Raw genomic sequence first — 121896 nt, 5'->3', positions numbered from 1 at the left:
TCTAATTTTCTGCCTCTGATAATGCCCCGTGGCTGCTGAGCGATTGTGACATGGTGAGTTTCCACTGAGATGTGCTATGTTTATCAACACCAGATTTCAGACACTTAGGATGATATGTCAGCTATGTTGAAATCATAATATTTGGGTTGTTGTTTGTTGTTGAGTCGCTAAGTCATGTCCAAATCTTTTGTGACCAAGGGACTATAACCCACCAGGCTCCTCTATCCATGGGATTTCCCAGGCAAGGGTAGTGGAGTGGGTTGCCACTTCCTTCTCCAGGGGATCACCCTGACCCAGGAATCGAACCCGCATCCCTTGTATTGGCAGGCGGATTCTTTACCACTGGGCCACCTGTGCTGTGGTTAGTCACAGTCGTGTCCGACTCTTTGTGATCCCATGGACTGTAGCCTGCCAGGCTGCTCTGTCCATGAGATTCTCCAGGCAAGAATACTGGAGTGGGTTGCCATGCCCTCCTCCAGGGGATCTTCTCAACCCAGGGATTGAACCCACTGAGCCACCAGGGAAGCCCAATATTTGGGTGCATGGGGTTAAATGAAATATATTATTAAGATTCATCTCACCTTTTACTTTTTTAACGCGGGAGGAGCATATTTGTGACTGTATTTGTGGCTCCCACTGCATTTCTTTTGGAAGGCGCTGCTCTAACTTGGCACTGGTGAGCCCATGAGCTCTGGGGTGCCACATCCATCCCCATGAAGTCTAGGAAGAGGGTGGCTTTTCCCTCTTCCTTAGGGACATAATTCTGTTCATCCAGCTCTGGATGGCTCTCTTTGCATCCCCTGAAAAGCAGACTAAATCCAACCCACTACTATCTGTCTATCTATCTGGTATCTATCTATATTTAATGGTGTTATCCTCAGGGAGAAAAGTGCTTCTTCCCTTGTCATGGACTCCTCCAGTCCTTGGATTGCTTGAGGTTATCTTCCATGCTGCTGCTGCTGCTAAATCGCTTCAGTCGTGTCCGACTCTGTGCAACACCTTAGACAGCAGCCCACCAGGCTCCTCTGTCCCTGGGACTCTCCAGGCAAGAATACTGGAGTGGGTTGCCATTTCCTTCTCCAATGCATGAAAGTGAAAAGTCAAACTGAAGTCTCTCAGTCGTGTCCGACTCTCAGCGACCCCATGGACTGCAGCCCACCAGGCTCCTCCATCCATGGGATTTTCCAGGCAAGAGGACTGGAGCAGGGTGCCATATCTTCCATAAAAAGGAGTTTTCCCAACTCCTATTGGTCCTAATAATTTGTCGTTATTGTTGGTTATGGGGCCATTCTATAGTCTTCAGGGGCAGACCGCCTCCCCCCACACCAGAGATGTTTGTCCTCCTAGAATCCAAAATAGATTTTCCCAAGCCCCATCCCTGGAAACCCAAGTGGACGAATCCATTGAACCTGGAAGATGGGCTCTTCTGCCCCGTCCCCATCTCCCCCAGGGGATGTTCCCGGACCTGTGACACACCTAAGGCTCAATCCAAGCATACTAGGCTTCTGATATTGGAAAAGCCTGATGGGGGGCTTAGTTCCTCTAGGTGCTAGAATGGACTATTCCAGTTCCCTTTGCCCCAAATTTCTCAATAGCCCGGGGCGTTGGAGTTTCTGAGGTTTTTGCCTTCCCCAAATACAGTCTAATGAGGAAGGTCTCTGGGGCGACAAGCGGTGTTGGTTGGGTCAAACAAAGCGGGCTCACCGACTGCTTTCCTTATGCAACGTTCTTCATTTATTACCAGGTCCCCTTCTTGTTCAGGAAGAACTCAAAGTCTGGTGGAAAGACTCGCAATTTGTATTTGATATCTATTTAATGGTGTTACAGTTGCAACAACAAAAAAAGCCATTGTATATGAGAAAGTAGTTAAATGTTAGTATATAGTTTAATCCTCCCGATCTCTGTGACCTTGGGCATGTCATTCAACCTCTCTGGACGTCAGTTTTAACCTCTGCTTAATGGGAGTAGACTTGAATTACTGTTTCTTCAGCTCTGGGATACTAGGCTTCCGGACAAGTTAGGTCCCAACATCTACGCGGCTAGAGAAGGGAAAGGAAGGAAGAAGGGAGGGGGAGGAGGTAGGGACGGCTCCCTGGAAGAAGATTTAAGGAGTCCGGGGGGTGGAGGATAGGAGGGGGGGAAAAAAGCGGGGGGGGGGGGGGGGGTGGACAGAAAGACGCTTGCGCAGTAAGCACCTCACGCTCTCCCGCCCCTCCCAACTCCTTCTCTGCAGCAGGGAATTGCAGGAGCCGCTCCACCTATCCCAGCCCAGACGAGTAACGACCCTCCTTTCTCCTTCCTTCTTTACGGATCGTAGCCTTCCTCCTTTGCCGGCCCAATCGAGGGCGGGAGTAGGACTGGCCCGGCGAATCCGCGACGCCCACGGGGGCGATCTACCCGCCCATTGGCCTCCGTCAACGTGAGTCCCGCCTCTGCAAGTTCACGCCCCCTCCGTCCTTCGCGTCCGTCCCTCCTTCCTGGGAGAGCCCCCGGATCCAATCGGTCCCTCACCCGGACGAGCGGAGGGGGCGGTCCCACTGTACGTCATTGAACTCCGCCCGTCGCTCGGGCAACGCCCCCACCCCCTCCACTCCCGAGCGGAAATAGCGGGGCGCTGGGCCAATCGGAGCCGCACGCCTTTGTTCAGCGACCAATGAGACAGGCGGAGGGGCCGAGCCTGTGTCTGAGCGCCAGTAATTGCAGCCTATAGGCGGCCCCGAGAGCGCAGGCCGGCGGAGGCGAGGGGAGGGGCCCGGGGCGGAGCCGCGGCCTGCCCGCCCGCCCGCCAGCCCGCCCTCCCCCCGCCCCGGCCGGCTCGGCTTCTCAGCGCTGCCTGGGGTCCTTTCCTCCCGGTCCCCCCACCGCCTGCCAGCCCCCGCTGTGCCGTGCCCTGCCGGGCCAGGCCTGGAGCCGACGCCACCGCCATCATGCCGGCCGTGTCCAAGGGCGATGGGATGCGGGGGCTCGCCGTGTTCATCTCCGACATCCGGAACTGTGAGAGCGCGGCCGGGGGAGATCGGGCAGGGGGGAGAGCGTGAAATGGAAGGGTTCGGGGGAGCGTTACGGAGGGGCCCAAGGATTAGAAATCCATTGCGGCCATAGAGTGAGAGGCGAGAGAGGCCACCGGGGCGGGGGTACTTAAGGGTGGGTTGGGGGGAATGGAGGGGGTTAGGGTGTCATAGTGTGTCTCTCGAGGTGACGACGCGGAGTGTTTAGAGGCATCGCGGAGGGTCTTAATAGAGAGGAGATTAGTAAAGTCCCGGGAACAGGGCATAGAGGTGTCCCCTGGGAATGGAAGGAAGACTGGGGAATCGTATTAGCGGTAGGGTTAGAGAGATCCCTGTTGTTGTAGATGAAAAAGGAAGAAGGTGCATGGGTGGGTGGGTGGGTGGGAGGGTGGGTGGGGGTACCCTGTGGAGAGGTAGAGTAGGAAGAGGCCAAAGAGGACTGGGAGGACGCGAAACACAGGAAACCTAAAAGGAACCGGGCTTGAGGGCCTGGGCGAGGGGGTGTTATAGAGACCAAGGGGCTAGACAGGTCACGGAGGCGCCCAGCTGGTTCATAGAGAGGACTTGAGAATGATAGAAAGTCCCAGGGATTTGGGGAGGAGAGATGGGAACAAGGGAGACTCTCTGGGACCTTGGTGAGGCATAGAGGGGATCCTGGATGAAGGATTGCTTAGGAGACGTGGCGGGCAGTGGAGAAGGGGCTAGAGGGATTATTGAGGGGAGCACGGAGGAGAAGCACTGCAGATGGATAGTCTTGGGAGAACCCGAAACAGGGAGCTGGGGGGCCTGGAAAGGAGAGGTCATTATAATGTGGGGACTTGCGGGAAGTGCCAGAAGGTAGAGAGCTCAGATCTCAAAGAAGGGGCCTGGGGGGGCCTTAGACATCCATGGGGAAGAGATCTGGAAAGCTGGGGGGCATGGGGGGAAGCCTGGTTCCAGAGGGGTCATGAGTCGGGGAGCAGGACAGCCCTGAATCTGGAGCCCTCTCCCCTCTGACCACATCAACATGGGGACAGCCCTCACCAGCAGGAAGAATGGTCGTGACTATGGGAGGCCTGGCGCCAAGTCAGCTCCCAGCTCTTGGGAGCGGGTGTTGGTGTTTGGAGCTGCCAAGAGCTTCAGAGACTGTATCCGCACAGGCTCCGGGGTCAGCCAGGCTTCGGTTTGAGTTTGAGTGCTCCCTTCCCCTTGCCTTGTGACCTTGAATGAGGGACTTCACCTCTCAGTTTCCTCATCTGTCAGGAGGGGCTGCCGATGGCATCTTCCTGATGGGGTTGTGATGATAACTGAATGTGAGTGAAGCGTTTCACACATTCCAGGCACTAGATGTCTTGGCTCTTGTTTTTGTTACTTGGCCGAATCTGAGGAGCGGCCTCTGCAAGTGCCCAGTGATGATTTTAGAATTTAGCAGGTATGGGATGATCTGGCACATAGTAGGTGCTCAGCGAGCAAGAAGGGTGGACAAGTGGCAGAGGGAGGTTATGTTTGTTAGGAAAGGGGTGGAACATTGAGGGGTTGTGGGTTGTGGCGGGGGGCAGCTGTTAGAAGCAGGTGTGCATTGCCTCTGACACCTACCTTGTGACCCTTGGCAAGTCATTCAATCTCTTGAAGGCTCCCTTTTCTTGTCAGCTGACTCCATTGACCAGAACATCTTGCCTCTGAAGGTTCATTCATTCATTCTCATTTGACAAATGCTTTTTGATCACTCCAGTGTGCCAGACACTTCTAGGGACGAGAGCTACCACAGTGAACAGAAATTCCTGCCCCTTGGAGCATTCGTGCCAGGAACTACAGATGATAACTAGTGCTGTGAAGAAAAATAAGGATGGGAAGAGGGGGAAGGGAACAGGATTGAGAAGGGGCAAGTGGTACAGATTTTGGAGGCAAGAGGGGTCCAGGCAGCGGAATGGCGTGTTCAAAGGTCCTGAGGTTGTAGCACACTTGGTGAGGGTTCAGATAAGAGCGAGGGGGCTTGTGTGGTTGGAGCCAAGCGAGGGAGGGTGGGAGAGGTGGGAGGTTTGGGCAGAGAAGGGATAGGGAGTGGGTACGGCTTTGTGGGCCATGGGGAGCACCTTGGCCTTTCTCTGAAGCAAGGGCGGCGGGAAGGTTTTGAGCATGGGAGGGACGAGACCTGATTGATGTTTTAAAATAGTTCCTTTGACTGCTGGATAGAGAATAGACCCAAGGAGGTAGGCATGGAAGCAGGGAAAGAATTAGGGGGCTGTTGCAGGCATCCCTGCACAAGATGGTGATTTACTCGACTGGGGTGGGAAGGAAACCGTGAGAAGTGTTTGGGTTAGAGATAGATCTTGGAGGATCTGCAAAGGGATTGGATGGCAGGGATGAGGAGGGAAAGAGAAAACAAGTGGGTGTCACCGCTGGACCCCAGTGGGAAGCCATAGGATGGGGGAGAGACTCCGACTTGGGGGCAGTGGAGATCGTTTAGCCAAAAGAATCAGGACTGGAGGATCAGGGTGCCCCTTGTCCTTGGTTTTCTCATCGAGTGTATGTTGAATGGCTGGTATGTTTCAAACCTTATCATGGGTGCCGGGAACACAGTGGTAGATAGGACAGACTTGTCTGTACCCCCATGAACCCAGAGGGAGACAGGAACTGCATAAAAATTGCAGCTGTCCATCTCCCAAACACTCGTATATGGATGTTTGTACAGCATCATTGATGATCCATAGCCAGAGAGCACAAACAAACCCAGATGTCCACAGCAGATGGATGGAAAAACACAGTGTGGACGCCCACACAATGGAATATTATTCAGCCATCAAAAAGAATGAAGTACTGTGGAGGCTACAACATGGGTGAACCTGTAAAACACCATTTTAAGGGAAAGAAGCCAGACATAAAAGGCTACATATTGTAGGATTCCAGTACATGACACGTGCAGAAGAAGCAAATCCAGAGAATCGGAAAGTAGTTGAGTGACTGCCTAGGGCGAGGGGGTGGTGGAATGTGGAGTGACTTCTAATGAGAACAGGGTTTCTTTAGGGGGTAATGAGAATGTCCTGGAGTTAGATGGTGGTGACAGATGGACAGCACTGTGGATCTGCTAAAGAAGCCCTGAATGGCACTGCCAAGTGGTGAGCTGTGTGCTCTGTAAGTTGTAGCTCAAGTTTTCTTTAACTGAAGTACAGTTGATGTACAATATTGTGTTAGTTTCAGGCGTACAGCAAAGAGATTCGGTTACACATATATGTATTTTGTTCGCATATTCTCTTCCACTGTGGTTGAATATAGTTCCCTGTGCTATACAGCAAATCCTTTTATTTCACGTATGCCACTGTTTGATGATACATTAAATTTATTTTCTTTATGTAACATAAAGTCAGATCTAAATATATTACAAAGCATTCAGGGAGGTATATCTTGTTGCCCCTCAGAAAGTCACGTGAAATTTACTTTCAGAATTGATATCGACTTGTTTAAAAGCCCTATCCTGGCTCCTTTCTTGTTCTCATCAAAAATTTTATATGCATTATTTGTTTGGCTGCACTGGGTCTTGGTTGCATCATGTGGAATCTAGTTCCCCAAACGGGGATTGAACCCAGGCCCTTTGCATTGGGAGCTTGGAGTTTTAGCCACTAGACCACCACGGAAGTCGCCCAATTTTTTTTTTTTAAGTGGGAAAAAAAAAGAATGTAGCCGCCCTAAGTCCAATGAGGGAGAGGGCCATGGTGTTGGGAGAACAGGAGCTGTCTTATTGCATTGCCCAGACAACGTGGAGGAGTTTAGCCAGGCCAGAGGAAGGGGAGGTGAGCTCTGAAGGCAGAGGGACAGCACGTGCAAAGGTCCTGAGGCCCCGTCGAGACTCTCTAAGGTCTGTGTTACAGCTGGTACAGAGAGGGATGTGATCTGACCTTGGGGAGGTGGGCAGAGGCCAGGATGGTGTTTGTTCTGAGAGCGCTGGAGAGGGTTTCAAGCCCGAGTGAGGGAAAGAGGAGGGTTGGGGTGGGGGGGCAGGTGGAGGACAGGAGGAGAGTGGAGGCCTCCTACTGGATGATTGGCACAGTGGAGCTGGGGGGAGGATCTAGAAGGGGATGAAGGCAGGCTTTGAGGAGAAGAGCCAGGAAGGGCAAATTCTGCAGATAAGAAAGGGAGGGGTGAGGCCAGGCCTGGCCTGAAGGCGTGGTCCTGTCTTGTCTGGAGGGGGAGTCTGGCCTCCAGACACTTATCTGCTGGGAGCTCACTAAGGCAAGGGCGGGGCTCCTTCCTCTCTAGGGCCCCAGCCCTCCCCAAGCCTGAGGAGAGTGCAGGTGATGGATGGGAAGTGGGTGCTGGGAAGTAGGTGCTGGGCTGTCGCAGTGCCCCGAGCTCTCCAGGGGGCACATATTACAACAAACTGTGACCCATCCTGTTTGTGGCAGTCTTCCCCAAACCCTGGAACACAGGCCCCGGTCTGATTGCTCCCTGGGTCCCCAGTTCTACCTTCTTCAGGCCCTGGCCCATGGGAGCCCTTTTGAGGTACTTGCTGATTGAATGAATGAATGAACGAATCTATCTTTGTGAGCACTGACTGAGTGCCAGACACTCTTCTAAGTGATGAGACCACAGTGGTGAGCAAAAGTCCCCTCCCTGTGGTGCTCCCATTCTAGTGGGGAGCTGGACCAACCCACAAGTAAATATATAGTGTTCAGCTGTTCAGAGTGCTGGGAAAAAATAAAGCAAGGAAGGGGTGTAGGGACAAGGTCAGGGATGGCACTCTGGTATTGGCTGGTCAGAATCTCTCTCTGAGGTGACATTGGAGCAAAATTTGGTGGGTGGATTGGCCCATAGAAATCTGGAAAAGACATTCTTGGTTTCACAGACAGCCTGTGCAAAGGCCCTGAGGCAGGACTGTGCTTGAGGAATAGGAATGTGGGGAGAGGGTGGGAACTGTGGTCAGAGAGGGAACTAGTGGATCCAATAAGGACTTTGCTTTTACACTGGGCCAGATGGGAGCCAGGGAGAGATTCAGAGCGGTAAAGGAATAGGATTTGACTCAGCAGAAGGAATGAGTCCCACTTTGGTGATGCTCCAGCATCAGTGTGTTAAAGGAACTGGCTCGATGCCGGCAACAGACAGATCCAGGCCTGAGCCCCCTTTCTCCCTCTCGCTGTGTTTCTTGTGACCTCGGTCCACAATCGCATTCAGCACCTCCCCTGTGTCAGGACAAGGGGCTTCCCAGGTGGTGCTAGTGGTAAAGAACCTGCCTGCCAATGCAAGAGATGCAAGAGATGCAAGAGATGTGGGTTCGATCCCTGGGTCAGGAATATACCCTGGAGGAGGGCATGGGAACCCACTCCAGTATTCTTGCCTGGAGAATCCCGTGGACAGGGGAGCCTGGAGGGCTACAGTCCATGGGGTTGCAAAGAGTTGGACACGACTGAAGCAACTGAGCGCTGTGTCAGGACTGCCCTGGGCCCTGGCCCTGATCTCGGGCTCCTACCCCTGCCCTTGGGGAACCAGTGTTCCCAGGCAGAGGCCTGGGGTTTACAGAGCAGCACATGCCCTCTTCATATATTGGGAAGCAGTTCAGGAGGTCTTTGCAGCTGAGCTCAAGCCAGGGAATGACAGGGTATGACTTGGTTGCTCAAGGAGAAAACTCTGTCTAGGGGATGTTGAGCACTTTGATAACATCTAACCCGGGGCTTTCATATGTCAATCCACATAGGTACATTTTTTAAAAGTTGTTCAGTCCATGGGGTCGCAAAGAGTTGGACACAACTGAGCAACTGAACTGACTGAACTGAACTGAGTCAGTGATGCTAACCATCTCATCCTCTGCCCCCTCCTTCTCCTTTTGCCTTCAATCTTTCCTAGCATCAGTCTTTTCCAATGAGTTGGAAATTAACTATACCTCAGTTTTTTAATTGAGTTCATATATATATATATATACACACACACACACACACACGCATATATCCTTTTTCAGGTTCTTTTTCATTTTAGGATATTATAAGATATTGAGAATATAGTTCCTTGTGGTATACAGTAGGTTCTTATTTATCTCTTTTATGTATAGTAGTGTATGTATGTTAATCCATAACTCCTAATTTATCCCTCCCAACTTCCCAGCTATCCCCTTTGGTAACCTTAAATTTGTTTTTTATGTCTGTGAGTCTGTTTCTGTTCCATAAAGAAGTTCATTTGTATCATTTTTGTAGATGCCCCAGATAAGTGATATCATATGATACTTGTCTCTCTCATATATTTGTTACTTCATTTAATATGACAATCTCGAGGTCCCTCCACATATAGACATTTTAATTTTCCAGGAGTCACATTACAAAAGTAAAACTGGGGAAATTAACTTTAACATGTTTTATTTCCTTTACCCCAGGATGGCCCAAATATTATCTGAATGTGTAATCGATATTTTTCAATGATTAATGAGACAGTTTATGTTCCTTTCTCCACTCGGAAGCTCCGTTTTCATTGGAAATAATTTGCTCTGTCTGAATAGTTTACAAAACTTGTGGTTAAAAAGAAGCTTCACAAAAGGGTCCAAGTCGTTCCAAACATACTTTCCCGGTAACTGAGTGGAGGATCATTTTTTAATTTTTAACTTATTACAAGTAAATTAGGAATCCAGTCCCTCAGAGGCACCAGCCGTATTTGGAGTGCCCAGTGGCCGCGTGTGGCCAGTGGCTCCCCTAGTGGACGGAGCGGGGATAGCACGTTGTGAACTTCACAGGGATCCAGAGTCAACAGTCTGATCTCCCAGAAGCCTCTTTGAGGACTCCGGGCTGTCAGGACTTGTGTGGGAGACAGCAGGGCACATCCTCGTAGAGAGAAACATTTGCTCCTTTGTACTGTAAACAGCAGTTGTCTGGAAGGCACGGAAGGGCCTGGCAGTGAGGCGCCGGATAGTGCCTGGGTTACCTGACTGCTGTAAAAGCGTCACAGTCCCTTCTTGGCAGTCAGGGTTGGTGAAGATCCCTTTGATGGCAGTGACAGCCCCACCCCGATGCCCCAGGTTACATGTTCAGGGAAGCTGCAGCTCCCCCAGCCAGGAGTCCCCTGGTATATGTGGAGCGTTCAGCAGTCACCTGCCCTGGCCTGTAGCCAGACGGTGGCCTCGTTCCCTCCTGCACGGCCCTCACAGCAACTGCTGCAGGCAGAAGAGGTCCCCTGCCTTCCCGTGGCTCCCCAGCACCTGCAGGGAACCCTGCAGTCTACCGCCACCTGCTGTGCTAGCCCCTGGGCTTTCACACAAGCTGACCTTCGTACCCCAAGCACACCTCCCCTTATTGCTGCTTGATGCATTTCAGCCTTGTCCTTTGAGCCTCAAATCCTAGGAGTGGGGTTCCCTGGCAGTTCAGTGGTTAGGGCTCCATGCTTCCTCTGCAGGGGGCATGGGTTTGAGCCCTTGTCTGGGAGCTAAGATCCTGCATGCTCTGCTGTGCGGCCACCAAAAAAAAAAAGTATACCAGGAGCTGGGTACCAGGAAGCTTTCTTCCTCCCATCTGATTCTAGCCTCCCAGCCTTCACCGTGTTTGCCTCTGTCAAAGGTTTCCACGTTAGCCCTATCAGCCTCCCCTCCAATCAGGGAGCATCCCCAGGGCAGAGCAGGGTCTGAGCCTGGCCCAGGGAATGTTTGAAGATAAAGAAATCTCTTTATAATAAACACCCTGAAGTGCTTACATGCCTCCTGTGACAGGAAGCTCACTTTCTGTTGCAAGCTGCCCCTGAGTGATGAAAAATTTCTTCCAAAAGCCCAGTTCTGTCACAGCTGCCTATAGCCTCTTTGTCCCATGCGTTACCCTCAGCAGCACCCAGGTGCTGTCTCTGGGCACCTGGGCACTAGATATTTGCAGAGGTTATGTGCTCTGCCAGAATGCCCTTCCTCAGGGCCACAGAGCATTCTCTTTGGGAGACCTGATGCTTTGTTCTTTCTGTGAATTCTTTTTTTATAGGGAAGTATATTGGTGATCCAGAAGACAATGTCAAATAGATGTGGACAATTTAAAGACTTTTTAAAGTTTATTTTTAATTTTTACACATAGAAGCCACTAATATTTTTTATTAAAGGACTGAAATGTCCAACTATAGCATAATAAATGAATAATTCACTCAGCTGACTATCATAAATTCTTTTTTAAAAATTTTTATTTATTTGGCTGCATTGGGTCTTAGTTGTGGCGTGCAGGTTTTGGGGTGGGCTTAGTTGCTCTGCCGCACGTCGGCTCTTAGTTCCCTGACCAGGGATTGAACCCATGTCCTCTTAATTGAAGGTGGATTCTTAACCACTGGACCGTGGGTAAGTCCCTTAATGTTTGTTTATTTATTTGGCTGTGCTGGGTCTTACTTGCAGCTCACGGGATCTTTAGTTGTGGCCAGCAGGATCTAGTTCCCTGACCAGGTATCTAACCTGGTCCCTCTGTGTTGGGAGCATGGAGTCTAAGCTACTGGACCACCAGGGAAGTCCCAAGGAATTTCTGAATATTCTTTAAATTTTCCTTATCTGTTTGATATTCTTTTCTATGTCCTTGATGTACTTAACTATAAAGACATGTTAATATATATTCCTATACAAATATATATATTCACTTATAGGTGTATATATATATAGTGTATCTATAAAAAAGCTCACAGATCATAAATGATGAATTTTGATGAAGCCATCATCAAAATCTGATGAATTTTCCCCAGCTGAACTCAGCTGCATAACTGGCCCCCAGATGCAGGAACAAATAATAAATGAATAATTTATTCATTTTAAATTTTTACCCAGCTCCCCAGCACCCTCTGCTCACTGCTCAGTCATCCAACACTCTCGGTTAGTTTTGCCTGCTTCTTGAAGCTTTTAATAGAGGTGTAAGCAAAGGCCGGAGAGGGGTTTAGTGTCGGAAAGGTAATTACCATTCAGGTTTCCATCTGCCTGTGGTAAAGGTTAGGCAGCCACTGTGTGGTATGTGGTCCATTTAGAAAAACTGTTTTTGTTTTTATTTCTTTTCTGGTTCCTACAGAATAGCTTTAAGTCAACTTAAGAGTGTTGCACAGGCTGGGAGAATGAACGGAGCATGCACACGTGGAGCATGCGCACCACCTGCGTGGGTGCAGGTCCCCGCCCCTGCCCCGCTCCCAGGGGAGGTGCTGTCCTGACGCCCGGGCCACCCTCCCCTGGGCACTCAGAAGAGTGGCTTAGTTCTCCCTGGTGAACTGCGCCTGAACTCTCCTCATCTTTCACGGCCCTCCTCAAATGTCCCCTCCTCTCGGCAGCCACCAGCAAGGCCCCACGGGTGCCCCCGTGACTTCCATCCACGCATACCTTGCTCAGGTGTGGGCGGGGGATATGCAGCCTGCGCCCCACCGGGCCCGGAGGCCGTGGGGGAGGCTCAGAACTGCTGTAGTCCTGGGTACCCGGCGTGGCCCTCCTCAGCCTGCCCCGCAGGGCTCAGGAACCGTGTAATTAATAAAGGAAGCGTCAGATGGGCTCTGGGGCCACACAGGCTGGTTCAGCCTCATCACGGCCCTTCATCGCCTAGGTCCCGGAGACCTCCTCCCTCCCTGAGGACTGGGAGCGGGTCACTGTACCTCTTCAGGCTCTTTGTATTTTTTCACATCTTGTCTTTCCTGAGCGCAGCCACTCAGTAAGCCTGTGAAACATGGAGTCATTACTAGAAAAGTGGCCCATGCTCAGCCCTCAGGTGGTTCCCACTGTGGTCTGGGGACGGCGCAGACCCAGACACCACAGCAGCGCTGACCCGGGCAGTGTGGGGAGCCCCGGGAAAGCCTGAGAGCAGTCCTACCCAGAGTGTGAGCAGCATGTGTGGTTTTTAACTTCCTCGGGAGCCACATTTTTGTTAAAAAGCAGAAAGGAATGGGCCAAATTAATTTTAATGTATTTATGTAATTTGATACACTCTTGTTCAGTCACTCAGTCGTGTCCGACTCTGCAACCCCATGGGCTGTAGCATGCTAGGCTTCTTTGTCCTCTACTGTCTCTTGGAATTTGCTGAAATTCATGTCGAGTCTGTGATGCCATCCAACCCTCTCATCCTCTGTCACCCCCTTTTCCTCCTGCCTTCAGTCTTTCCCAGCAACAGAGTTTTTTCCAGTGACTCAGCCCGTCACATCAAGTGCCCAGAGTATTGAAACTTCACTTTCAGCATCAGTCCCTCCAATGTATATTCAGGATTGATTTCCTTTAGGATTGACTGGTTTGATGTCCTTTCTGTGTACAGGACTCTCAAGAGTCTTCTCCAGCACCACAATTTGAAAGCATCAGTTCAACATGTTATCAGTATTTAGATTTTTTTTTTTCTCATTTAAAACCACCCTAATGGCAGAAAGTGAAGAGGAACTAAAGACCCTCTTAATGAAGGTGAAAGAGGAGAGTGAAAAAGCTGGCTTAAAAGTAAACATTGAAAAAACTAAGATCATGGCATCCAGTCGCATCACTTCATGGCAAATAGATGGGGAAAAAATGGAAATGGTGGCAGATTTTTTCTTGGGCTCCAAAATCACTGCAGATGGTGACCATAGCCATGAAATTAAAAGACACTTGCTCCTTGAAAGAAAAGCTATGGCAAAACTACATATCTATATTAAAAAGCAGAGACATCACATGGCTGACAAAAGCTGGTCTCGTCGAAGCTGTGGTTTTTCCAGTAGTCATTTATGGATGTGAGAGTTGGATCATAAAGAAGGTTGAGTTCCAAAGAACTGATGATTTCGAACTGTGGTGTTGGAGAAGACTCTTGAGAAGCGTCCCTTGGACTGCAAGGAGATCAAACCAGTCAATCCTAAAGGAAATCAATCCTGAATATTCCTTGGAAGGACTGATGCTGACGCTGAAGCACCAGTACTTTGGCCACCTGATGCGAAGAGCCGACTCATTAGAAAAGACCCTGATGTCGGGAAAGATTGAGGGCAGGAGAAGGAGGTGATAGAGGATGAGATGGTTGGATGACATCAACTGACTCAGTGGACATGGGTGTGAGCAAATTCCTGGAGATAGTTGAAGGACAGGGAAGCCTGATGTGCTGCAGTCCATAGGGTTGTAAAGAGTCAGATACAACTTAGCAGCTGAACAACAACAAATAATTAATATTTTAAACTTTGCAATGAGATAGTTTACATTCCTTTTCTTCCCCCGCACTGAGTCTTCTAAATGTGTCTTTGCCACTCACTTCAGTAGAGAACAGCCACCTTTCAGGTGCTCGAGAGCTGCCTGGCTGACAGCCGCCACATTGCACAAGGCAGCTGTAGCATCTGCTCGGAAATGACCAGGAGGTGCTGATCAGAGGGGGCTTCCTGGAGGCATCTGCTTGGAAATGACCAGGAGGTGCTCATCAGAGGGGGCTTCCTGGAGGCATCTGCTTGGAAATGACCAGGAGGTGCTGATCAGAGGGGGCTTCCTGGAGACATCTGCTTGGAAATGACCAGGAGGTGCTCATCAGAGGGGGCTTCCTGGAGGCATCTGCTTGGAAATGACCAGGAGGTGCTAATCAAAGGGGGCTTCCTGGAGGAGCTGGCCACTGAAGTGGGGCTTGTGGGAGCTTCCCTGGAAGTTGGGAGTGGTTGGTGAGGCAGGGTTTCTAAAGAGAAGGAGAGGACATACTCTCAATTGCTCCTTCATTTATTCATTCATCTGAACCTCCTTGTTGCCTTGGCACAAGCCATGGGTCAGAGCAGTCTCCACCCTTCATATCACTAGCCGTTTATTTTTATTGTTTATAATATTTATTTTTATTTATTTGACTGTACCAGGTCTTTGTTGCAGCATATTCTAGTTCCCTGACCAGGGACCAAACCCAGCCCCCTGCATTGGGAGCTTGGAGCCTTGGCCACTAGACCACCAGGGAAGTCCCCACCAGACATCTGTTAAGCACCTGCTGTATGCTGGGCACTGTTCTAGAAACTCCCTCATGATGGCTTGTAATGAAGAGGGAGCCGAGGTTTGACGGTAGAGATAAATGGTTATGCAATGTGACATGTGCCAGGGAGGACATTTTTTAAAATGAGGAAACCGAAGAATAAAGCATTGCCTTTAAAGAACTGGCCAGGAAAGGCCACATGGAGGAGGTGACAAGAGCTGAGACCCAAATGATGAGATGAGAACTGGACAGATGGGCATAGCAGGTGCAAAGGCCCTGGAGGTGGGAGGGCGTTGGAATGGCCCTGGAACTGGCGGAGGCCCACCAGGCAGGACACACAGTGAGATGTGAGGGGTGACCAGGGCAGGGCCAGAGGGTTTGCTGGCCCCGGGGTGGAGTCCCCGCCCTGGGAGGCAGGGAGGCTGCTGCAGTGATCCAGGTGGGCGGGCATGGGGTCTGGACAAGGTGGTCATGGTGGAGGTTGTCTGGGCTCATGTTCTGAAGGTCGAACAGAGAGGACGTGGCGACAACTTGAGTGAGGGGTGAGGACACCCAGGTTTCTCTTCTCGGAGGAGCTGAGTGAGTGCTAAAGCCTGTCAGGGGTGTGATGGTGAAGTCTGGCTCGAATGGGACTGGGAGGCTGGGGGAGGGACACAGCTGGCGGTGAGGGCGGCCGAGACCAGGTCACTGTCCAGTCGGATCGTGGTCCGATGGGGTCTCCTGGGCATCAAGGAGCACAGAGGCTCATGGGGCCCAGGGAGGCCCTCTCGAGTCCGCCTCTGGGTGGGTCTCGTGAGAAGAGTAGGGATGTGGCAGATGGACGTGTAGCGGGGAAGGAGGAAGTGGGTTTGTGGGCCAGGCTTCGGGGGTGGGATGGGGTATGGAGAGAACTGGCAGGTTGTGAGGAGGGACCAGGTGGCGGCAGGGGAGGGCAGCGGGGAGCTTAGGATGCAAGGCCTGGTGAACGAGTCAAATTAGGAAGCTGAGGGCAGAGCAGGTTTTCAGGAGATGCTGAGCTCAGTGAGGATGTGGGGTTGAGGGTCCCAGGGGTTGGCTTGAGGGCAGCCAATCTCTTCACTCATTCATTCATCACACATTCTCTGCCAGGGGCTTATTTCAGCTGGGGGCTGGTGCAGAGCCATGGATGTGATGGGAACAGGAGGAGGAAGAAGGGAGGGGGTCAGGGATTGCTTCAGAGTATGTGTCAGGCTTTTCCTCTGGGTGGTAGGGACCCCTGAGTGAACGTTCTCACCTCCCTGAAGCTCCCATATAGAGATGGAGTCCGAGGCCTGACTTCAGCCCCCAGACCGGGACCCCAGCATAGAGAGAATCGCCCTTCTTCCTGGGAGGGTCCTGGCCCCGGAAAGTGAGGTCAGGCAGCTCAACTCTCTGGGACCCTCCTCACCTGCCCTGCCTTCTCCTCCCCAGGTAAGAGCAAGGAGGCAGAGATTAAGAGAATCAACAAGGAACTGGCCAACATCCGCTCCAAGTTCAAGGGTAGGCTGGGGGCCCATCTCCTGGGTCTGCGGGAGGAGTGGGCTGGGGGCTGGAGTACCCGGGACTTGTAAGTATAGTCCTTTCTCACTTTTGCCACCCCGTCCTCCTTCCTCTGACCCCAGGGGACAAAGCCTTGGACGGCTACAGCAAGAAAAAGTATGTGTGTAAACTGCTCTTCATCTTCCTGCTTGGCCACGACATTGACTTTGGGCACATGGAGGCTGTGAACCTGCTGAGCTCCAACAAGTACACAGAGAAGCAGATTGTGAGTCTGGGGAGGAGGACCCCTGGGTCTGAGGGTGGGGCTGGGGGCCTGGACCCCTGGGTCTGAGGGAGGAGGGGCCGGGAGCCAGACCCTTGGGTCTGAGTCAGAAGGCCTGGGGGCCTGGATGCCTGGGTTGAGTCGGGAGGGGCTGGGGGCCTAGACCCCTGGGTCTGAGTCGGGAGGGTCTGGGGGCCTGGACCCCGGGTCTGCAGGAGGAGGGCCTGGGGGCTGGACCCCTGGGTCTGAGTCGGGAGGAGCCAGAAATGTAGACTGCAGGGCTGAGGGTCAGTTAGCCACAAGCCCCCCACCTCCTTCTCGCCACCCAGGGTTACCTGTTCATCTCGGTGCTGGTGAACTCCAACTCCGAGTTGATCCGGCTCATCAACAACGCCATCAAGAATGACCTGGCCAGCCGCAACCCCACCTTCATGTGCCTGGCCCTGCACTGCATCGCCAACGTGGGCAGCCGCGAGATGGGAGAGGCCTTCGCCGCTGACATCCCTCGCATCTTGGTGGCCGGGTGAGGCGCTGGGGACCCAGCTGCTGGGGCGGGCTAGACAAGCCCCAGCCCAGTTTGAGGGGCCGAGAGGTTGCGTCGCCTGCCCAGGTCTCCAAGCCGGGACGTGGGGGTTATGCTGGGCTTGGTGACAGCCCCATGCTTGTCCCCTATCATCTCACCAGTCTGACTTGGCCTTGTAAGGCAGCTCCCCAGCAAAGCCAGTGGGATGTCTGTCTAACTGACCTTTTTTTTTCATATTTATAAATTATTGTTTATGTACCATAAGAAAAAATAAGGTCAAAAGTACAGTTAAAAAAAGTAGAAATTTGTTACTGTTTATTAATAACTTACTATTCTTGGTAAGAACTAGAAAAATGTATTGTCCCAAATAAGAGACAGTCGAAAGGCTTGGAGAGTTTCCTAGGCATTTTCCTTTGACTCTCATACAACGTTGGTTACCATGTGGTATAAGATAAACCAATACAAAGAGAGTGAAATAACCTTTTTATAAAAATAACAGGAAGCACAGGCCTAGTAATGAGAAACACTGGAAATAAATATAATGATAGTGTTAGTCGCTCAGTCACGTCTGACTCTTTGCGACACTGTGGACGGTAGCCCACCAGGCTCCTCTGTCCGTGGAATTCTCCAGCAAGGATACTGGAGTGGGTGGCCGTCCTGCAAAATGAATTAAATGACTTTTTGCTCGCAGGAATGAAGGGGCTATCACTGAATGTGATAAAACTTGCAAAATTCCTGATTGACCTTTAACATCTGGTAAAGAAGAGGCAATGACCTTAAATTATGTCGGTGACAGCCTTCCAGAACTTTTGCCTCTTCTCCATTCATTCATTCAACAATCATCTATTGGGCATCTATGTGTGAGGCGCCGTGCTCGTTGCTGGGGACGTAGCCATGACCAGAGGCAGACATGCTTATCATCCTCCCGGTGTTCACGGTCCAGAGGTGGGAGATAAACATTGATTGAATAATTGCAGGATGAAACGTATTACTTCCTCTCGGAACCCTGCTGTGGGGTACAGGAGCCTAAGGGCATTTAGTGGGAGCATTTGAACTAGGCTGGGGGTCGGAGGGCTTCTCAGAGGAAGTGGCATTAGGTTGAGAACTGGGTGAGGAGGAGGAGTTGGCTGTGGAAAAAGGAAAGGCATGAAGGTCCGTGATCAGCCTGTGATCTTTCTAAAGCAGGAGGGCATTGAGCAATTATTTCTTGAGCACCTGCAAAGTCCCGGGCTCTGTTCTGGGCGTTGGGAGGCAGGAGGGAGCTGGGGGAACAGTTGTCCCCAACCTCAGGGAGCTGGCATCTGAGAGGCGCTCCAAAGAGCGAACGCATAGGCAGAGAAGTGAGTTGAGTTCAGACAGTGACAGCTACACTGAAGGAAAGAAAACAGGTGGCAGGATGCGGATTGGCTACTTAAATCAGACTCATCAGGGAGGGTGTCTTCACGGAGGTGCCATGTACCTGGAGGCTGGAATGAGGAGGAGAAGACAATTAGAAGTATCGGAGAAAGTGTTCCAAGCAAAAGGAGCAGTAAGTGCAAAGGCCCTGGGTGGGTATGAGCTTTGTATTGGGTTGGCCAAAAAGTTCACTTGGGTTTTTCCATAGTGGTGTTTGGATTTTATTCTGATCGAAATGGGAAGCAATTGGTGTGTTTTGAGCAGGTAAAACCATTGCTGTTTTGAACTGGATTTTGCTAAGAGCATTAGCTGAACTGGATGAACCTGGGTATTGGTTTTGGGGCCCTTCAGCCTCTGGGAACAGAAGACAAAGCTTGTTCAAGCAGAGGCTCCAGAGGCCACACTTCAAAGTGAGGGTGACCTAGAAATAAATCCCCTTAGGGAGTATAGGCAGAGTTACCCCTTTCAAGTCTTGGCATGGAACAGGCCACAACACTGGTTTTCAGCCTGATTTTCCCTTTCCTGGATCATCCATAGATCTGTAAGCCAAGCTGTAGTTTAAAGTGATACACACGGCTAGTACCCTAGTGCCTGACAGACGCAAACAAGTCTTTTTCTGGAGAAAGCCACTTTCACCACAAGCCTCTATAATTTCCCTAGATGAAACTCCAGGTTACATGAGAAGCTCACAGTTGAAAATCACTAAATGCAGGCTGCAAGGCGCCATGAAGGAGAGCCAGCAAAAAGAAAACGGAAAATAACAGTTGAATTGGAGTTTTCAGGGAATTCCGTGGTGGTCCAGTGGCTAGAACTCAGCATTGTCACTTCTGAGGGCCCAGGTTCAATCCCTGGTTGGGGAACTAAGATCTCACAAGCCACGTAATACAGCCAAAAAAAGAACTGGGAGTTTTCATAAAGAAAATAAGTGTTTTAGTTTAGCAGCAGAGTAGACAGAACCAAAGCAGGGATTGGAAATAGGCAGAGGAACTGGACACGTTGATCAGAATGCAGCCCAGAGAAGCAAAGAGGTGGAAAAATTTAAGAGAGGCTAAGAGTCAAGGGAGATACAGTCTAACAACACCGTTTAGAGTTCTAGAAAGAGAAAAGGGAGAGAATCGTAACAGAGGCAGTGTTTGAACAGATGACAGCTAAGGAGATCCAAGAATCAATGCAAGAGCTTGATCCTAAGATTCAGATAGCCTAGAGACTGTAGGGGGCGCCAAACCTCCTCCGGGCTCCTCCCACACACAGGCGCACCTGCCTGGGGGCCTCCACAGGCTCTTGGGTCTGCGGGGAAGATCTGTGTAGATTTTTAGTGTTTTCTCGCAGTTTTCTGTTCACCTGGTGCCTTATCAGTGAGGCTTCCATCCTAAACACCATCCCCAGAGCTCCTGCGCTAGGTGGCCCTGGAGCACTGAACCCAGACAGTATCTGTTGTAGGATGGGGCTGCCCTGGCAGGAACATAAGCTCTCTGAGGACACACTTTGGACCAATTTGTCCACCACTCTGTCCAGTATTCTTGTCCGGAAAATCCCACGGACAGAGTCTGGCGGGCTATAGTCCATAGGGTTGCAGAGTCAGACGCAGCTGAGCTACAGAGCACACACACACAGTCCGCAGTGCCGACAGGAGCGCCCGGTGCCCAGTAGGTGCTCAGATAAGCAGACGGTGACTGAGTGAAGGTGCAGAGCCACGCTTGCCCTGCCTGTGACCCCATGAGGTCACTGGGATGCAACCCATTTTGCAGAGGAAGAGACGGAGGCCCAGTGGGCAGTGAGGGCAGTAGCAGAGGGTTCCTGGGAGGCTCTTGTCGCCTCTCGCTGGACAGCCTTCCCAGGAGGGGTGAGAGGAGGAGGGGGTGTGCCAGGCTGGGGTCGCGCTGAGCCCCCCCACCCACTCTGTGTGCCTGCAGGGACAGCATGGACAGCGTGAAGCAGAGCGCGGCCCTGTGCCTGCTGCGGCTCTACAAGGCCTCGCCCGACCTGGTGCCCATGGGCGAGTGGACGGCCCGCGTGGTGCACTTGCTCAACGACCAGCACATGGTGAGGCCCCTGCCCCCACGACCCGCCCTACTCTGGGTACCCCCGGACGCCTGAGGCCCCCTGTCCCCGACACCACACCCTCCTGGCTGCCCGGGGTCCTGTCCAGTGTCCCCAGCATCCATCACTCACCCCGCCCCTCAGAGAACATCCAGCCTCTGTTTCTGACACCCAGAGGTTTCCCCCACATCCCAGCGCCTGCCCAGCCAGCGTAGAGACGTGGACCGCTGTCCTCTCCCCGATGCCCTAGTACCCCGCGGGCCCTGAGCTGCCTCTCTCCTGCCCCCGCAGGGCGTGGTCACAGCCGCTGTCAGCCTCATCACCTGTCTCTGCAAGAAGAACCCGGATGACTTCAAGACGTGCGTCTCCCTGGCTGTGTCTCGCCTAAGCCGGGTAGGTGTGGTGTCTGTGCCAACTGCAGGAAGGTGGCCCTGGTGCGCCTGTCCCCTGGGCACCCCTCTGGTCCCCCTCGCTCTCCCTGAGAGACCACCTAGCCCGGCAGTTAAGAACGCAGGATTGGAGCGGAGTTCATCCCTGCTCGGCCACTCCCTGGCTGTGTGGCCCTAGGCAAGTGGCGTCACCTCTCTGGGCCTCACTGGCCTTATCTGTTCAACGGGATGATTCCAGGTGCCTGCCTCACGGCATAGCTGCTGTGAGTTAACCTGGACAGAGTGTGAGCACAGGGTCCAGCGCACCCGGAGCTCCCAGCAAGGGAGGTTGCTCTCCTGTCTCCCTCCTTCTTGCACCCTCTTGTTTCCTCCTGCTTCTTCTCTGGCTTCTCCTTCTCATGCGTCTTTCTTTCCCTCCTTTCTGCTCCTCACCACCTTCGCCCCTATCCTGGGCGCATGCCCTGAGGCTGCTTCTGTGTCCAGCTCTGTGCAGGCTGACACTGGAGACACAGATGAGTGAGACCCTGCCTTCAGGGGCTTCTTGTCCTGGTCGGAGGAGGGATGCGTTGCAGGACAGGCCAACTCAGGCACAGATGATCATAAAAGGGACAGTGTGTATGGTCATGGAGATAGCAAGGACGTTGTAGGCCCCCAAAGAAGGCACTCCACCCAGCCTAGATGTCCAGGAAGGCTTCCTGGTGGAGGTGATCCTTGCCTGAGTTGAAACTTGGAGTAACTAAAAACATTTCCTGAGCAGGTAAAGAGAGGCCTGGGTTCTCAATCAAAGAGAACAAAACATCAGCTCATTCATTCAACCATATTTTTCAGTCATTCACCACACATTCAAATAGTCCTGTGGGCCACGCTTGGTAGGAGAGGCACAGACAGTGACAGTGGAGGAGGGGCAGCTACTGTCATGGAAGGGGCTCAGAGCAGGATGAGGCTTGCCTCTTGGAGAAGGGGTTTTCACAGTTGCATAGGAGTTTGCCGTGAGGACAGTAAAGTCACACGCTCTTTCACTAATTCCCCCACCCCTTTGCTGAGCCCTTCTCCTGTCTGACTGTGTAGTAGGCCCAGGGACCCAGGAAAGGGTCAGACTCAGTTCCTGTTCCTGAGTAGCTTCCGGTGTTGGGGGACAGCTGCAAGGGGGCGCGCTCCGGGAGCTGGTGAGGTCCAGCTGCTAGTGGAGGTGGTCCAGGTGTTGTGAGGTGCCGAGCTGGCGTCAGGCATTCACAGAAGGGGATCGGTTGGCCAAGATTCCCTGCCCACCCAACACCAGCTTTACTTGGAAAAATTGACCAGTCCTAGCTTGGATCCACCCGGTCACACTCTGTGTCCCCAAGGCTTCCTCACCACCCTCCCTGAGCCTCCAGTTTCTGCTCCATAAAGGTTCACACTGTGACAGCCGCCCCTCCCCATGCCCCTGCCCCTGCCTGCCCCTCTCTGCCCCCAGATCGTCTCCTCGGCCTCCACTGACCTCCAGGACTACACCTACTACTTCGTGCCAGCGCCCTGGCTCTCCGTGAAGCTCCTGCGGCTGCTGCAGTGCTACCCGCCACCAGGTACCAACAAGCCCACACGGGCTGGGGTCTGGGGGCCTCCGACCCCAAGGCTGGCCACGGGGTGGGGTGCCAGGGGTCTGTGTCCAGATTTCCCAGAGGCTGGCCTGGTGCCTCCAGCCCCTGATGTGAGGCTGCAGTGGGGGCAGTGCCGAGCCCACGGCCCACTCAGGCGCTGGGACGAGTTTATTGTTCGAGACAGTGAGGGGCCGGGGTGCAGGGCACCTGCAGCAGGGAGCCCTCCCCCCAGCACAGGGAACGGACAGATCGCTGTTTGATTCCCCTGCTGTGGGCCAGGGGCCCTGTAAAGCCAGACTCATGCCCTGGCCCTGGAACGTCAGGGCTCTTGTCACCTGTCTCTTACAGATGAGGAAACCGAGGCTTGGAGAGGGGGGCCTTGCCCAGGGTCACCCAGCAGATCAAAGGGTAACTCCAGGCTGTGTGGTAGGAGTCAGCATAGCTCTGTTAGGGGTTTTCACGCCCTCAGTGCTCGTGGTCACGAGCGCTGGTGTGGATGAAGGGCCTGCAGTGAGCAGGTGCTGTACCAGCGTGGCCTGCTGCCCCTGCAGAGCTGGCGAGGGGCAGCCATCTCGGAAATGGGGGCTTGGAGATGAGGCATCTTTCCAGGCCCTGGGCAGTGACAAAAGAGCAGAGCCTGACCCCTGAGTCCATGCACGTAACCCCTTCCCGCTACCACATGGGCCGGGCTCCCTCGGAACATCCCGATCCTCGGCTGTCTGACCTCACAGAGCAGTTTCGAGCACCTATGCTGAGGTGCTCGGCACATAGTAGGTCCTTGAGAGACAGTGCCTTTCTATTCAGCCAGGGTGCTGGGCGCCTGCTGGGGATGGTGGCTGGTGTGTGGCCCTGAATCTTGCAGCCCGTGTGCACACACTGTAGCAGAGTGTATGATGAATGTGACACAGAAGGCCCTTCTCAGCCTGTGAAAGCCAGGGATGCATTTGGTTGTGAATCCTTGGGGAAGGCTCTTCCCAAGCTGAGCTGCTTTGCTCACCCCTTAAGAAAAGGTACAGCTGGAGCCTAAGCCCCACCTCATAATTTTGGGGTGTGCCCAGGGCGGGCTTAAAAACTACAGTCCAGGACTGCAAATTAACTGTGATTACAACTGTCATTTTTTTTTTTTTACGTCTGTCATTTTTTGCCCCACATCTGGAACAGTTGTGCCTCCTACTGCCTGGTTTTTAAAAAACAGGAGAGTTTTGTGTTGTGGTGTGTCAAACGTTCTGGATTCGGCTGATCGCTCCCTGGGTCCTTTAGCTGGTTTTCTGTCTCGTGAATTTTCTGATAGATCTGGGTGCCTCATTCTTTGCTGGAACAGTGGCCAGCTGTTCTGTCCACTTGGGGTCACCTCACAGGCAAGGAAATGGTGGTTCTCCGGGCTTTGTGAGCTCCTGGTTGGCAGCTATCTCAGGCGCTCAGACCCCTCCTTGGGAAGGGCCGGATTTGGGGGTGTCTCTAGGGAGGGTTCCTGGCGCTGTCTTTGCTCTGTGAGACTCCTCCAGGGCCTGGGTGCTACAGCGGGGGGAAAGGGGGGCTCCCAGGGTGCTCCCTCTGGCCCAGCAGAATCAGAACAGAGCAGGACGAGAGCCCAGGTCTGGGGTCCTGTCCTCTGTCAGCTTCCTCGTGTGGCCTGGGGACCCCAGAAGGGCTTGGGGAAGTCAAGACCCCAGCCTGAAGCTGCTGGGCCCGCCCTCTTCCTCTGGAGGACAGGGGCCATGGCGTGGCCTCTGCCCCCTGGCAGGGGGCCTGGGCCTGCAGGGAGCTCAACCCGGGGCGTGCCCTCTGTTTCCTCAGAGGACGCGGCCGTGAAGGGGCGGCTGGTGGAGTGCCTGGAGACCGTGCTCAACAAGGCCCAGGAGCCGCCCAAGTCCAAAAAGGTCCAGCACTCCAACGCCAAGAACGCCATCCTCTTCGAGACCATCAGCCTCATTATCCACTACGACAGGTGCCTGCGGGGGCCAGGCTCCCGGGTCCTAGGGGACGGGGTCTGGGAACGTGACTTCGAGGTAGGAGGGCGATGTGGTTCTGGAGTGTTGCCGTGACTCGTGGGCGCTGGGCCCCTTCTGCGGGGCAGAATTCCTGGCTCTCCGTATCTAGGCTGGACAGCCCAGGTGTCAGGTCCCCAGCGTGGCTGTGACTGGGACAGGGCGGGAGCTCAGAGCGGGGTCCTGAGGGGGACACGAGATGCGTCGGCTGGGGCCAGTCCTGCGTCTCCTCAGGTCAGCTGTGTGTTCTCACCGCCCCCACCTGCCATCTCTCCCTCTCGCGCCGGCAGTGAGCCCAACCTCCTGGTTCGGGCCTGTAACCAGCTGGGCCAGTTCCTGCAGCACCGGGAGACCAACCTGCGCTACCTGGCCCTGGAGAGCATGTGCACGCTGGCCAGCTCCGAGTTCTCCCACGAGGCGGTCAAGACGCACATCGACACCGTCATCAACGCCCTCAAGGTGCAACTTCTGGGAGCCTGTCCTGGCCACACTGACCTGGCCTATGGCTCCTCTGCTCCCTTGGAGCAGCTTGGGGACCCAGCGGCCCTGGGTGACCAGCCCAGGGAGCCTAGAGCACACTCTACCTGCTCTGCTTCCTCAGACGGAGCGGGACGTCAGTGTGCGGCAGCGGGCGGCTGACCTCCTCTACGCCATGTGTGATCGGAGCAACGCCAAGCAGATCGTGTCAGAGATGCTGCGGTACCTGGAAACGGCCGACTACGCCATTCGTGAAGAGATTGTGAGTCCTGGGAGGGCCAGGCACCCAGATTCCAGGGTCTCCAGGTGGGGACCTGCCCAGACGTGGCGAGTCCACACCCCCAACTCCCCTGCCTGGGGCACACACGCACGCCCAACCTTCCCTCTGACCGGCAGGTCCTGAAGGTGGCCATCCTGGCTGAGAAGTACGCCGTGGACTACAGCTGGTACGTGGACACCATCCTGAACCTCATCCGCATCGCGGGCGACTACGTGAGCGAGGAGGTGTGGTACCGCGTGCTGCAGATCGTCACCAACCGCGACGACGTGCAGGGCTACGCTGCCAAGACCGTCTTCGAGGTCAGCGCCCCCGTCTCACCCCATGATGGGGCATCAGGGCAGAGCCAGGACAGCTGGGGCTGTGGGGCCAGCTGGCTCGGGCCTCATCCTCAGAGGGGCTGGGCCACCACGAGCCAATGTGAGGGTCAGCAGGGCACAGGGTGCCTGCTGTGTAGTCACTGGTCCCTGGGTGCCGCCAGTTTCCCGCGCCTTCCACCCCAGACAAGAGGGCCCATTCAGTTCCGTTTTATTCTCTGTGTGAGCTCAGTTTAGTCACTTACCTGCTCCATGCCTCAGTTTCCCCAGCTATAAACCCACCCGCAGCAGTCACCAGGCTTCGGCAGTTAATAGGAGTCAAGGGCTCAGTGGAGCGCCTGGCACATGCTGAGCACTCCTGAGCCAGGATGCTGCTGCTCACCGCTGTCCCCACCTGCAGGCGCTCCAGGCGCCCGCCTGCCATGAGAACATGGTGAAGGTCGGCGGCTACATCCTTGGGGAGTTTGGAAACCTGATTGCTGGGGACCCCCGCTCCAGGTGAGGGGTCTGGGGCTCCAGGGCCCACCTGGGGTCCTGGGAAGGGTCCCTCTGAGGGAGGGTGCACCTCCCGTGGGGGCTTCTAGGAGAGGGTGGTGGAGCCGGCCACCCACCGATATCCGCCCACTCCCGCAGCCCCCCGGTGCAGTTCTCCCTGCTGCATTCCAAGTTCCACCTGTGCAGCGTGGCCACGCGGGCCCTACTGCTCTCCACCTACATCAAGTTCATCAACCTCTTCCCGGAAACCAAGGCCACCATCCAGGGCGTGCTGCGAGCCGGCTCCCAGCTGCGCAACGCCGACGTGGAGCTCCAGCAGCGGGCTGTCGAGTACCTCACCCTGAGCTCGGTGGCCAGCACGGACGTCCTGGTCAGAGCCCAGTCCCCACGTGCCCCGCCCCTGCGCCTTGCCCCTGCTCCAGCCCAAGACCGGCGCTGACGCCCGTCCCTGACCGAACCTTGCAGGCCACGGTGCTGGAGGAGATGCCACCCTTCCCCGAGCGTGAGTCATCCATCCTGGCCAAGCTGAAGCGCAAGAAGGGGCCGGGGGCCGGCAGCGCCCTGGATGACAGCCGGAGGGACCCCAGCAGCCACGACATCAATGGGGGCGTGGAGCCCACCCCCAGCACCGTTGTGAGTACCCGGGGGCTGGGCTGGGGACGGGGGCGGCTGGCCCGGCCAGGCCGGCCCCTTCTCACCTGCCTCCACGTTGCCCGCAGTCCACACCCTCGCCCTCCGCTGACCTCCTGGGGCTGCGGGCAGCCCCTCCCCCCGCGGCACCCCCGGCCCCCTCGGGTGCAGGCAACCTCCTGGTGGACGTCTTCTCCGACAGCCCGGCCGCCCAGCCCGGCCTGGGGCCCAGCCCCGAGGAGGCCTTCCTCAGGTACTGGCCTTGGGCCCAGGGTGGGCCCCCTTTTCATCTGCCCCCCACCCCAGCTCCCCCTCTCCCTGAGCCTCGTGTCTGCCCTGGCTGCCGCCTGCCCCAGTCTCCCCCCTCGCTCCCTCTGGGCCTCTCTGGGCTCTCGCTGACCCTGGCCACCCTGTGTCGTCCTTCCCTGTCACCGTCTCAGCCTGCTCTTCCTTCTCCTTCTCTCCTCCCGTCTCTCTCTCTTTCTCTCTCCGCCCTCTTGCTGCCTCTCTGGGACTGGCTGCCTGCCACGCCTGTCTTCTCTTGTCTGCTCTGGGATTGGATGGCCCAGCGAGCTGGAGCCGCCTGCCCCTGAGAGCCCCATGGCTTTGCTGGCTGACCCAGCTCCAGCTGCTGAGTAAGGGGTGGCCTCAGGGGGTTGGGGGGCAGACTCTTGTATCCCCCAGGGAGGGTTAGGGGACTGGGAGCTCTCAGCAGACTCTCCTGATGAGCTGCAAGGGCGTGGGAGTGAGAATCAGGGCTGTCTGGTACAGGGTAGGGGGGTGATGGCTCCTGCCAGGGTCCTATTCCCATCAGAGGCAATTGCCAGTCTGATTGAGGGGCTCTGTGGGGAATCAAGGTATATGGATTCTGGGCTTCTGTTCCTTCAGGGCTTGCTGTCTCCCACCACTAGCTCTGGGCCTTGACCTCTAGCCCCCTCCCATCTCCCTCTTTTCCCATCTGCAGCCCAGGTCCTGAGGACATTGGCCCGCCCATCCCAGAAGCTGATGAGCTGCTGAATAAGTGAGTTGTGGGTGAGGTTGGGGAGGGAAGTGGGGACAAGTAGGGAGCACAGAGCAGAGCCCAGGCAGGCACCATCATCCTGACCCCCCACTGCCCCATGCAGGTTCGTGTGCAGGAACAATGGGGTCCTGTTTGAGAACCAGCTGCTGCAGATTGGAGTCAAGTCAGAGTTCCGGCAGAACTTGGGTGGGTACTGGGGGCAATGGGGTGAGGTTTCCAGGAGACCCCGGCTCGGGGAGGACATGGAAGGAACTCAGATAGAACCCTGCCTCTCACCTCCATTCCCTCAGGCCGCATGTATCTCTTCTATGGCAACAAGACCTCGGTGCAGTTCCAGAACTTCTCTCCCACTGTGGTTCACCCTGGAGACCTCCAGACTCATATCCTCTCGGCCTGGCCCAGCCCCGCCCCTCCAGGTCTGCCTTCCTGGCAGCCGGGAAACAGATCCAGATCCCTGTTTGGCCTCCTTACTTGAGAGCCTGAGCCCATGGTACTTCTCTGAGATTTAGCATCATCTGTAAGAGGGAGTGGGCCTCTTTCCCAGGACAGGAGAGGACACTGACATGACATGACAGGGATGCAGGAGGTGTTATTTCCTGAATCCCACATGCTCTGGGCCTCAGTTGGTCCCTGTTAGGCCCCTCCGCCGTGTCCTAACCTTGTCTTCCATCGGGCTCCACACCCGTGATTCCAGTGCCTCGGCCAGTCTCTTGGCCTCTCCGAGCCCTGAAATTCCTTCAGTGAAATGTGGACCCTCCTCTCCTTCTCAGTCTTGTTTTGAGAATCATTGTGGCTGGAAGACCCTGGAAGGGTGCTGGCATGAAGGAACTGCTTGAGCAGTGTCAGTCCCCTGTCCCCCTTCTCTTGGCCTCAGTTTCCACAACTTGGAAATTAGAGTGATTATACCCCAAAATTTGAAGACCATTTTAGCTCTTTGTTTCATTCATCATTTCCAGAGACCTCCTTGAGGCTCAGCTTTGTTCTGGGCAGGGGCGGGAGGAGAGAAATAAGGCCCCAACTTGCCAATGGGTTGTCGACACAGATAGATGGTAGTAACACTGATTGCTACCATTTCAGTGAACTTACCATGTGCCAGACACACTGACAGGTACTTGTGGGAGATTATTTCATTGACTGCTGAGGACACTTATATCCATTTCGAAGATGAGGCTAAGAGAGGTTAAGTGACTTCTTAACCTCTAAGAAGAGCTGAGATTCAAGCCTAGGTCAGCCTTCAGAGCCAGGGCATGACCTGTGCGGTAATGGAGGTGGCTGAGCCCACTGTGGAAAGCCAGAGGCACCCAGGTCAGAGGTTTGGATTAGGAAGGACTTTGGAGCTGGTTCATGTTGGATGAGCCTGGGATGGCAGGGCTGGGGGCGCCAGGGAAGTTCTGAACCATCAGGTGATGGTGAAGTCCTCGAGCCCTCGTCGGCTCCCCTCCATTCCTCCCCACTCCCCCGCTCGCGTTTCTGGCTTCCTTGACCACGGGCGGGCACAGCTGGCCGTGCAGACCAAGCGGGTGGCCTCGCAGGTGGACGGCGGGGCGCAGGTGCAGCAGGTGCTCAACATTGAGTGTCTGCGGGACTTCCTGACGCCGCCGCTCCTGTCGGTGCGCTTCCGGTGAGTCAGGAGGCGGGGCGCTGCCGGGTGGGCGGGGCCTCCAGGGCGAGGGCGGGGCCTGACGAGCCCTCCCTCTCCCGCCAGGTACGGGGGCGCCCCCCAGTCCCTCACCCTGAAACTCCCAGTGACCATCAACAAGTTCTTCCAGCCGACGGAGATGGCGGCCCAGGACTTCTTCCAGCGTTGGAAGCAGCTGAGCCTGTGAGCCGAGGGCGAGGGGAGCCAAAGCCGCCCTCAGGGTGGGCGGGACTGGGGCTTCCAGATCCCTGACTTGGACCTTTTCCTGCCCCTAGCCCCCAACAGGAGGCCCAGAAAATCTTCAAAGCCAACCACCCCATGGACGCGGAGGTCACTAAGGCCAAGGTGAGAGGCTAGACAGGAGAGGCACGCGGGCTACCATCCCAGTCCTGCCTCACTCTCCTCTCCCGAACTCTGGGATTTGGGGTACGGTGGCTGCTCTACTTGAGCCTGTTTTCCCATTGGTAAAGTCGGACTAATTTCCACTCCCAAGGGTTTGGGGTAACTGGCATGCTGCTGTCTGGGAGCTAACAGAGATTGGGCCCCCCGCCCCCTTAGCTCCTGGGGTTTGGCTCTGCTCTCCTGGACAATGTGGACCCCAACCCTGAGAACTTCGTGGGGGCTGGAATCATCCAGACTAAAGCCCTGCAGGTGGGCTGTCTGCTCCGGCTGGAGCCCAATGCCCAGGCTCAGGTGAGTGGTGGTTTCCAAGGCCTGCTCTTTGTGCATTCTCTGCCCTTTTGTCTTCCTCTCCCTTTTCCTCCCTGCTTTTTGTCTCTATATCCTTTATACCCTTTGTGACCTTTTTTACCTTCATCCTTTCCCTCTCTTATATTACTTTTCTGACCGCTTGATCCTTTCTCATCATTTATCTGCCCTGTGTCTAACTCTCCTCCCCTGGCTCTCCATCCTCTCTGCCTCCCCCCTGAATCGCCCTGTCCCCACTAGATGTACCGGCTGACCCTGCGCACCAGCAAGGAACCCGTCTCCCGTCACCTGTGTGAGCTGCTGGCGCAGCAGTTCTGAGCCCTGGACTCTGCCCCCCGGGGATGTGGCCGGCACTGGGCAGCCCCCAGGACTGAGGCAGCTTTGGTGGATGGGGCAGCGAGGGACCTCCGCTGGTGACAGGGAAGACCCTGGGGTGGGGGGATGTCCAGGAACTTCCTCCGGCCTTTTGTATTTTTATTTTTGTTCATCTGCTGCTGTTTACATTCTGGGGGGTAAGGGGGAGCCCCCTCCCTCCCTTTCCCCCTGAAGCACAGAGGGGAGAGGGGTGGGGAAGTGGGTGCCTCCTCCCCTCCCACCCCATCCTGTCATAGCCCCTCCTGCCCCCTCCCTTCCAGGGGCTGTGTATTATTGTGAGCGAATAAACAGAGACGCTAATAGCCCCCGTCCTTGTCTATGTCTGGCGTTCAGGTCCAGTGGTCAGAGGAGCGGGGTGAGGGCATGCAGAGTGTGGGTGGCCAGGCCCCGCAGCCCGTATGTGGGACTCTGAGCAGACAGCAGCAGCAGCAGCCGCCGTGGCCCCAACTGCAGCGCCACCAGCCGCCATCCTGTGCCTGGCTCCTCAGTCCCCAACACCAAGTAGCAGGCTCTGGCTACCTGGGCCCGGTGGATGGCCTCTTCTGCTTTCTCCTCTGGCTGCCCCGGCTCTGAAGGAAGGACAACGAAGGTCGAGGTGACCAGTGAGGCCTGGACAACTAGAATGCCAACCTGAGGGAGCCAACCCCCATCCTGGGCTAAGTTTAACATCTGATGGAAGAGGCTCGCAGCTCCAGCCAGCTGTCAGGACTTGAGATCAGACTCTCCCCCTCTTCCAGCCCCAGTGCCCCACTTTCCTGGGGACACTGTGTGTGCAGCCCCAAGCAATCTGGTTAGCAGTACAGATCACAGACATGCAAGAGATGCTGCCCAGGTGCCAGGCACTGGCCTCCAGAGGACCCCACCCCACTTGGGAAGCAGGTGAGGGAGGTGGGGTCGCATGGCTAGGAAGGGGCAGTCCTTTGCCCCTCCAGATGGAACTTTTCACTATTTTGTTACACTCATCAGGGTCCTTGCTGGGATTGTAGTATCACTCTGGGTCCCTTTCTTTGTCTGGGCCTCAGGTTCTGTGTGACAGCTTTTCCTCCTGGACCTGTGTTCTGTGGAATCTACCAACCTCCTCCACCCAAAGCCTGTATTTTTAGCAGTAGAGCAGGAGCGTGTGGATTGCCTGTGTTTGAATCACAGCATAGCTCTGCTGTTTATTAAGCCTGTTTGCTCATCTATAAGATGGAAATAATGATGTAACAGGAGATAACCTTCAACTATGAGGATGCGAAAATCACTTAGTCTTCTCTGACTCTCTGTGATCTCATGGACTATACAATCCATGGAATTCTCCAGGCCAGAATATTGGTGTGGGTAACCTTTCCCTTGTCCAGGGGATCTTTCCAACTCAGGGATCGAACCCAGGACTCCCGCATCGTAGGTGGATTCTTTACCAACTGAGCTATAAGGGAAGCCCGAGGAAGAAGTGAGTCAATACACAAAAAGCATCTGGCAGGAGATGAGGTCTCGGTGTTTAGGGTCAGCCAGGAGGCTCTGAAACCTGCAGGCTGGGCCCTTCCTGCCCCTCCCTTCAGCTCTCTTCCCTTCGTGCCCGTGTACATGCCCGGGGCTCACAGACGGCCATCCCCAGTCCACGCTTCTCCTACCGCTTTCCCCCTCCCCTGCCTCTTACTCCCGCCTCGTGAGAACTGGGACCCAGTGCCCCAGTGTGTGCAAAGGGGTCGCTGTGCCCGCCGCTGACCTGGTGGGAAGTGAGTGGCGGTAACCAGGGTGTAGAAAGAGCGGAGAAGGCGCCGGCGGTGCTCCGGAGACGGTTCTGAAGGTGGAAGAGGGGTGCGGTAACGCAGAGCCCCTGCCCAGCCCCCGCCCCTCCCGGCCCCGCCCACCTCCCAGTCACCTTTATCCCGCGAGGGCTCCACCGTGAAGAGACAGCGTTTCAGTTCCAGGTGGAGGAGCAGCAGCCTGTGGGGAAACAGGTGTCACGGCCAGGAAAGAGGTGCGGAGGACCCCCAACCCATTCCCCCTGCCGCGCCCTACCCGAGGATGTCCGTGTGCAGTGGGAAGCCCGCGGGCAGCGCTCGGGTTCCCAGCGGCAGGCAGCCCCGCAGCGGCTCCAACAGGGGCTGCCACCAGCGCTCCAGAAGCTGCAGGGGGGCGTGATCAGCGAGAGAGGCGAGGCCCAAGGACGAGGTCAGGGCGGTACCAAGGGGAGGCAGTTTGGCCAGGGAGCTGGGGAGGAGACCACAAAGGCAGAGGGGACCGCGGGAGGGAAGAGAGGGAGGCCTGGAAGGATGGGGGCCACTGAGGCGGAGCCCAAAGGGGCGGGGCCTACGAGAAGGTGGGGTCTGTTAGGGGCGGGGCCTGCGAGGGGCGGGGCGGGCACAGGGCGGGTCCAGGGTAAAGGCGCACTCGCCCCGCAAGGTGCTCAGAGAAAGGCCAGGGCTCGCGAGTAGAAAGGTAAACTAGGAGAAAAGCGGGACGGAGCCCCGATTCACCTGCGCATCCAGCTGGCTGAGAGGAGGCTGCGGGCCGCAGAGAAGACACAGCTCCAAGTCCGGCAGAAGCGTCAGGGTCAGTAGCCGGTGTGGAACCTGCAGCAGCGAGGAGGGTGGGCTGGCCGGAGCCCCTCCTCTTCTCATGTCAAGCCCGGGCTCCTAGAGGCGGTCCTCCAGGTCCTACCCCTGGCGCGCTCCTCCCAGCCCTCACCGTTCCGCCTGTCCGCCCCACCCACCCACTCACCGTGGGGCTCCCGTGCGGCAGGTACACCGGGTAGTCGCGAGCGGCCTGCGGGGGCAGGGACCCCACCAGCCATGGGAGCAGCACGGCCTCCGGCATCCCCAGCCGCCACCAGCTCTCGGTCGCTGCAACCACCCGGCCTGACACGACCAGGCTGATGAAGGCCGTGCCCGCCGCCTCAGCGAACCCAGAGAGGGCTTCCTGGGTAAGGGAGGCAGGCCGACTGCAAGTCAGAGGACATGAGCAGAGGCGACAGACTTCCAAGGCGGGTTAGTAGGGGGAAGACACCGGCGTACAATTCAAAGCTAGCTTGGTGGCCGTGCTCCTGTGTCTCACCCTCCCTGGGCCTGAGTTCCTTCACCTTCACATGCAGCTTACCATCCCCAAGTCACACTGTAAAATTAAACAGGTAGGGTGACCGCTGCCTAGTCTGACACATCCTGCCGAAGCTAGTAATTTTAACAGCAGCAGCTACAGTTTATTGAGTGCTATTAAGTGCCAGGTGGGCGCAATCCACAATCTACTGAAGCTCAGAGAGGTCGTCACCTGCCCAGAGCCACACTGCTGGGAGGCACCCATGCCAGATGAAATCAGATCGATATTTAAGGAAAAGTAGATAGAGATTTCCGTGGAAGAAAGAACGGGATGTGCCAGGGCAGAGAAACTGGGGAGTTGTGGGGATTTGCGAGACTCATGAGGCAGCTAGGAGAGGGTGGACTGTGGAGTTAGGAGTTAGAAGAGGTCAGGGCGAGAAGGCAGGCAGGCGTCAGATTCCTCAGGTCCTCAACTTGACACTAAGGGGCTGGGACCTTGTCCTGGGGCTGATGGAAGTCGCGGGTGGGCTGTGACCAAGGGAGGGACAGAGTCAGCTCTGGGTGTAGAAAGATCCTTCCGGGGTCAAGTGGGAGTTGGACCGGAAGCCAAAAGGATAGGAAGAGGCAATGGTCCAAAGGTAAGAGGATGGACACTGAGCCAGGGCCAGAGGGATAGTTTTAAAAGTTTACAAGGCATTCCCAATACCTGCAGCAGGGACCCCTCGGGAGGAACCACACAGTCCACACACTGGGTCAGGTCTCCGATGAGCTCTGAGTCCCCCAGGAAGCTGTCGATGAGGCGGTAACTGGCCTAGCAGAAGGGGAAATGGAGGAGCCTAAGATGCGGGTGGCACCCAAATCTGCTGGCTCCTCCTCAGAAAACTGGCCCACTGGGCCTTGCTAGGGGATGTCAGACAACCAAGATGCCCTGGGAGCCCAATGGATAAGGCTGCCCCAGGGTTTTCTGGGAACTACAGTTCCCAAATATCAGTGATCAGGTACCCTAACTTCCCATCCTCATGTCCTTCAGCCTCACCCTCAGCTCCTTCTTCAGTCTCTCTACATTGCGGATATTGGTTAGCTCTTCAAGTCCCACGAGAAGAACCTAGAAGAAACATATAGGAGAGTAGGGGCCCTGGACAATTGGTTATAAGACAGGAGGGGCTGGGACTCAGACTCCTGTGTCTAAGGGAGGAGTCAGACTGAGGGCCAGAATTCCTGGGTTCTACAGGAGGCTGCTGGAGTCTGGACTCCTGGGTCTGAGGGAGAGGGATGCTGAGAGCTCAGATTCCTGGGGTTGGGAAAGAGAGTTAAGGAGGGACTTCCCTAGTATTCCAGTATTCCTAGTATTCCAGTATTCTTGCCTGGAGAATCCCATGGATGGAGGACCCTGGGGGCTACAGTCCATAGAGTCACAAAGAGTGGGACACAACTGAGCAACTTCTCTCTCTTCCGTAGTGGTCCAGTGGTTAAGACACTGCACTTCCACCCAGCAGGGGGCGGGTTCAGTCCCTGGTCTGGGAACTGTGATCCCACATGCCACAGGGTGTGGACAAAAACAAACAAGAACTTTAAAAAAAAAAAAAAGAGGAGTAGGGAGTCTCACCATGGCCCCAAATACCATCTGGAGTAGTCTCTCCAGCCTCAGCTCCGAGGTGCCCTCCTCAGACGACAGAACAATGAGGGTGATGCTGTGAGAAAGGAAGGTGAGAAGGATGAGTCCAGGCCAAGTAAACAAGGCAAAGAGGAGAGTAGGTCTGCCCTGGACCCATGCCCCAGCACAACCGGCCTCTCATACAAAGAAGCTCAGGAATCAGGCTGAATGCCTTGTCAAAGATCCCACAACCCAGTCTCAGCTGGTCATCTTCAACGGGGGCTGTCCCCCTGGCCCTGCCCCCAAGCTGCCCTTGGAGACCTGTCGTGGAAGCTCTTCCACACCACGGTTGTGTCCTCCGTCCTCGAAGAGCTCAGTTGCACCTCGAGATTTTGCCCAAACATGTGGACTCCATTGAGAGAGCCGATGACAGAGAATGGGAGCTGGGGAAAGATTGTGAACTTGAGACAAGAGCCCCCCAATTTCCTCCTCCTTGGGAACCAATTACTCAGGCCCCCAACCCCGTTCCTCTCTCTAGATCCCCTGGGCCCTCCTCTTCAAGGAACCAGGATCATTGGTCAATTGCACCTTCGACGGTCTAAACAAATTCTGAAACGTCCCCAGCCTCTACTCTCTTGTGGACCCAAAGTCCTTCTAAAACCCTGCTATTTCAGAGATCCAGGCGCCCGGGGTCCCACCTGTTGGCGGGCGGGGGCGCCACCGCGGCTGCTCCTGCAAAACAGGGGGACCCCGCTAGATGCAGCGAGGCACAGCAGATGTATCGTGCCCTCGGTCCCCTCCTCCCCCATCTGGAACGCTCGCCACTCAGTTCCCTCGTGGAGAGAGTCAATGCCCGCTTCTGAGCACGCCCATAGTCACACGAAGCCGGGCTACTGCGGTCCGGAGCCGCCAGAGGGCGAGATAGGGAGCTGATTGGAAGAGGACTGAATTCCCGCCTTCCTCATCCCAACTCAAACCCCTCGTCAAGACCTTTTCCAGCGCCTCCCCCCGAGCCCCGTTACGCTCTCTTCCGCCCCCGCCGGAAGTCACAATACCCCTAACAAAGATGGCGGTTTTGTATTTGCTAAGTTGACTGGTCGCTACTTGAAGCGATTTGAGTTTATTTAAAGAAGAGGATGAAAAGCCCAATGTGAAGGTAGTGACAACCCCAAGGCGCTGCCTAGTAACCACCACGTAAGCGAGTGTGTTTCACATTCTGAATTGACAAACAACCGTACCACACTCAAAGATGGCGATGGCGTCTAGGCGTTGCCTAGCAACCGTTTTAGCTTGGCTTTCTCTTTCATGGTAGAAACACTATGCCCCGCTCAAAGATGCCGACCTTGCCTTGGGGTTTCCTAGCAACGACCAGTCTTATTTTCCTTCTAAGGCTGTAAATAGCTGTGCCCCTCTCAAAGATGGCCGCATGACGAATCACGAGCAATCTTCCTTAGAGCAAAATTGAGAAAGACACCATCTCCCCCCTTACCTTCGAGGATGGTTTGGTCCGGCAAGAGTTGCCTAGTAACCAACAAATGACTTGGTTGTTTTTGTTATTAGAAGAAGGAAGATGAAGTCCTTTATATTCCAGAATCGTAAAATAATATTTATAATGAATTTATTCATGATAGTGTATAGTGCAGAATGTGAAAATACTCCTACCGAAATCCTTTCCCTGAAATAAAAAGTTGACAGTTTAACACAGGATATTCACGTTTTCACAGATACTACTGTGCTAATGTTGTTTTCAAACTTTGTATTTCTCATGAAATTGTAGAAATATACCTCGTCTTTTTAAAATGTCTTATCCTAACCTATATCATGGATGTAACAATATATTTAGCTCATCCTATACTGACATGTTAGGTTCTTTTCACTATGTGTTTAAAGGGATAAATATTCATTATCAGTTAATCAGATCGTTTTTCTCAGAACAGTTGCCTTCATTTATGCAAATATATTTACAAAACATATAGTTGTATTAAGAAGGCATTTATTTCTTTTAAACATGCTTTGCCTGCATTCTGGATTTGATTTCTAATAGCTGATAAGAAATAAGACGTTTACTCTGCACATTAAATTACATGAAATTTAAAGAGGAATAAGGTGCATAAGATAACAAATGAAGTAGAATATCAATTTTTCCTTGTAGTTCTATGAATTTTTCCTTTAGTCTGCTTATATTTATTTAGACTTCTGATATACTTAGGTTTATTTCTATCACTTTATTTTTTTGGTAAGAAGTAGAACACTCCATAGACAGCATGGGGGCCATCTCAGAGGCAAAAGGGACCTATTTCTATCTTTTTATTTTTATATTTCTTGTTGTCCTGCCTTTTCCATGCTTTTTTTCCTCCTTTTACTGGATTTGTTTCCTCAATCCATTTTGTCCTCTTTCTTCTGGTTTCAAATTTATACATTAATTCTCTTTTATTAATTTTTGAAATTTTGCCATCACATTTAATTCAGCAAAAGGTTAAAGATTTTTAAACCGTCTCTCAAAAACTACAAAGAATGTGACAAGTTAATTCCATTAAACTCCCTCCAGAGTAAGCAACTAGTGTCGCTAGCATTCAACTTGACTTTTTTAATGCCTTCATTGAATATTTTTTCTTATTTTATTCAGGCAATTGTAATTGTATGTTTATGATTCATTTTGCCCTCCCTGTTCCTTCTTGCATTTCAGATCACTTTCTAGGGATAGCTGAAAATTTTCCTGCTTCCTAGATGATTTCCTACTGGAAAACTCTGTACTCACAATATTTCTAATACCAAATGTGCAGGCTTTTCACACCAAGCAGTTCCCCAGTTTTCTGTGGACACAGACTGTCTTATAAGCCAGTTAAATTCTGACACCAACCACCTAGAGTTACACACACACACACACACACACACACACACACACACTCACATCCTTAAGGTCTCGGATCCACAAGACTACAGCCACTTCACACACCAATTAGAAGTAGTGGGTCCCCAGGTTACCCACACTTCGGTCTGAGTGGCCTACATATAACAAGGATCCCCATGACCCCCTCTTCTTATTGCCCTAACTTGGCCTCTGTTCACTGGTGCTGAATAGAAACGTGGAGATAAGAGTTTTGGGTGGAGTAGAGAAGAGTAGCTTTTATTTCTTTGCCAGGCAAAAGGGACCAAGTGGGCTGATGTCCTAAAGACTGTGACCCACTCTGGAGCGGGCAGTGAGGAGTATCACAGTGTTCAGGGAGTAGGGCATGATCAGCTCGTGGACCATTCTTGGATTGGTTGGCATTTAGGTGAAGTTTCAAGCATCATCAATTTTCTGGTTTCAACCAGTCTAGGGTCTACATTTTTGTGGTCAGCAGTTTTCATCTGGAGCGGGTCTGCTTCCTGTAAAAAACAACTTAGGAATGTGTGTCAGGCCTTTATCTATATCTTTCAGGGAACTGGGATTTCAGCATTTCTGCTGTGTGGCAGAATCATAGTCTAAATTGTTACCATTTCCCCAATTCAACAGCTATACTTTGTTTCTACATCTTCATATTTCCAAACCATTAACTTTTGGGTCAGCATTTTACTTCAAAAGACAAGGACACAGGGCTTGTACACTATTTCATTCTCATGTTCAATAATTTGCTCTTAGGGTTCACAGAACCCACGGAAACATTTTACTCACTACTGTTGGTTTATTATAAAGGATATTACAAAGGATAAAAATGAACAGCCAGGGGAGTGATAGATCGGGACTTTGGAATTAGAGACACAAACAATTACATGGATATGGGACTTCCCTGGTGGTCCAGGGCTAAGATTCCACAGTCCCCATGCAGGGGGCTCCTGGGTTTCATCCCTGGAAATGGCCACCCACTCCAGTATATTGCCTGGAGAATCCCATGGACGGAGGAGCCTGGCGGGCTATAGTCCATGGGGTCGCAAAGAATCGGACACAACTAAAGGGACTGAGCATGCACATGGCACGCACAGGGAACTAGACCCCTTATCCTGTCACTAAGCGTTCACATGCCCCAGCTAAACATTTCATGTGCCACAACTAAGAACCGGCAAAGCCAAATAAATAATAAAAAAAGAACTTGGCAAAAGTGGTGGGATGTCACTTCTGAGATTAGGTTATAAAGTGGCAACTTCCATCCTTCTTTGTATTCTCTCTCTTGCCCTCTCTTGTTCACTCTGATGCAGCCAACGCCATGTTGTGACTTACCCAAAAAGAGGTCCTTGTGAGTCAGGCTGGGACCTGAAACTTGGCAACCTTTACTAGAGTGCTTGCACTTAAGACAGACATCTCCTTGAGCAAGAGAATACAAAGAAACTATGAGACTAAAAATAACTGCATGCATGCAGTTGGGGAAAATTATGTACATATGTGCAAAGTCGCTTCCTGTCCGACTCTTTGCAACCCCATGGACTGTAGCCCACCAGGCTCCTCTGTCCATGGGATTCTCCAGGCAAGAACACTGAAGTGGGTTGCATGCTCTCCTCCAAAGGATCTTCCCCACCAGGGATTGAACCTACATCTCCTGCAGCTCCTGCATTGAAAGCAGTTTGTTGTTTTTTTTTTAACTGCTGAGCCCTAATTAATGTTCAATAAGATACAAAAAGGCCACAAACCAGTTGCCACTTCTGAGGCTCCAGGAGCAAAAGCAGGGTACTGTGCCCAATTCCTGCACACAGCACCACCAAGGGGTGGGCAGACCACCTAAGCCACCTTTCTAGCCCAACCCCTCCCCACCCTCGCCTCATTTAAAGAACCAGCCTGTTTCCCCTCACAAGCAAGCAGGGGTGCCTGTTTCTTGTTCGTCTTTTCTCTCCCTCATGCTAAGAGTCCGTGGGAGAGTCCCAATAAAGCCTTGCCTGAATTTCTCATTTGGCCTCTTATCAATTTCTATTGATTAAAAAGTCCAAGGACCCTAGTCAGTAACACATGGAACCTCTAGTCAATAGCCTGGGAGGAACTGAACCCTGCCAACAATGACAAGAATGAGCACGGGAGCAGGTCCTTTCTAGTCTTGCCTTGAGATGATTCCAGCCCTTGCTGACCCTTTGATTATAGCCTGTAAGAAACTCTGAAGCACAGACCCGGCTAAGCCATATCTCAATTCCTGATCTACAGGAACTTGAAAGTAACAATGTTGTTGTTTCATGCCACTAAAGTTTGGGGTAATTTGTTACACAGCCCAAGGTAACTAAAATAGTGTCCTTTATTTCTATTATTTTGCATATTGTGGTACTTTATGAACCTGACAATTCCTGTACCTGAATCCTGGGGGTGGGAGTGGGGCAACATCCCGTTAATTTTTGTTTCTGTGAATTCTAAATTCAATCCTTGTCTCTGCAGCTGTGGTCTTTGTGCTATTGATCGGAGTCCTCTAGGGAGGATTCACCCTCCAGGTCATTGCAGAGTGTCAGGCTGGGCTCCGTGTGTTATTTAGCAACTTCCCACAATTTTACACATGACTGTGTAGATATGTCAATGCTACTTTCTTAGTTCGTCCCACCCTCACCTTCCCCTGCTGTGTCCACAAGTCCCTCTACTAGATTTCATCAGTACCATTTTTCCAGATTCCATATATTTGCATTAATATACTTGTTTTTCTCTTTCTGATTTACTTCACTCTGTGTAAGAGGCTCGAAGACTATCCCAGAATTAGATCAGCTGCTGTGGAAGGCCATTGCTTAGCTGAAGAACTACACCAAGTTTTTCACATCACAGCTGCCTTCAGGTTCTTGGTAATGACAATGAGCACCTCTGGAATTTCTTTTCCAACCCCATCTTTTTTTGTTGTTGTCGATTTCTGTTTCCTCTCTGGGGGAGGTAAGATCCTTGAAAACTACCCATACCTCTTATGAAACCACCAATGTTGCAAAAACAATGTCATATCATCTAATTATCAATGCCAGAAGCTGAAGTCCAAGCTAAAGTATCTCATTGTTTTACCATTCGTAATCCATTGATGGTAACCATGGTAACAGTTTAAACTCAGTTAACAGAACCAATTATGCATTCAGCTTATCTAAAGGAAAGTTTCCTTACGGTTAGGAGGGCATTTTAGGTGCCATTTCAAGCTCCATACCTGTTGATCATTTTGCCTTTCTCCAGTTTACTTTTATCTTCCTTATGATTTTATTAAAATTTAATTACGCTAGCATACAAAAGAAGGGATCTGCTTTAGATTTAAAGGAATTTTAAGATGTCTAAACACAGGTTCAGTCATGGTTGGATCTTGATGCAAATAAAACTGTAAAAAGACATTTTGCAAGAACTGGGAAAATTTGATTATGGATTTAAGTGTTCGACAATACCAAGAAATAAGAATTTTGTTGGAGGTGTTAATGGCATAGTGGTTACCTGCAACTTTTTGGAGATGCCTATCTAGCAGGCAGAGGTAAAATGATACGATGTTGGGATTTGCTTTACAAGCGTTCAGCAAAGAAAATAAAAGAAAGGGATCAATAAAGTACATGTGACAAAATGGTGATACTGTTGAGTACAAAGCAATGCACCCTTTTACCTTGAAATACATTGACAAACTGCGCAAGCTGTTTTGGTTTCCATCTCCACTAGATCACGTCTGAGCCTGCTCATTTCACCCAAACCTTCCCACCCTCATGGACTTATTTTTCCAACCTTAACATGACAAAGATAAAATGACATATCACTGGACTCTGTGTTAGCACTTATTAACTTGTGCATATGAGCGACTTTAATATTTTTTTGCGTATGGGAAAAACCTGCTTAGTTTTCTCCCCAATTAAAAAAAAAAAGCATTTCTGCTTTCCTAAGTTTTTATTGATCAGTAATACGTATTTGGGTAGTACATTTCTGTCGACACATATGTTACAGTGACTTCCGCAGTTTACCGTATCGTTTTCAGCTTGGTTTATGAAGTCTTCTGCGGACAAACAGTTTAATATTTTCCGTCCTCTGGCTTTGCTGTAATGATAAGAAACTCTTTTTTCCCCAGTCTTCAGGATTATACAGTGTTATGGTTTCATTTGTTATATTTACATTTTTAATCCACCTGGAATGTATTTATGTCCTAGGCCAGTTTCTGGCTCTTCTCCCAGAAAACAACTATCAGGTGTTGCTTAGCAACTTCCACTTGGGTTAGAGTTCGGCTTCTTTTAGTCGGGAAAAAACAGCTGCACTCCCTTCTGAGTTGATTGCCGCCTTACAGCGTTGCCTAGTAACCCCGTTTCAGACGTTGTGATTGGACCCTTCACACGACCCACCCACCCCCATCCCCCAAGAACCAGAAAGAACTTAACTAGAAACCTAATCTGTCTTTTTAGGAAAACAAGGGCAGCGTATGCGTTGCATAGCAACCAGGTCGCCTGGCCCTTCCATTGAAACCGGTGTTGGAAAGGTCGCCCCCCTCAAAAATGGCCTCTGACGCGCCGCTTTCGGTATATTTCGCCCTCGAAAGTTCTGCCAATAATTCAAGCTTCCACCTCTGGTCCCCGAAGGAGTTCTCTAGGTCCTTTTTGAGTCTTGCACACACTGGGTGCGAAGGAGGATGGAGATAAACCCACCCGCTCTGGGCGCCCCGCACAAACATGGCCGCCAGCGCGCCGCCAGCGCCGAGAGGCGGTCCTGCGCGGGGGCGCGCGCGGCGCAGGCGCACTTCCGCTCAACCCGTGGTGTCTGAGGCGGCGGCGGCGGCAGCGGCAGCGGCGGTGGCGGCGACGGCGGCATCTGCGGCGCGGGGCATGGTCCCCGGGTCGGAGGGCCCGGCCCGCGCCGGGGGCCTCGTGGCTGACGTGGTGTTTGTAATTGAGGGCACGGCCAATCTGGGGCCCTACTTCGAGGGGCTCCGCAAGCACTACCTGCTCCCGGCCATAGAGTGAGTGCCGTTTCCGCGGCCCCAGCCCCGCCCTCCGAGTTTAGTTTTCCAGTCTCTGTCCTCACCCCGACCTTTCACTTCCGACCCTCACAGGTATTTTAATGGCGGCCCTCCTGCCGAGACGGACTTCGGGGGAGACGTGAGTCTTGGAACTCTCGAGTTGGAGGGAAGATGGGAGTCCGGACTGGGTCTGCGGGAGGAAGGGGCGGTACCTGGACCCTGGGCCCGAGATGGGAGGGGCTCGGGTCCGGACTCCGGGGTGGGCGGCGGGAGGGGCTGGGGTTTGGACTCCTGGGTCCGAGGAGGGGGAAGCTCGGGTTCTGGGTCCGAGGGGCTGGGGTCGGGATTTGCGGGTCCGAGCGGGGAGGAGCTGGAATCTGGTCTCTGGTTTCCAGGAAAATGGGGCTCGGGTCCTGGGTCCGAGGGAGGATGGGCTGCGGTCTGGACTTCTGGGTCCGAGAGGGGAGGAGGCTCAGGTCTTGGGTCCGAGGCGGGAAGGGCTCGGGTCCTGGGTCTGAGGTGGGAGTACCGGGGTCCGGACCCCTGGGTCCGAGGGAGGAGGGGCTGGGAGCTCCGACTCCCCTGAGGGAAAAAGAAACTGGGTCCCAGATGAAAAGTTCTTCTGTCCTCCCCTCCCAGTATGGGGGCACCCAGTACAGCCTCGTGGTGTTCAACACGGTGGACTGCGCTCCAGAGTCCTACGTACAATGTCACGCTCCCACCAGCAGCGCCTATGAGTTTGTCACCTGGCTCGATGGCATTAAGTGAGCTCTTTTCTTGGCTTCGGGAAGGGTTGGGGGAACCTGGGAGGGACCGCAGAGGAATGGTGGCCTGGATTTGAGCTGCCGGATCCAGCCCCTCACATTGGTTGCTAAAAAGGGCTGCGATGGGGGTTGTGGTTTTGTCCCTAGGTCACTTAAATGGTCAGTTCTGTATGCTCAGCTGGTGTTGTCTGGCTTGGAAGTAGAAAGAATTTCCTGGTCAAGGAAGCCTGGGGAAGTCCAGCACCCCTGTCCTACTCCTCATGTATTCTTCCCCTTTCTGTCTGTTGCTTCTCTTTTCTACTCTAGTCCTTCTTTTTCATACCAGGGGCATTGAAGCTTGAGTGCAAGAGGGCTGGGGCTAAGCCTCTGTGCTTTGGAGTAAATTTTGATAGTTGACACTGCAGATGCAGACAGCCTGGGGCCACTTTTCAGCTCTACCACAACAGGACTCCCAGACCCACGAGTCCCTGTCCTCTGTGTCTAATAGAACTTATCTCTTAAAGGGGAACGGTAATAGTATTTACAGTCATCCTGTTACTTATCCAGTGTTGGGAAAACAGATTAAAGCTTACTGACTTGGAAATTCTTTGACAGTCCAGCAGTTGGGACTCTGTGCTTCCACTGCACGGGACATGGATCCGATCCTTGGTGGGGAAACTAAGATCCCACATGCTGAGGGGCACAGCCAAAAAAAAAGAAAAAAACTTATTTAGTGCCTTGTTTCCTTAAGTAAGGAATTCAGGGATGGCTTTGATGGATGGTTCTCACTCACTGTCTCGTGGGATTTCAGTCACAGTGAGCTGGGACCACAGTCATCCGACTGTTTGATCGGGACCAGGGGATCCATTTCCAAGGTGGCTAACCCTGTGGCTGTTGGCTAGAGGCCTCAGTTCCTTGCTAGCTGTTATTCCTAAGACATCTCTTGATGGGGCTGCTTGAGTGTCCTCCCAACATGGCAGCTGGCCTTCCTCAGCCTGAGCAATCCAACAGAAAGAGCAAAAGGAGGCCACAGAGCTTTTTATAATCAAATCTTAGAAATCACACACCATCATTTGTGTCACATTCTGTTTAGTATCCAGGTCAGTTCTGTTCAGTGTTGGAGGGGGCATGAATACCAGGAGATGGCGCTCATCGCAGATCTAGTTCTGGTGACACTGTAGGGAACTTTGGGAATCAAACGAGTTGATGACTGTTGAAAACAGTGCCTGACATGATTAAGTGCTCCCTCAGCTTTTGCTGTTCTTTTGTGTTTTGGTTTCTTGGTCTGCAGAGGGATAACGGTAGTCCATGGCGGCACTCAGAGGCGGGTCACAGAAGCTAATCTTCATACTGTGTTCAGCTCAGGGTCTGGTCAGAGTCCATTAAACAACACGGATTCGTGGGCTGCCGTTATCTTCATTCGCCCCTGCAGCAAATGTTTGTTGAACACTTGGTTTGTTCCAGGCTTCATGTGCTAGACCAGGCGCTGCATGTTCACTTTCCCCCCTTACGGTTGTTAGAATTCATGGTCAGGGCAGAGCGGGGTTTCTCAACCTCAGCACTGTTGACCCTTTGGGCCAGATGATTATTGTATGTATGTTGTGGAGGGGTGGGGGGCATTCCTGTGTGTTGTAAGGAGTTCGGTAGCATCCCCGGCTCCTACCCCCCAAATGCCAGTGGTCCCCTCCGTCCCCAGTGTGATAAACAATAAAAACAAAGACGTCTCCAGACATTGTCATATGTCCCTTTGGGGACAGAATCCGCCCCAGTCGAAAACCTCTGGAACAGATTGTGGTGAGACTTGAATGATGTGGAATGGGGGCTCCTTGAGGTTCAAGTCCAAGTCTGATTTCCCTCAAGTCTCTAGTACCCAGCACAGGGCCTGGCATGAAAGAGCCCTAAGGAAAACTTTGTAGAACGAGTGAATGAACGAATGTCCAGAATGTACCTGATACTCTGGTTCTCCCTGGTAAACGCCTATTTAAACATCAAGAGCCAACGCAAACGTCCTTTCCCTGATTCCGGCAAGCAGTCAGTTGCTCTCTCCTCCGCCCCCATTGCTCTCAGGTGTTTCCCTGTTGCAGCTTCACACCTCTGGACTGTGAATGTCCAGGCCTTGGGTGTTTCTCCTGCTGTTTGCCTGAGATGGGAGACCTTTGCTGAATAAATAAACGAGTGAAAGCTGTAAGGAAGAGAATCACCAGGAAAGTGAACCTTTTGGTGGGTGTCAGGAGAAATAGTGAAACCCCCTTGTTTAAAATGTCAAGGGCACTAGGAAGATAAGAGGGAAATATATTCTGAACACTTCCATCCCATATCCACCCTCTCCCTTAACCAGCTTCGAATACACTGCCTGTTTAACCAAAAAAGAAAGCTTTGTGTGCTGCCTGCTCACCAGAATCCTCCCAATCAGCCGATAAACATTTTAAGCCATTATTGAATATTCAGAGTCATCACTGTTTTATCAGGCCCTATGTAACCATCTAAATTCAGTTTCTGTGATGTTCTGGGGAAGTCTGTAACAGAGTCACAAAGAAAGTCAGCAAGTTTTGTTCACATGGAGAAATCTTATCTTCTCCTGGAACATCCATTACTTACAGTACAAAGCAGGCAGTGTGATTTTTGGAAAGTCCTTGCTTTGAGGAGATTCGTTTCTGATGTTACATTTCCTGTCTGAAATGTAAGCGAGGCGGTTCCCCCACCCCCGACAGCTAGTGACCCAGCATCAGAAGGGACAGCCCAGGTGACTTCCCCACAGCATTGTGACAGTGCGTGTGTGCCTTCATTCATTCACTGGTTTGTGTGTTCATTCATTCAACAGGGGGCAGAAGGCAAGCAGGGTTCTGGCCCTAAGGAACTGGTGTTTCCTTGGGGTGACAGGCTGTGGCAGTCATTGGTCAGGGCTGGCTGCGGTTCACCTTCATTCATTTTGACTAGTCCCTCTGGGGGGCTCCAGAGGAGGGGCCCCTTAGCCCGTGAAAGTGAGTGACAAGGACTCAGGGGCATGACCTCAGGGGCGGGGTGTGAGGATAAGGAAGCAGTGAGTCAGATCCCACCTGTATCTCCCAGCATACTTTCATTTTTGTTTCACTTTCTGTTTCTAATCTGAGGGATTTATTTGAAATTTTTTAATATTTAAAAACTTACTTCTAACTGGCCATATATTTTTTTTCCCTACTCCCCAGTTTTTTCTCTAGACAAAATATTTGTTTTGTGTCTTTTTCTGAGCTGGTAACAGATGGCTTATGTTTAATATTCATTGAAAAAAAACAAACTCTAGGGTCTCAGAGTGGTCAATCTCACTTTCCTTTAAATTATTATTTTTTTTAGAAATTAAGGTGAAATTCCCATAACACAAGCAGTCAATTTGAAGTGGACAAGTCAGTGGCATTTAGTACATTTAAAATGTTGTGCAGCCGTCTTTTCTGTGTAGTTCTGGAACATTTTCATCCCTCTTAAGAGAAGACCCCGCATGCCTGCAGCAGCTGCTTCCTGTCTCTCCCCCTACCCCTCACTCCTACCCTTAGCCCGGCCGGGAAGATGGCTTGATTTCTTCTAGCACAGGCAGTTGGCAGTAGGGTGGATCCAGGATTGGTTGATTCATCGGCCTCTGCCCCAGCTCTGTGGCATTAAAATTCCTGTGCAAACCAGAGTCTCAATGGTGAGGAGGAGGAGGAGGAGGTCTGGGGAGTGGGTGGCGGGGAGGGGGAGTGGTGTAGGCTGAGCTCCCTGAGTGTGGGGGCAGAAGACCGAAATCTACACTGGGGAAGAATCCAGGTAGAGCACGGACGGGCCACGCGTTGGGGGCTCACTTATTCAGAAGGTACTTCCCGGAGCCTGTGTGTCCTCGGGCACATCATAGAGCCGGCTGAGGTCTCACTGAGGGCTGCGCTTTCTTGGGGCTGTAGGAGGAAGTGTGACAGTCACGGTATTGGGGGACATGTGATCAAGGGTGATTCATGTGGCAGGTGGGGAAGGCTTCCTGGAGGAGGATGACACGGGGCTGGGAGTTGGAATAGGTATGCAGGGTTTCCTGGGCCAGAGTGGGTGGCGTTATGTGGTCTTCGGGTGGATAACACAGGCAGAGACCTGGGTGTGTGGCGGATGACAGACTCCAGGGGCATCCAGGACCTTCTCGGAGGCACCCAGGGAGCGATGGAGCGGGAAGGTGGGCAGGGCCCAGGGCGGGGCAGGCTTGGCTCTGTTCTTGATGACCAAGGTTGGATTTGAAGCTGTTTGTTTATGTAACACACAGTTCCAAGCCCTCCCCTGTGCCATACTGGGGGGGCGGGGCGTGTGTGGCTGGGACAAGAACAGTCCAGACCTCATCCATGCCTGGTGGGGGAGACAGGTGCAGACACAGACACGGGGGCCATGGTCCAGAGCCACAGGGCCCAGTCTGCACAGATGTCCCTCGTGGCAAAGGGTCAGCCTTGCCACCACGTGACCCAGAGAGTCATGGTGGTAGCAGCTGCCATCTGGCAGAGGCCTGCCACCCACCCCACAGGGACGGACACTGGTGACCCCTCTGTGGATCAGGTGGAGGAGAGACCAAGTCTGCGTGTCATAGTTTCCTGGGGCTGCTGGAGCAAAGTACTGGAAACAAGGTGGCTTACAGCCACAGCAGGTTACCGCCCCTCAGTCTGGGTCCAGGAGCGTGAGCCGACGTGGGGTGGTGGGGTGCCATGCTCCCTCTGGAGCATGTAGGGGAGGGTCGTCCTTCCTTGCCTCTTCCAGCTTCCGGTTGCCCCAGACGTTCCTTGGCCTGTGCGGTGTCCCTCTGATCTCCACGTGGTGTCCCGCCCCCTCTCTCATCACATCCATGTTCCCTTTCCTCTGAGCGTGTCTGTCTCTGCTTCCCCGTTCGCCTTCTAAGGACACTGGTCATATTGGGTTCAGGCCACCCTGCCGACCTCATCATGGCCTGTTCACCTCTGTAAAGACCCTGTTTCCGAATCTAGTTGCCTCCTGTGGTAGTGGGGGGATCAGGACTTCAACATACGTTTTTGAAGGATGCAGTTTCACCCCTAAAGGTGGGAGGGCAGAGGAGGCCCCACAGCAGGCTGGGAAGGTAGGGGAAGGCCGGGCAGACGGCCCAGCGTGGGGCAGGCGCATGGGGACTGGGCCTCAGCGTAGGCTCCTGGGCTTAGTGTCCCGGGTCCTTTCTCTGTTCTGTGCTCTCATGGGGCCTTTTGCCAGAGGGACTCCCTCTCAGGAGATGACAAACAGCCCCTGCCCACTGGGGCTAGGGCAGGGCACTCTTGAGTGTCCCCATCCTGAGGGGCACAGACTGCGGAGAGGGTTGGCCCAAGTGTGGGCCCCTCCCTGGTGGCCTGGGGGCTGGCGGGTGGTGGCCCTGGGCACCCCAGGCGCTGACCCCTTGCCCCCTGCAGGTTCATGGGCGGGGGTGGTGAGAGCTGCAGCCTCATCGCCGAAGGCCTCAGCACGGCCCTGCAGCTGTTCGACGACTTCAAGAAGATGCGGGAGCAGATGTGAGTGTGCCCGGTGTGGGGCCCACACCCATCTGTCCACCTGGCCCGTAGCCCGCTTGGTGGGTCACAGGCTCCACCCCCAGCCTCCCTGTGGGGCGTTGGGTGGGCTGTCTGTCCTGGGCCCTGGGAGCCAGGAGGCAGGAGGTATCCCCTGGCCCACTCCCTGTCTCGGAGTCCTCATCCGAAAGGGGAGCTGGCTCGGAGTGTGCCTCCTGCCTTCCCTGTGGCTGGGTGACTTCCAGTGACTCAGGAGGCTCTCTGGGCCTCAGCATTCTCAGCTGGGAAATGGGTCCCCACTCCTGACTTCCAGTGGGGTGGAGGACTTGGTCACTGCTGCTGCTGGCTCGGGTCTTTTCTTGGGGTCCCTGCTGCCACCCTCTCCTCACCTTTGCTTGTCTCCGGTAGCGGCCAGACACACCGAGTCTGCCTCCTTATCTGCAACTCACCCCCGTACCTGCTGCCTGCTGTCGAGAGCACCACGTACTCGGGGTGCACGACGGAGACTCTGGTGCAGAAGATCGGAGAGGTGACGACTCCTGACCTGAGGGAGGAGGGGGCTGCCAGCCTGGGTCTCAGGATGGGCACAGATGCCATTGGCTCCTATTGGGAGACCTACAACCCAGAATCGCCCAGGGCAGCTACTCTAGGTCTTGGGTCTTCTGTCCCAGAGCTTGGTGGGAACTTGGCCCCGTGGCTTCGTCCTGACTGCTTGTCCCCTCTTGTTCAGCGAGGAATCTACTTCTCCATTGTGTCCCCCCGGAAGCTGCCTGCCCTGAGGCTGCTGTTCGAGAAGGCGGCTCCTCCAGCCATGCTGGAGCCCCTGCAGCCGCCAGCAGACGTGAGCCAGGACCCACGGCACATGGTGCTGGTGCGGGGGCTTGTGCTGCCCGGTGAGCCCGGGGGCTGGTGGGGGGCAGGGTTGGGGGTGTCCTCCCCAGCTCCCTCTCACTCAGATGTGCTTCGTGTCTCTCAATCCCCTCCTTAATGGGCTCTACCGATCATCCTCGGCGCTCAGTTGGGGGTGGCTCAGCCCCAGGCCCCCTCCAGCCCAAGCAACCTGTACCCCTGCCTCCAGCCGCACCCGCAGGCGCCACACTCTCAACAGCCCCCCAGCAGCCTCTGCCACCGGTCCCCCAGCAGTACCAGGTATGGATGTTGCCAGGGGAGGGACGTGCTCCTAGGGCTTGGCGGAAGCCCTGGCCCCTTGGCAGAGACCTGGTTGGAATTGTTAAGTCTTGGATAGGGGAGTCTCCCCTGAAACACTGGAGGGTGGGACTCTTCAGGCTAGGAGTCACGTCCTCTTAGGATTTTGGAGCTGGGCAGGATGGTCCTCAGCAGCTCTTCCCCTCTGTCACCAGGTCCCTGGGAATCTGAGTGCAGCTCAGGTGGCTGCCCAGAACGCCGTGGAGGCAGCCAAGAACCAGAAGGCGGGGCTGGGCCCTCGCTGTGAGTACCAGCAGGGACGTGGGTTTGGGCAGCCAGGTCTCCGCACCCCCACCCACACCGCTTCCCTTGGTCTCTCCCACAGTCTCGCCTATCAACCCTCTTCAGCAAGCCACTCCAGGAGTGGGTCCCCCCTACAGCCAGACCCAGGCCACCCAGCTGCCCCCAGGGCCCCCCGGTGCCCCCAAGCCACCTCCTGCTTCCCAGCCCAGCCTGGTCTCCACTGTGGCTCCAGGCCCGGGCCTGGCGCCCCCTGCACAGCCCGGGGCACCGTCCATGGTAGGTGCCTGCCTCCTGGCCGCCAACAGTGCAGGGAGGAGAGGTCGGCCTTCCTGAAGAGGGCCCGAGGGCACATGGGTCTTATTGTTTGGGGTCCTCGGGAGCTCACAGAGCCTGTGCTTCAGGCGAGGCTGAGACTAATTCTGGGGGCAGAATCGGCGGGTACTTGCGGGTGGGTGAAGACTGTTCCGAGGAGTCCAAAGGGTCCTGGGAGTCCAGGGTCTTTGAGAGAACCTGAATCCTCCAGGATTAGAGCATCTGTGGCCCCAGGTGTGGCCCAGTGGCGTTCTGGGCCTGGGGAAACACAGGAAGGGACCTTTGTCCTCTTCTGCCTGTTGACCTGGTCCTCTCAGGACAGCCCCTCCCAGGAGATGGTCTGATCCTGCCCTGTGGCTTTTCCTTCTCTTTCCCTTCTGCCAGGCGGGCACCGTGGCCCCAGGCGGGGTGAGTGGCCCTTCCCCGGCCCAGCTCGGGGCCCCAGCCCTTGGCGGGCAGCAGTCAGTCTCCAACAAACTCCTGGCCTGGAGTGGGGTCCTTGAGTGGCAGGAGGTGAGCGGCTCTGTTGGGCCAACCCTGGTGTGCTGCAGGGCTGGACCAGCGCCCGTGGGGTCATAGGATTTGTCGTTCTCAGAATAGTCCCGAGGAAGCTTGGGATGGGTAGCCCAGAGTTCAGGGTTAAGAGAAGTCTCAGCTTCTCGGTCCGGGGAGGACCCAGGAGATCGTGGCATGGAGGGGACATTGGGTGGTAGGGTTTGAGGGCAGGAGGAAGAGGCCCACATTCGTGGAATTCGAAGGCTGGAGGATTGCAGGGTTGGTGGTCTGATGAAGGGGCCCAGGGCTTGTGGGCCTTAAACTGGGGGGTTATCCTGAGCTTTTGGGGCTCCCCGGGAAGGGCGGAGAGGTCAAAGAAATGGTGGCTCAGGGCCCTTTTCACCCAGATACACCTTTCCTTCCCCCTTAGAAGCCCAAACCCGCCTCTGTGGACGCCAACACCAAGCTGACCCGGTCACTGCCTTGTCAGGTCTACGTGAATCACGGCGAGAACCTGTAGGTGGCCAGGGGTGTGGTGGGTGGCGAGCTGGGATGTGCGTCTCCTGATGCTTCTCCTGGTGTCACCCCAGGAAAACGGAGCAGTGGCCCCAGAAGCTGATCATGCAGCTCATCCCCCAGCAGCTGCTCGTGAGTGGCCGGTGGCGGGTGACCTCCCACCCCTCCTGCCTCTGTCCTTGCCTCCGCACGCCCGCTGACCTGGGTGTCTCCCGCAGACCACCCTGGGCCCTTTGTTCCGGAACTCGAGGATGGTCCAGTTCCACTTCACCAACAAGGACCTGGACTCTCTCAAAGGCCTCTACCGCATCATGGGCAACGGCTTCGTGAGTTGGGTGGCCAGGCAGTGGCTTCCTGTCTTGGGCCCAGGGAGCTGTTTTTGATGGTGGGGCTGCCTTTGTGATGCTGGGCTCCTAAAGTCTGCCCCAGATTGAGGTTTCTTTCACTTTAAAACCATGGCAGGGTATGACAGGAGCCATCGGAGAAAGCTCTTGGCTCTGACGGGTTTGCGGGGTGTCACAGCTTCCTGGGGCCAAGAGCAACAGAAGTGCATTCTCTCGCGCTCCTGAAAGAGAGAAACATGATCGAAATCAGGGCGTCGGCAGGGCTGCGTGCTCTCAAGGCTCTGGGGGAAGACCCCTCCTTGCCTCCTGCTGGTGGCAGCCCCAGGCGGGCTTGGCTTTAGACAGCCTGCTCCTGTCTCCTGTTTTTGTCGTCATGTGGCCGTCCTCTCTCCATGTGTCCTCACGTGGTGGTCTCTTCCTGGTGTGTGTGCCTGCTTATGGGGACGCCTGTCATTTGGATTGGGGCCCACTCGAATGACCTCATCCTAACTTGTTACCTCCGCAAGCACCCTATTCTCAATAAGGTCCCGTTCCCACGTGCCACGGTCTGGAACTTCAACGTGTTTTTGGAGGACACCATTCAGCTCATAGCACTAAGGGAGGGTCTCTAAATAGGACCAGAACCAGTTACTGAGTCCATTCTGTGAACCTAGCTCTTTTTCAGGAGAGGGGACTCCTCATAGGTTATCTCATGGTACCTTGAGGAAAATTCTCCAAAGAAGGCAATCCTGAGAGTTAAGAATGCCTCCAACAGCAAGTAACAGCACACCCAGCCGGCAGGTTTTTTAGAACAGATAGATGCTTGGGGTGAAGGCTTGGACCAGCAATTTACTGTTTCTCGCAGTCCTGTGTGGGTCCGCTGGGCTCAGCTGGGCTAGTCTTGCTCGGGGTCTTTGATGGGGTTGCCGTCAGATAGCAGCTAAGACTGTGCTCATCTGAAAGCTCGTCTGGGCTGGAAATCAAGATGGTCCCCTCTCATGGTGCTGCCCATCAGCTGGGGTTCAGCTGCGCCTGGTCTTCCGAGTGCCTCCATGTGGCCTCCCCGTGTGGCTCGGGCTCCCTCACAGCGTGGCATCTGGGTTCTGAGAGCCGGATACAAGCAGGCGTTCACTTGTGACGTGTAACAGGATGCCCAGAGGAGGGCACTCTCAGGGCTAGGTCTGTAGCCCCTTGACGTCAGGGCCAGGATCTCTGGGGCTCCCTTGTTTCTCTCTCGTGACTGTGAGATGGTTCCTGAAGCTCAAGGAGTCCTGTCTGACTTAATGTAGGAGGGCAAAAAGGAGGTGTGTTATCAGCCTGTATTTCCCCTTCTTTAGGAAAACACGTTCCCACACCAAGCGGGCTTCCTTTCACATCTTGGGCCAGACCCGGGCCCCTGATCCCCACGTAGGGACAGAGGAGACCGTGGGGGAGCAGGCACCAATGAGTGCCCTGGGGCCCAGACGTGCTGCTACCCAAACAGAATTGGGGTTCTCCACACAGGGAGAGGGGCAGATGTTAAGCAGCTATCAGGGTCTGCCTCGCCTGAGAAAGCGAGACTGGCTTGGCCGAGGTTCCACCGGTTCCGTAAGCTCATCAGCCCCTCCTCCACTAAGAGCCCCTCTCCCAGAAGCCTTGCGTGTTACGGCCTCGCTTCACGTTCACTAGCGTTCCCTGGGCACTTCCTGTGTATACAGCCCACTGCAGGACAGTGGACATGATACCCGGGTCTGTCCCTTGAGGTGTGAGCACCGCCTCCCGTGAGTTTCACTGCAGACGCTGAGGTCGAGGTGGTGTGGCACCCCAGGGGCCTCTCGGATCCCTGGTCCGTCAGGGTGTCTGCCACCACCACTGAGCACGCACTTCCCATGTCAGCTCTATGTTGAATTCCCTCCCTGTCAGCTGTGAGCCCTTTGAGGGGGGCAGGATTGGAGGGGGCTTCCTCTGCTCTCCATCCAGCCATTACCAGCAGTCCCAGCTGCACCCTGTTCCTTCGGGCACCCAGCTCTCTGGAGCAGCCTCAAGCCAAACCTGGACCCTCCTCCACCTTTCAGAGCAGAAAGCTGGCCACGCCTGGCCTGTGCGGTTTCTAGAAGCTTCTAAAACCCAGAGAGGTGGGCTGCCCCCTCCTGCAGGGCGTGATGGCTCTGATCCCCTCCCGCAGGCGGGCTGCGTGCACTTCCCCCACACGGCCCCGTGCGAGGTGCGCGTGCTCATGCTGCTGTACTCGTCCAAGAAGAAGATCTTCATGGGCCTCATCCCCTACGACCAGAGTGGCTTCGTCAACGGCATCCGGCAGGTCATCACCAACCACAAGCAAGTCCAGCAGCAGAAGCTGGAGCAGCAGCGTGGGGTGAGCAACCCCGCGGCTCCCCCGCCCTGGGGCCTGTGCTGCCCTCCTGGGTCCCAGCTCTCACGGCAGGACCCCTGGGGCCCTCCTGGGGCTCCAGTGTTGGGCACGTCCTCCTCCGCCAAGTTCAGTCTCCCCCCATGTTTCCCTGCAATCTTTCTTTCCTTTATAAAGAGTATTCTTAGTGAATTTCTAAGACACAGTCCCCTCTTTAGGGGCATAAAGTTTACATCCTAGACAACCCCGCCCCCTGCCCGGGAAAACGTTCCCAGCTCCTGACGGGGTCCCGTTCAGGGTGCAGATTCTCCGCAGCATGGGGATTCCCCGCCCAGCCACTGACCTGCTCCCTCTCTCCCCACACAGATGGGTGCCCAGCAGGCGCCCCCTGGGCTGGGTCCCATTCTGGAGGACCAAGCAAGACCCTCGCAGAACCTGGTGAGGACAGGGCCGCGGAGGGGGTGGGGGTGTGTGTAGAGGACACTGTGATTCTGATCTCGCTGAAGAGGTGGAGGGGTCTGGGGGCTCCATCCCTCACCCGTGTCTCTTCCCGTCAGCTCCAGCTCCGCCCACCGCAGCCCCAGCCTCAGGGTACTGTGGGGGCCTCTGCAGCCGCCGGGCAGCCCCAGCCCCAGGGTGCTGCCCCGGCCCCTCCAGGCGCCCCGCAAGGCCCTCCTGGAGCAGCCCCCGGCCCGCCCCCTCCTGGACCCCTCCTCCGGCCCCAGAACCCTGGGGCCAACCCCCAACTGCGGAGCCTCCTCCTCAACCCGCCCCCGGTGAGATTTGGGGAGGGGGTCATATGGGAGCCGGGGGTTCTTGGCTTGACAGTCGGATTCCCTTCCTCGTGGAGGCGGGAGGTTGGTTTGATGGGAGTGGGTGATTGGAGGTCGGCCTGGCCATTCCCCACATGTCCTACGTGGGCTTCTGCCGAGATTCCTTTGAAGGAAGACCACAGGCTCCACCAGGGAGTGGGGCAGGTGGGGGCTCTCCGCCAGGGCTTCTGAGCCACTTTCTCTGCCCCCGCCAGCCCCAGACTGGGGTGCCCCCTCCTCAGGCCTCCCTCCACCACCTCCAGCCACCAGGGGCCCCTGCGCTGCTGCCCCCACCGCATCAGGGCCTGGGGCAGCCCCAGCTGGGGCCCCCTCTCCTGCACCCGCCGCCAGCCCAGTCCTGGCCTGCTCAGCTTCCCCCGAGGGCTTCACTGCCAGGTAAGGGGGTTTGGGGGAGGCCCGGGGCCTGGGCTGAGTGTCCCAGTGTCCCGTGACTTCTGGGAAGTGAAGTCCTGGGCCTTTGTGGCTCATGGGGGCTCCATGGGCCCCCGGGAGGTACAGCCCAGGGCACCGAGAGCCAAGGCAGCAGGTGCTCTCCCCCCGGCTCCCCGCCTCTGTGTCCTCTGGGGTTGCTGGGAAAGTCTCAGGGCCGGAGAGTTGTGCTGGGGATGGGCCCCTACAGGCTCACAGGAGGTGGACGGCCCGTGGCCATGTGGGGTCAGGAGGTGCCCCTGGGGTCCCCCCGGGGCTCCCTCGACCCCCCCGTGCCTCGGGCCTCCAGAGGCGGAGGGAGGACTCAGGCCCAGGGCCCTCCCGGGCCCCAGGGACTACCGGGAGATGCAGTCCCTTCCCACTGCCCCCCAGGTCAGATGCTGCTCAGCGGGGGGCCCCGGGGCCCGGTCCCCCAGCCGGGCCTGCAGCCCAGCGTCATGGAGGACGACATCCTCATGGACCTCATCTGAACCCCGACACCCAATAAAGTTCCTTTTAACACACGCCCCGGCTCCCGTCACTGACATCCCCCAGGACTGGGCAGGAGGAGATGGGGGGAGACACCTCTGCCCTTGTTCTCGCTTCAGCAGATGCCCCCAAGGCCCCGGGCTGGTGAGGCCGGGGCCTCCGCGGTGAGTCAGGCCATCTGGTGCAGCCTGGCTTCCGGGAGGTGAGGAGGCTGTAGGCAGAGGTCCTAGGACCACGAGTGCCCATGGAGGTAGAGAGGGTACCAGGCGGGCCCAGAGGAGGCCTGTGAGCCAGCCAGGCAGGTGGGGTCTGTGAGCAGCAGTCAGTGAGGCAGTGAAGGAAGGTGGTGACAGTCTAGGTGCTGAGATGACAGAAAGGAAAGTGTGGGGCAGGAGGAAGCTTGGGATGGTCAGAGGACAAGTCAGCAGAGGCCTCTGGGAGCACAAGCCTTTGTGGGGGAAGGAGGGCCTGGAGAGGTGGGGAGGGAGCTCAGATTCCAAACTGAGCAGCTGGAGGCTTGTCCAGGGCGTACGGAAGGGCTGCAGGAGGCCAGGCCCTAGGGCCAGGCCTGGGTCGGTTGGGTGTCAGCCCCTTGTGGGCTGCGGGATGTGATGGGGCAAGATAGGCAGGGAGGAGCCGAGGGCAATGTTCCTGGGGAGGGAGAGGCCAGAGGAGCAGCCAGAGTTGGGGGGCAGGAGGGGTGAGGCCAGAAACTGGTGTGCCCATGTGGAAAAAGTTGTGGGTGTAGGGTGGGGTCCAGGGTGGTCCCCAGGACCTGGCCTGGGTGCTGGTAGACGGTGGGCCTTCCTGAGGCAGGAGCCGGGAGAAGGAGCCAGTGGTGATCGCTGATGGTCCGGGACATCTGAGGGACAGAGGCCACGCTGGGAGCCCGGGGTGTGTCTTTAGCGGCAGCGTGTGTGCTTGGTGGTTGAAGACACAGGAACAGAAGAGGTCTCGTGTGGAGAGAGCAGGCAGAGACCAGGCTTCTGGGGCTTTGGACGAGTGGACAGTGGGGCCATCCTGGTGATGGGAGACACGGCGGGGATCTAAGGAGGAGATACAGGTTTGGGTGTAATGAGGCAACGGGCCTGAGGCTGTCCTTAGGGAGACATCCAAGGGCCAGCTGCTTTGGCCTGTGAGCAGAGACTTGGTTGTCTGTTGTCAGACCGAACCCAGAGCAGTGATGCTCAGAGTGTGGTCTAGAGGTGGACCCCCAGCGTCCGCATTGTTTGAGATGCCTGTTAGTATCAGATGCCCAGACCCCCTCCCAGGAGAGAGGTTGCAATCTGGTGGCCCCTGGGCCACTCTACAGATGAGTTTTGTTTGGCCTTCCCTGTGTTAGGCTATGTGGCATTTTTTTCCCTAACGAGTTAGTTGTAAAAATCAGGATGATTCTCTCTCTCAAACACCCACACACACACACACAAAATCTGTAGTCTTGTCTTCTCTTGACAAGTCAGAAGATCTGGCTCCCCTGGGTCCACCCTCCCGCCCAGCAAACAACGGGCTGGAGCCGTCCCTTTCCACGGGGCGTGTGCTCTCTGGTTCGCCACAGTCCCCACCACTCCCTCCTGACTCCCCCACCATGAGGCAGAAGGCTGTCGCCTTTGGCACGGGGCTGGCACGGTTGGTGTCCCCGGGGTAGTATTCGGAGACAGTGAAATCTTTCTTGTACCCATGTCTCTACCAAAAGTGGCAAAACGAAAGAGAGAACGAGAGGGCCACGTGTTTCGAGAGAAATGGGAGCGAGCCTATTTCTTTGTGGAGGTGAAGAGCATGCCTACGTGCTTAATATGCAAAAAAAATCGTGTCTGTGTTGAAAGAATACAACCTGAAGCGTCACTATGAATCCAAGCACAGTAAGAGCTTCGACCAGTACACAGAGCAGACACGAGACGCGATTCTCAATGAGCTGAAGAAGGGCCTCAAGTGTCAGTAGGGCCGGTTTCGGAAAGCCGACGGAAGCAGTGGCGTGGCTGCCGCTCGAGGCTCCAGAATCACGTGACACAAATCACCCAGGCGTTCCAGCCCACGGACATCCAGTTTATAAGGGAGCTGAAGAGACGCCCCCCGAACAGAAACCCCCGTCTGCTTGGACCGTCGTTTGGGTCCAGCAGGCATCCGCGTCTCGCGGGAGGGGAAGAGAAATCTGAAGATCGACACGTCCAGTTGCTTGACCGAGTCAGATCAGTCGTGGCCTTTACTATCGCTGCTCATGAACTATCACCACCCAGTTAGCTTTATTTATTTGTGGCATGGAGAATCTCGATGTGACTGAACAAAGCTGTGACATGGTGCCAAGGCAGGCCCGACCTTGGGAAGTGACTTGTTTTCTGTGTGTCAAGAGAAATACACACTTTTCATGAAAGCTGGTCTACACCTAAGCACAGCTACAGACTGCGGTGGTGATGAAAGACATCTGTGTCCCTGGGGACGTAGGCGGGTTACCTCAATCTGAGGGGGCGTCATTGCCAGAGACTCAAGTCAGGTCATCGCATCAATTACCAGGCCCCGACCTTGCCGTGAGAGGTCAGTGGAACACACGACACGGCACCTGTGACAGGGTTTTGTACCTTAACCATGGCAGGCTGGTGATGAACTTGACCCCAGTGTGTTTTATAGAAGCTCTGCGACCTTGTCATGTGACATGTGGAAGCAGTCTGAACTGTTGCAGTCCATCAGCTTAGCTCATTTCAGGTGAGCCAGCAGCCATACCTTGGTCCCCCTGAGAAGGTCAGTCAGAGACTTTGGGTCAAAGTTCCTACCCTTCTGAACATTCTTTTTCTCCCAAGGACATTCACAAATAGCTACTTGAATGTATGATCATGTTCACCCAGTCCAGGCAGAAATGGGGACGCCGTTGGCAGGGAGTATTCTGACTCCCTTTCCGTGGCTGCAGGTGGTCTCCAGAAATAAAGGGCATGGCCTGGACAGCGTCCACTCAACTCGTGGGGCTAAAGACCAAACTGCCCCAAGGCTCCCGGCGTCCAGACTTGATGAAAACGAACGAACACTGCCCCATTTGCTTTTCTTGGTTGCTGTTGATCATGTGAGTGCGGACCGCAAATACTAGCCGCTGATCTCCAGGGCAGTGGGCTGCCGGTCGCCCAGTGGGCTCCCTCGGAAGACAGCCCTCACCACTCTCCAGCAGTCGCCTGAATCTCCATGTCTGGAAGCGCCCACGCTTGTGAGCAGCCATTTTCCGTTACACAACTGAATCAAGTTCAGTGCTGCCCCCAGCTTCAGGAGTCCAGGTCGAGTTCTCAGCCACCAGTCCCGCCCTTGACATCTGGGGGTGGCATGGATGAGGCCCACCCCCCGGCTTCATAGTCCAGGGAGCAGAAGAATTACGAAAGAGAAAACAAAAAAAATTTAGTAATTAAATATTTCTATTTTTCAATTTGTATTTTTTCAATTTGGATTTGAAAGATAAACTCCAGTACCATACCTGTTTGTATTATGTTCCATGCATTCACCAGCGTTCAGTAAAGATTCCATTTGATTATATTTCTGGCCGTCGACTTTTCTTATACCTGGCGAGTTCACTCATTTATGTGGCCCACCTGGCTCCTGCAGGCATTTGAGTTTACGATCCCTGCCCTAGAGTCTTCTAGAACGGTCGAAGCGAATACTCCATCGGGGGAGGGAGGGAGGCTGGGCTTCAGCATCAAGCGCAAGCTCCCTCGGCAACTCTGACGCAGACGAGGTCGAAGGAGGGAAAGCGGGCCACGTGTCCCAGGCGGCGTGTGTCGCAGGGGTTCTCGAAAGCTCAGATGGCTCCAGGGGCCAGGCAGGTGATGGAAATGGGTGACACAGGCGGGTGTAAGACGACAGGGATTGACGGGGACTGTGGCGAACTTGGGGAGTGCTTGCCCCACCTCACGGCATTCAAATTAAAACCAAAAAAAAAAAAACACTGTGAGGACCAAACAAAATCCGCTGGTGGGTCTCAGGAGGCCGCCGGGCTGCCATTTTGCGACCTCTGGAAGAAGAAGACGCAAGGACAAGGCCAGAGGCCAGAGGAGGACCCACATGTGAGGGCTGGGCAAGGGCTGGGAGACAGGAGGAGCAGGCAGGTGTGTTCTGGAAGACGAGTGTTTTCAAGGAGAGAGTGACCGACTTGTGTCCAAAGCCATCAAAAGGGAAGAGGACTAGCAGGATGCAGGCTATGCTCTTCCCACAGGGTGGACATTGCCCCATGGGCGCAAACAGACACTGCTCGAGTCCTCCTGGGACAGATTGATCAAACAAACCAGTGGCTGTTCCCAGTCACTGGAGGCCCCAGACCTCAGCACCCAGTTAGATGAACTGAAGGGACTGTCCCCGTGTCATCACCCCGTACTGTACCCCAGATGAGAAGGAAGCCCTGGGTTACAGCGTGCCCAGAGAGAGGAGATCTACCCACGCAGCACTCACCTCCACATTTCACAGCCCAGGTGTAGACAACAGCCTCTCAGAACCAGCCAACACTGAGAGAGCAATCTTTCCAGAAAGTTTTTCTCTGAGCATGAGGTATTGTTAAAGCTGCTGCAGTGTAGTAGTACAGGCCTTAAACATCAGGGTTGAGACTCCAGCTTCTGTACCAATGGGTTGTGCGGCTTTAGGCAGGTCCCCGTGCCTCTCTGAATCTCTGACCCCATGTGGCTAGAAGTGATTTCTGCAGAATTGAGCCCTCGAAGGAGAGCTGCCGTTAGCCACGGTTGCCATCACTGGTCAAAATATGCTCCTAGAGGGCAGAACTGCATGCATGCTACTTTGTCAGAACCACCAGGGCATCCATGACGGTTGTAATTTGGGTGAGTGACTGGTTAGAAACATTTCATTTCTGACCAGTTTGTTTTTGGGGCCAGGCATGTAGGACTGGAAGCAAGACTGGGAAACTGATGAGAATTCTTGCACAGGAACAGATCTGGCAAAAGTGGGAGAACATAATTAAAAAAAAAAAAAAAAAAAGGTAGATCACTGACTTGTTAATGGTTAGATATCTGTTTTGGGTGAGAGACTGCCCACCTCCTACCTCTGTGAAGAAATTTTATGAGAAAAATGACACCCTCTAAAAAACATGTTTGTCTAAAGGTACATAAAACTCACTAATATTTTCCCATCAGTTTGGGCTTTTAAGAAAATTAACCTTAAAATTCTATTGAGTTACATAGGAATCTAGTTTCATAAAGATGAAAAAAAACTACTGAAGTGTAGAACAAAAAGTGAAATATTCCTCAGAGGCAGGTTTATCAGTTTGGTGTTTGGGTTTATATGCTTACGGTTGTAGACACACATTGATAGCTTCTTAAATGTTTTATGTAAACGAGGTCAGTTTCTATATGTTCTTGATCTTGCCTCCCCCTCCCCACCTCGCTTGAATCATGGCCATTTGTCCACATCATTCACTACAAGTAACTCTGTGTGCTTTTAGTAAATGGTTGCTTCCCCTGGTCCATTAAGTGGACGCATTCCAATCCCACAGACCATCCAGTCTGCATAAACTGCCTGTTGATGTAACCATTCCAGGGCTTAAAACAATAGCATTTACTGTCTCACAGTTTCTCCGCATCAGGAATCGAGGCCCAGCTTAGCTGGTGCTTCTGGCTCAAGATCTCTCGAGGTGGCAGTCAAGCTGGGGCTGCGGTCTCATCTGAAGGCTCCACTGGGGGAGGGCCCGCTTCCAAGCTCATTCACATGCCTGGGGGCGGGATCTTGTTTGCTCCTGGCTGGAGGTCTCGCTTGGTCCCTCACCTTGCAGTCCTTTTCACAGGACACCCAAGGTGGGAGGCACAGTTTTTTCTGTAACCCAAGAGTGGAAGTGATAGCCTATCACTTTTGCTGTATTCCGTTCATTAGAACAGTTGCTAGGTCAAGCGCACAGTGAGGCTGAGAGGACAATAAAAGGATTATAATACTAGGAGGTGGGGTCACGGGGGGCTGTCTTTGAGGCTCTGCCACATTCTTCGCGGCAGCTGGGTAGCTGTATAGTTTTCCACTATTATAAAAAAAGCTTCAGAGAATCAGCATGAACATGTATCTCTTCCCCTTCATTTGTATAGGCATTCCTTTTTTTCTTTTTGGCCACACCCTGGGGCGTGCAGGATCTTAATTCTCTGACCAGGGATCAACCCTGTACCCCCTGCAGTGGAAGTGAGCTGTGTTAATCACTGGACAGCCAGGGGAGTTCCTGTTCAGGGATTCCCGTGTGATATATTTCCAAGTGGAGAATTTCCAAATTGAGGTGTATGCCGATTCTGTTTTTATTTACTTCACTTATAAAAAAATTCAACTTATTTTTTGCATAATAAAGCCTCCTGTGGTTCACACTTTTAGAGGCCTCCAAATCAACCCAATGCACGGCCTCTCCCAGCCCTCTCTGGAGACTAGCAACCGATTTCTTGTGTGTTCTTTGATGATCTGGACTAGCAGGTAGAAGCAAACAAGTATATTTGTTTTCTGGCTCTTCTGGCCAGTGGCAGCTTACTTTATACTTTTATAAGCAGCTTGATGGAGGTATGATTGAGTTTGGATATGCACATACACTTGTGAAAGAATCATTGCAGACAAGGTAGCAGGCACTCATCGCCTCCACAAGTTTTCCTGTGTCCCTTTGGTCTTCTCTGTGTTACGTGTGTGTGGTAAGGACACTTCAGCAGACCTACGCTCTTAAATGTCAGTGCATGGTAGAGTGTCAGTAATCACAGGTGCTTTGTGCTACAGAAGGTCTCTAGAACTTGCTCTGCCTTATTCTGTAGATTGCTTTATCTGACAATGTATCTTGCAGGTTATACCAGGGCAAAAAACCTTATATCCTTTTTTTTTTTTAATGGACCATTTTTAAAGTCTTTATTGAATTTGTTACAATATTGCTTCTGTTTTATGTTTTGGTTTTTGGCTGCAAGGTATGCGGGATCTTAATAACTCCTGGACCAGGGATCAAACCTACACCTGCTGTGTTGGAAGCACGGGGTCTTAACCTCTGGACCATCAGGGAAGTCTCTTATCCATTTGTATGGCTGCATAGTACTCCCCCGAGGAATGCCATCATTTTCTCAGTCGGTCTCTTACTGGTTATGTAGAATGTTTCTGGTCTTTTGGGGTGCCCATTTTATTTTTATTTTTTAGCAGGGTGCCCATTTTAAACTGTGACCAAACTGCCCCCTCCAAAAAATATGTGGCATGTCAGTGATTGTACCAACTCATTTCTTGCCAGTTCACCAGTGTGAATGATACTGCAATCGAAGAGGCTGGGCAGGACACAGCCATCTCAAGGCACCTTGCTTCTGAAGGCAAGGAGAAAGCCCTCTGGGCTTGGAGATGGGTGAAGTCTGAGTTTTTCCAATGTGGGAGTGTTCAAACAGTGGGTGTGGGGGGCAGCTGTGGACTGTTGGTTTCCCCATCTGCAGAATGAGGTAATAAGGTGGTCACCCTCATGGCCTAGTGTGTAAGGGTTCAGTGAGCTAAGACATTTATTATTATTATTGCTTTTTCAAGGATGATTTATTTTTTAAAAAAATTTTATATTTTTGGCTGCACCGCACACAGCATGCAGGATGTTAGTTCCCCAACCAGGGGTTGAACCTACACCCCCTGCAGTGTAAGCCCAGAGTCTTAACCACATCAGGGAAGTTTCTCCAAGAATGATATATTTTTAAATTAAGTTTACAGGCAGGTACCAGCTCTGACAACCAGTCAGCCTCCCAGTTCTCATTCTGTGTCACATGCTTGTATAAACTGCACCCATAAACCATAAAAAGTAATTTATCATTTCCAATTCTTTTTAAAAAGTGACAGGAGAACCTAAAGACACTTACTAAGCAAACTGAAGGGTGGACTTTCCTAGGTTTTTATGAGCTTTTCCGTTTAATCATTTACAGTTACTTTGCTTGCGATTCATCTGGCAGCATTTTTTTAAGGCAACTCACTTTTATTCTTTCCAATGCAGGCAACACGCTTTGCATACAAACAACTCTTTGAATATTTGATTCATTTGATAGAGTGAAGTTATTAACTGAGGCTTAACTGGCATAAACAAGTTTGGTAACAGACAGCTACTCCTCAGGAAGTGTACAGCTTAACAGTTGGGAGCAGAATTGCTTCGTCATAATAGTAGCCAGCTAGGCTGGGCAGATTTTACAGATACGATGAACCATGTCTTCCAAATCGGCAAACTGGGTAAGCTAGATGGTTTCAGAGAGCTGTATTGTACTAGTTACAGTAATTACTAATAGAATTTCACCCTGTGTTTTCACTTCTCACTCTGAAATGTTGCCATTTTGCTCATGCTGGAGTGGACCCTGGCACACCTTTCTCCATGCTTATACAAAATCCTAGGGGTTCATACCAAGACATTGTCCTGATGGGATCTGAAGTATGAGAAGGCATCAACTAGGTGGAACGCAGAAGAGATCAGTCTAGAGACAGCAGCAGGGGTCCCACCATGTGGGGCCTTAGAGGAAGAGTTTGTAGTTAATTCTAAGGGCACTCGGAAGCCATTGGAGTCTTTTTTTAAAAAAACATTTTCTTTTGTATTTCTATTTATCTTCGGCTGCACTGGGTCTTCATTGCTTTGTGCGGGCTTTCTTTAGTTGCGGTGAGCGGGGGCTGCTCTTCGTTGCGGTGCACGGGCTTCTCACTGCGGTGGCTTCTCGCTGCAGAACACGGGCTGTAGGTGTGGGCTTCAGTTGTTGCAGCACGCAGCCTCAGTAGTTGTGGTGCACGGGCTCAGTTGTTCTGCGGCATTGTGAAATCTTGCCCGAACGGGGATCAAACCCGTGTCCCCTGCATTGGCAGGAGGACTCCCATCCACTGTGCCACCAAGTAAGTCTCATTGGAGTCTTTGATGAGTGGAATGAAAGTTAAGGTGACAAGAGCTAAAAGGCTATTACCCATGCAAGAGATCATAATGGCTTGTACTAAGAATAGTGAGAACTGAGGATTTAGGGAGATTAAAGAGGAGGAGGAGACTTCTGTCCCTACGATTTGCCTTCCTACTACCAGCAGTGAGGTCTCCTGACATAGTCCAGCCTTTGGAGATAACTGTTGATATCTAGCTGGCTGTCTGGGTCCAGAGAGTAGTGATTCCCTATTTGGCCACAATCCAGGTCAGATTTGGGGCTCAGGTTGGGGCTCCAATATGACCTTACCTGGGGCTTCTCCTCCCATCTGATTGCTCCTCATAGATCTGAACTCTAAAGGGATGGAGTGTCCCAGCCTCTGTACACACACACCTCCTCATGATGTCATTCATTCTCATGAAACACTGAAGGTTCTCAAAGTTGTATCTCTAGACCTTCCCCCATTTACACTGTTTAGTCAACATTGCAAATGTACCACATAGATACAGAAACACATTAAGGAAGAGAAGGGGACTTCTGTCCCTATGATTCTCCTTTCTACTGCCAGCAGTGGGGTCTCCTGACATAGTCAGGCCTCTGGAGGTAACTGTTGATATCTAGCTGGCAGTCTGGGTCCAGAGAGTAGTGATTCCCTCTTTGGCCACAATCCAGGTCAGATTTGGAGTTCCATCTCCGCCCACCCCACCCTGCTCCTCCCACAGTTATTTCCCTTTCATGAAATGACACCTCTACAAGCAAAACCCTTGAAATCACTTCTCCCTCTCACTTTCACTCCCCACATAAGTCCTCTGGGTTTCAGCTTGAAAATAAATTGTGAAAGTGTGGCCATACTCCCTGCGATCTAAGCCACCTGTGACTCTCAGTTGGCTTATTGCCATAGTCTCTTATCTGCCCTCCTGCTCCACTAGTCCTTACCTCATATTCAACACAGCAGCTGGAGGGATCTTTTTAAAAAAAGATGTTACTATTTCAAAAGTTTGCATATGGTAAGAATTGCAAATAATCTACAAGAACGAACTGAGTCTCCTTTTCATGTCTTTGACTCTTCCATCTGCTGTCTTCTCTCCTCAGAGGTGACTCTGGATCCAGCTTCTTCTGTAGACTTGTAGAGACACTGTGGGCATGACTCTATGCATTTGTGAATGATTTGTTTAAAATGTAAATGAGACTTTGTCACTTCCTTGATAAAAACCTTTTGATGGTTCCCCAGCAAAGTGAGACTAAAATCCAAATTCCATCGTGAGGCTATAGGACCCGGCTTGTGGCACCTGGCCATTCTGCTTCCTCAGCTCTCCTTCACCCTCACTCTGCTCCAGTCGTGCTGCCCCCCACCTCCCCCCACCCCCCGGTTCCCTTGCATTCTCAGGATTTGTGCCCTGGCTGGTCCCTCATCTTAGCACACTCTTGCAGCCTATGTGGACTTGCAGGCTGCCTAAAGGTCACTTTGCTGAGTTCTCACGGTCATCATCATCCCACCCCCCATAAATAGTGTGCATTTGCTCTATTTGTAACACATCACAAAATGCGATTATTTATTTTCTCCAGTGGGGCTGGTCTCTTTGGTCACCACAATTGGTGCCCAGCACAGAACTGGAAATGGCACTAATAATGATTTTAAAAGGAGAAAAACTATCATTTACGTCGTCACTGTGCCAAATACCGATCTAATGGTTTATCAACTCATTTGATTCTCATAGCCATTTTAGGGATAGCTAATATCCACATTTAAAAAACAAGGAAACTGAAGCAAGAAATGTTATACACAAGAACTAGCATGTGAATCGGAGAAGGCAATGGCACCCCACTCCAGTACTCCTGCTTGGAAAATCCCAAGGACGGAGGAGCCTGGTAGGCTGCAGTCCATGGGGTCGCGAAGAGTCGGACACGACTGAGCGACTTCACTTTCACTTTTCACTTTCATGCACTGGAGAAGGAAATAGCAACCCACTCCAGTGTTGTTGCCTGGAGAATCCCAGGGACGGGGGAGCCTGGTGGGCTGCCGTCTCTGGGGTCGCACAGAGTCAGACATGACTGAAGCGACTTAGCAGCAGCAGCAGCAGCAGCAGCAGCAGCATGTGAATACGCAGTCCTTTAATCTCAGTGAATGAGCGAATCAATGAATGGCCCTGAGTGCCGAGTGGCAAGGAGAAGAGGGAGGCGGGCGGAGCCTAGGTCGCGGGAGCCAATGGGCACGCAGCTATGGGACCGCCGGCTCCGCCCAAGCCGCGCGGAGGCCGCTGGGAGTTGTGGTCCCTCGCCCGCCTGGCCACGTCACTGCCTTGAAACCCTAAGTCCTCTCCTGAGTTTCTGGAACGATCCGTATTTCCGAACCTCTAGGTCGGTTCCTTTGCCTCCAGGCCTATTATTCCTTCCTCCCTCTGTTTCTGACGCGTCCCGACGTAGTCTCCCGGTTCCGCCGCCCGGCATGCCCCCCCAGGCCTGGAGCCCGCTTAGTATCACCCTCTACGTTCATTCCCCGCCTCCCGCCCCGTCTCCCTTCGGTGTGGCCTCCCAGTCCCGCCCCCTGAGGTGGTTTCTTTCACGTCCTCTCAGCCCCTCCATTTCGTGCGCGTGCGGCCCACGGCCCCGTCCAATTGCCGAGTTCCCCGCCCCACACACCCTTTCCCTGGCACCCCCCTCCGCCCCGTTTGGTACGCCCCGGCCACGCCCCCTCGCGGACGCGGTTGGTACGCGCCGCGCTCCCCTGCTCGCCGCAGTGGTTCGGCCGCGGCGACCCCTCTCCGGAGGCGCGTCCCCTGCGCTTGGTACAGCCCGGCCCGTCTCCCCCGGAGCCGCGCGCCCGCGCCCCTCAGTCGGCGCAGCCCGCAGCCCCCCGTGCGGCCCGTGGCAGCCCCCCAGCCCGCTCGGCCCGCGCCCGCCATGGTCCGTCCGCGCCGCGCCCCGCACCGCTCCGGCGCTGGGGGCCCCCTCGGGGGTCGAGGCCGCCCCCTGCGGCCCTTCACGGCGCGCGCCGCCCGCTCGCGCTCCTGGCCGGCCAGCCCTCGGGGACCGCAGCCGCCACGGATCCGGGCTCGCTCGGCCCCTCCCATGGTGAGCCCCCCGCCCTTTTTCCAGAGCTTTCCACGGCCCCGCCCCCGCCGGCCCCTCCCCCGGGCTGGTGTCTTTGTCCCCCGGCTCCCACCCCCTCGGGGGTTTCTCCGGTGACCCGAAGGGTGGTCCCGCCTGGGACCCGCTCCCCCCGTGAAACCCCCTGGGTGGTACGCGCCGGGCTCTCCCCTTTGTTTCGCGTTCGGGATGGGGTGGCGGGGGTGGGGTACGGGGGTGGCAAGGGCTCAAATTACTGCTGACTCCGCGGCCTGATTCGAACGCTGGGTGGGGGGCGGGCGGACGGTCGGCATGTACTGTTGTTTTTCCAATTGGAAAGTTGCTCTCTCTCCGCGCAGGGAAGCTGGAGATGGGGGAGGAGCGGGGGGCGCTGGCGAGGGGCCCCGCGTCTCGCAGTCGGGCGCCCAGGTGTTGCCCCCGGGGGCGTTCAGCAGGGCGCCCGTGGCGTGTGCGCCCGGGGTTCGTTTGCGCGCTTGCCCAGGTGTGGGATGTCCCCACTGATCACGGCAAGCCCAGATCTTAAACATAAACATAGCTTCGCAGGGACGCTAAGTTAGACACGCTTCCCCAGACCCACAACCTGTACATACTTCTCAAAAATCTTCCTAAGGTTTTTGGGGCGGTAAATTCACACATCCCAACGTTAAAAATCACGCACAGCTAAACTGTGACACGCTTGCTCAGATGCGCCGTTTACCCTAACCTGGGGCTAATTAATAAATACCCTGCCTCACCGTTGTACGTGGCGGGGACCTGTGGCAGCTGCACACCAGCCTTGAGCAGGTTTTCTTGATGTTAAGAGTCAGATGCCCGGACTCTGAACACCTCTCTGCTCTTAAACATCACCCTTGACTCCATTGCTTCCCAGTTTCTTAGCGTTCATGTCCTCTTGTTCACAAGCGTGTCCTGGGTCCTTAAACGTGCGTCCTAAGGCTTTCATCTTTTTTCAAGTACTAAAAAGGCTTCCTATGCAGTGACTAGCAAAACACATGTGGGAGGTACAGCCAGTTTACATGCACACCTGTCCAGATGTGAGATTTCCTTTTAGGATTGCATTTAGGTCTAGTCCTTAAACGTGCCCCTCCACCTTGATGCTCATCCTGCATTCGTTGAGAGCTGGGCTTAAGCTTCTCTGATCTTCACCCCGCAGATTAAAGCGTGGTTAGTCTGATGGCTAGAAATACGGCGGAGTTTAAACAGGTGTCCCTGGTGCTCACATGACCCAGGTCCTTAAGTGCGTTTGTCTGGATCCCAAGGGCTTCTACAGTTGTGTGATCTAACTAGTTTGTTGGATGTTATGGGCTCTGGCCGTGGTGCCTACGCACCCAGGGCTCCAACGGTCTATCTCCATCTCAGGAACACACACCACCATGTTCTTAGAGCGGGAAGCCCTCTGCCTTTCTTCCTGATCTCACTGGATTGTCTGAATCCCAGAACCACCTGCCCACACGGAGAGCACGCTTGGCTCAGATTTCTTTGCCTTTTAAGCTCTTGCGAAATATAGTTTTTCCTGTCTCATATTCTGGGGCAGAAGACACCTGTGTGCTTTATAGGAAATTTGGAAAAAAATACTCATTAGTAGTAAGATGAAAATAACCACTTTTATTTTTTCTGGCTGCCTGGAGGCGCCTACTAGAGAGGTTTTCGAGTTTCCTGCTGCCCCGCAGTCCAAAACTCCCCCTTGTTTGTTTTGAGATGTTTTTGGTGTGTGTGTGTTTAGAGATGACGGGATAGTGCCCCACGAGTAGGATGTGTCCTGCTTGGCTTTGTCCTGCCAACATTGTGGTGTGCTGCAGATGCTCTCAAGACACTGTGTTTGGGAGACCCTCCGTTTGTCGTCTGGCTCCCGGTTCCCAGAGTTCTGTTCTCTGTGCTTCCGGTCGCTTCCTCCCGCCTCCCCAGGGTCAGCCTGAAGTGGCTGCAGACTGGGCTGCGTGAGGGAGGGCTGGAGCCCGCCTGGCGGGAGCCGGGGGAGAGCCTGGATTCTCTCTCCAGGGCCGGGGGAACCGTGGAAGAGAGTTCTGTGCTTGGGCGGGATGGGGCAAGCTGGTGTGCGTCTGGCTGTGTGTCGTGGGGTGTTCTGAGAGTCGTATCTCAATAGAGGGACCCAAAATTGATGATCCTGGGAGGATGAGTGGGGCGCATCTCTTGAAGGGGAGGGCATGGCAGGCCAGGGCAGAGCCTGGCCCGAGCAAAGGCTGAAGGGGAAGCAGCTGGTCGCTTTCAGGGACCAGCGTTGAGAGGACAGGCAGGCCGGGCAGAAAAGGACGTGGGGGCCACCCAGTCTGAGTGTCAGCTCTGGAAGAAAGGGTTTGGAGACTGCCTGGGGCAATTTGCCGCAGGGGGCCTGGGGTCTGGAGGTTGGGGTGTCCCTTCTGGGGTGTGTGGGGGCAGCTCCTCAATTGCCTCCCCCTCTCCCGCAGCAAGGTGCTCGGGTCTTTGGGGCCCTGGGCCCCATCGGGCCCTCCTCGCCTGGACTCGCCCTCGGGGGCCTGGCCGTTGGTGAGCACCGGCTCAGCAACAAGCTGCTGGCCTGGAGCGGTGTCCTGGAGTGGCAGGAGGTGAGCACCCGCGGCCTGCGAGTCTGCAGGGTGGGGGCTGATTTGGGGGTCCCGCAGGTAGGCAGCCAGCCCGTACAGCTGGGCTGTGTCCAGAGACCCCTCTGCCCCCACCACAGAAGCGCAGACCCTACTCGGACTCCACCGCGAAGCTGAAGCGGGCCCTTCCCTGCCAGGCCTACGTGAACCAGGGCGAGAACCTGTAAGTGCGGGCAGGGTGCGAGGGTGGGTGGCGGAGGGGGTGCGCCCTCCTGACCCTCTCCTCCTGCAGGGAGACTGACCAGTGGCCGCAGAAGCTGATCATGCAACTGATCCCGCAGCAGCTGCTGGTGAGATCCCACCCTTACCCGCCCCGGCCACGAGCACCTGCCCAGCCCTGACCCTGCTGCCCCCATGTCGCCCCCAGACCACCCTGGGCCCCCTGTTCCGCAACTCCCAGCTGGCGCAGTTCCACTTCACCAACAGAGACTGTGACTCCCTCAAGGGGCTCTGCCGGGTCATGGGCAACGGCTTCGTGAGTTGGGCAGGGGTGATGGGGGCGGGTGGGGACAGAGGCCCTGGGAACACCGTGGTGACCAAGTAAAGTGGTAGGCAGAGCTCTGCTGGGACAATCAAGGCAGGTGGCAGGGTCCGGGGAGACCTCCGGGGGCATCCCCCGTCCCTGTGAACTGGGGTCTCACTGCTTAGAGGGGACAGCAGAGGAACCCAGCTCTCCGCCAGGCCAGGCCGTGGCGGGCATGGAGCACAGGAGCAAAGGGAGGGGCCTGGGCCCGCCCTCCGCCGAGCCAGGAGCTTGTTGGGGCCACAGCCCCTGGCAGGGACCTGGAAGTGGGGGTGATGGGAAAGAGCTGGAACAGGGAATAGTTCTTATCTGCGGTCCCCTAGGGGGAGCTAGGGCATTTGTGTAAAACCGAGGCAGTGGTCTGAGAGTAGTGGGTGCTCAGTAAACTCGAGCTGGTGAGGTTGTTAAGAGTCAGGGTTCAGACACAGCTGGCGTGGGCACGTTTCCAGCAGCTGCCCAAGGGAAGCTGCCCAGAGGGCTCTGCTCTGGGGTCCCTCCAGTCCTCCGTCCCCTCTGGGACAGCCTGCCTCCCGGCTGTGGTCTTCAGGGGGCGCTGTGCGGTCCTCCCTTTCTTCGTGGGATTGACAGGTGTGGGGGGGTCTCTCCTGCCTGGTTCAGCACTGTTTGCTGAGAGCACGCCTGCTCCACCCCGGTGGGGACAGGGACGCCTATGGGGCTCAGGTTCTCCTGCAGTCCCACCGAGGAGGCAGTAGCTTCTCATGCAACAGGCGTTTACGTGGCACTTGCTGTGGGCACTGTTGTTATGCCATTGTACAGATCGGGTAACTGAGGTGCAGAGGTGACTTGCCTTGGGTCAAAGCTAGGAGGACGCAGAGCTGGGTCTGCTCCCCGGCTCTGGTCTGGCGTCTCCCCCCGGTGTGGTGGCCTCTGTCCGCTGGGCCCAGGCTCCCGGGACAGGGCCGGCCTGGGGTGGGGGGCGGGCGTGGGAGATGGAGCCCTCTCAGGACCCTCACCTCCCAACATGGGGCCCCTGTCCTGACCCCAGATCACCGTGGGGCCGACACCGAGGTGCGGGTTCTTAGGCCGCGGTGGCCCTGGTCCCTTGGAGGGTTTCTGCCCCTTGATGCCCGCCCTCCCGCAGGCGGGCTGCATGCTCTTCCCGCACATCTCCCCATGCGAGGTGCGCGTGCTCATGCTGCTGTACTCGTCCAAGAAGAAGATCTTCATGGGCCTCATCCCCTACGACCAGAGCGGCTTCGTCAACGCCATCCGGCAGGTCATCACCACCCGGAAACAGGTGTGCCCTGGGGCTGCCACTCACCCTGAGGCTCTGCAGGGCCGGGGGGCACAGGGAGCTGGACGGGCTGGCGGGCACAGCAGTCTGGCAGGACGGGGTGTGTGCGCACCATGCTCCCACCTCATCAGCGGTTCACAGCGTCCCCTTCACCTGAAAGTGTCCCAGCCGAGGGCACGGGGGCAGCGGGGCTGGGCCAGCACTGGGGAGTCCTCTAGGCCTGTGGGCAGCCTGGAAACACAAGCCCGGCAGGGGTCCGAGGCGGGGCTGGGCCTTGGGGCAGCCTCCAGGTTCCCAGGCTCCTCTGGGGAGCCTGGGGCACCAGCCCACCTGTCTCCTCCCACAGGCAGTGGGACCTGGTGGCGTGGCAGGCCCCGTCCAGATCGTCAACAACAAGTTCCTGGCGTGGAGCGGAGTCATGGAGTGGCAGGAGGTGAGGCCAAGGGGACCTTAGGACCAGTGCTTCGTCACTGACCCAGGGCGCCTTCCACTCCTGACCTGAGCCTCTTCCCCCCAAAAGCCCAGGCCTGAGCCCCACAGCCGGTCTAAGCGGTGGCTGCCCTCGCACATCTATGTGAACCAAGGGGAGATCCTGTGAGTGGTGGGCAGGGGGCGGGGCTGGAAGGCGGGGGCGGGGCTGGAGGGAGCCCCGCCTCCTGAACTGCAGGCGTGTCCCCGCAGGAGGACCGAGCAGTGGCCGAGGAAGCTGTACATGCAGCTCATCCCGCAGCAGCTCCTGGTGAGCGGGGAGGGGCGCCTGCCTCCACCCCCGGGCGGGGGTGGGGGTGCTGCAGGCCTGGCTTCGAGGGGGTCACAGCCGGGGTGAGGTGCGGGGTCGCCGGGTGGCCACTGGGTGGGGGCCTCATGAAGCCGCCCCTGGGCCCTGCAGACCACGCTGGTGCCGCTCTTCCGGAACTCCCGCTTGGTGCAGTTCCACTTCACCAAGGACCTGGAGACGCTGAAGAGCCTGTGCCGGATCATGGACAATGGCTTTGTGAGTGGGGCGGGCCGCGCGCCGGGCTGACGACCCCAAACAGAGCGACTCGGGGCGCAGAAACCGAAAGGAGACGGAGGGGAGGTTCCCCCAGAACCAGCCCTGGGGAAGCATGCAGTGCTGTTTGCGTGGACATCACTTGTCCTGACCCCGGTTCACAGATGGGGAAACTGAGGCTCAGAGGCTGTGCCCGCACGTGCTGGGCCTCTGGGTCCTGCTCGCTGTCTGGGTTAACCCCTGCTTCCAGGCCCTTACTGCCCCGTGTCCTCGCCCTTCCCTGGGTCGGGGTCTGTCTTCCTCCAGCCCGCGCTCTTAGCCCCGGGTCTCATCTGCTGCGCGTCTCAATTGGTCCCTCTGCTCTGCAGGCCTCAGTCTCTCCCTCTGGGAAGCAAGGGTGTTGGGCTCCTGAAGCCACAGCTGTCCGTGTCTGCTTTTGGGTGTTTGCTCTACTGGGTCCGGCTGTCCTAGCTCAGCATTTCTTTCTAAATCAGCTGAAGGCATCATAGTCGTGCTTCAGTGCCTTTGAGGGGCTGGTTGTGTATGCCTTTTGTGGTAAATAAGAGTTGAAAAGCTCAGAGTTTGCTCAGGGAGACCTTACTGTGAGCACCCCTGCAGGCTCTCAGCTCCGGTGGGTGCTGGGAGCGCCTTCCCCTGGCCCTGTCACCGCTGGTCCCCGTGGTGGCGCACAGCCAACGGCGGCACAGCCTCTTCTGGGGGCCCGCGGGGCCTCAAGCTCTCAGCCTGGGAGATAGGGATGGTGACGCCCGGGCCTGCAGAGGGCGAGGATCCGGTGAGATGGGTCGGGAGGCGCTTGGTACCTGTGGGTGCTGTGGTGCTGAGCCACGGGGTGCGTCACCTGCCCAGCCTCCTTGCTCTCGACTGCCTCTAGGGTTTCCCCAGTGGAGGCCGCCCTGGGGCCCCGCCGTCTCTCCCCTAGCGTGGGGTGGCTTGTGTGCGGTGCTGTCCGTCACGGCTGTGGCTGGTCCTGGGTGCTCGCCCAGTCGGCGTGGGGGTCACAGGATCACCGGAGCGTGCTGGGAGGACCCTCGGGCAGGCGCTTCTGTCTCAGGTCCCCTCCTGAGAGTGGTGACAGGCCTGGGGACAGCCCGGAATGCTCTGTCCTCTGGACGCGGGCTCTCAAGGGAAGGAGTGCGCTGAGGGCTGGCTGTGACTGCTCTCTGCGCCGCCAGGCGGGCTGCGTGCACTTCTCCTACAAGGCCTCCTGCGAGGTCCGCGTGCTCATGCTCCTGTACTCCTCGGAGAAGAAGATCTTCATTGGCCTCATCCCCCACGATCAGAGCAACTTCGTCAACGGCATCCGGCGCGTCATCGCCAACCAGCAGCAGGTGCTGCAGCGGAACCTGGAGCAGGAGCAGCAGCAGCGAGGGGTGAGGGCCCCCCTCGCTGTGCCGCTTCTCCCCAACCCGCCCCGGCCCGCGGCTGACTCCTCCCTACTGTCCTTCCCCACAGATGGGAGGGTAGTGGGCCCCCCTGGGGCCGGGCCTCTCCAGGAGTCACAGATGAGGCCCCTGCGAAGACTGGTGAGTGGCAGCCGGCCCAGGGCAGGAGGGCCCCGTGGACACGCCTGCGGTTGGGAGGTGGTGTGACCCTGGCTTACAGGAGATGAGAGAGGGAGAGGCCTGCCCGCCCCCGCTGAGCCCCTGGGAGGCTTCTGGCCTGGGGCGGGGTGCGGGGTCCCCCACCCAGTCCTCCTCTATGCCCCCCACCCCCCACCCCTATCAGATGCTTCTGAGCAGGGGCCTCTGGGGACTGTGCCCGCCCGGCGAGATGGAGGACCACGTCCTGAGATGTCTCCGAGGACAGCCCCCCACCCTGTACGTTTCCCCAATAAAGTCTTTTAAAAGCCGTCTGGCCACTTGGCTCTGTTCAGACTCCCGCCTCCAGAGAGGCCGGGCCCCTCATCTGAGCTGGGAGAGGATGCCACCGCGCACAGAGCTGCCCAGCCTGGGTGGTACCTTCTGCTCCAAGTCTTCCAGGGTTCTTCCTGCAGCTGCTCCCAGGCTGCCCTCCCTGCCCTGTGGCTTCCATGGGCCTCACTCGGCTGGAAGCAGACACGAGGCAGGGCCAGGCAGGTTCCAGCTGCCACCAACATAAATCTCTCCAACCCAGGAGAGGCAGGGGCCCCCCAGGGGGCAGAGTCCCCATTAGCGCCTTCCTGGGACCCTGAGCCCAGCAGGTCTGTGCTGCTGGCCTGGCTGGGTGAACCACACTTCTTCCCAGCAAAATGCTGGCCAAGAGTTAGGAAAAATAGCATTTATTGTGGTGAGGGGCGAGGGCCGGGTGGGGGGTGGGGGGTGGGGGGTGGGGGGGTGCGGTGCAGGATGGCTCAGCCCTCTGAGAACTGGCGGTACAGCCGCTCGAGCTGCGGTGCCACATGCAGCCGAAATGGGATCTCCAGGACGGCCGCGAAGCCTTCAGCCAGCGTGGGGGCCTCGAACTGCTTCCTGGTGGCAGAGGGTGCGGGCTGGAGGCGAGGCCCAACCTTGGGGCTCACCCCGATGTCCCCCCCCCCCTCACCCTGCGGCCCCCACCTGTAGCCATAAATGACGATGTCGGACACGGGCACGTGGGAGGAGTCTGTCATCTCCCGGAACTGCAGGGGCAGAGGTGGGGCCGGTGAGGCCAAGGCTCGGTGGGGTCTGGGGGGACTGGGGGCGCTGGGGGTGCTCGCTCACCCGGTTGTTGTGGCGCGCCTGCTCCACGGTGGCACTGAAGAGGAAGCAGCGGCAGGGCACGCCCGCATCCCGGGCACACTTGATGTACCTTGGGGAGAGGAGGGCGGGGGGCTTGGTAAAGGGCCCGGGGCCGCCCTCCAGGGACCTTCCCTGGGACCCCGGTACCTGGCCCGGCTCTGGACGTCGGGGTTTGTGTTGTCGATCACGACCGGTTTCCTCTGCTTCAGGGCTGCCTCACATGCGGTCACACAGCGCTGCCATGAGCCCAGAGTGTCCTGGAGACCCAGAGAGAGATCAGGGATGGGGCCTGGGAGACCCAGGGGCACAGGGACCGAGGGCCGGTGGGGGGGGGACACCGAGGCAGAGTGACGGAGAGTCAGAAAGGACAGCTGTCCAGGGAGTGGAGACCAAGAGGACAGTTCTTGTGGGGTCGGGGGGCAATGAAAACCAAGTCCTACCCTGTTCACGTGGACGTATCCGGCTGACACGAGATGCTCCCGGAGGAAGGTGGACTTCCCGGCTGTGAAGGGTGCAGGGTGAGTGGGGCCTGAGGAGTCGGAAAGGGGCTGGGGCTTCTGGGGGTCAGGGAGTCTCACCCCCAGGAAATCCCACGGCGACGACCACCTCCGGGTCTGAGCTTAAGAGGGAGCTGGACTCGGGGAGGCAGAGAGGCCCAGAGCGGGCGACGCTCCTCTAGGAGGGACAGACAAGATGAGAGAGACCCGGCCCCATCCCTGTGCGCCCCCCGCACCGCCCTTCAGGCCTCACCGGGTCAAAGGCTGGGAGCTCGAAGCGGGTCGCGGGCCACTTGAGAAAGAACTCCTCTGGTGTGGTGAATGGCAGGCCCACGTTCAGGGCGAACTGCAGGCGAGGGCGCAAGTTGTGTGGGGTGGGGTGGGATGGGGCGGGGTGGGGGCGGGCTCCGGGGGCGGGACCGTGTGGGGCACTCACCAGGCGGTCTGCACAGGAGAAGTCTTTCTTCTTGCGCCCAGGGGCCCAGTTGGCTGGGCGTCCCGCTGCGTCTGGAACACGGAGCCCCGTCTCCACCCGCATCCTTGGGGGCGGCCCGTCCCCATCAGCGCCCAGAACCCACTCACCTCCCCAGCCCAAGGCCCTTACCTCCCACAAAGACGCTGTCCCCGATGGAGATGGGCACGCCCTCGTTGGCCTGGGCAGGGATGGGGACACATGAGAGGCAGTAAGGGACCCACGCCCACATCTGTCGCACTAACGGGTCCTCCTCCGTCGGTGCCCCGCATTAGGCGTGCCCTCCAGCCTCTGAGACCTCAGCCACTTCTCAGCCGCTTCACCGTCTGTTCTACAAGCGGCCGCCAGAGGGCGCCCGCTCCCACCGGGCGCGGCCCCGGACCCCACGCAGTCTGACCTCCCACTCGCCCCCCTCACCCGCTCAGCGGTAGCCACCCAGGCCTCCTCCCTGCCCGCGAACACACCAGACCCCATCCACCTCAAGATCCTTGCACTTGCTGTTACTCTGCTCTTTCCTCAGATGACACACGGCTCCCTCACCACCTTTAATCAACACCTGGCCGCACCCTCACTGTTTACACATCCATCAACACACTTATCATCGTCCGCGCCCTCCCTAGTCCAGGAGCACCCGGGCGCAGGCAGGTCTGTCTTGTCCACTAATACGTTCAGCTCAAGAAGCTTTGTTTGTTCTGAAGAGCAAACCCATGAATGAATCCACAGGTGATTTCTCTCTAGACCACTCCGGTTTTCCGAGTTTAAAAGCACTGGCCTCACCCACCAGCACTAGGACATGATAGCAAAAAAACTGAGGCGGCCAGGCCTGGGGAGGGGGTGACAGGGAAGGTCATGGAGCAGAGACCTGGAGTGGGCAGACGGGCGCGGAGCCCTGGGAGTCGGAGGCTCACCTGCTCCTGCAGGTGGTCCCACATGCCGCTCACTGGCTTCCGGTACAAGCCTGCGTGCGTGGCCACCAGCACCTGTGGGTGGGGTGGGGGTCAGACACCATCCTTGACTCTTGCTCCGACACCCAGAGTCCTTCAAGGGCACCTGAATCCCAAAGACACCACTCCAACCCTCACCAAGGTGAGCACCACTTACAAGGCATCTGTCAGCATAACCACCCCTGGGGCTCCCACCCACTCCCCAACTGGCTCACCATGTCACACCTTCTCCCCGGGTCTTTGTTTCCTCCTTTCCGGCCCACCGCGCTATCTCTGGCCCCTGTCTCAGCCTCTCTGTCCCTCTACATAGTCCTTCAGCCTCCCGTGCAGCCATACCTGAAAGGGGACCCCTAGCTTCTCCACCACAGCCTCCACCTTAGCTTTGAACTCCTCCGCTCGCAGCTTTCCGCGCCCGATGCCCATCTGGTTGGTGAAGATCACCAGCTGTGAAGGAGACGGGGTGTCACCCGGGCCCCTCATCAGGCCCAGGCCCGCCTTGTGAGCCGGCCCCCACGGGGCACACACCTTGTAACCCTTGGCGGCTAGTTCCCGGAGCTTCCGCGGAATCTCTAGGTACAAGATCCTAGGGCGGGCGAGGAAGCGCAAGGTGACCTGGGGCCCGGAAGCGCCTCAGCATCCCCTCCTACTGCCTCCAATCACCTCCAGTCACTGGGGCCAGTGGGAAAGACCTTCCCAGAACGTGTGGTGATGAGGGTCCCGTCCAGATCAAAACCAGCCACCTGGCGTCACCCAGAAAAAAGAGCAGCACTGTTACACCTCTGGTCCACCTAGCTCACAGGCTGGTTCGCATCAATTCTGCAAGCTGGGACTATGACCGCCCGCCCCTTACAGATGGGGAAACCCAGTCACAGCAGGCCTACCCATCCTATGTAAGGACAAGGATGCCACCCGGACAGCAGAGAGTGAAATCTTCTCTACCACCTCCCATTCCTCCTGAGCCCCTCAGTATTTCAATCTTTAAAATGGGTTTCGTATCCGACCCAGCCTCCTTCCATTTCACTTTTGGGGACTAATAACCACGAAAATCCAAATGGGAGCTAAGTTTTGTTTGGGTGTTAACTGGACTGTGCTAGAGCTCAGTCTTCAGCTTGGGCCTCACCTTGCCCCGAGCCTTCACACCAGGTGCTGTGAACACCAGCAGCTTCTCGAAGGTCTCCCAGCCAGGGGATGACTTCCTTATCCGCTTTTTCTGCTGCTCAACATTTTCCTCCTCTCCCTCTCGGGTCACGGGAGGGGTACTGGGTGGAGTGTCTGGCTGGGATTCTGGAGTGAGGGCCTCTTCCCAGCGCAGGGTCAGCGGGTGGAGGCCATTGACCAAATACAGCGTGTCCCCCACCCCCAGTGCGCCCTTCAAACCCGGTCTCAGCTCCTGGGTCCCGGCAGTTGAGGGGTTAACTCCCAGCTGTAGAGAGAGGCGGTAACTGGAGCTGGCCCCACCCCCCGGCAACCTCCTCCAATCAAATAACCCGGGAAAGGAATCGCCGTTCTCCACCAGCCAATCAGACCCTCGAGCCCCGCCTCTTCACCGTGTACCGCCAATCAGGCTCTGGGAAGATTAGCAGCCTCCAGTCTTACTCATTTTAAATGGGGATGGATGTTTACCCGGTTGCAGCGGGCTACACCTGTTCCCCTCCCAGAGTCTGGTTTTCCCAATTGGGCCCGTTCCCCGCTGGGTGACGATTCTCCATACCCTCCATCCTCACCCCCAGGCCTGCTGCCTCTTGTTAAGGAATCGGTACCTGTTTCACTGCCACCGTCCGAGTCTCAGGGTCAGCGACCAGCTCCACTGAAGATTGAAGGGGTGGAGTCAGGATCTGAATCCTTGGGTGACTGGTTCCCTCCTTACTGGGGAGCACGCCCCGCTTCAAACCACAGGATGGGGCCACAGCAGCCATTCGGCAGGAGGAAGCAGTTTATTTTCTAAGTAGGACTGGCTCACTCCTTGACATGCAGGAGCCAATAAAGGCCTTACAATTGCCTGGGACACTAGTCCTCGCCTAGGGAGACGGCAGGTATTTTTCTGTGTAGAAATGGCTTCTCCTTGATAATGTAGGACCTTGACAAGATGCAGATTCCGGGCTTGACCCGCAATATGCACTTTTCTCCATAGAACCGGCTCTCTGCTTAACAAGGGTCGTGGCCTCATTCAAGTCTTCGCGGCACTTGTGACTACCCTTCTCTGCCCAGTGACAAGTGTCTCGGGATGGACTCCCTCCGCTCCCGTCCAAGGCGTCTGGCTAAATCCAGGTCAAGTACCCTTTTTCTTTCTGTGCTCTCCACAGGGGGCACCTACTAACTTCGGGGCTGGCCGCACCACGCAGTTCCGCATGGTGGCCAAGCATATCCCCTCCTGTCTTTCCAACTGCCTGTGTTCCCGCTCCTTAAGCACACGCCACACCACCCGGTCCAGCTCAGGCCCCGCCCCGCCTACCCTGGTTTCGGGAGCACTTCCGGTCGGTAACCTGCGTCAAGGGTCCCCGGCCCAGGACCAGAGCTTGCCCTCCTGTGGGCAGGAAGATGGGAGGCGCTCCCCCAGCGGGGCTCTCCAGCCACAGGCGACCCTGGGTCTCCACCCTGGCCATTTTGGGAGTCGGCCTAAGGGGAAATAGGGAAACCGGTTTGACTGGCAGCCCTCAGTTGCCACAGGAAGTCCCGCCTCCTCCCGCCTTCTCCACTAGGAATTCCTTTCTTCCGCTAAAGGTTCCGGAAGTCCCACCCACTCGTCGGCCTCGGGATAGCTCGGTTTCCCAGGCGACGACGCCCCGCTCTACCTCCGGAGACTGGACCCCCGCTTTCCAGGGCAAAGGCCGAAAAATTCGCGCTCTCGCCTCGGCCCCACGCTCACCCCTGCCCACCGCTTGGTTCATTCGCCACTTCCGACCGGGGAGGGCTTGCCGGAGGCGCTGTGCCGGCGACTCGGCTGGCTGCTGTCTCTCCGCCCACGGAAATGACTCTTCCTACCGAGGTGGGCGGGGCATTGGCGCCGCTGCGGCATAAGCCCCGCCCTCTCAGGCCCAGGCACCCTAAGGTCCCTCTGCAGCTCTGACCTTCATCTCCTCTGCTGCAGTATGAGACTCAGGCCTGTAGGGGGGAGTGGATTCCATGCTCACAGATTTTCCTCTTTCCGCGTTGAAGTCTAATGTTTCCTTTTGCCGGAGATAGTTACAGCGGCATGAAGTTCTCTTTAAGGTTATTGTCAGTTGACGAAACCCCGTCGGGACAGCAATGCTGCAGTTTTCTCGTCTAGTGTGAGGATAATCGTTTCCACTTTGTGGAAGGAAAGATAGAGTTAGTACATGTAAATAATTTGTAAAGTTAGAGTTGTAAAAGATAGAGTTAGTACATGTAAATAATTTGTAAAGTTGTCTAGGTAATAGTTTACCCTGTTGAAGTCTTGTCGTTAGCATTCCATCGGTGGTGATCTGATGGGAGACGGGGATTCCGCGTTTGCATCCTCAGACCAGAGCCGTTTGTTCTTTTACCTCCAGCTGTCTTACATTAGTCCGAAACCTCCCGGCCTCAGCTGGGGGTTCCTGGGCACTATGTGGGCTCAGCGGAGAAGGCAATGGCACCCCACTCCAGTACTCTTGCCTGGAAAATCCCATGGATGGAGGAGCCTGGTGGGCTGCCGTTTATGGGGGTCGCACGGGGTCGGACACGACTGAAGCGACTTAGCAGCAGCAGCATGTGGGCTCAGGAGACCGACTCAAAACTACGCTTATTCCGAAATTTACAGCCCTGAAGATTGGGATTCCACGATCACACAGGAATGGAATCCTTTCTTCCACCCTGTGTATCTACCTTTTCTTATCTGTGAAATCGGGACGAGTCCCAATTCCCAACTTTACATTGAGAAGCAATGAGACCTGCTCATTTGGCTTCGAAAAATGTTGAATGAATACCCAGAACACACTTCATATTCATTTGTCAGAGGTAAAACTCTTTAATCTCAGAGCGCCCCTCCCAACTCCCGATCCCCACCCCCGACTCTCTCCCCCCAACACCAGGGCCGGAGAGTGAGGCCCCCTGCCCCCCACCTTGGGTGGACGAGGGCCCTTTAAGGCACCTGTGGGGGTGGGGGGAGAGGGGCGGGAGCTGGTAACGTCCTGGATGCAAGGACGGGTTTGATTGGCAGGCAGTTGTGGGATGTAACCAATGAGAGGGTGTCAGACGCAAGAACCGGGTCAGGCCATCCCTGAGGGTGCCAGAGGGACAATTGTCAGGACTTCGGCGAAAACCAACCCCAGCCCCAGTAGTGTAAAGAACGTAAATTTAACGCCACAGGCCAATCCTGGGCACAGGAGGAGTTGGCTACGCCCCCAGGAGGCTAGAGCCAATCAAATGGGGGAACTCAGCCTCTCGGGAGATTGGTCAAGCCCTTTACAGTGTTCAAGTCAATCAAATGAAGGAGCTGTCCATTCGCTATGCTGAAGGGGAGGACCATTACCCCCAATCCTGGAGCTTGACTTTCGGGAATGGAGCCAAAGCCTTGCGAATTAGCCACGCCCCGGTCGCGGAGCGAGCCAATTCCTTACTAGAAAAAAGTCTGTTGCTGGGCAGAGAGCAGACAGACCCAATCCGGAAACTGGATAGGCCCCGTTCGGCGGCGCGGGAGTTATCGTGGGCTGGAAGGGTGGCGGGAATCTGCAGGAACTGGTCAATCCTGGTGGCCCGGGGGTGGGAGGCCGGTCCCGGATCTGACTCGGATTGGCTGGCCCCGGGGGCGGGGCAGGGGTGTAGTGTAAGGGTGGGACGGACGCCGGGCCGGGAAGCTCCTTGGGCCTCAGTATTTCCGCTTCAGCTTCTGGAAGTCGCTGGTGTTGAGCCGTGGCCGCGGCAGGTCCCCGAAGACCTGAGTGTCCTCGGCCTCCCGCAGCACCAGTGCGCGCATGCTCGCCGCGATACGGTCCAGGTCCGGCGAAGAGGGCTGCGGGACCGGCGACACGGACGGGGTCAGAGCCTGCACCCCAGGGCTCCAGGTCCTCTCCTAGCACTTTGCCCCTGCGACGCCTACGGCCTGGCAGGCCGTTCATCCTGTCCTGCTCCATTTAGGGTTCTGCTACCCAACTCAAGGCACCACGTCCTCCAGGAAGCCTTCCTGCCCCTCTCCTCCCCGCATTCTCAGCCTGGTCCTTTGTGCACGCACTGCAGCCTGTCTCACCGCCGTCCTTCCAGAGTGGAAGTGCTGCCTGGGTGCTGACCATCAAGGCTGTGTGCACCCAGAGTCTCATGTCTGAGGACCAGGTTTGGGACTCAGTCATGTTCTAATCAGGCTTCTGCCAGCCACTAGCTGTCAATAGGGATTTTATCTCTTTAGGTTCCTGTCTCCCCTCTGAAAAATGGGGCAGATAGTAGGGTGTGGGCTAATCACCATAGTGATTGCTAAAGAAAGCTGAACGACCAAGTCACCAGGGCTGTAGAGAAAGGAGCCCTCTCCCTGTCAGTCTCCACCAGGGAGGGGTCCTCATTCTACCTGCAGCCCCAGCACCCAGTGCTACCTTCCTTCGGGCCCTGACACCCAGCGGAGTGAGAGAGGCCACAGACAGAAGCCGGACTCAGGCCCTCTTGGAGGCCAGCCCAGGACCTCAGAGGTTCGGTTAATTATGTTTCCACCAACAAACAAGGACGGCAGCAGCTAGTGAACCCTGCCAGTCTGTAAAGGAGGACACTGAGTGTCATAGGGAGGGGGAACCACAGGACCCAAGGCCACCTCCCTCCAGAGCTGTTTTCCAAAAGGGTTCTAATCCCAGCTGAGTCTCAGCAAGTCATGTGTACTCTCAGTGCATCGGCTTTCCTTCTGCTTCCGAGCTTTAGTGGTGGGCGATGAGGACCCACCCAGGCCAGCCCAGGAATCCATGTAGGATGGTGTGGGAGGAATGGAGGACAAGAGAGGTAGCACAGACTCCAGGAGGGGCCAGGAATATGAGGGGTGGGGGCCGGAAAGCAATCTGACCCCGCTGAGCCTCAGTTTCCCCATCTGGAGGGGACACCAAACACGTGCGCCCTGTCCAGATCAGGTATTCTACTAACAGAGCTGTTTTGGGGAAGGAGAGGCCGCTCTCTCTCTACAAGGCTACGATGCAGTTAAAAGCTGCAGGGCTCTCGCCCGAGAACTAGCCTTGTGAGGAGGGGCAGATCAAATCTGGGAAACGTGGCATCCATGTCTGAGGGCTTCCTGGAGGAGACACCTCTGAGCCCTTCCCCACACCCTCCTCCCCGCCTCCCCCACTTGCCCCTCACCGGCCCGTTCTCCTCATCGGACGACCGAGCTTCTGTCCTCTTCTCCTTGAAGGCCCAGACGGGCACGGACACAGGCAGGGACTTGGCGTACTGCTGTGTGGGCAGGGCTGAGGCCGGGGGCACCGAGTAAGCTGGGGGGCCAGCAGGAGTCTCCTCGCTCAGGCTGCCATCTGGGAGAGAGTGTGGACTCCAGGCTCTGTCCCCGCCTTGATCCCAGCTCCCCTCACCCCCCACTCTGGTGATGGGGACAGCCTGCAACACTCACCGTCCGTGCTCTCGGGGTCTGACTCACAGAAGGGGGGTAGGTCCTGCAGCGTGGTGTCCTCGTCCATCACAAAGAGTCCTGTGGGTGGTGTCAGAGGCCCGGCCACTTGGTGCCTGCTGCGCTCTGAGTGCTCTGGACTGCGGCCACTGCCAACGCCTCCCATCCCCTGCACTGGCCAGGCCCTTGCAAGCCTCGGGCCTCGCACACCTTTCCCCTGGTTATCTGGCTGGCCTTCGGCAGAAATAAATCTAGCTTCTGTCTATCTGGTATCTCCCTGGGTGAAAACAACTGGTTGGATGAACACAAAATCTGTAAGGTTCATTTGGGATGAACTGACTCAAAATACAGGCTGAGAGGGAGATGAGATGATTATGATCCCTGTTTGACAACCAGCACCCGATGGTGCACACAGATGAACTTACTTGCCCTTAGTCTCACCTCTAATAAGGATCTGAACCTACGTCACCTGGCTTCACAGTCTGAGCCCTTAACCCCATGGGTTTGTCCAGCAACACTGAGAAAGTCAGCTGTTGGTAATAACAGTAACAAGCGAGCAACTACTTAGTTAAGCCCTCCATCCACCCGCCGCTGGAGAACTCCTACTCACTCTTCAAAACCCTAATGTTACAGTCCAGTCTCTAGAAAGCATCCAAGCTCTTGTTTCCCCCACTGCAGCCAGTTGCACCCTCCATCGTTGCTTGTGCCCCTGACCCTCTTTAACTCCTGTCTCTGCTCTCACTGGCATTAGGCACCCCAAGTTTGCAAACAAGTCCTGTCCTACTCACGCTCCCAGCTCAGAAGGTTCCCTCCCCACCCGCCCCACGCCCTCCACAGGGCACTGCTTCATGCCAGGACTCTTAATTCCTTGGCCAGACCTGCAGTACCTAGAGAAAAGGCCCTGAGTTGACTTTCTCTGTACCCAGCACCTCCCAGCAGAGCTGGTCCCAGGGAATGATGAAAGGAAACCCAGGCTCAGGGAGGAGAAATGACTTGCTCAAGGTCACAGAGTGAGTTACAGGCCAGCCCACAGGACAAGCAAGCTGCACCCCTCTGGGAAAGCCCACTGAGGAGGCGACTGACCAAGAGCCACCCCGGCCCCTGCCGCCTCACCTCCATTATCGCTGACGCCCAGTCGCTCCCCAGAGGTCTCCGTCTCTGTGGGTTCGTCCTCGTCCTCCTCGTCTTCCTCCCTGGCAAGTGCAGGCCGGGGTGGGCTTTGCGCGGGGCTGGGCGGCTGAGGTGCTGGTGGGGGCACAGGGGGCCGGGCCGCGGCAGCCGCCCGGTGGGCCAGGGCGATGTCATGGAGGCAGCGGCGGGCGGCCTCGGCCAGGGCCCCTCGGCCATGGGCCGCGTAGGCGCAGGGGCCAGGGCGGGGTGGCGGGGGTGGCGCGGCTGTCAGCAGCACCAGCTCCGTGCCCGTCCGGGCCCGGAAGCGCTCGGCGGCCCCCACCACGGCCTCCCACAGCTCCTCGGGCCGCCCCGACGCCATCCGCGCCCTGGGGGCAGAGCAGGACAGAGGAGGCTGAGGCCCAGCAGACTTCACTGTCCACCCAGCCCCACGTGTCCACCAGGCCCTGGACTACACACCCAGCCCTGCTCGCCACCTGATCCCAGCTCCCACTCCCCTCCCCCAACCTGACCCCGCCCTCTGTTTCTGCAGGACTCCTCTTCATCCAGACCTCCAGGCCCTGTCCTGGGCCCCCGGCCCATCCTCACCCTGTCCCCTCAGCCCCCGACTCTCCTCTTAGCCCTGCCCTGTCCAGCATAGAAGCCATCAGCCACACGTGACTGGGGAGCACTTGAGATGTAACTGATCCAAAATGAGACGTGCCAAGAGGGTGAAATCCACACCGGACTGTCAAGGCTTACTTAGCACAAAAAGGTAGGATGAAAATATCTCATGAGCAATCTGAAGTTGATTAAATGTTGAAATGATGACGTTTATTTATGCTGGCTAAATAAAATAAGAGGGTAAAAGTCAATCTCATCTGTTTTCTTTCTACTTTTTTAATGTGGCTCATAGGAAATGTGAAGTTATACACATGGCTCAGATCATATTTCTGATGGACTGTGCTGCCCTGCACCATGGCCCCAGCCTCCAGTCCAGTAGCACCCAGGCCCCGGGCTGGGGGCAGAGGGTCCTTTTACCCCCGGAGCTGACCTGCTCCAGCATCCCATGGACAAGGTCATAGTCCCTCAGCCCAGTACCAGAAGGCCCGCCCCGGCCTCACATACTTCCAGACTCCTGAAGCCCAAGGCCTTCAGTCCAGGTGAACCCCCCACCCGACCCCCAGCCTGGACCACTTGTCCTCTGTACTTGTCACTTCTGCACCCACCCCTATCTCAGGGGGGCCCCTCCCCATCCACAGGCTCCTGCAATGTCTGAATGATCCCCATTCTAGCCCAGATCCCTCTGGGAGCCCTACGTGGATGGATCCACATCCATTTCCCCACCAGTGTAGGAGGCCCTCGAGGCCAGGCCTGTCAGATTCACCTGAGACACCAGCCTTGCCTGACACACGGCAGGTCTCAGCAAGCTGGAGTTGAGCAGAAAATGGGATGCTGGCTGCTTTCTGCACCTGGGCTCTGCCCACAACGTCCTTGCACTTCCAGCAGGTCCTCTGATAGTCTCCCCTGATCCCTCAAGATGGATCAGATGCCTCCCCTCGACCCAAAATGCCCTCGGCTACCTCCATTACAGCTCTTGTCACACAAGCTTGTGATAGCTGTACCTCTGGCTGCCTCCTCCATCAGACTATAAGCCACCCGAGGTCAGGGATCTGTGTCCCCAGGACAGGTTTGCCCTAAGTAGATGACCTGCTTGGATGCATCTTCTTACAAGCGGAGAAGAACAAGGGACCAGGAGCCTGACTTCCCGCCCTGACTGCTGTGTGACCTCGGACCACTGAGAGGCCTTCTCTGTGCCTCAGTATCCTCTCCCTGTAAACCAGTGGTTGAGCTAGACAGCTGAGGAGCCTCCCCAAAGAGGCATTCAAGCAGGACTGTGATCTAGCCCTCCCGGGTCGGAGAAGTTAGATTTCAATTCGCATCCTCTTTGGGACTGATGATCAGAGAGGCCAGAGTTTGCTGAGCACTTGCTCTGTGCAGGGACTCTGCACTGGTCATGATCCCTGCTACCTGACCTACAAAGGTGGGAGCTGTTACCTCACAAACCAGACAGTCAAAGCTCACGGAGTACAAAGCCCTTGCCGGAAGCCACATGCAGTCAGAGCACAAGCACTGCCAGTCCGGACAGACCCTGAAGCAAGTTGATACCGCCCCTCCCACGGGCCAGGCAGGAACCTGAGCGTGTCATCCAGTCTCATCCCACCCTCTCACCACCCTGTGAGGGTGGAGCTACGATCATCCCACTTTACAGCTGCAAACTGAGGCCCGGGGAGACTCAATGTCTTGACTGGGGTCAATGTCTTGACCGAGATGGACGGCTGGGACCTGGATTGGTCATCCTGGATCCAGAACCTGTTCTTAATCCTAAATGCCACCCTGCCTATCTTATGAGGAAAGATTTATGACTTCATAGTCCAGAAGGGAAAAGTGAGGCTCAGAAACTTAAGGCACTGACCAGAGGCGCACAGCTAGAAAGGGCAGAAGTGAAGTGAAACTGTGGTCTGCTTGACGGACTCCAAAGCCCAACCAAACTGGGAGGTACCCAGGGTCTCACAGCCACTCCTTGGGTCCCAGTTGATGGAGAAAACTGAGGCTCAGGGCAGGAAAGTGAGTGGCCCAAGGTCGCACAGCCTGGTAATGCCAGGCCAGGGGGCTCTTCCTTGGGACATCAAGGTATGGCTCCTCTCCTAGAGAAGATCTGAGAGCAGATCAAACTCCAAGAGCCTGGGAATACCTGGAAAGAGTCAAGTGGGAGTGAGCGGGTCACAAGAGCTCCACACATAGCTCAAAGAGGAGGAGAGTGACTTACGTAGGCCCCTCTGCCAAGGCTTGGGGATCTTGGCTGGGGCGGGCGTCTCTGGCATTGGTTACCTAAAAGGAGAGTAGCCAAGCCAAGTATCGCCCCCCACCCCAGGAGAGTCTCCCAGCCGTTCAGGTTCCAGAGGAAGTCCTGTTATCTTCCATGGAGCTGATAGATGGAAGACCCCCTCTCCCTCCAAATAGAGGTATTTAAGATTAGGGAAGAGTCGGACACGACTGAGCGACTGAACTGAAGATTAGGGAAAGAGGGAGGTGAGACCTGTCCCCCATAGGAGGAAGGGACAGGTAAGGCGACTGGCTTTTTAGGATGAGGTGGGGGGTGAGGTGAGGAAAGCGACTCCAGGAAGAGATGAGGAAAGAGGAAAAGTCCCCCAAGGAATGAGGGATGCTAGCATGCCAGCGAAGTCCCCCCCAATCACCTGTCAAACTGGAAGTAAACCCCTTCCCCGGCCCAAGGTGGGAGGAACTCGGGGATGCACCCTGTGGCCTGGGGCAGGTGAATGTCCGGGGTCTTTCTCTACCGCTCACAGAACTCGCTACTTGGTCCGGGGGCTCAGGTAAAGACCCACTTCTCTAGGAAGCACACAGGAAATCCCGCCCAGGTAGGGGCCAGGACCGGAAGTCCCGCCTTTGGACGGGTGAGGGGCGCCCCGCGGCCTCACCGAGTAACCCCCCGACCCTGTGGACATGGTCCACGCCTAAGTCAAGAATCCTAGTGGGTCTGGAGACAGAGGATAAAGCTGTCCAAGCTTTGCCTAGGGTCAGACACAACGGTTCCCGCGGCCGACACCTTTCCAGCGCTCAGCGTGAGGTCACTGGGCGATCTCTGCCCTCTGATCAACGCAGGCTATACCCTTCCCACGAGCGGCTCGCCCACCCAGCGCCCCTCTCCTCCGGACGGCCAAATCCTCCCCACACCGCGGTTCACAACGCCGCCTCCACTCACGTGCCCGTAGCCAGCATGGCCGGCCCGGCACCGTCGCCGCCCTCAAAAGACATGGCGGTATCTTACGTCACTTCCGCGTCTTTGCCCCGCCTCCACGTTGCACACCCCGCCTCCCTAACACCAGACTCCGGAGACCAACATGGCGGCACGGGTGTTTCGCCGGATCCCAGTGGGGCATTGGCGACGGCAGTGTCCATAAGAAAGATGGTGAAAGAAAGGCTTCAACTTTCCCAGACACAAACCCACATTTCGATTTGTCCCCCCAAAATATAGGGAAAATGCTACATGCACACTCAGGACTACAGTATACTAACTCAAGCGAGCTGACGTCCCTCACACTAATAACCTCTTCCACAGAACTAGTGGCAAGCAATGTCCATTAATGACATGGCAACCAGCCAGACATCGTTTGTCCATAACATAAACATAGGCTCTCCAAGCCTATCCCCCTTCAGCACCAAGACTGGCAAAGAGCCAACATGGCAGCCTCTCTTGCTTCAGTTTGCCCAGTTTCAATATGGCGGCTCAGGCCGCTTTCGACGGTGACTTAGGAATTTATCCGGGATTGCTCCGTTCCCGGGGAAACCGACGGTTTCATCCCTTTAACACGAGTCCTTCAGGGCCTGTTGTGATGCACAGCTCCTCTCACCTTTTCTTTTATCCTGTTCTTCCAGGACCCTGCTTTCGCGCCCCGCAGAGAGATGGGACTGCCCCGCATTAACATGGCCTCAGGTCGCCGGCCTTGGCCTTGCCCTCGAGCAAAATGGCACCCTTTTGGCTTCGATGCCAGCATGCAATATGGAGAAAGGACTAGGCCTCTCGGAGCCAGCTTGATCGAGGGGGTGGAGCTCCTGGACCCGCCTCCTTGTTTACTTCGTGGTTAGGAATGTAGTACTGCGCCTGCACACTGGCCGCTCCGCCTCTAGCGTCTGTAGCATGTGACTCAAAACCTCGTGGTTCAAACTCAATCACCCCATTCTGGGAAATGGTTACACCCACTCCTGCTCTAGAACAGATAGGGACGCTACCACTGTCTGGGCTTGCAGGGAGTGTCCAATCCGGATGTGACAGCACGCTGACCCGGAAAAGGAGAGGGCCGGGGCAGTGGGGCTTCGGCCGCGGCTATGGAGGGAGCCGGTTACAGGGTAAGTACCAGAGACGCATTCTTTCTCTTTTTGTCAATGCGAAACTTCCCTCTCCGGTGACCTGCTTCTTTCTCAGGCCTTGCAGGGATTCTGGGAGCCCGGCACATCCTTAACAAGCACACCATTCTCTTAATAAACGCGCTGTCACCCCTTCCTTCCACTTCCTAGGGAGACTCATATCGTTTAGCTCTGCCCCTTGGGCTGCTGAGGCGCTCTTCTGGGCCCCGCCCTCTTTGGAATGCACTTTAGTCCTTCCCCGTCTTCCAGTGTCCCAGAGAAGCGTGGTCGGTATTCAGGCTTCACCTCGCCGACCCCCATCCCCTAGGTAAAGGTACCTCGGGGCCCCGCCCCCTGGTGAATAGCCCCTCCCCTGAGTCTGTTCCCATTGGCTCTCTTTGGGGCCCCGCCCCTTGGGCCCGCCCCTTAATGGTACCTGCTCCCAGGTGGTGTTTGAGAAAGGAGGCGTGTACCTGCACACCAGTGCCAAGAAGCACCAAGACCCGGACTCCCTCATCGCCGGCGTCATCCGTGTTGTGGAGAAGGTGGGCCCGGAGAGAGCAGGGCTTGGGCAGGCCCAGAGCGGGATGGAGGGCGGCACCTGTAGGAGTACAGTGTGGAAGTCAGCGATGGGATCTTAGGAAGGAGAGGTGGCTTTGCTTTCTAAGGCTGAGAGTTCAGAACTGGGAAGAAGTTTGGAAATAGGCTTTGGGGAGTTTGGAGGGTAGCCTTTCCAATCCCTCTTTCCTTCCCACAGGACAATGATGTCCTCCTGCACTGGGCTCCTATAGAGGAGGCTGGCGATTCCTCCCAAATCTTCTTCTCCAAGAAGGTAGGCTTCCTTGGCTTCCCCTTCTCTGCTTGCTTTTTTCTAGGTCGGAGCAGTCGAAAGCATTTGAAGGACTTGAGTAGAATTCCAGACCTACCATTGGGGCATGTATGAGCCTAGTTGGGACTTAAGTTCTCTCTGCCCCCCTGGTTTCCTCTTCTCTGTGAAATGAGGCTGAAGAAGCCCATTCACGGAAAGAAAGCAGACACCATGCGACTTGTGGCCGTGGAGACAGCGCCTGCTACCTCACCCCCTTTGCTTGTTGGGACAGCCCTGCCAGGGTGCAAGAGGACAACTCAGTCTGTGGATTCAGGTTCCAGGGGCTGTCAGCCCATATGGGCTTGAAGGAGCATATAAAAAGGGAAAAGGGGGCCAGTAGGGTACCAGTCACATCTATCCTTCTCATCAGGAAAAGCAAGAGATTTCCCAGAAGTCTTCTATATTGGTTAGGAGTTGCATTTGGGTGTTTGTAAATGAAACAGGAATGCCAGTGGCCTAAGTAAGACAGCAGTTCATTTCTCTTTTTGTACCAAGCCCAGAAGGCAGCAGTATAGGTTTATATGGTGTCAGTGACTCAGCTTCCTCCCGGCTTTGCTTCGTAATCCTCGGCACACGGCATCTCTCCTCAACATATCCTTGTGGCCCAAAAGGGCTGCTGGAGCTCCAGCCTTTTTCACTGTTTTTGTTCACTTTACGTGTGTATCTCAGGTGGGCAGAAGTGCTCTACTCATCATGATTACTCGAGGAAACATGCTGCCAGAGCAGCCACCATCCTAAAGGTCTCCACTCCTAGTGGTAGAAGGAAGTCTCTAGAAGTCTTGCCCTGGCAGTTAAATGGTCCATCTTGGAAGTGATATATCCAGCCCTTTGGCCAGAACTAGGTGCCTGTCTCCACTCAGCCGGTAGAGTTCAGTGAGCTATCATCCATCCTGATGTATGCCTGCGAGATGGACAGCTGCAAACATTTGACACGTAGTGCTACTAATTATCACTGTTTTGTGTAAATGTTGGCAAAAGTATAAAATTCTTGAGGTCACAAAACGGAGGGCAGAAACTACCCAGGGGCTGGTTTGGCAGCTTGTGGCAGCTGTCTGTGCCGCTCTTCCCTCATGGCACCCAGAGGCCTGCCTGAACAGGACGCTCACTCCTGTCGCTGCCTTTTTATCAGGAATTTCCTGAGCTGGGTGACCCTGAGGGCAAGTGCGGTGCCCTCTTTCTGCCTCAGTTTCTTTTGGTTCAGTGGGGCTACCTCCCAGGGTGGCCTCGAGGCTCAGATCTGGAATCTCCAAATCCACGGTCCCTCAGTCTCTTTTCCTGTCTTCCCCCAAGGACACCAGTGGGGGTGACTCCTGCACCTCTGAGGAGGAACCGACCTTTGACCCTGGCTATGAACCCGACTGGGCTGTCATCAGCACCGTGCGGCCACGGCCCCGCCACTCAGAGCCCAAGAGAGGTAGACTAACCTGGTGCCCGGGCTTGGGGGTGGGTGGGCAGGTGGAGACACATGACTTGCCCTCAGTGGTCATGGCTCCATGGGCTTTGCTGCCCTCAGTCAAGATGGCCACCCACACTGGCCTCCAGTCCCCGAGAGTGGGTGGGGGTTCAGGGTGGTCGCCAGCCCATGGCCAGTGTCTCTGGGGTATGCATCCTGGTCCACCCCTACCCCAGGCTCCCTGATTGACTGTGGGCACTCCCATGTAAGTCCTGCCCCTGGAGTCTTCCAGGCTGTGGGGTAATAGTCGCAGGGTGACAGGGTAATTCAGGCCATCCTGGAGTCACACGGGGGGCTGGGGGCACCAGAGGAGGTATCTAACCCCCAGGGAATGGAAAAGCCTTCCAGAAAGAGATGTTGCAAGAGACGGGCTCTGGGGGACGTGTGAGTGATTTCTCTCCCCACAGACAGGGCAGCCGTGGCAAGGCCAGAGGTGTGGGGTGCTGGGAAACCGCAGCCTTTTGCTGTGGCTGGAGTGTGGGATCCGGAGAGAAGAGAGGGTGGGAGGTGAGACACGGGGCGCAGGGGACAGACCTGAGGGGTTGAGGGGAGCCCAGGGAGATTTTAGAACAGGCACGTGTCTCCCCCGGGCTCCCCTTGTTTTCCTCAGTCCTTTCCTGGAGGGCCTGGGTTGACTGGGGTCGGGGCTGGAGTGGGGAGGCCTCTCAGGAGATGTCTGAGCCCCTCCCGCTACCTGTCCCCTCCAGGTGCGGAGCCCAGCTCCCCCCGGGGCTCCTGGGCCTTCTCGGTGAGTCTGGGGGAGCTCAGGTCCATCCGCCGTTCCAAGCCGGGCCTCAGCTGGGCCTACCTGGTGCTGGTCACGCAGGCTGGCGGCTCCCTGCCCGCCCTGCACTTCCACCGTGGGGGCACCCGCGCCCTGCTCCGCGTCCTCAGCCGCTACCTGCTCCTGGCCAGGTGAGCCTGGTCCCGGGCCACAGCCTGACCCCTCGGAGCTGGGAAGGAGATACAACCCAGATTGATTTTCAGGGCAGAAAAAGAGAATCAAGGGGCGTGGCGCGTATAACCCCGAGATAAAGGGTAGTTTGGCATCGGGCTGGACGGGCCCCAGATCACGGAAAGAGTTGGTCTCCTTTCCCTCAGTTTGTATTACTTTCTGGGGGGCCTGGGGGCAGAAAGCGCCTCTAGGCCACACCCCAGCACTTCCTGGGGCTGTCCCTCTGTGGCCTGTGCCTGAGTTGGTCACGCTAGCCAGGCGGTGAGAGGGCCTCGTTGGCCAGCCCTGGGACCCGGGCCGCCCCTGGGGTGCAGTTGTGGTCTCAGGCCTGGGATGGGGGTTCCCCACGGGCCGTCAGGACGCTGCCTGGGGTCGCCCACACGCCCCACTGCCCCCTGCAGCTCCCCGCAGGACTCCCGCCTCTACCTCGTGTTCCCCCACGACTCCTCAGCGCTCTCCAGCTCCTTCCACCACCTCCAGCTCTTCGACCAGGACAGCTCCAACGTGGTGTCTGTGAGTCCGCAGGGCCAGGCTGGCGGGCATGGGCAGCGCAGGGCGGACCGTGCTGGCGGCTAGGCTGTGACCACTCCTCTGCCCCATCCCCAGCGCTTTCTCCAGGACCCCTACTCCACCACCTTCAGCAGCTTCTCTCGTGTGACCAACTTCTTCCGGGGAGCCCTGCAGCCGCACCTGGAGGGGACCTCCCCTGACCTGCCCCCGGCCCCGGACGACGAGCCCGAGCCCGGGTTCGAGGTCATCTCCTGTGTGAGTATCCGCGTGGTCGCCTTTGCTCTCGCAGCCACCGTGGGCGCGGGGCTGCGTCTCCCTAGGCTCGGATTCTAACAGCGCCTCCCTCACCGGGCTGCTTGACGGGCTGTGCGGGAGGCGCTTGTGGCCGCTGCGCCTGGCGCCTGTGGTTAATGGTGGGGGGCTTCTCACTGAGCCACATAGGAGATGCTTCCAGCCCTGCATGTTCTGTGTGTCCGTCCAGCTGAGAGAGGCTCTGAGATGCCTTGGAGGGGGCCGGGGGGCAGGGCTGGGGACTGCTGGGCGGCCTAGGCCCTGGGCTCACCCGCCTCGCCTCGTGTCCCCCAGGTGGAGCTGGGCCCGCGGCCGGCCGTGGAGCGGGCGCCTCCCGTCACAGAAGAGGAGTGGGCCAGCCACGTAGGTCCCGAGGGCCGCCTGCAGCGGGTCCCAGAGCTGAAAGCCCGCATCTTCTCAGGGGTGAGGAACTGGGTGGGAGGGCAGGGAGGGGCAGGGCGGCGGGCAGCCAAGGGGAGGCCCCTCTGAGCTGCCTTCCACCTCTGCCCCCAGGGTCTGAGCCCCAGCCTGCGGCGCGAGGCCTGGAAGTTCCTCCTGGGGTACCTGAGCTGGGAGGGCTCGATGGAGGAGCACAAGGCCCACGTGCGCAAGAAAACGTGAGTGAGAAGGCACGGCCCCTGCCCTGCTGGGCTCAGCCCGACTGCCCCAGCCTCCCAAGTCCACTGGAGGTTTCTGATCAACCGCATATCCCTTGATCAAAGGGATCAGGGACATCAGCCCACACATAGCGGGATGGAGGCAGTGGGCCGGTGTCTGATGCCATTTTCATCCCTGGGCCATGCCATATCACCGATGTGCAGCGGGCTTCCTCCCCACCGTGCGGCCCCCTCTCCTGGCTTATCTTGTGCCTCTGCTGTGTATTCTGGTCCCTGCCCCTGGGGCTCTCTCTCCACTGGGGCTGACAGACTGTGAGCAAAGCCCACAAGGGTGTCCTGTGTCCCGAGAGACGCCGCAGAGGGGAAGTGCGGCGGTGAGCTGGGCTAAGCTTACCTTACTGCTCCCCTCTCCCCGCCTCAGGGATGAGTACTTCCGCATGAAGCTGCAGTGGAAATCTGTGAGCCCCGAGCAGGAGCGGAGGAACTCCCTGCTACACGGATACCGCAGCCTCATCGGTGGGTGGCGGCGGGGATGGGGGTGCCAGGCCAGAAACGAGGTCGTCTAGGGATGAGGGGGGGAGCAAGATGGGCGCAAGCAGGGGTGAGTGGCCAGGATGGCGAGGCGAGGCGCGGGGGGCGCTCCAGGCTTCCTGGGTTCAAATCTCTATTCACTGAGAGATCTCGGCAAGTGATGTGATCTCCCTGGGCTGCCGTGTCCCCACCTGTCGCTGGTTTGGTGACTGAGGCTGGGAGGGCGTGGCCAGCCCTTGAGTGTTGAGGTGCAGCACCTCCCGTGGGAGCAGCCCAGACGGTCTCTGGAGGGCCCACAGCTGCCTAGGCGTGCTGGCGGCCGGCAGGGACCGGACCCCGCTCCTTTCACACCTTCACTTTGTCCTCTGTCCCCGCAGAGCGGGACGTGAGCCGCACCGATAGGACCAACAAATTCTATGAGGGTCCCGAGAACCCAGGGCTGGGCCTGCTGAACGACATCCTCCTAACCTACTGCATGTACCACTTCGATCTCGGTGCGTTGCAATCCGGGGAGGGGCTGGGGCTGGCCTTCCAGGGGGCCGGGGGGCACTGCAGGCCTGGGCTGGGCCCTGACCCCGTGTCCCCCCAGGCTACGTCCAGGGCATGAGTGACCTTCTCTCCCCGATCCTCTACGTCACCCAGAATGAGGTGGACGCCTTCTGGTGTTTCTGCGGCTTCATGGAGCTCGTGGTGAGGCTCAGGGCAGGGGTGGGAGGCAGGTCCCTGACGGGCCCCGGGGGCTCTGACTCCTCACGAGGCCCTCTGCCCACAGCATGGGAACTTCGAGGAGAGTCAGGAGACCATGAAGCGGCAGCTCGGGCAACTCCTGCGGCTCCTCAGAGTGCTGGACCCACCGCTCTGCGACTTCCTGGGTACGTGTCTTGGCGGGTGGGGCCGGGGATGGTGGGGCCACAGATGACATCCAAACGTGTGGACGTGTGGATGTGGTCCAAAGGAGAAACAAGCCCCCAGAACCCAGAAGTGATGTGTAAAAGCAGGACCGCGGTGTGGAGCAAAATCTCGATAAATGGAGATGTGGGCACCCCCCGCCCGCCTCCCCGCCCGCCATGTCCCCGCTGCCCAGTGAGGTGGCTCCTCCGTGTCCCGTCAGTTATACTTTTCAGATGAAGGACCCGGGCCTGGTTCCTCACAACTCCCAGCTCCATCTAGCTCTTATCTGCACTCACCCCTGAGCCAGGGATTGGATACTGGTTCTTTGGGCTCCTGAGGGTGGGACTGCTGCATTTTTGGCTTTAAAATTTGTCTGCATTACTTGTTCAGTATAAAAAATGCAGGCAATTCAGGGAAAGGAAGTTGAAGTTGCTGTTGCTAGAACTGTTCTTTTGAACACAGATGGTGATAAATAAGCTAGTTGATTGGTGGACATTTCTTCACCGAAATTTAGGGTCACACTGGGGAGGGGAGACGTAGCTGGCCTCCCATCACTAAAGAGAAAACTACGGCTTAGAAAGCACACACCACTTCCAGGGACACTAGGACGTTAGCTGCCTCTCTCTGTCATTTGGAAGTTTTCTAAACCATCAGTTTTATCAACTATATGGTGTTCTGTTCCGTTTAAGGATGTACAAGAGTAGATTTAGCCTGACTTGCTGGACATTTAGGTTGTTTATAGTTTTTCACCATGATAAGTCTTTATTTGTGGGTAATGCTTTTAAATTCCAAGAAATGATTTCTATCCGCACATGTTTTTACATCTTTTGAAACATGCATTCCCATCACTGCTTTTCTGGAAAGGTCTGCCAGCTTACGTTTTCGCTAGCAGTGTACACCAGGGCCCAGTCGCTCACACCCCTCCCCACCAGCTTTGGGTGTTGACCAGATTGTTATTCTTCCTTTGAGTGGACTGGTTTTACTGCCTCCCTCCCACATGAGAGTGGAGACCAGGAGTGCCTCCTTGCATCTGGAGCCTGGAAGGCAGGATGGGAAGGGTTCCTGCTGACTGGAGCAGCTCCCCCCACCACCTTCTCCACCCCCATGAGCTCTCTATCCACTTGCGAGACTGGTGTGGGTTCTTAGCCACCAGCATGACTTCTTAGAGCCCAATCCAAACGTCAGGTGCCCTGTGAATTAGAGCGGGATTGGGGTTGATAGAGAGCATTGCCCATCCTGCCACTGTCCCCCGCTCCAGACTCCCAGGACTCTGGTTCTCTCTGCTTCTGCTTCCGGTGGCTGCTCATCTGGTTCAAGAGGGAATTCCCCTTCCCGGATGTCCTCCGGCTGTGGGAGGTGCGCCAGCTGGGTTGAGGGGGAGAACTGAGGCAGATAGACTGGAAGGCGGGCGGGGACGTTGACGGGAGGTGGGCAGGGCATGGGGCCGACCTGGGTGGGGCTGGTGGAGGCTTTGCCAGTGACCCCCCCCCCACCTCGGGCACCGCCAGGTGCTGTGGACAGGGCTCCCCGGCCCCAATCTGCATCTGCTGGTGGCCTGCGCCATCCTGGACATGGAGCGGGACACCCTCATGCTTTCCGGCTTCGGCTCCAATGAGATCCTGAAGGTGAGACCCTGGGTCCCTCCCAGTCCCCTCCCCTGGAGGCACATCAGCAGGGTGTGAGCTCTGTGGAGGTGGGCACCTCCCCTGTGCTACAGTCCTTTTGGGTGGTGGGTCCTCAGAATAGGGTTGTTGAAAGTGTGGTGAGCTAAGCTGTGGGCACAGCGGCTGGGGGCGCTCTGTGCGTCTCCTGCCCCGTCTTATCGCCGGGTCCCTCAGAGAGCATGTGGCCCCTGCAGGAGTGGGCCACCTGCCCCTCCCCCAGTGCACTAGTGTGGGGCGGGCCCTTCCCCTCCTTGTATGCTGTGCCTGGCAAGCAGCCTGAGAGCATGACCTGTCCTGATCCCCGGGCTCCACTATGAACCCTAAGAGGGCCAGCCCCTTGTGTCTTCCCTCCACTGTGTCCCCAGCAAGAGGCACAGAGCAGGCGCTGGGGTGGTGGTGGTTGAGTACTGGCTGGCAGGCAGGCGGGCCTGACCTACCCCTCCCGCAGCACATCAACGAGCTGACCATGAAGCTGAGCGTGGAGGACGTGCTGACACGGGCCGAGGCCCTCTACCGGCAGCTGACCGCCTGCGGGGTGAGTCCCTGACCCCTCCCCAAACCCTCCCCCCAACCTCTAGGAAACCTCTGACTTGACGCTCCTACCCCCCACCCCACAACCTTGCAGGAGCTACCCCACAACGTGCAGGAGGTCCTAGGCTTGGCGTCGCCCGCAGAGCCCCAAAGCCCCTCACCCTCTGCCTCCCCACTGCCGCTGTCGCCCACCCGGGCCCCACCGGCTCCCCTGCCCCCGGCGGACACGGCCACAGCCACGCAGCCTGACAGCAGCCTGGAGATCCTGCCTGAGGAGGAGGACGACGAGGAAGGCGTCGAGTCGTAACCGTGCTGGGTGACCACAGCAGCCCCACAGGACTAGACACTTTATCCAGCTCCCCCCCCACGACCCCGCCCCTGCTGGAGTCTGGGGACGCAGGAGCAGAGGGGCGGGGCCCTCCACCCACGCCTCCCTTCTCTCCGCTGATTTCTTGAAACTGACACTTTCCTGTCCAGGTGGCCTCGAGGGGGTGGAGGAGGAAGGCCACCACGCTGGCTTGGCCCTGGATGGGGATGCGGGTGGTGGCAGCTCATGGTCTCCCCAGACCGCTCTGCAGAGTCGATGTCTGACTGCTGTGACCCTGATCTGGTCGATGAAGTGTAAGAAGCAGCCCCTTGGGGGTGGGTGAGTGATGGGTGGTTGTGGAGGCAGGGCTCCCTTACCTGCCTGAGTTTGGGGCTTTTGGAGGAGCGAGGATGGGGTACTGGTGTGCGGCCGCCACGTAGTAGATGAACTGGGGTAATCCCGGACCTAACTCAATGGCAGGGCCTGCGCTCGGCCCTGCCTACCAGCTTCTTGTTATGAGAAAAATAAACTCGTGTTTCATCCACTGTCAGCTGGGCTTTTACTTGCACAAGGATGCATCGGTGTCGTTTACAACTGTGAAGGGCACTATGATTACCACTGTTTACCAGTGGCGCAAAGCGGTGTCCATCCTGTACCTCCTACTACCCCAAGCGGAGCCCCACGGCGCAGGAAGGAGGAGGACCTCTTCCGGGGCTCCCGGACAGGCGCAGCGCCTTCTACCGCGAAGGCTTCAGGTTCTCCTTCCTGCGAACTGGGGAAACAAACGGTTGAGCGAGGGGAGGGGCGGGACCACACGGCTGATTCCAAAAGTACTTTAATACTGGCTCTTCTTTAGGGTCGAGTGCGCGGCGGTTACCGCATGTGAGGCTGGAGAGTGGGTGCCCTGCCCACTTTCGAAGGGGCACCTGTGGTGGTGGTGGTGGTGCTGGTGGTGGGAGGGCGTCAGGTGCCCATGCCCCACCTTGTTGACAATCCGGGGCTCCTTCAGGCTGCTGCTAGAGCCAGAGCCGGAGATCCGACTGTTGATCAAGATTGCGGCCCGCAGCGCCGACTTGACTGCCGTCTCCACCCAACCGTGCGGGTAGGCCGTGTGCTCCCCGGCGAAGTAGATGCGGCCATAGGGCACCGACCAATCGAACTCCCGCCCCTCGTCCTTGTCGGTTTGAAAGAGCGTCGGCGGCTGCACCACGAAGCCGCCCTGGCTGTGCGGGTCCTCCGCCCAGCGCTTGATGATACCGGTGCCGTCCCAAAGTCGGTACGCGATGGGCCCGTGCAGCGCCGCCACGTCGTCGAGCGCCAAGCGCAGCGATTCAGCCAGGCTCCGGCCGGCGAACGGGGCCGCCGCGTCCGACCACGTGTACGAGGCGAGCAGCAGCGCGCCGTCGCCCGGCGCTGGGTAAAAGATCACCCGTGACGGGCGGTCGGTGCTCGAGTGGCCGCCCTCGATGTGTTCGTCGTGCCAGAAGGGCCGGCGGAAGCTCAGGAACACCTTGGTGGCCGGCACGTAGTGCAGCCCGCGCACCGCCTCCTGCCGCCTGCGCGTCAGCGGCGGAGTGAAGGCGATGCGCTGCAGTGCCGGCCCGCTCACAGTCAGCAGCACCACGTCGGCCATCATGGACTTCAGGTTCCGGGTCCGGCGCGAGGGCTTGATGTGCACTTTCACCTCGTGCGTGCCCTGCTTAATCGCCACGACGGGCGCGTGCAGCAGCACCGGCCCCGACAGCGAGCTCAGCAGCGCGCGCGGCAGCAGGTCCCAGCCGCCCACGATGCGGCTGTACCTGCGGGCAGGGCGCGAGTGTGATGGGCTCTGGGGCCCCGCCCCTCCCCAGCGGCCCCCATCCCGGGGAGCTACCCGTTTCAGGTCTCACCTGCCGGTTCCCTCTAATTCCCCGCCTCCTCGTCCACCGCCCCCCTCGCCCGTCCCAGACGCCCCTCGAGGCCGGGAGGTAGAGCGATGTGACCCGGACACGCCATCTCGGCCCCTCTGGACCACGCCCCTCTCCAGGAACCTTCCTTCCTCCAGAGGACCCCAGACGCAGGGAGAGTGCAGGCGGGGCCTAGCGTGTCTCCCCGCCCCTTGTCCCGGCCCCGCCCCATCCACATGCCCCGCCCACTTGTGGCCGCCCGGATCCGCCCCTCAGTCTCACCGGAGCCGGTCGCTGAGGCAGCTGTGGGCCCGCAGGGCCTCGGCGAAGCTGAGATAGAAGAAGCCGTCCTTGGACATCACGTCTCCTAGGAGCCGCACGGCCGGCTGGCTCAGGTTCCCCTCCCCAAGGAGGTATTCCTGGGGACGGCGCGGCCCGCGTCAGGGCCCAGGCAGGCCAGGCCGACCAGCTCCGTCCCTACTCCCGGGGGGCGGGGGAGGGGGCGCTTCCCGCGGAGCCTCTCGCTTTGTGTCGGTTCCCTGGACCTTGGCGATACGGTCCCTCCTCTTGTGACAGATGAAGGAAACCAAAGCCCAGAGAGGGGCGTGTCCAGCCTCGTCAGGAAAGGAGGTAGTGGCAAGCCCAAGCCCGGCATCCCCGGTTCCTGCCTTCTGACTCCGTCGGCGCCTAAGCCCCAGGAGCACCCTCCTTGTCCGACTCCCGCTCAGGTAGCGACACGGAGGCCCCACTCACCAGGAGCGTGTGCCTTTCAAACTTCATCATTGCCTTCTTGCAGCCCAGTGTCCGGAGGTCTTTGATGGCCTGTGGTGGGACAAGCTGCTGAGCTGTGGGGACAGGACCTGGGAGGCCCTGCCCACCTCTCTTGCCCACGGCCGCCCATTTACTGCTCTCATTCGAGCTCCCAGGACGTGACCCATGCTGTGCCCTCAGCTCTGCCCTCCACTGCAACTCAGTGTCTCCCCCTGGGAAGTCTTTCCGAGTCACAGCGTCACACAGCCCTGGTTGGGTGTTATTCTGCCTGCCTGTCCAGCTCTCGGCCCTTCACAGGCAGGGATGGAGCCGATCTCAGTCGGCCCTGTGTCCTTCTGGTGCCCAGTAATTATTTGTCATCTGGATCGCCGTGCATCCAGACAGAAGCCGAGTCAGCCATCAGCCCTGACAGGGCATGACTCCTCCCGGGGAGTTATTCTTGGCACCTCCCCTAGCCCAGCCTTCCCGTGGCTCCCCAGCGCCTGCAGCCACAGAGTTCCAGCCCTCGGCCTGGCGTTCAAGGCGGCTGCCAGGCCCTTGGTCACCATCCCTTAGGGCAGCTCTGGTCTACAGCTCAGTGTCCCGTGCCCAGACCGCCCTCTGGCCCCCCACCTCCGCGCCCCTGCTCCTGCTCCCCCATATCATCTCTGCAGGGCACCTGAGTGGCCATCGTTCACCGCTCTGTTCCCATCCTGGAAGCCTCCTGCCCCTCTGATTTCAGCCCTCTCTGTCCACCTGGCTTCTCCCAGGTGGCCAGGGAACTCCCCGAAGGTGTCCCTTCACTCACACTCACCCTTCCCCTCATGTTTTCCTGGACTCCCTAAACTGGGCAGTGCCAGGGCACAGAAAAGACCTCCACTAAGTGCCCACCCTTGAGGTGGTCCAGGCCACTGAGAAGGGGATGGGAGATGGGGATCAGCAGTAATTAAGGGGAACCTAAAGACGGAAGAGCCAGTGACGGGAGACCAGAAGGAATGGGAAAACAAACGGTAGCCAGGTCAGGAGGAGGAATGTGGGCCTGGGAGGACGGGGCAGGGGAACGGGGCTGCAGGGCTCGCGGATGCGCCTACCCTGTTGAGAGCCATCTGGTAGATTTCTTCGGGTGAGCGGCCCTTCTCCTTGGGGCTCAGCTTGTAGCCTAGCTTCTCAGGCATTTTCTCCACCACGTAGTTACGCAGCTTCACCTCGTTCACCTCTGTCCACGTGTTCTCGTCGTACTGGGTGAATTTGGTCAGGTTGAGGCCCAGGCTCTTGCAGAGCTCATGGAGGATCCTGAGGGGGTGGAGGTGCCTGTGAGAGTCGGGCGGGGGCGGGGACCCCTCTCCCCAGCAGGGCTTGGAGAAGGGAAGGGCGTAGGTGGGGCAGCTGGTTTTGGGGTTTAGGGATGGGCTAGATTGGGGGTCCTCGGTGCCAGGGACCAGGGACTGAAATGGGAACAAGGCTGGAAGGCAGAGGGTTAGGGTTTGGAGCGGGAGTTCAGGGCTTGCTTTCACTGGGGGTGAAGTGGGATAGTGACAGAGTGGGCTGGATGGGGTGGGAGCTGGGGGTGGGGAAAGGACCAGGGTCGGGGACGGCAGAGCTGGGGGTCTGGAAGGGCTGGACACGGTGGCCTGGGCGCTTCAGGGGTGCGGTGGTGGGGCTAGAGGCGGGAGGCCAGATTTGGGGGCGGAGTCTAGGCCTGACTTGACCAGGGCAGCAAGTTTAGGGTCCGGGTTGGTCTGTGCTGGCATTGGAGCAGTGATGGAGCCGAGCATCCCACTGAGCCTTGGCTCGGGGCTGGGGTGGCCTTGCACCTGCTTGGCTGCCAGGCCCGGCCTCACCTGTGTGAGCTGGGCATCCGCATGGCCCCCAGTTCCCCAATCCAGCCTGTCTTCCGGTCGCGGTAGGTGAGGATGCGGCCCCCAATCCTGCTGTCTGCCTCCAGGATGGTGACCTGGGGAGAGGCGGCAAGCAGGTCTTCCAGCTCTTCCCACTGGCCCCCATCCCCACTCTGTGGCAGCCCCCCTGCACCCCGCCTTCCATCCCCACAGCAGCAAAGATGGAGACCAGAGAAGGACCCTTTTTTATGGGGAGGTGAGGGGCTGGCAGGAGAACAGAAAGTCACAGTGAACATGTACAGTGTGACGGTTGGTTTCCAGACTCAGCAGGAAGGCTGCTGGGCAGATTTCAGAGGGACTTCCCAGCTTAGGGAGTAGGGAGATTCCCTGTGCAGACTAAAGCCATTGGCCCGGCCCATACTCATTCTTGGATTCAGTGAGGGGGACAGTGGTGCGACTTCAGGGGGCACTTCCCCTGTCTGGACTTTCCTTCCCTCTCCACCAACACAAATCCCCCCCAGGAGCTGGGCGGAGGTTTCCAGGGACTTCATTCTAGGATGAGAGTGGGGCAGGGGAAGTGAAAGGTCTCAGCGCAGACACGCGCAGTCTCTCTGGGTTTCATGTTACTGCAGAGGGTTCCAGGCCCCCGACCCCCAGACCACAAGGAAAGCAGAAATCCCTCTCCCCTCCCCCCATCATCCCCACCCCTCCACCCAGGACTCCCAGCTGCAGCAGGAAAGACTCGAAGTAGACCTCCAGCATCACTTCTCACCTTGTGTCCAGCATCGCTGAGCACCTTGGCAGCCACCAACCCAGCCACGCCTGCACCAACCACAACCACCCTCCGGGGGTTCAAGGTCCGATTGAGGCCCAAGGTCACGACTTTGAGCAGCTGCTCGTAGTCTGGGTCGTGCATGCATTTCTCGAAGGGGTCATAGATGTGGGCCGTCTGCCAGTCCAGGGAGGCCGCCAGGCTGAGGAAGACGGGGACCAGGGCGAGGAGGCGCCAGGCTGGGGGCAGGAGGACAGGGTCAGTGGGCAGGTCAGCAGGTGTGTGGACAGGGGCTGCTGGAGCAAAGCAGGTTCTGCCCCCTCCCCTCCTGACTTACCCAAGGGGTCCATGACTCTCGTGTCTGGGTTGGAGATGTGTCTGGGTCGGAGGGGAAGCAAGGCCACTGTGACAGGAGCCTGCGTCCCCCAAGCCTGGCCCGCTGGGGGCTGCCGGCTCCCACCTCAGCCCTCGCCCCTAGGGCCGTGTGCGTCCCCTAACCCTGGGCTGGCTGGCTCCTGGCTCCTGCCCAGCGCCGCTCTCCTGTCCTGCCTGTCTCTTCTCTGTGCGTTCTGTCTCACCTCCTCTGGTCTCCTTGCTACTCCCGCCTCTGCCCGGCTAGCCCTGTCTCCCCGTCCCCCGTCTGGGTCTGTGGGGCCCCGTCTGTCCGCAGCCTCCTTGCCACCTCGGGCTCCAAGGCGCACCCCTCTCTCCTCCGGCCCCTCTGCTCATCTGCCTGCCACCGTGTCCCCCTTGCTGGCCTTAAACCCAGCGGCACCCCGCCCTCCCCTCCCTTTTGGGAAACCCAGCTGTGGGAAATGAAACTCCGTTCCTGGGCTGCCGGTCAGATGCTCAGAATCTACTCAAGGCTGGAGCGGGTCGGGGGTGGGGGGAGCACATCAATCTGTTTTCTTCCTCTTGCCCCAAATAGTTCAGGGGCAGCTGGGCGGCTGCAAGTACACGCTCAGGTGACCGTGCTGACTGTGGGGGCTGCCCCCGGCCCGCTCTGAGCCCCTGGTCCCCCTGAGCTGGCCCCTGTGCCTGCCCTCTGTTCTGCCTCCTTCTCAAGGCGGGGGCGGGGGCGGGTGCGTTTCTGGCCTTGAGGCAGCATGCTCCCAGGGACAGCTGAGTCCTGTCCTGAGTCCTCCTGGGTGTCAGCCATCTTGGTGCCCTGGAGGGTCCTCACTGGCTCCCCTCCTATCCATGTGGCCGCTCTGAACCTGTTTCCTGCTCAGTGAAATGGGCACAGCAGGGGGACCCGTGGGCAGCAGGGAGAGCTCTGGGCAAGCCTGCCCAGGTCCCGAGCCCGGCACCTGCCAGCGGACACTCGGGGAAGGCCTTCCCTTTGTGGCTCGGGCCTGCATCTGTCAAGTGGAGGCCACTGCGGCACTGGTGGGAACAGGCAGTGAATCCAGGTCGGGGCCAGGAACAGCCCCTGGGGTCAGGACTAAAAGCTGCTTCTTAGGAAATACCAATGAGTGCTGCCCAGGGGGATTCAGTGAAGACCCCTAAACCCCAGCCCTGCACTGGGAGTGCTCCCTGCGCCTGCACTGGGAACCACTGTGACGCTTCACTCAGGCCAGGGCGTGGGGGTGGGGGCGACCTCAGAGAAACCGCTTGGGTTCTTCTGCCTGTCCCTGCCTTTGGCCATCGCCACTCGCTGCCTGTGGGTGCTCTTCTCCTGAGAGGTGAGCTGCAGGCAGGGAGAAGAGGCTGACCTGCCTCCAAGGAACCCCCACCTGGCTCACGGCTTCAGGGCTTTAGCCAAGGGATGTACGATGGGTCCCTTGAAGGGGTGGGGGGGTGTGGAGAGGCGATTGTGGGGACTTTTCTTGGGGTTGGAGGAGAGAGCACCAGGCGGGCGGGTGGTGAGGAGGAAAGGCAGAGGGCAGCGGGTCCTTTCAGCTGATGGGAAAACCCAAACCTTAAATCAAAGAGGGATGTGGTCTGGTGGAGGTAGGGAATTGGGGAGTGCGCAGAGTGAGTCAGAAGGCATCTGAAACGGGTGGGTGGAGAGACGTGGCCAAGAAGGAAACAGAATCAGTGAACTGGACAGAGCCTCGGAGACAAAGCCAAGGGCGAGTCAAGGACTCTCCCCTCTCTGAGCCGGTCTGTGATCAGAGCTTTGCACTGGACAGAGGAGAAATCTGAGGCTCAGAGGGACCGGGGAGCGCCCCCGGACCTGCCCAAGGCCCCAGAACTGGCAGGCCTTCCCGTCGCAGAGCCCACCAGCTCCCTTCAGTGCCTGGAGGGTGGGAGCGGCACCTGGTCAGGCCCTCTGAGGGAGGGAACTGGCTTGTCCCGGCAGGGCGGGGGTGGGCATTTGCACTGGGGGCCCCCGTGGGGAACCGCAGAGCTGGGAGTCCAGCTGACCTCAGGTCCCCGTGCCCTGCCCAGAGGCCCCTCTGCTCTACGGCCAAACAGCACAGCGATGGCCCCACAAAGGAAGTGGCAAGAACAGGGACACAGAAAGGGTGGAGGCAGTGGAGCCAAGGGGCTCCAGGGCATGTCTGGGCGTGTCCAGGCGGTGTTCTTAACCACTTGGTTATTAGCTCAGGTTCGTGGACTGGGGGCGGGCCGGCCATTGGGACCATCTTTGTGGGGTGGTCCCATGCACTGCAGGATGTGAGAGGAGTACCACTGGCCTCTGGATGCCAGCAGCACTTTGCCCCTCAAGGCTTAACCCCCACCGATGTCTGCATTCCCAGGCTGGGGGGAAGCACTGGGCTAGGGCTTGGTTGATGTTGGGTGAAACGCCCAAGAGCAGCCAGATGTGATCCAGGAAACACCTGGCAGGAGGAAAAGTCGATCGAACAGGTTACTCTGGGGTCAAGAGATTGTGAGTCTTTTGGGGATTGCTTGGGTAGAAACGGGACCTCTCAGAGTCATTCCTGATAATATCAAAGAGATCGGTGTTAGGGTTGATTTCGGGGTGAAAATTAGGGGCAGGAAAATGGGGGTTAGGTTAGCTTGGGTTTCCAAAGCTTGTGAGCAGGAGACACAAGACGCACCAGGCCGCCCACCAAATCCAGTACCGGTTGCTTCAGTTGATTTGGAGGTGCTTTTGGTGTTTCTAAAAACAATGTCAACCCTCTCAGATAAAAATTGTCTTTTGGGAGAAAGCCCTACCTTATTTGACTTGCTTCTGGAACCTTGATGACAGTTCTAACCGGTTTAGGTCACCTCCAGAGCAGCCAGAGACCTGGCTCTCGCCCCCCAGGAGCCTCCATGGCCCCTCAGGACAGCTAACAGTGATGGCGGCCACAGTGATGGGCGGGGGACAGGGCTAGACCCTCACATATGTTCTTTCCTCTGGGTCAACAAAGACCCCGAGTTGTTCTTTAGTTGCTCAGTCATTCTGACTCTCTGAGACCACATGGACTACAGCCTGCCAGGCTCCTCTGTGCATGGGATTTCCCAGGCAAGAATACTGGACTGGGTTGTCATTTCCTTCTCCAGGGGATCTTCCCAACCAGGGGTTGAACCTGCACCTTCTGCATTGGCAGGTACGTTCTTTACCACTGAGCCACCAGGGAAGCCCAAGACCCTGCACAGTCAGTATTAGAACTTCCACCATGTCTCAGAGGAGGGCAGGGCCAACTCGGAGGATGCCAAGGGCCCCAGGAGGGAGTCAGGGGTCCTGACCTGGAGGGGCAGGGGGCACATAGAGTGGAAGGCAGACAGACTTACCTGAGGTCCCTTCCCCTAGGGCGCCCCGCCCCTCCTTCCCTGGTTTCCAGAACCCCAGGGCTACTGTGGGGGCACTCACTGCATGGCTGGCTCTGGCAGGCTCTCTCAGTGCCCATGGCCTTTCTGGTTAGCCCGGGACGGACGTCATCGTCGGGTGAGGGTGAAACCGGGGTGAGTGGCTCTGGCTCTGTCCTGTTTCCCCTGTTAGACTGGAGATGCCAGGGTCCTGGTGTGGGGCTGGAGCAGCTGGGAGGCTGTGGAGCGTAGGCCCTCCTGTCTCGAAAGCTTTTTGTTATGAGAAATTTCAAAAAATAGAGAGACTAGGATGATGAAGCCAGGTGCCTTGATCACCGCCTAGTCTTATTTCATTTACACTCTCTCCCTCCCCCACTGGATTACTTTGACATTACTCTTTCTTTGGAGGTAAATGCTTGAGAGTGTTTCTTTAAGACAGGGATTGGCAAACTTTTTCTATAAACATTTGAAGCTTTGGGGGCCCCGTGGTCTCTGCCTGGCCTACTCAACTCCATCCTTCCACAGTCACGTGTAAATGGATCGGTGTGGCTGGGTTGGGTTTCAATAAAACTTTATTTGCAGAAACAGGAAGTGGGGCCATAGTTTCCCAACCTCTGCTCTGAAAGATATGCATTAATTTTTACTAAAATTCCAGTATTATCATCACATTAAAAAATGACATAAAACCAATGCTTATACTTCCCTGATTGACTCAAAACATGTTTGTTTTTTTTTAAAACAACAGCTGAATCAACATTCAAAGAGCCCACACTGCATCTGAGTGATACTATCCTTGTCATTAATTGTCACTTTCAGCTTAGTGGATTTGGGGTCTGTGTTCCTAGAACTGGGAGAGTTGGGGGGATCTGATGAGACCCCAGGCTTGGCCTGAGCCTGGGAGAGAAGCCCACCAGATCTGATCACTGCTTCAAGGACATTTCTGGACGTCTGAACCAGGATGGGTCTGAGGTGAGGTGTGGGCAGTGCCCAGGTGAGGTACTGGAGTCCAAAGAAAGGGACCAGGGCTGAGGTGTGTGAGGGCTGTGGGACAGACAGGCCCAGGGGCGGCTCGGGACAGTTAGGTCTGGGTGGTGTCCATGAGCAGACCTGACTTGTGAGGGTGAGGCAACTCGTTCCTGGGACGTTCTGCAGAGAGCCGCTGCTCTGAAGGAAGACTGAGGCTTTTTTTGGCTGTGTTGTGCACCAGCTCAACTTCCCTGACCAGGGATTGAACCTGTGGCTCCTGCAGCAGAAGCAGAATCTGAGAAAGTCCCAGGAGGGCAGATTTTCAAAGCACCCAGGCGATTTCAAGGTTGACTGAAAACCTCAGGAGCAGTGGTGTGCCGGAGCCAGCTCACACCTTTTCACGAGAACTATTTAATTTGCAGATCTCTTTGCAGTTTTGGTTTGTGAACCATTATTAAAAGATGAAAATATTTACAATGAGTCTTATTAAAAACAAGGGTAAAACTCAAAACCCATCCCTTAAGTATTTGATTACCTTTTACTATTACACATATACTCTCCAGGTAAACTGGTTCTATCTACACAGTGTGCATCCATTTCCCAAATTCGTGTTTGCCAACTTCATCCTGGTGGCTTGAAATCATCCACAGTGGGAGAATTCACACCGTGGAAATGGGCACGTGCCACCTCTGACCCTGGAGGACCAGCTGCTAAAACACTGGCCGGGACGCCACTGCTTGGGGATCATGTTTCAACCTCCCGCTGGAGATCAAGGCTCCTGTCCCTCAGGAAATGTTTCAAACACTGACTTTTTGATGCCCGGCGGTGCCAGAGGAGGCAGGGGCGTTCTCCCGGGGAAGGGGATGGGCCGTAAGCTGTTTGAGGGTGTCTTGGGAGATGAACAGTCATAACCATAAACCCCCAGCTGCTACTCTTCTCCCTAAATAGGGGGAAGAAATGCTGTAACCACTTACTGAGAAGAGAGATTCACCTTTTTAAAAGCCTCTGACTCCAAATTTAGTCACCACACTTGTCTTCATGTTAATGAATGAAGAGGCACTTAAGAAGCCTGCACTGTGTCTGCACTGACAGGGAAACGCATCTGTGTGTTTTCTTCCTGGAAAGGGAAACTGCAGTTACAATGAAGCCGGCATCACAGGGTGGCATCCAGTCACAGCGGCTGGCCCTGTTGCAATCCTGTGGACTCCCTGGTCCCCCAGGAAGCCGTTGGGGGCCATTCTCCCCATGGTGCCTGAGTACCAGGACCACCCCTCCTGCATGGCTGTCGTGCCAACTTATTACAACCACCTGCGTTCTTCAAAAGCTTTGTGCGCGAGACCCCTCGGGGTGTGGGAGGAAATTATTAGAACTACAGTCTTTTTAAAGATTTTTTGACATGAAGCAATTTTAAAGTTTTTGTTACCATGTTGCTTCTGTTCTACATTTTGGTTTTTAGGCTGCAAGGCGTGTGGCATCTTAGCTGCCCACAATGGACTGAACCCACACCCCCGTATCGAAAGGCAAAGTCTTTCAATCTTTCCATCACTGACAGCCAGGAAACTCTGATTAAAAAAACAAACAAACAACCTAAAAAACTAAGAAAGCAATTAAGTTTCACTTATGTTTAACATGCCAAGTAACAGGTATATGCTATGCATTGGAAATGCAGGCTCAAAGAAATTTGTTTTTCTTATCATGACTATGTGGCCCCTGCCAGGATGACCTCACGGGTGGGCAGGGACCCTCATGGGTGGTTCCATTTTTGAAACCCCTGTGCCAGACTGGGATCTGGTGTGCAGCAAATGCTCCAAAGATGGATGCTGAATGAATACATGTAGGTAAAATACTACTTCCTAAGGGGACTCAAGGGTGTGGGATATGGGTACCGGACGGGGTCACGGCTCCCAGACTACTCAGAGGGCCACTGCTGCAGGGGGTGGAGCCTTTGGAGAAGCAACTGGGGTTGCTGGGGTCTCCCGCCTCTGGTTTGTCTCCCCCCCTCTTCCGTGGCTTCTGCTTGGATGAGACAGTGTTCTCTAGAAGTCCAAGATGGCCTGAGGAAATGACTCATGATCATGACTTTGGGAAACTGGACCATGTATGTTCAGGAACGAGCCCTGGGCACTCCAGAGCCAAAACACAGCTTAGTGTGCGCGAGCCAAGGGAGGCCGGAGGGCAGACTTCCCGCCCTGTGCCACGAGCAAGATCTGAGCACCTTCCCCCCCAAGCATGACCTGGAACCTACTCTTTTCCCAACCTTCTCCTTCTAAATTACCCACAGAAACAGCAGCTTTTAAATTCCACGTTTTATTTAGGAAAGCAACACACAGCTGTAGGTATTTCAGAGTACAGCAGAGCATAAAGACAAACACAAAAGCCACCCAGGACACAGCTGGCTCTGGACACTGGATCTCACTGGAACCGACCAGGCTGGCCTTGACTCTGGGAGGTTCAGAATCAAGTCTGTGGCTGCCCCTGGCAACCTGGCCACTTCCACAGGCATTCATTCGGTGGGCGAGCGTTTTATGCCGGTCTCATCTCTACTGTTCATCTGTTCGATACTGTGACAGGGACTGCTGTGCTGAGTACACAGGGGGGACAGGAAACAGGCCCCGCCCACAGGTGCACAACCTCACGGTGAGGCGGAGAAGCGAGTAGTGTGCACAGTCTAGTGTGGCCAGTGTCACCAAAGGTGTGCGCTCACAGGCTCAGCGTGGAGTGGCCCGCGGACGACACCGACCCGGCTTCAGGGTGGCCGACGCGGTGTGTCAGCCAGGCAAGGAGACCTCTCTTCTCTTCTGACCTGTCTCTCCTCCTCTGAGATCCTACGTCCCACTGTCCGCTCCACCCACAGGCCATTTCTCTGAGCCGCTCACACTCACTCCAGGCGGCTGGCTCCCTGAGGATGGAGCTCTCCTCCCCGCATCTCTGACTCTGTCGGGCAGAGTGGTGGCCCGGCACCCCGCCTGGGAGACAGGCGGCTCTCTGGCAGCTCAGCCCTCCTCTAACACAACTGGAGGCGGGTGGTTGTAGCAGGTGGAGAGGGTCTAGGATGTGGAGAAACCACACCTACAAGGCTGCGGCCTAGCCCAGATCGCTGAGAATACTTTCTATTCACTAAGACGAAAAGTCAAACCACAGAACAGTTCTATCAACAGCACAACTGTTTGAAAGACAGGAGCACACAAACACATATCTCCCTGCACCCCGACAACGCCACAGCCCCCCACCCCCGCCCCGGGCAGCGGGCTCAGTCGAAGGTGATGCGGAAGCTGCGCTCCTGCTCCTTGCGCCGGCCCTCGCACACCTTGGTCACCTCCTCCACCTTCCTCTGCAGCAGCGCCGAGTTCTGGTCGATCCACTGCAGCGAGTCCATGTGCGCGTTGAGGATCTTGCAGATCTGCTGCAGCGGGTCGCTGGTGTCGGCCGGGCCCCCCGACGTGTTCAAGTGCTCGATGATGTCCTTGAGGTCCTGGGCCATGCGCTTGAGCTGTGCGTCGATGTTCTCGGCCAGCTTGTAGGTCTTCTCGCGCTCCTCGTCGGCGTGCTGCAGGTGCACCGTGCCGCTCTGCTCCTTGACCGACTCCTCCAGCGGGCTCAGCAGGTCCTCCAGCTCCTTCTGCTGCGACAGGATGAAGTCGAGCTCCTGGTCCAGCCGCTTCTGGTCCAGCTTCACCTTCTCCACCTCGCGGTGGAGGCTGGTGATCCTCTCACCATTCTCGATCAGCGTGCGGTCCCAGGCATTGACCTGCGTGGCCTGCTGCAGGAAGTGCCGCTCCTGGTCTTCCAGCTCCAGGCTCCACTTGTTGATGAGACTCTCCAGCTGGGCATAGGTCAGCGCAGCACTGCCCGACCCCCCGGCAGCTGCGCTGGCACCGCTGGGTGCACTCCCAGAGGCCGCCGTGTTGCTGGGGATCCCGGCCGGCGTCAGGGGCTTTATGTTAAGGGAGAAGCCGGTGGTGCTGGTGGTGGCGGCGGTCGTGGTCGTGGTGGTTGTCGCCGTGGAGGTGGTGGAAGCTACTCCAGGGGCCTTCAGGTTGAAGCCCACCGTCCCCGCTCCTGCTGTCCCCGTAGTGGTCGCTGGGGTACCAAGGGAGAGCCCGGTGGCGGCGGACGAGGTGGGAGCAGTTGCCAGCGAGGTGAAGAGCGAGGGCCCGGCGCTGGTGGTGGTGGCGGCCGGGGTGGGCGCGGCTGGCTGTGCGGCTCCCGCTCCGGTGGCTGCTGGAGCGGCCGCAGTGAAGGGCAGCCCGCCAAGGGCTGGGGGCTGGGCCGGGCCCCCAGGGAGCCTATGTTGAAGCCAGAGGTCCCAGTCTGGGATGTGCTCCCACCCGTGAACGAGAAGCCCCCGGACGTGGATGTGGTGGGTGGGGCGGCAGATGTGGTGGCGGAGCCAAACACAAAGCCGCCGGGAGCTGCACCCTGGGCGGACGTGCTGGCGCTGGAGACCGCGCTGCTGAGCGTGCTGCCCCCGAGCCCGAAGCCGGCGGGCTGGGCCGGGGCCGGGGCCGTGCTGCCCAGGCTCAGCTTTGGGGTGTTGCTCCCTAAGGAAAATCCGGTGGCTCCTGATGCAGGCGTCGTGGTCCCAAAGCTGAAGGCCGGGGTCTGTGTCGCGGGAGTCTGGGTGCTGAGTGAGAACAGGCTGGTGGCAGGGGTGCTGGCGGCTGACTGGGAGGGAGTCCCAAAACTAAACCCGCCAGTGCTGGATGCAGAGAAAGAAAAGCCCGTGGCGGGCGTGGTCGTTGCTGTCTTTGTGTTGCCAAATGTGAACCCTCCTGTGGAGGCCCCAGTGCCTCCAAAATTAAACCCGCTCATGGCTCCAGACTCTGGGGGCAGCAGCTACTCCGGCTCCAAGCAAATCCACCGGTATCTGCAACCTTGGGAAGATTTGCAAAGCAGAGGAAGTGACATGATCAGACAGCAGATCTAGAAAAACCACCTCAGCAGCATGATGGAGCTCGGTCTGCAAGGGGGCGGGACTCAAGTCTGATAAGCGCCACCCCCCCCCCCCCGCTCCTCTTCCTGCTGTGGAACCTAACCGGGCCCTGCTGAACTAGGAAAGACGGACAAGGACACAGCCCCCGCCCCGGGGGCCTAGCAGGGTCAGTACCAGCGAGAGGCCCACTGCTTGGGGTAGGGGGGGCTGAAGAGCAGGCGCCTCTGGCGAGTGGGATTAGACACACACAGGAGCCTTTGGGACCTGCCCCCAGGTCTCCCTGCTGACTGCACATGGGTGAGGGGTAGGCTGATTTGGCACCACCCTGAGTGCCCCTCTGGACCTCAGACACAGGCCCCGGGAAGCTGAGTTACGACAGGGCCTTGGGCGCCAAAGGCTCCCTCTGGTCACACCCCAGCCGGTTTAGGAGGACAGAAGGCACGCGGGCGCACTCCCCCGCCCTAACTTGGGGTGGGCAGGAGACCCGAGTGCTTAGAGCACCTGGGGCCCCTGGCCGCAGGGACTGGTTTCAAGGGGACGTGGAGACTCGAGCTGGCCAAGAGACCGCCCCCACCTGCAGGTGCAGGGCACGGAGGATGAGCACTGGGGGACAGTGAGCGCCACCAGAGCGAGCAGAGAGAGGCAAAGGGCAGAGAGTGAGAGAGCCGCCAGAAATCCTGGTCCTGCTCACTAACCCCGCCCGGTCTTCATTAGAAGCTCCGGGAGCCAGCACATCCCTGTTCAGTGAAAGGTGACTGCTTTCTATCTGAAAAAGCCCCGAGCAAAGCCATCTGGTAGCTGGAGAGTCAAAGGTGACTTGGAGAAGAGAGTTGGAGGGTGTCCTGTGTAGAGATGTTTTCAGGGAAGTGATCACAGGCTAAGCACTGACTGCTGGCGGGCTGCTGTCACGTAACTGACATCTCACTGCTGTGTGGAGGCGGAGATGGTGTCCCCGTGTCTGAGATGAGGAAACTGGGGCTCAGGGGGCTGCGGTGATCTACTAGGAGCTGACCCCAGGCCACAAGCCCAATCCACCAAGCTCCTTGTCCAGCACAGGTACCAATTAGGGGGCAACTGGGCATCAGATATAAGGCAAGCTCTGCATCCTACCTACTGATACAGCCTCTTAACTATACTCAAGAAACGCTGGGAATGACAACACAGAGAAGCACAACACAAATTTACTACTGCAGTGTGATCTCTGCTATGGAAAAACACAGCTACCCTGAACAAGGAGGGCTGGAAAGAAATACACCGAGATGTGGGACTACACATGGATGGCCTCCCTGCTAATCTGCAATAGTTTCCAAGTGCTCATTCCTGCCTGTACAATAAACACAGGTTTTTGAAAACGACCCTCTAATTATAGAGTGTAAATTCACTCCGAAGAACCAGCGAACCTGTGCAGCCGGGTTCTAGAATCACCATATGAACGGGACAGATGGGGTCACTGAATTAAACCACCTCCCCCAGGCTGGCACTCAGCCACACCTGGTCTTGGTTGTGGGGCGGCGCTGGATCCCAGAGGCTGTGCTGAAGGAAGCAAGGGAGCCAGCACGTGGATGTAACACCAACACCAGGACCAAAAATGTGGCCCTCCGGAGACATGCAGGCCCCGCTGCCCAGAGCCTGGGGCGAACGACCCTAAGTGGCAGAAAGGATTTTCAGACGTGACTAAGGATCTTGAAATGCGGAGGCAGAGACCGGACTAGACAAGAGACCACTGGAAGGTGGAAGCGGAGGCTGCAGTAACATGCCTTGAACTCAGGAGACAGAGGACGGGGCCACAGGCCAAGCAATGCGGGGGGCCTTTACAAGCTGGAAAAGGCAAGGAATGGTTCTCCCCTGCAGTCTCCAAAAGGAACCAGCCCTCCTTGATTTCAGCCCAGTGAGACCGATTCTGGACCCTGATCTCAACTTCAAAAGAATAAATGTGCATCGTTTCAAGCTGCTAAGTTTGGGATATTTGTGAGAACAGCACAGGAAATGAACACAGCTGGGGAGCAGAAAGTGTCTGACGGTACGGGGGCACCTCGTGACTCCTGAGGACCCCGAGACCCAGCGCCCTTGTCAGGAAAGTGGAGTGGCCGCTGTGGGCCTGGAGCGTGGCCAAGTCGGGAGGGCACGGTGCTCACAGCCACGGTCCCCGCGCGGACACACGCCGCACTGTCACCTCTGGAAGCCGGGGAGGAAGGGAGGGAGCCCAGAGGGGCCGTGAGTCCAACCCAGCTGTGACGTTCTCAGGAAAAGACTGTGGTGGTAGCCAGCCTCAAGTCTAATGCGAACTCACGGTCGGCTGCCACTGCCCACCAGGGCCTTGGGCTACGTGACCCATTCCCCGGTTGAGACGAGCGTGGTCTGGGGGCAGCTTGCTCGGGCACCGACAGCGCCGTGTGCCCAGCACGTTGTCACCCCCTGCCCCCCACCCCAGCCAATTTCACACCCATCCTACGAGGAGGTCGGATGATGATCCCGGGGCACAGATCGGGGAGGGCAGGCTCAGACGGAAGTAATCTGCAATCCCACCCCCAGGTGGGCAGTAGCCAAGCCCCCGCAGCCCGCACTGTAAAGCTCTCATTTCTACTTCATCACGTGGGCCCTGAGTCACAGGGCCAGCGGCCCCGCTCAGGGTGCATGGCCACTATTCTGTACCCGGGCTTCCACTCGACTCCCTCACATGTTTCTTTTCATCTAAAAGCAGCTGCAAGACGGCTCCTTGTTTTCAGACATGAAGTTGGGTTCCTTGTTTTGGGCATGAAGAGACCCCAGCCCAGCTCACTGCGGCGCCATCTCGAGCCGGGTCTGTTACCAGCCAGCGGACAGAAGTGCCTGGACTCCCACAAGGCTCAGTTCGCAACAGCGCACTCAAGAGAGCTTTTGCTATTAATAAGCTGCAGCTAAAATTTTTCCAAAAAGCATTTATAGAAAGTTTTCACTTTTTATATGATTAAGAAACCACAAAGAAGACTATCTCCCCCACCCGCCCCCGCCCCGGTGTCTTGTCTGGTTTAACGGTTCACTGTTTATTAAACGCCTCCTCTCCTTCCAACACTTCGGATGCCAGGGACCTGATGGCAGTTCGTCCTGGGTGTTACTGCTCACTTACCACTGACCCCCAGAACGCTGGGAGTTTCTCACAGACATGGTGAAACACACGCAAAAACCCTCTGCCCTTTATGAGGGCTTTTCCACTGTTACCAAAGGGGTGAGCTTTCCTAAAAGAGAAGCGGACGCTGTTGGGGGAAGTGATGCTGTTCTTGGGAGGAGGGGCAGGTGGCCGGGGGCTGGGTGCTCGGCCTGGGCAGCCACGGCCACAGCGGGTTCTCTAGCCCATTGGGCTACCTTGAGGCCACTGAGGGCAAGACTGGCAGAGCCGCCAGCCACACACTTGCCCTTGTTTTCCACACCACATCCAGGTGCCTCCACAGCCCCGAGAGTCTGGGATCCCCATGCACAGGCGCAGCCCACCCCCAGGTTCAAGGACGCAGGTTTCGTGCCGTCACTGCCACCTTCGCTCAGATCCACCAACCTCCCCTCTGTCGTTAGTTCTTCAGCCTCTCCAAGCCCAAGCTGCACCTACTTTATTCACTCCAGCACTGACTCGGCCCTACCCTACGTACAGCAACAACACAGCAAAACACGGTCCATCCCCGGAGGACGGGGGCACCGAGAGCACACGACAGGGATATGCGGGCATCTGCTCTGCACAGACACCGCTCAAGGCCCCGGAAATAAGGCTGTGGACGAGACAGAGGAGTCTGCCCTCACATCCCAGCAGGAAGTACTCGGGGTGTCAGATGAGGCTCAGCGTCCTGGAGGAAAGACCGGGTGGGGCGGGGCAGCGGGGTGCCAGCGCAGGGGCGAGGGGGCAGCCGGGGCAGGCGGCACTGTTCTGAGCCCTGGGCTCCCCTTTCCTTAGATACTCAGAACAGGGGTGTCTGTCTGGGAATGAATACGAGGGGAGGGAAGACCTCAGCCTTGGACCAAAGGGAAGATTAACCCTAATCTCAGAACCCGGGACCTCGTGTGGCAACAAGGATATCACGGATGTGATTAAGGATCTCGAGCGGGCAGGTGACTCTGGCTTACCTGCGTGAGCTTTTGATGTGATCATGAGAGCTCTGAATGGAATCGGGAGGCAGAAGAGGCGAGCCAGAGGGACTGTGACCCTGGAAAGATGTTCTGAGAGCAGCTACGCTGCTGCTCTGGAGCTGGAGGACGGGGCCACAAGCCAAGCAGAGCAGGTGGCCTCCGTGAGCTGGAAAAGGCACAGTCCAGACTCTCCCCTGAGCCCACACAAGGAACACAGCCCTGGGTACCCGACTCAGGCTTCTGACCTCCCGAACTGCAAGGAAATATCTGTGTTATCTTAAACTGCTAAGTTTGCGGTCATGTGTAACAAGAGCAACAGGAACTTAACACGAGAGTCGGGGACGAAGAAAGAGAAGGGTTGGGTGTGGTAAAGTAAGTGAATGGGAAACCCGCCCTGGCATGGGCTGAGGAAGGGGGTGCTGGCTGAGGACACGGGGTGCTGCCACCGCTGGGCCTGGCAGCTGCAGGCGAGGGGGTAAGAACGCTGTGATTCTGAGAACCTGGACAGCCTCTGCCGCGGGGCGACCTCCTGGGATGTGGATGTGTGAGACGCCCAGCCGCAATGGGCCGTGTATGACAAAGGGAGGGACAGGGTGGCCTGGAGCACTGAGGGGGCTCGTGGAGTGACAGGGTCAGCCCCACGGGGCAGGATGTCCCTGTGTCGCTCACTGGGCGCCACCTGTGTGAGCAGGACCGGCCAGGAGCGCTAGGGGGCAGCACACCGAACCTTCCTGGACGGGAGACAGGCTCAGAGAGGTGATGCGACTTCTCTAAGATCACACAGCAGCAAACAGGAGTTCCCGGAAGGGAGCTGAGCTTCTGGGGCAGGAGCTGAGCAGGTGTCAGAAATCAGTATTAGAGGGGCGGTGGGGTGCTCGGGCAGACGTGTGGCCCAGGGAGTGAGGGAGTGATGCACCTCCAGGCCGCCGGCCGGGGTCAGGGGCCGGTCATGGAGGAGAACTGGCAGCCAGGCCACACACCCACAGCAAAGCCGGGAAGACCCTGCTTCATGCCCGACCCCCGCAGCCCTTCACCTGTCACCTCAGAAGCTTGAGCGACCCTCCCAAAGCAAGGCTTTTCCACCAGGCAGGGGCAGCTGCCTCCCCACAGGCCGCCTCCTTCCTTCGTAACTAACTCTTCTTCACTCGGGGCAGCAGTGAGTCTGGCCAATGGGCTCCATGCCCAGGGCTGTCTAGTTACCAACGGGCCGGGAGGAGGGCAGCAGGCCCGCAGCGGTCTTGACATGTCCAGCCCGAGCTCTTCTGTCAGCGCCCAGCAGGACATAGCCCAGCACCGAGAAGCAGCTGCTGCAGCCTGTCATTCGGAGCCCCTGCTCCTCCACTCCCAGCCCTGGGATCTTAGTTTTAAGTTCATCTCCCGGGGCCTCAGTTTCCTCATCTGAAAACAACAGGATGATGGCTCCAGAATCATATGGTCCCTGGGAAAATGAAGCGGTCAGCGATCTGTGTCAAGCGCTTAGTACTGTGCCCAGTGCCTTCTTGGGGCCCAGGAAACAACCTATCACTGCAGTTAATAATACTGCAGCTGTGGGAAGTGACCCAGCAGCCGCTCCCGGCATCCCGCCCACAGCCACCTGGTGGCGCTGCCCACAGTGCCGAGCCCAGCCGGGCCCAGGCAGGTCAGGCAGCTTCAGTGCCCACTACGCTTTCCCTGCAGAATTAGCTCTTCATTTAAGACTTGGAGGAAGTGCAGCTATGGGCTCGGAGAGACCAGAGGAAGGGAGGAGAGAGGGGAGAGAAGAGAGGGGATCAGACACCAGTGGTTATCAGCCGGGCCGGTACCTCTGCAGTGTGAGTGCAGGGACTGCCCCCACCCCTGCCTGCCCCCACACCTCCCCTGGGCTGTCTCACCACAGGCCAGGCCCAAGCCCACGAACTCCTGCTTCTTAAATCTCTTGAAACAGATCCCCTCTCTCCCTTGAGTCAAAGAAAACCCCTCTAAACCTCAGGGGATAGATGAGCCCAGAGAGCCTGTCCTGCAAGAATGGAAATCAGGCGATCGGGGCAAGCCGCCTGCTACCCAGACCTCAGCTGGGGCAGAGTTCAGCTGTTCCAGGTTCCAGAGCAGCGAAGCGGCCTGCGGGGTCCAACCAGAGCGCGGGGTGAAGCCACAGGAGAGGCTCCGAAGGGACAGGAAGACTCATCCAGGCTGTGGGGGGCGGGGGCAGACAGCACCAGGGGCCGGGCAGGAGCTGCTGGGGACCTGGGCCACTCCGCCTGGCTCTTACCCAACCGCCCTGCCCGGTAGGACCAGCCAGTCCCAGGGGCTGGAAACAGAGCCCCGCTACCAGGCAGCTAGAGGCCCTTCCTCCTCCACAGCATGAGGTGTCCCCACTGGGAGGCAGGACAGAGACCAGGGAGAGGCAGTTTCCAGCTGCCCTCTCACCTCCTCAGGTGGCCGGGGCTCTGGTCCTGATTTCTGTGGGCCTGTGCCTCCGTGTGGACGGCACCCCGGAGGCCTCTCACCCTCCCAGGCATCAGACAAACAGGAGGCGTGCCTGCCTGCCTGCAGGGGGCGGGGAGGAGGGTGTGTGGGAAGCCTGGCCCCTGTCCTGCCACCATGCCCCGCTCACATGAACAGATCCCCAAATGCCCCCGCACACCAACCCCCCAGGAGGCCTGCGCACACGTGTTCTACTCGTGGGTGTTTTTAAAAACAAAATTACATACTTTTTGTGAATAGTCTGCTCACATGGTTCTATGTTCAAAAGATACAAGAGGGGTCTCCATGGTCTCCCCTCACCCCCACAGCTACCTCTCTTCCCTGGAGACAAGCTTTCGGGTTTTTCGGGCCTCTTTCCAGAGATTTTTGACACATTTAAGCAAATGCAGTCTGCACTCTCTCCCCCTGTACACACAAGGCTGCATGAGCCAGGAGCACTCTTTTTTGTACTGACAATATTTTAGAGGTCATTTTAAACAGGCTTATCATCCTCACCGAGGTTTCCAAGGTGGCACAGTAGTAAAGAATCCACCTGCCATAGCAGGAGACACAGGTTCGATCCCTGGGTTGGGAAGATACCCTGGAGAAGGGAATGGCTATTCACTCCAGTATTCTTGCAGAACTCCATGGACAGAGGAGCCTGGTGGGCGGCAGTCCAATGGGGTCGCAAACAGTCATGCACGACTGAGCACGCACACGTATCATCCTCACCAGATGGAGGAGGAAGCGCTCTCAGAAACCCCTCGGCTTCCTGCCCTTTGAACTGCCTCCAGCTGGTACAAAGAAGCTTCTTGGACCCAGAGGTTCTCAGCTATCTGGCTTCTCCCTTTCTTCCCTGGAAAACAGCCTCTCTACCCCAAGCAATCACCTCACCACTAATGAGCAATTACACTCTCCTTCTCACTTCTCACTCCTGAGGCCCAAACTTGCACCCGAAGGAGCTCAGGTGGTGGGAAATGGCAAATTTCCCCACAGGGAAAACAAATCAGGTTAGATGTGTGGAAAAGTCAGGACAGCCAGAGGGGTAGATTTTAAGGAAGATTCTAGAAACACTCTTAATATAATAGGACTAGACAAGATCTTGTTCTGGTACTGAAAGATTTTTCTCCCTCCACCTAAGTG

General features: G+C 56.5%; 9 protein-coding genes across 17 annotated transcripts; 4 read left to right on the top strand and 5 right to left on the bottom strand.

Moving 5' to 3' along the window:
• The first annotated feature begins 2742 nt into the window (after positions 1 to 2742).
• AP2A1 (adaptor related protein complex 2 subunit alpha 1) lies at positions 2743 to 31677 on the top strand. 3 transcript variants are annotated; one of them, XM_027515108.1, is made up of 24 exons: positions 2790 to 2994; positions 16253 to 16321; positions 16444 to 16586; positions 16913 to 17106; positions 20415 to 20544; positions 20833 to 20934; positions 22384 to 22492; positions 24305 to 24455; positions 24786 to 24954; positions 25097 to 25234; positions 25369 to 25551; positions 25967 to 26064; positions 26200 to 26431; positions 26527 to 26694; positions 26781 to 26944; positions 27261 to 27326; positions 27656 to 27712; positions 27816 to 27898; positions 28003 to 28092; positions 29210 to 29333; positions 29418 to 29534; positions 29627 to 29696; positions 29910 to 30044; positions 30300 to 31677. In XM_027515108.1, the coding sequence occupies exons 1-24, from the start codon at positions 2928 to 2930 to the stop codon at positions 30375 to 30377; spliced, it is 2937 nt and encodes a 978-aa protein (XP_027370909.1). In that variant the 5' UTR covers positions 2790 to 2927; the 3' UTR covers positions 30378 to 31677. The 3 variants fall into 3 exon arrangements, with proteins under 3 accessions (XP_027370910.1, XP_027370909.1, XP_027370911.1); XM_027515109.1 differs by lacking the exon at positions 27261 to 27326 and having other exon boundaries at positions 2743 to 2994; XM_027515110.1 differs by lacking the exons at positions 2790 to 2994; positions 16253 to 16321; positions 16444 to 16586; positions 16913 to 17106 and adding an exon at positions 17738 to 18634 and having other exon boundaries at positions 30300 to 30736.
• FUZ (fuzzy planar cell polarity protein) lies at positions 30517 to 36082 on the bottom strand. Its single transcript, XM_027515111.1, has 11 exons — positions 35744 to 36082; positions 35367 to 35488; positions 35058 to 35142; positions 34488 to 34556; positions 34158 to 34262; positions 33141 to 33338; positions 32897 to 32992; positions 32439 to 32545; positions 32299 to 32363; positions 32143 to 32217; positions 30517 to 31003 (listed from the first exon to the last, which is right to left on the bottom strand). The coding sequence occupies exons 1-11, from the start codon at positions 35852 to 35854 to the stop codon at positions 30777 to 30779; spliced, it is 1260 nt and encodes a 419-aa protein (XP_027370912.1). The 5' UTR covers positions 35855 to 36082; the 3' UTR covers positions 30517 to 30776.
• Positions 36083 to 42679: 6597 nt separating this feature from the next.
• MED25 (mediator complex subunit 25) lies at positions 42680 to 63457 on the top strand. 3 transcript variants are annotated; one of them, XM_027515093.1, is made up of 18 exons: positions 42680 to 42883; positions 42977 to 43022; positions 43523 to 43647; positions 49020 to 49118; positions 49524 to 49644; positions 49846 to 50008; positions 50134 to 50264; positions 50477 to 50564; positions 50647 to 50840; positions 51261 to 51389; positions 51802 to 51887; positions 51962 to 52019; positions 52106 to 52213; positions 54375 to 54563; positions 54924 to 54995; positions 55115 to 55333; positions 55585 to 55765; positions 63175 to 63457. In XM_027515093.1, the coding sequence occupies exons 1-18, from the start codon at positions 42750 to 42752 to the stop codon at positions 63246 to 63248; spliced, it is 2217 nt and encodes a 738-aa protein (XP_027370894.1). In that variant the 5' UTR covers positions 42680 to 42749; the 3' UTR covers positions 63249 to 63457. The 3 variants fall into 3 exon arrangements, with proteins under 3 accessions (XP_027370894.1, XP_027370892.1, XP_027370893.1); XM_027515091.1 differs by lacking the exon at positions 63175 to 63457 and adding an exon at positions 57981 to 59794; XM_027515092.1 differs by lacking the exon at positions 63175 to 63457 and adding an exon at positions 56192 to 56323.
• A 4328-nt stretch (positions 63458 to 67785) lies between these two features.
• Positions 67786 to 75432, top strand: PTOV1 (PTOV1, extended AT-hook containing adaptor protein). The gene is made up of 13 exons (XM_027515099.1): positions 67786 to 68181; positions 70620 to 70757; positions 70874 to 70956; positions 71026 to 71083; positions 71161 to 71268; positions 72419 to 72574; positions 72918 to 73004; positions 73092 to 73165; positions 73253 to 73310; positions 73461 to 73565; positions 74756 to 74953; positions 75036 to 75106; positions 75309 to 75432. Exons 1-12 carry the CDS (start codon positions 68011 to 68013, stop codon positions 75045 to 75047), a joined length of 1248 nt encoding a protein of 415 aa, XP_027370900.1. The 5' UTR covers positions 67786 to 68010; the 3' UTR covers positions 75048 to 75106; positions 75309 to 75432.
• Positions 75433 to 75824: 392 nt separating this feature from the next.
• PNKP (polynucleotide kinase 3'-phosphatase) lies at positions 75825 to 81278 on the bottom strand. Its single transcript, XM_027515100.1, has 17 exons — positions 81059 to 81278; positions 80645 to 80808; positions 79953 to 79999; positions 79313 to 79615; positions 78853 to 78932; positions 78718 to 78775; positions 78529 to 78636; positions 78157 to 78228; positions 77381 to 77429; positions 77213 to 77283; positions 77030 to 77122; positions 76858 to 76954; positions 76720 to 76781; positions 76427 to 76536; positions 76262 to 76349; positions 76118 to 76179; positions 75825 to 76030 (listed from the first exon to the last, which is right to left on the bottom strand). The coding sequence occupies exons 2-17, from the start codon at positions 80793 to 80795 to the stop codon at positions 75913 to 75915; spliced, it is 1569 nt and encodes a 522-aa protein (XP_027370901.1). The 5' UTR covers positions 80796 to 80808; positions 81059 to 81278; the 3' UTR covers positions 75825 to 75912.
• Positions 81279 to 82132: 854 nt separating this feature from the next.
• Positions 82133 to 90366, bottom strand: AKT1S1 (AKT1 substrate 1). Of its 4 annotated transcripts, none has more exons than XM_027515106.1 (5): positions 90262 to 90366; positions 85829 to 86214; positions 84719 to 84796; positions 84454 to 84623; positions 82133 to 83140 (listed from the first exon to the last, which is right to left on the bottom strand). In XM_027515106.1, the coding sequence occupies exons 2-5, from the start codon at positions 86205 to 86207 to the stop codon at positions 82997 to 82999; spliced, it is 771 nt and encodes a 256-aa protein (XP_027370907.1). In that variant the 5' UTR covers positions 86208 to 86214; positions 90262 to 90366; the 3' UTR covers positions 82133 to 82996. The 4 variants fall into 4 exon arrangements, with proteins under 4 accessions (XP_027370907.1, XP_027370903.1, XP_027370904.1 ...); XM_027515102.1 differs by lacking the exon at positions 90262 to 90366 and adding an exon at positions 89613 to 89680; XM_027515103.1 differs by lacking the exon at positions 90262 to 90366 and adding an exon at positions 87213 to 89601.
• A 217-nt stretch (positions 90367 to 90583) lies between these two features.
• TBC1D17 (TBC1 domain family member 17) lies at positions 90584 to 99922 on the top strand. 2 transcript variants are annotated; one of them, XM_027515094.1, is made up of 17 exons: positions 90584 to 90757; positions 91201 to 91299; positions 91512 to 91586; positions 92913 to 93036; positions 93783 to 93990; positions 94432 to 94543; positions 94637 to 94795; positions 95126 to 95254; positions 95345 to 95448; positions 95870 to 95964; positions 96357 to 96473; positions 96569 to 96669; positions 96752 to 96851; positions 98129 to 98226; positions 98379 to 98495; positions 98983 to 99069; positions 99160 to 99922. In XM_027515094.1, the coding sequence occupies exons 1-17, from the start codon at positions 90737 to 90739 to the stop codon at positions 99370 to 99372; spliced, it is 1959 nt and encodes a 652-aa protein (XP_027370895.1). In that variant the 5' UTR covers positions 90584 to 90736; the 3' UTR covers positions 99373 to 99922. The 2 variants fall into 2 exon arrangements, with proteins under 2 accessions (XP_027370895.1, XP_027370896.1); XM_027515095.1 differs by lacking the exon at positions 90584 to 90757 and adding an exon at positions 93483 to 93582 and having other exon boundaries at positions 91286 to 91299.
• A 269-nt stretch (positions 99923 to 100191) lies between these two features.
• Positions 100192 to 108021, bottom strand: IL4I1 (interleukin 4 induced 1). The gene is made up of 7 exons (XM_027515097.1): positions 104956 to 108021; positions 104619 to 104857; positions 103850 to 103962; positions 103100 to 103301; positions 102012 to 102080; positions 101541 to 101677; positions 100192 to 101171 (listed from the first exon to the last, which is right to left on the bottom strand). Exons 1-7 carry the CDS (start codon positions 104966 to 104968, stop codon positions 100208 to 100210), a joined length of 1737 nt encoding a protein of 578 aa, XP_027370898.1. The 5' UTR covers positions 104969 to 108021; the 3' UTR covers positions 100192 to 100207.
• Positions 108022 to 111577: 3556 nt separating this feature from the next.
• On the bottom strand, positions 111578 to 114155 carry NUP62 (nucleoporin 62). Its single transcript, XM_027515098.1, is given in 2 exon segments — positions 111578 to 113567; positions 113570 to 114155. Coding segments are annotated over 2 exon segments (1560 nt in total). The 5' UTR covers positions 114099 to 114155; the 3' UTR covers positions 111578 to 112536.
• Positions 114156 to 121896: the final 7741 nt, after the last annotated feature.

The sequence above is a fragment of the Bos indicus x Bos taurus genome, chromosome 18 (assembly GCF_003369695.1).
Source record: "Bos indicus x Bos taurus breed Angus x Brahman F1 hybrid chromosome 18, Bos_hybrid_MaternalHap_v2.0, whole genome shotgun sequence".
Taxonomy (NCBI): Eukaryota; Metazoa; Chordata; class Mammalia; order Artiodactyla; family Bovidae; genus Bos; species Bos indicus x Bos taurus.
Note: the sequence above shows the minus strand (reverse complement) of the source record. Positions and strands in the feature narration are given on the sequence as shown.

Coding starts and splice junctions, on each gene's coding strand:
- TBC1D17 (XM_027515094.1), top strand. CDS start 90,737: ATGGAGGGAGCCGGTTACAGG. Junction 91,587..92,912: donor AAATCTTCTTCTCCAAGAAG/GTAGGCTTCCTT, acceptor TCTTCCCCCAAG/GACACCAGTGGGGGTGACTC. Junction 94,544..94,636: donor ACAGCTCCAACGTGGTGTCT/GTGAGTCCGCAG, acceptor CCCCATCCCCAG/CGCTTTCTCCAGGACCCCTA.
- PTOV1 (XM_027515099.1), top strand. CDS start 68,011: ATGGTCCGTCCGCGCCGCGCCCCGCACCGCTCCGGCGCTGGGGGCCCC. Junction 71,269..72,418: donor GGGTCATGGGCAACGGCTTC/GTGAGTTGGGCA, acceptor GCCCTCCCGCAG/GCGGGCTGCATGCTCTTCCC. Junction 72,575..72,917: donor TCATCACCACCCGGAAACAG/GTGTGCCCTGGG, acceptor CTCCTCCCACAG/GCAGTGGGACCTGGTGGCGT.
- PNKP (XM_027515100.1), bottom strand. CDS start 80,795: ATGGCCAGGGTGGAGACCCAGGGTCGCCTGTGGCTGGAGAGCCCCGCT. Junction 78,933..79,312: donor GTGTGAAGGCTCGGGGCAAG/GTGAGGCCCAAG, acceptor GGGTGACGCCAG/GTGGCTGGTTTTGATCTGGA. Junction 76,537..76,719: donor GATACGTCCACGTGAACAGG/GTAGGACTTGGT, acceptor CTGGGTCTCCAG/GACACTCTGGGCTCATGGCA.
- FUZ (XM_027515111.1), bottom strand. CDS start 35,854: ATGGGGGAGGAGGGGACCGAGGGCACGATACATCTGCTGTGCCTCGCT. Junction 32,546..32,896: donor TCAGCCAGCTGGATGCGCAG/GTGAATCGGGGC, acceptor GCCCCCCTGCAG/CTTCTGGAGCGCTGGTGGCA. Junction 31,004..32,142: donor CGCCACTCACTTCCCACCAG/GTCAGCGGCGGG, acceptor TCCTTCCTTCAG/AGCCGGGGCAGCCAGAGGAG.
- IL4I1 (XM_027515097.1), bottom strand. Junction 102,081..103,099: donor ACCAGATGGCTCTCAACAGG/GTAGGCGCATCC, acceptor GTCCCACCACAG/GCCATCAAAGACCTCCGGAC. Junction 101,678..102,011: donor TTGAAAGGCACACGCTCCTG/GTGAGTGGGGCC, acceptor CGCCGTCCCCAG/GAATACCTCCTTGGGGAGGG.
- AKT1S1 (XM_027515102.1), bottom strand. CDS start 89,665: ATGTCTTTTGAGGGCGGCGACGGTGCCGGGCCGGCCATGCTGGCTACG. Junction 86,215..89,612: donor GCCATGCTGGCTACGGGCAC/GTGAGTGGAGGC, acceptor CTCTGCCCCCAG/GGCGCGGATGGCGTCGGGGC. Junction 83,141..84,453: donor CCGATGAGGAGAACGGGCCG/GTGAGGGGCAAG, acceptor CCGGTCCCGCAG/CCCTCTTCGCCGGACCTGGA.
- MED25 (XM_027515091.1), top strand. CDS start 42,750: ATGGTCCCCGGGTCGGAGGGCCCGGCCCGCGCCGGGGGCCTCGTGGCT. Junction 50,841..51,260: donor AGCCCGGGGCACCGTCCATG/GTAGGTGCCTGC, acceptor CCCTTCTGCCAG/GCGGGCACCGTGGCCCCAGG. Junction 54,564..54,923: donor AGCTGGAGCAGCAGCGTGGG/GTGAGCAACCCC, acceptor CTCCCCACACAG/ATGGGTGCCCAGCAGGCGCC.
- AP2A1 (XM_027515108.1), top strand. CDS start 2,928: ATGCCGGCCGTGTCCAAGGGCGATGGGATGCGGGGGCTCGCCGTGTTC. Junction 24,955..25,096: donor CCGTCATCAACGCCCTCAAG/GTGCAACTTCTG, acceptor CTGCTTCCTCAG/ACGGAGCGGGACGTCAGTGT. Junction 25,235..25,368: donor ACGCCATTCGTGAAGAGATT/GTGAGTCCTGGG, acceptor TCTGACCGGCAG/GTCCTGAAGGTGGCCATCCT.